The 112,362-nt window shown below is 29.1% G+C and overlaps 21 protein-coding genes across 24 annotated transcripts; 12 read left to right on the top strand and 9 right to left on the bottom strand.

Annotated features, from left to right (window-relative positions):
- Positions 1-2,710: 2,710 nt before the first annotated feature.
- On the top strand, positions 2,711-13,666 carry Bm9322 (putative phospholipid-transporting ATPase IA, putative; the record flags this gene model as incomplete). Its single annotated transcript, XM_043080035.1, has 24 exons — positions 2,711-2,875; positions 3,347-3,491; positions 4,580-4,687; positions 6,131-6,261; positions 6,348-6,425; positions 6,605-6,754; positions 7,053-7,170; positions 7,676-7,758; positions 7,865-7,984; positions 8,087-8,177; positions 8,310-8,449; positions 8,623-8,670; positions 9,005-9,136; positions 9,383-9,487; positions 9,786-9,974; positions 10,156-10,233; positions 10,586-10,696; positions 10,826-11,023; positions 11,236-11,314; positions 11,461-11,522; positions 11,802-11,858; positions 12,199-12,404; positions 12,906-13,069; positions 13,566-13,666. The coding sequence occupies 24 exons, from the start codon at positions 2,711-2,713 to the stop codon at positions 13,664-13,666; spliced, it is 2,859 nt and encodes a 952-aa protein (XP_042935969.1).
- Positions 13,667-15,369: 1,703 nt separating this feature from the next.
- On the top strand, positions 15,370-22,307 carry Bm6557 (Uncharacterized protein; the record flags this gene model as incomplete). The annotated part of the gene is made up of 15 exons (XM_043080034.1): positions 15,370-15,440; positions 15,701-15,977; positions 16,491-16,603; positions 16,768-16,900; positions 17,194-17,322; positions 17,427-17,611; positions 17,856-18,039; positions 18,432-18,564; positions 18,901-19,102; positions 19,344-19,519; positions 20,467-20,627; positions 20,774-21,079; positions 21,452-21,612; positions 21,822-21,919; positions 22,225-22,307. The coding sequence occupies 15 exons, from the start codon at positions 15,370-15,372 to the stop codon at positions 22,305-22,307; spliced, it is 2,412 nt and encodes an 803-aa protein (XP_042935968.1).
- Positions 22,308-23,214: 907 nt separating this feature from the next.
- Positions 23,215-23,950, bottom strand: Bm9323 (replication factor C complex, putative; the record flags this gene model as incomplete). The annotated part of the gene is made up of 3 exons (XM_001896538.2): positions 23,215-23,376; positions 23,587-23,692; positions 23,925-23,950. 3 exons carry the CDS (start codon positions 23,948-23,950, stop codon positions 23,215-23,217), a joined length of 294 nt encoding a protein of 97 aa, XP_001896573.1.
- A 3,172-nt stretch (positions 23,951-27,122) lies between these two features.
- Positions 27,123-32,790, bottom strand: Bm6490 (the record flags this gene model as incomplete). 2 transcript variants are annotated; one of them, XM_001896540.2, is made up of 11 exons in its annotated part: positions 27,123-27,458; positions 27,726-29,008; positions 29,134-29,651; positions 29,737-29,816; positions 30,067-30,189; positions 30,335-30,547; positions 30,749-31,020; positions 31,249-31,367; positions 31,599-31,717; positions 32,189-32,314; positions 32,731-32,790. In XM_001896540.2, 11 exons carry the CDS (start codon positions 32,788-32,790, stop codon positions 27,123-27,125), a joined length of 3,249 nt encoding a protein of 1,082 aa, XP_001896575.2. The 2 variants fall into 2 exon arrangements, with proteins under 2 accessions (XP_001896575.2, XP_042935967.1); XM_043080033.1 differs by lacking the exon at positions 32,731-32,790 and having other exon boundaries at positions 32,189-32,281.
- A 4,133-nt stretch (positions 32,791-36,923) lies between these two features.
- Bm9325 (Histone-lysine N-methyltransferase, H3 lysine-79 specific, putative) lies at positions 36,924-45,590 on the bottom strand (the record flags this gene model as incomplete). Its single annotated transcript, XM_043080032.1, has 17 exons — positions 36,924-37,205; positions 37,442-37,647; positions 37,775-37,889; positions 38,157-38,411; positions 38,621-38,800; positions 38,901-38,992; positions 39,505-39,748; positions 41,653-41,860; positions 42,116-42,411; positions 42,695-42,801; positions 43,153-43,247; positions 43,466-43,621; positions 43,745-43,893; positions 44,320-44,529; positions 44,896-44,959; positions 45,112-45,195; positions 45,343-45,590. The coding sequence occupies 17 exons, from the start codon at positions 45,588-45,590 to the stop codon at positions 36,924-36,926; spliced, it is 2,991 nt and encodes a 996-aa protein (XP_042935966.1).
- A 5,129-nt stretch (positions 45,591-50,719) lies between these two features.
- Bm4059 lies at positions 50,720-55,473 on the top strand (the record flags this gene model as incomplete). Of its 2 annotated transcripts, XM_043080030.1 has the most annotated exons (11): positions 50,720-51,341; positions 51,649-51,763; positions 51,865-51,995; positions 52,122-52,327; positions 52,619-52,877; positions 53,047-53,114; positions 53,439-53,624; positions 53,895-54,068; positions 54,246-54,435; positions 54,814-55,040; positions 55,378-55,473. In XM_043080030.1, 11 exons carry the CDS (start codon positions 50,720-50,722, stop codon positions 55,471-55,473), a joined length of 2,274 nt encoding a protein of 757 aa, XP_042935964.1. The 2 variants fall into 2 exon arrangements, with proteins under 2 accessions (XP_042935964.1, XP_042935965.1); XM_043080031.1 differs by lacking the exon at positions 50,720-51,341 and having other exon boundaries at positions 51,741-51,763.
- A 1,084-nt stretch (positions 55,474-56,557) lies between these two features.
- On the bottom strand, positions 56,558-61,065 carry Bma-swsn-9 (the record flags this gene model as incomplete). 2 transcript variants are annotated; one of them, XM_043080028.1, is made up of 10 exons in its annotated part: positions 56,558-56,848; positions 57,162-57,311; positions 57,474-57,627; positions 57,952-58,070; positions 58,555-58,929; positions 59,440-59,698; positions 59,948-60,111; positions 60,345-60,444; positions 60,603-60,798; positions 60,966-61,065. In XM_043080028.1, the coding sequence occupies 10 exons, from the start codon at positions 61,063-61,065 to the stop codon at positions 56,558-56,560; spliced, it is 1,908 nt and encodes a 635-aa protein (XP_042935962.1). The 2 variants fall into 2 exon arrangements, with proteins under 2 accessions (XP_042935962.1, XP_042935963.1); XM_043080029.1 differs by having other exon boundaries at positions 57,162-57,302.
- Positions 61,066-62,525: 1,460 nt separating this feature from the next.
- Bma-epg-6 (WD repeat domain, X-linked 1, putative) lies at positions 62,526-65,897 on the top strand (the record flags this gene model as incomplete). Its single annotated transcript, XM_001902395.2, has 9 exons — positions 62,526-62,697; positions 63,075-63,179; positions 63,317-63,410; positions 63,583-63,751; positions 64,146-64,274; positions 64,462-64,547; positions 65,049-65,159; positions 65,342-65,513; positions 65,760-65,897. The coding sequence occupies 9 exons, from the start codon at positions 62,526-62,528 to the stop codon at positions 65,895-65,897; spliced, it is 1,176 nt and encodes a 391-aa protein (XP_001902430.2).
- A 1,373-nt stretch (positions 65,898-67,270) lies between these two features.
- On the top strand, positions 67,271-68,453 carry Bm354 (Uncharacterized protein; the record flags this gene model as incomplete). Its single annotated transcript, XM_043080027.1, has 4 exons — positions 67,271-67,291; positions 67,479-67,508; positions 67,836-67,945; positions 68,351-68,453. The coding sequence occupies 4 exons, from the start codon at positions 67,271-67,273 to the stop codon at positions 68,451-68,453; spliced, it is 264 nt and encodes an 87-aa protein (XP_042935961.1).
- A 21-nt stretch (positions 68,454-68,474) lies between these two features.
- Bm6950 (processing of precursor 7, ribonuclease P subunit, putative) lies at positions 68,475-70,141 on the top strand (the record flags this gene model as incomplete). Its single annotated transcript, XM_001902394.2, has 4 exons — positions 68,475-68,492; positions 69,058-69,128; positions 69,420-69,597; positions 70,040-70,141. 4 exons carry the CDS (start codon positions 68,475-68,477, stop codon positions 70,139-70,141), a joined length of 369 nt encoding a protein of 122 aa, XP_001902429.1.
- Positions 70,142-70,741: 600 nt separating this feature from the next.
- On the top strand, positions 70,742-73,812 carry Bm13917 (NADPH:adrenodoxin oxidoreductase, mitochondrial precursor, putative; the record flags this gene model as incomplete). Its single annotated transcript, XM_001902393.2, has 7 exons — positions 70,742-70,883; positions 71,211-71,382; positions 72,012-72,231; positions 72,365-72,529; positions 72,681-72,902; positions 73,176-73,433; positions 73,588-73,812. 7 exons carry the CDS (start codon positions 70,742-70,744, stop codon positions 73,810-73,812), a joined length of 1,404 nt encoding a protein of 467 aa, XP_001902428.2.
- A 782-nt stretch (positions 73,813-74,594) lies between these two features.
- Bma-nprl-3 (alpha globin regulatory element containing gene, putative) lies at positions 74,595-78,612 on the bottom strand (the record flags this gene model as incomplete). The annotated part of the gene is made up of 13 exons (XM_043080026.1): positions 74,595-74,733; positions 74,807-74,965; positions 75,046-75,152; positions 75,756-75,879; positions 76,272-76,424; positions 76,534-76,665; positions 76,808-76,988; positions 77,101-77,210; positions 77,329-77,429; positions 77,640-77,745; positions 77,883-77,936; positions 78,238-78,283; positions 78,495-78,612. 13 exons carry the CDS (start codon positions 78,610-78,612, stop codon positions 74,595-74,597), a joined length of 1,530 nt encoding a protein of 509 aa, XP_042935960.1.
- A 1,023-nt stretch (positions 78,613-79,635) lies between these two features.
- Bma-mau-8 (Phosducin family protein) lies at positions 79,636-81,583 on the bottom strand (the record flags this gene model as incomplete). The annotated part of the gene is made up of 5 exons (XM_001896543.2): positions 79,636-79,714; positions 79,894-80,018; positions 80,151-80,351; positions 80,565-80,681; positions 81,338-81,583. 5 exons carry the CDS (start codon positions 81,581-81,583, stop codon positions 79,636-79,638), a joined length of 768 nt encoding a protein of 255 aa, XP_001896578.1.
- Positions 81,584-82,191: 608 nt separating this feature from the next.
- On the top strand, positions 82,192-83,423 carry Bm9328 (Uncharacterized protein; the record flags this gene model as incomplete). The annotated part of the gene is made up of 4 exons (XM_001896544.1): positions 82,192-82,344; positions 82,674-82,744; positions 83,044-83,116; positions 83,298-83,423. 4 exons carry the CDS (start codon positions 82,192-82,194, stop codon positions 83,421-83,423), a joined length of 423 nt encoding a protein of 140 aa, XP_001896579.1.
- A 927-nt stretch (positions 83,424-84,350) lies between these two features.
- On the top strand, positions 84,351-84,979 carry Bm17635 (Uncharacterized protein; the record flags this gene model as incomplete). Its single annotated transcript, XM_001896545.1, has 2 exons — positions 84,351-84,493; positions 84,883-84,979. The coding sequence occupies 2 exons, from the start codon at positions 84,351-84,353 to the stop codon at positions 84,977-84,979; spliced, it is 240 nt and encodes a 79-aa protein (XP_001896580.1).
- Positions 84,980-85,466: 487 nt separating this feature from the next.
- Bma-emc-3 (putative 29.4 kDa protein in STE6-LOS1 intergenic region, putative) lies at positions 85,467-87,419 on the top strand (the record flags this gene model as incomplete). Its single annotated transcript, XM_001896546.1, has 5 exons — positions 85,467-85,615; positions 85,867-85,981; positions 86,364-86,432; positions 86,833-86,959; positions 87,172-87,419. The coding sequence occupies 5 exons, from the start codon at positions 85,467-85,469 to the stop codon at positions 87,417-87,419; spliced, it is 708 nt and encodes a 235-aa protein (XP_001896581.1).
- Positions 87,420-87,972: 553 nt separating this feature from the next.
- On the bottom strand, positions 87,973-90,859 carry Bm6956 (Uncharacterized protein; the record flags this gene model as incomplete). The annotated part of the gene is made up of 5 exons (XM_001896547.2): positions 87,973-88,042; positions 88,417-88,570; positions 88,976-89,180; positions 89,961-90,143; positions 90,761-90,859. The coding sequence occupies 5 exons, from the start codon at positions 90,857-90,859 to the stop codon at positions 87,973-87,975; spliced, it is 711 nt and encodes a 236-aa protein (XP_001896582.2).
- Positions 90,860-92,088: 1,229 nt separating this feature from the next.
- Positions 92,089-93,050, bottom strand: Bm6643 (high mobility group protein, putative; the record flags this gene model as incomplete). Its single annotated transcript, XM_001896548.2, has 3 exons — positions 92,089-92,112; positions 92,565-92,753; positions 92,958-93,050. 3 exons carry the CDS (start codon positions 93,048-93,050, stop codon positions 92,089-92,091), a joined length of 306 nt encoding a protein of 101 aa, XP_001896583.1.
- A 2,383-nt stretch (positions 93,051-95,433) lies between these two features.
- Bm9329 (Uncharacterized protein) lies at positions 95,434-98,958 on the bottom strand (the record flags this gene model as incomplete). Its single annotated transcript, XM_001896549.2, has 9 exons — positions 95,434-95,457; positions 95,789-95,829; positions 96,120-96,159; positions 96,601-96,651; positions 97,173-97,267; positions 97,608-97,793; positions 98,051-98,204; positions 98,406-98,485; positions 98,889-98,958. The coding sequence occupies 9 exons, from the start codon at positions 98,956-98,958 to the stop codon at positions 95,434-95,436; spliced, it is 741 nt and encodes a 246-aa protein (XP_001896584.2).
- A 2,147-nt stretch (positions 98,959-101,105) lies between these two features.
- Positions 101,106-101,975, top strand: Bm356 (Uncharacterized protein; the record flags this gene model as incomplete). Its single annotated transcript, XM_001898368.2, has 4 exons — positions 101,106-101,172; positions 101,344-101,393; positions 101,621-101,765; positions 101,968-101,975. The coding sequence occupies 4 exons, from the start codon at positions 101,106-101,108 to the stop codon at positions 101,973-101,975; spliced, it is 270 nt and encodes an 89-aa protein (XP_001898403.2).
- A 2,151-nt stretch (positions 101,976-104,126) lies between these two features.
- On the top strand, positions 104,127-107,525 carry Bm357 (Uncharacterized protein; the record flags this gene model as incomplete). The annotated part of the gene is made up of 9 exons (XM_043080025.1): positions 104,127-104,196; positions 104,547-104,632; positions 105,059-105,200; positions 105,330-105,536; positions 105,951-106,045; positions 106,490-106,522; positions 106,775-106,802; positions 107,131-107,181; positions 107,446-107,525. The coding sequence occupies 9 exons, from the start codon at positions 104,127-104,129 to the stop codon at positions 107,523-107,525; spliced, it is 792 nt and encodes a 263-aa protein (XP_042935959.1).
- Between the last annotated feature and the right edge of the window lie 4,837 nt (positions 107,526-112,362).

Below are 112,362 nucleotides of genomic sequence, written 5' to 3'. Positions count from 1 at the left end.
ATTTAATTAAATTTGCCTGACTAAATTAAATCGAATTAAATTTAATTCGATTTAATTTAGATTAAAATTTATTATAATCTTCCATTCTTTTTTTTCTTCTCCTTTTCTCCTTCTCTCTTTCTCTCTCCCTTAAATCTTCCCATGATATATCTGCAAAAAAAGATGAAAAAAAAGCAGTTGCTGATTTGATGAATATTATTAAAATATTTGAAACTTTTTTATTATGCTATGTAATATAAATTAATAAATAAAGACTTAGTATAAATTAATTATTTTTGATTTCGATAAAAATTTTTCTTATTGATAATAATAAAAGTGAGAAAGGTGAGAGAATATTCTGATTTGTTCAATCTGAACTGCGTTGTTTCTTTCATTTCAGGAATGAATTAAAAAAGAACAAAATGGGAAATAGAAAATTTGTGATATTAGAAATGAAATATTTTTATTTGTAAGCGGAATTAACTTCAAATTAAAAAGAAAGAAACAATTCTATAATTATTAATTGATCAAGATGTGTTCTGTTTGAAATCAAAATGATTTCCAGAAATGATTAAATCTGTTTCACTTTATCAATTAATCAATCAGTCAGTCATATTGTTATCATTTTCTCACTTTTAATAATTTTCTACTTAATTGATAAGTCTGCAAAGAAGCGTTTAATTTCAAAGTTAAATTAATCAATTTAAGTAATAAACAAGGCTTGATTCCGTTCTTATTCTATTTGTTGAATAAATGAATGAATAATTCTTCGTGAAATATTTAAGATTAAAATGAATTGCAATAGAAATTTTACAAAATTAAATTGTAAAATAAACAAAAAATTTTGCAATTTGTACATAATATTTTTACATAAATATAATATTCTTTTTTAGCATAAAAGTAACTATTTTGCATTGCAAACATTCAGTGTTACATTCTCATTCATATGAAAAAAGGTTATTAAAATTGATTTCAAATGGATCATTTTCAGAGAGCAAAATTTAACATTTCGAAAATTTCATTAATTAGTTAGAAATAAGATTAATGAACGATTAAATTTTAGGATTAATTAAAAGTTTATCCAAATAATAGCATAATTTCTTTCTTCCTTTTTTTTCTCGTCCTTAATTTTTTCTACATCTATCTGTTTAGATTTAAATTTTAGTCTCAAATTTAATTAAGTTTATCTAAGTTTAGTTTATATAATTACATAAATTTTTAAAGGAGAGGAAAAGTTATTTATGATTATTCGGTTAATTAATTTATATCACAAATTAATTATTTAATTAGCAAAAGATGGAAATTATTTCCAGATGTTTTGGCATCAAAATCGTTATCTCACATCTTCACATATAATTATTGGACGAGCAGATTGGAAAACATCAAATTATGTCTCAACAACAAAGTATAACATTATCACATTCATTCCTGTATTTTTATTTTATCAATTTAAAACATTTGGAAACTGGTTCTTTCTTATGATTTGTATCGTACAGGTTGGTATAATGTTCTTATCTTATTTGTTTAGCATTTTATTGTATTAGCATTATTTTAATTGCTATTATTGCTAGTACTTAATGGAATAAAAATAAAGGGAAATTAAAAAAAAAGATATATGCTTGTAATTATTTTACATATATGTCAATTACTTATGTAATTATTAACTTATTTAATTATATTCTTTCTTCTTTATTTAGTTATATGTCTGATAAGTAATGATAAAATGATTTGCTTCAAATTAATCAAATAAAATATTCAATAAAACTTCTTACTGATATTTCTCGTTGACAAAATAAACAACATGAAAAATATTTTGCCCTTGCGATGATAGAAATATAAAATAAAATTTCTTGGTATATAACAAAAAAACTAAATCATTAATTTTATTTTTTTATTATTAAATATATTTTATTCGACTAATTCCATTCCTTTTTATTGTATGCATAATTTTTTTTATTGTACCAGCATTCATTTATTTAGTCTTTTATGTTTATTTTTTGAAGCTATTGAAATCATATTACTTAATTATTTTCACCTTTTTTCTTGACAAAATAAAAGTTAGAATTTATTTTTAGTTTTTTCCAAATTTAAATCCTTACGGTACGAATACAACTATTGTACCTCTTGTTATTATCATTCTAGCAGCGGCAGCAAAAGAAATTTTCGAAGATTTTGTAAGATTAATTGTATTAATCTTTTTTTGTTCTCGTTTATTTCTATCTTTAATATTACTGTAATGTCGCATTGATTATTAATATCTATTATATAATTTCATTACCAATTTGAAATTGTAAATTCGACGGAGTGAATTGATAATTATTTTATTTCTTTTTTTCTTTTTGCTATTCTTCTTTCAGATCTATTGATCCTTTCCTTCTTTTACAATTTTATTATTATTATTATTTTTTCCTTTGAAATTCAGTTAATTAATATGAATACAATATGAATTTGTGTTATTTTTAAATTTTGACAATTAAAGGGACGTCTGGTAGCAGATCGTCGCGTAAATCGACAATTTGTGTTAATTTGTATACAAGATGAATATGCAAAAAATTGGAAATGGAAAAAGATTCATTGGGCTCAAGTTTAACTTCGCTCTTTAATTTTTGCTCATTTTAAAATTGTAAATTTTCATTAAGAATAAAATTAAAGTAATTAATTAAATATAATATATTGAATCGTAGATTGCTATATAAAATTTCAGTTAAAAGTTGGCCAAGTAGTGAAAATTATGAAAAATGAATTTATCCCAGCAGATATTGTATTACTTTCATCAAGTGAACCAGCTGGTGTAGCATATATTGAAACAAGTAATTTGGATGGTGAAACAAATCTGAAAATTCGTCAAGCATTACCACAAACTGCTCAAATAATTGATGATGATGATAGAATTATGGTTGATTAATTTCATTATAATCATTTCATATCATATTATTATTTCTTTTTTTATCAAATTTTAAGATCAATTTTTTAATTTAATTTATAATAAAGTGCTGAATTTTGATAAATGAGAAATTTGATTTATTTTATTGAATTAGTTAAGTTAAATCGAATAAGATAAAAAAAATTATAAAAGATTTAAAATCAAAAATACTGTTTGCTATTAATAAGTTATTCATGCATGCTATTGTATTTTTATTTTTATTATATCTGTTAGACTATTATTACTGTTATGTTATCTGCTATATTCGAATTTGCGCTTTGATGAAATTAAAACAAAAATTCAATAACTTTAAATAAACTGCCTTTTAAATACTTTCATGTCATTTCTAATTTTTGTTTACTACATCTTTTAAGACATTTTTTGTGCTTCTTCGAATTAATTTTTCACAATAGAAAAGAAAAAAAGATAAACTTTTTATTATAGGCATTTTGTTCATCGTTATCGAAGATAGAATGTGATCCGCCAAATCCAGCACTATATGAATTTCATGGTGTTATTAAAATTAACAATTCATCTGAAGTATTAAAAAAGGGAAATGATGAAAATTCTAAAACGAATTGTTCCCTCGGTTTGTTATTTTATAACTAATTAGTTAGATTAATTAGTTAAATTAAGCAATGGTGAATGATTTATTTATCTGATGAAATAATGTATTGAATAAAAAGAAATGAAACTTAAAAAAAAATGATCAGTTAGCTATAGATTAAATCAAATTTGTAATTGATCGTTTGTTACATTTTTTTATTGTTGTATTTATCAGCACAATGATCTTTGTTTGTTGTTATATTTATTTGTTCAGTGATTTTCTTCAGTGATTTTTGTTTTTTAGTTTTTCTTTTATTTTTGCTTTTGTAGTAGTAGTAGTAGTAGTAGTAATGGTTGCTGTTGCTGGTGACGCTTGTGGTTGTTATTGTTGATACTGGTAATGCTGATGATGCTTTATTGTTCATTTTGTTACATCGGTGTTGTGGTTGATGTTGTTATTTGTTATTGTTTGTTGTTGTTGTTGTTTGTTGCTGATGTTAGTGGTGGCAGTAGTACAGCAATAATTGTTGTTGTTTATGTTATCGCACTATATCTACACTTCGCTGAAATTCTCATTTATCAGGAAGAATGTGTTTTTTAATTCTTTTTAAAGTGTACTTAGCTTCAATTATAATATAATGACTATATAAGTAAAATCCAAGAAAAGAATTAAATATTTTCAAATTGCTCAATTTACAGTTTTTATGCAAAAGTTAAGTGCTATAAATTAAATGTTTGATACAAATTTGTACCACTCTAAAGATACATACGTTTTTTAATGAACGGATAGATAACTGAATGAGTGAAACAGTCGATTTGAATAAATAAATAAATAAATATTAGATAAGATAAACCATTTGGAGGAGGAAATATTCAAATGTTTAATTATGATGGAAGATATCTTTCAATAATTGAAAAATTAACTAGGAAAAAGTTTTTTTTTTTTTTTATTTGCATTTTTTTAAATAATTTTTATATCTAATTTCTTCCGGAATATTTATATATTATTCAACAATTTCGATTCTATGCTATTGTTTTTGGCTACTCTTAGTTCTCTAGTAAGAATTACAGTTAATTTACTCAGTCTTGAATATTTTTTAACAAATTAATTTATGATGAAAAAAATTGCAGGAACAAATCAACTATTGCCTCGTGGATGCAAGCTACAAAATACTGATTGGGTCTGTGGTGTTACGGTATATACCGGTCGTTGCACAAAACTTGTACTGAATACAAGCGGTACTCGTACAAAAGTGTAAACTTACTTTTCATTAGCTTTACAATTTAAAATTGTGGAATATTTTTATAATTTTAAATGGGATGATTCTCAATAAAAATAATATTTAAGCATGGATTTAAAAAACAAAAATCTTATTTAATATAAAATTAAATCTCCGGAAAATATTTGTCTTACAATCATGCGATTATCTAAATTATCCTTTAACCATTTATCATTTTTCAAATGCTTGTCATTGTTGCAATAATTTCACTTAAATTCGAATTAGTTAGTCTAAGTCACTACCATTATTAAATCTTTCAGATTTTTATACAAATTTATAAATATCGAAATTTAAAAATAAACATGCAGTACTGCTTAATATTAGCTAACTGTAATGAATAACAATTAATTAGCAGTCCAAATTTATTTAAAGTAAAACTTGCAAAGTAAATTTTACTTAAAATAAGCACTGTTTACTTAGAAAAAAATCAATTGGGAGATGTGATTAAAATTAATTTACAAATATATTTGATATATTTTTCACATTTCCGATTTTATCTTATGCAACAGTTTTGAATTTTCAATTGAACTGCCTCAGTCATTGTTAAATACTTGCTGTTACTCATTTCATCACTTTATTAACAGATTGAATTTCATCTTCTTTATCATATAATTAAGTTTATTGATTTAATTGGTACTTTTGCTTTTTTTTTTTTTTTTTCAAATTTTGTCTTTTGCTCTTTTCTATTTTTCTATTTATGACCAATTAATCATTTCAAATTTGAACAAAGTTTAATAAAAAACGAAAAAATTTTAGCAATTAGCTAGTTGAATTTGTTTAGACGAAGTAAGCTAAATCTCGAATGGTAATATTTAATTAAATTGTTTATTTCAAATCTTTTATTTACTATTTCAAATATTTATTAGCAAAACATATGCACTTATCACTCTTTTATTTTTTGTTTTTTGGAGTTCATTAGTGGAACGAATAACCAATTGTATGATGATGATTCAATTTGGATTCTTAGTTTTTATGGCATTATTTAACGCATGCATGGGTTGTAGTAGTATTAATAAAATGTATTATTATCTTCCATATTTCCATGGTATTTAATTTTTTTTTTTTTTTGGTTTATTAAATTTATTTTTATCAAAGCTAAAATTAGAATTAAAATTTGAATTTAAAATATTAAAAGAAAGAAAACAAAAAAAAAAAAAAGAACAAGAAATAATAGAAATAAAAATATGATATTTTGCAAATCAATATGTTAGGTTTTACTGATGATGTTATTAAATTATTTAATACTGATTTCATATACATATAAATTTCAATAATATTTACATTTTGATGATTGAATTTAGGTTTTTCATTTGTTAAGAAACAGAAAAAAAAAGGGAGAGAGGAAGAAAGCGGAAATATTTTTGATGGAGAAATGATTTCATATATATTTATTTAAATTTAGGAAATTTTCGTCGTTTACACATCTTGCCAACACTTGTCGGTTTAATAATATTTTATTCTGGTTTAATACCGATCAGTTTGAATATTACACTTGAAATGATTCAATTATTCCAAGCTTATTTTATTCAACAAGTTTGTGCTATCATTAACAATTTATATATTAAAAATGATTCGAAATGAATTTTAAACGGAATAATTATTGCTGTAATATCTTTCAGGATTTAAATCTTTATGATAAGAATTCTGATATAAAAGCTGAAGTGCGAAGTTCAAATTTAAATTCACAACTTGGACAAGTTTGTTTTTGTAAAAGAAAAAGAAAAAAAAATGGATTTGTTTATTTGATCTAATAACTAAATTATGGTATTATTATTTTCACGTTATTAAATTATTTTTAACTTTTCCAATTCTTCTTTATATTTATCGAATTATTCAACTATTCAAATATGTGCATATATTATTTGATATGTTTAAGGTACGTTATATTATCAGTGATAAGACAGGTACATTAACACAAAATAAGATGCGCTTTAAAATGTGTACCATTGGTGGTATTAAATATGGTTCAATGATGACAGAGAAATTTACTGATGAAGCAATTCTTGATGATTTAATCAATAATGCTGTTAGTAATTATCAAATAATTTCTTTTAATAATCACTAAAAATCTTTTCTTTTCTTTTTAATTATTCAATGATTTACAAATCTTTTAATTATAAAGTAAAATATCTCAATTAACTTCCAAAGCTATCTGTTTTGTGTAATTTTTAATATAAACTCATTTTTTATTCTTGTGATTTAAAAAAATTTTCATGTATATCGTATTTAAAGAAGAAAAATGCATTTTCAAATTTTAGAAATTTTTCAAACTGTTATTCCAGAAATTGAAATCATTTCAAAAATTTAAATCCTTTTTTTTAAAGGGTAATGCTAAATCTATACGTGATTTTTTAACGTTATTAGCAATTTGTCATATGGTTGTTCCGGAAAAAGTTATAAATTCGGAATTAGAAAAAATAATTTATCATTCACCATCACCGGGTATTGAATTTTTTGTAACTTAATTTCTGCTATAGATTGATTGTTTCTCTTTCCATATCTTTTTTTTTTTTTTTACTAAGGACAGAAATTTTCCATTTCTACTTGAGAAAACATAATTTTAACTTTATAAAATATATTGCTCTATAAAAAAAAAAAAAAAAAATGAAAGACAAAAAAATATCGCAGAATTAATAATTGATCATTGAAGTTTTACCATTTGATCTTCCTCTAGTGGAAACATAAAAATGAAAAAAATTTAGACAAAAGAATATAATCAAATTTAAGAACTAAAGGATGCAACTTCTCCGATATTAAGTTTAGAAATAAAATGGTGGAATTTAAGTATTAACTTTAGAAAAAAAAAAACTTAAATTTTCTGAACAGTAAAGTTGGGGAAAAAAATGAAATTTTCTGGATAGTAAATTTAAAGTAAAAAATCGAATTTTCCGGGTAGCATTTACTTAAAGAAATGGAATTTCCGGTATAATTCGCAATAAATTTTCAGATGAAAAAGCATTAGTTAAAGGTGCAAAAGATCTCAAATTTATCTTTCATACACGAACACCACAATGTGTTTATATTGAAGCTGTAACTATTCCTTTTTTTCTTTCAATTTGAAAATTTTAATTTATATAAATTTTAAAATTTTTATTAATAAAATTTTGTTAGTTATTGAAATTTTTTTTATTAATAGATGGGTAAGCAAGAGAAGTATGATATATTACATATATTAGAATTTACAAGTAATCGAAAACGAATGGGTGTTATTGTACGATGTCCAGATAGGAAGTTAAAATTATACATTAAAGGAGCTGTAAGTTAAATTATTAAATGTTTAATTTTTAATTATTCATTTCTTTCTTCAATTTATATTATATTTTTATTTGTTCATTTTAGGATAATGATTAAATTTTAGGATAGCGTTATTTTTCCACGATTAGCGCTAAATTCTGATAAGTATTCAGTTAACAAAACAGCAGAACATTTGGTATATTTTGCTAATCTTGGTTTGTCTTTCCTGTCTCTCTCTCTCCCTCTCATAAATTATTATATTTTAGAATTATTTCCATTTGAATAATTTGTAATATTAAATTAAAACTTTAAATTTAATCAAAAAAAAAAAAAAAAGTGAAATTTAGGTTTACGTACGTTATGCATGGCAATGTGTATTCTTAGTGAGGAAGAATATGAGAAATGGGAGCCTGGTTATCATCGCGCAAGTACTGCACTTGAAAAACGTGAAATGCTGATTGAAGAGGAAGCGGAAAAAATTGAAAAAGTTACAATGCAATAAGTCTAAATTCCGAAGAATTTAATTTAGCTAATTAGTTATTTTGAATAACTAATTAGCTAATTTAACCAATTGTGAATTTATATGATAATAAAATTGAAAAAAATTTGCTCAAATGTAACAATTTTCATTTTTGCTTGCAATAACTTTATAAATTGCAGAATCTTGAATTACTTGGTGCATCAGCTATTGAAGATAAGTTACAGAAGGTATAGTGATAAATTCATTTTTAAACAATTCTTTTTTTTTTTGATAACAGTTATAATTAAAATGAAATTTATAAATCATTTTTGTAAATTCTACAAGAGGCGAAGAATGTCAGAAAAAAGACTTATTAATTAATTAATTTTTTTTATGACGTAATTTTGTTGAAATATATAAATTGATTAACAGTTTATTTACATTTGTATATTTTGATGAAAAGAGTTAGCATCAAATGCACTGGTTTTAAAAAAAGAAAAATGATAGTATATTGGATTTTTAATGAACTAATTAGAAATCTAAAATGATTGAATTTAGAAAATATCAGGAAGACAATTGTAGGATGTCAAGAAAACAATCGAACATTTGATTGAAGGTGGTATTATAGTTTGGGTTTTAACAGGTGATAAATTAGAAACAGCACAAAGTATTGGCTATTCATGTGGTTTAATTGATCCATTCACACCCATTCTGGTATATTTCGAGTTATTTAATTTTATTTTAATGTTGAAAATTTTATTCTCAACAAAAATTGTAAATAAATTTAATAAGTTTGAGTGAATTCAAATTGTAAATAAACTATTGATAAATGAACGAATGAAATTTTTTCACTTACAAATTTATCATATGAAATTAATATTATTATTTAAGCAAAAAAAAAAAAAAAAGATTAAATTATTGTTTAAATATTACAAAGAGCAATTCAATTTGATTATTTAGGTACTTGGCGAAAGAAATGCCGAAGAAACGGCTAACAAAATTAACATATATCTTGAGAATTTTGCAAATAAAAAAATTAAAACTTCATTAATTGTTAGCGGCGAGGTTTGTTACAATGTAAAAATTATTCAATTTAAAAAATACAAAAATGAAATTTTTTTCTTCATTTATTCTATTTAATTTTTTATTTGATTTTTTTTTTTTTAAAATTTTTGCTACTTAATTTTTTGACATACATTATGATTTATGGTAGAAAAGTAGGATGAAAATGAGAATAAAAATAAAAAATTTTTAAAATTTCAAAAAAAAAAACGTATAAAATTAAAATCATTTCAGTTTGAAATGAAAGAAAAGATAATTTCAACTATTTAATGAATATATTATCAATGTAATTAATTTACAGAGTCTTAATCATGCTTTAATGAAGCAGTATAAAATGCAATTTTTACACCTGACTTCTTTATCATCAACGGTTATTTGTTGTCGTTGTTCACCGGCGCAAAAGGCCTCTGTTGTAAAAGCATTAAAAAATTGGTCCGATGGTACGGTACTAGCAATTGGCGATGGTGCTAATGATGTAGCAATGATACAGGTGAATAATCAACAATTAGTTTTTTAATATGACATAAGCATGCAGAGAAATTTATGAAAATTTTTCAAAATTTATTCTAATCAATAAAATATTAATAATGAAATTATTTAAAAGTTTATAAAATTTTTTTTATGTTTTTTCTTCTTATTTTACCTTATTTGTAGTAGTATTTTTATTGTAGGAAGCTGATATTGGTGTTGGAATAAGTGGTGAAGAAGGTTTGCAAGCATCACTTGCAGCTGATTACTCTATTGCACAGGTTTCTCGTGTTTGCTTTTTATCATCATTATCTATCTCTACCATAATTATCCATCGTAATCAATTGTTATTAACTATAACAGTTTGATATGATGATATTTCAAAAATATATTATAAAAATTTTCATATGTTTGAAATTTTTTTTTTAAAAAAAAAAAAATAATAATCGCTTATTTTTGAAATTTAGACTAACTGAATTAATAGTCCTATTACTTTTACTAAATAATTTTAGTAAATGATTTTTTTTCTTTACTAAATTTTACTAAACAATTTTTTACTACCTAAAAAAATTTTTTTTAGGTTAAGAAATGAAATAAAACTTTTCAATCCAAACTGTGCTTTTGCATTTTTAGTTTCGATTTCTGGAACGTCTTATATTTGTTCATGGAGCTATTAATTATCATCGTATCACAAAAACTATTTTATACTTTTTTTACAAAAATATTGTTCAAACTCTAACAATGGTGAAGTGTTTATTTCATTAGTAATAAATAAGTAATCAAATTTTTAATGGTAATTAAAAATTCTGCTATTTTTACTAAGTGATAGAGTTGTTTTTGGTAGTAATTGATTAATTTATTAAAGTTTTGCAGTTCTTTTATGAATTTCATACATTATTTGCTGATTCGGCAATAATGGATAGTTGGTCGCTGGTAATGTTTAATATATTTTTTACTAGTTGGCCACCATTGGCAATTGGTATTTGGGATCGATTATTCCCATTTGAAGTGATGATCGATTATCCAGCACTTTATCATTTATCACAGAGTAGTGAAGGATTTTCGCTTAAAGTATAACTTTTTTATTCAAAATTTCAATTTTTCTTTCAATTTCTTTTTTAAATTTTTGAAATTTTATTCTTGATTTTTACTGAGATTTTTAGAATTACTGGAAAATCTAATATCATTCACATACTCAGATAGCTTTGTCAAACTTTTCACTAATTTATATAAGTGCTTAAAAAGTTTATCTGACAATTATATATACTTAATATTCATTTTAGGCTTATTTTATCTGGGCATTCACTGGCCTAGTGCATGCTACAGTAATTTCTTTGATTGCATATCAAACATTTAAAAATGGTAAGAATTGAAAAGTATTTATTAGTGTTTTTCCAATTTTTTTTTTATTTTTTTGATAACTTTTTTTTTGAACCTTCAAAATTTATTTAATTATTAAATTATTGAATTAGTGTAAATTATGACAAATAAATAGAAATTTATTATAGATGTCATATGGTATAATGGTCGCGTGGCCAATTATTACGTCATGGGAACCGTTATTAACATTGTATCTTTAGAAAATTTATGTTTAATCAAATAGAATGAGTATTTATAAATTTAAAATTGCAGTTTCTTTTTTGAATTACATTGATAGAATTCTAATTCATCAGCAAAAAAATTTGGATTTAATTGTTTCAAATTGATTTAAATTTAAGTAACAGTGATTTGTAATTTATTATTTATTAATAAATTGCTTTTTTATTATTATCAAATTGTTGCAAAGATAGCAAAGAATGATCAAAAAGTGATCAAAAAACAAATAGAAAAAAATGAATTAAACTTTTAGGCTGTTGTACTGATCGTCAATTTAAAGGCTATTATTGAAACTGACTCTATCACCATTGTAAATTTTTGATAAGTATTTCATTTTATTTGAATTAATTTTAAAGAAATTTCATTGCTTTGATTGATAATAATCCAAAAATTAATAATTTTTTTGCATAAATTTCTTTCTTTTCTATTTTTTTTAGTTAACTGATTTCCAGATTATAAATGGAAGTAATAAAAAGAAAAAAAAAGAAGAAAATTTACCGTATTTAATTTTAAAACTTTATAATTCTGTAAAGAAATCTTAAAAATTCATAATTTTATATAGGATTTTTAAAGTTTTCTAATTGTTTAAAGAACACTTACCTATCATTAGCAATTTAACTTTGCTCATTTCTAATTATTCTCATTTATAGATGTCATGGATAGCCCTATTTGGTTCAATCATTATGCTATTCATTTTCTTTTTTTCCTACAGTTTAACATCACCTGCTAGTCCAATTATCAAAGTTCAACCAGCCATGGCTGATACTATACTTCATGTACTGACTTCACCTGTCACATATTCATATATTATATTTGTCACATCAGTATCTCTATCATTCGATCTAATTGTTAAATTGTATGTCTTTTTTCTTTTAAATATTACTTATATCTCATATAAATTAAAATATTTTGTTTTCAATTTTCAACTATTGACATAAACTTTTTTCATTCATTCATTCACAGTAAATTACTTTTATTTACTTAATTTCATAGATCAAACTATTCATTAACTTGAAATCTCTCAAGCTTTACATTTGTTCTATGAAAATTTCCAAAAAAAGAAAACGGTAACAAAATCAGATGACACATTTGATGATTAAAAAAAATTTTAATTACAAAAATATATGAACGAAATCAATAAATAATTTGCGGAATGACAAAAAAAAAAAAAATTGAAAATAAGGACGAGTATTATAGCTATATAAATACATGAAGGAAATTTTCCAATTAAACTTTTATTTTTATATAAAATGAATAATTCTTATATATATATAAATACAACAAGATTGATATAATTGAATAATTCAAAAAAAAAGAAAAGAAAAGAAAAACAAAAGCACTATAATATTACTTTCAGATTACAAAGATCATTGTATCGAACAATTAGAGACGAAGTCGTTTCACGAGAATTTGATGTGAAACAATTCAATGATCTTTATTATCCACTTGTTAAAGTAAAACAAATTGTTACTAAAGCGTCTGAATCAGCTTTGAGCCTTGTTAATATACAAACAAAACAACGTTAGTTGTTTCTATTTCTTCTATTTCCATTAAAATTTCAAAAATACTTTTTTGTTTTTGGCTTTTTATTAATATTTAAATTTATAAAATTGTTACTAAAGCATCTGAATACCTTAATATTTTGAATTTAATTCCCTTTTAGTTTATACATTTATCACTTTGAATTAACACAAAATTGCTTCATTTTCACCTTTTTTTTTTCCGTTTTTTAATAAATTTTTGTTGATAAAATTTGGACACAAGTTTTAAAAAATTTTCATATTTCTATTATACTTTATCCATTCATATGTAAGCAGTAGTTTTCCTTTTTCTATGTTAATTGCTGATTTGTTTTTTATTGTATTTGGAAAAATTTGACATTATGTTAGTTAGATAATTTTATGCAAGAGAAATTGGAAAGTATTAGTTAATTTAAAAAACGAATGGTTTAAATCAAAATTTTAATCTGTAAGAAGATTATTTTCAAAAGATTTTTTTTTTTTTTGTTTTCTTTTAGGTGGCTATTCATTTGCTCAAGAAGATGAACCAGCTATATCACAAAGTGATGTTGTGCGATTGTATGATTCTCGAATGCCAAAGATTTCTAAAAACCGATAAAGCATAGCTTATCGAGAAAGATGAATCTAAATTTAAATTTATGAATAACCTTACAATGAGTAATATATTCATTAGATGGTATTTTCTGATGTTCGCTGTATGATAAAACCGGAAATCTTAATATGATCATCTCTAGTAGAATCGTTTTAAATCATGCAAAGTGTTAAAATGGAAGCAAATTACTTAAATCTCAAACTTTTAATAAATTTTCTTTTAAATAAATTTTCAAATGGATTATTACAACCTTACCCTCTGTCAAATATTCAGAAATATTCCCAAAAATAAACAGTCTAAGCAAATGAGTTTAAATTATTTAAATAGAATTTTTAAAAATTTTGAATTCAATACCAATTTTATTTCAATTTATACTTTCCAGTTAAAATTTCAATTCAACTAACAATTGTTGACTTCATTCATTTTCTCTTTTTTTCCACATTTCAAAAATCAAATTGAAAAATCTGAGAATTCATTCACCGTCATTTATTTTCAGTTTTCTAAGCAATTTTTATTTTATCTCAAAATTGCTTATTTGAAAAAAAAAAAAAAAAAGAAAATATTGTTCGAAATATTACATCGATGCATGCATATTGCAGGAATTTAATGTCAGCTAGCCAATATCGATTATTAATTTGTTTTCTTCCCGTCACTCCTTTTTCTTTTTTTGTTATCTTAGATATTATTTTTGTTTCAAATGAAATTCCTATTTTAAGACAAAAAATTTTCCAATGCTTTTGATTTGATAGTCGAGAATAGATAATAAGCAAAGGATTTGCTTGCATTTTTACTACGCACATTTAATTTCAGTTGGAAATGCATACGTCATATTTCCCTCAATGGTTTCATTCACAGTGAATTTACCAATGTATCATTTTATAGAACTTTATTCATTAGCATGACAATTCAACAAATAACTCAATTAATGAGGTAATTAATTAACAATTTCATTTCATCATACCACGTATGTATATCATCAAAAATAATAATCTTGCATAAATATTATCAATTACCCCATGCAATGGAAATGTCGTGAAGTGAAGAGACGTATATCACGTCACAAAAGCAAACTGTGTGCGCAAAACGTCGTATAACCTAACAATTAAGATTACACATACGTTAACTAAACAACGTCTGCGTGACATGCATTTCTTGTGTCTGTAAAATTAAGCTGCAAATGCTAAACAAATACTCACAACGATTACTTGCCCCTGATATATTTAATTTGGCTCAAATTAGCATTTCAGAAATAAGTGCGGTGAATTGTGTTTTTTCTCCCTTTTTTTCTCGTTATGGTCTGGGAATTGTGTTCATTGTTACGCACACACACACACACAGAGAGAGAGAGAGAGAGAGAGAGAAAGAGAGGGGGAGAAAGAGAGGGAGAGAAGAGGGAGAGAAAATGGTTGGCGCGTATGTGCTGCGGTAATGTCCTAAGTTGTGATATAAATTTTAAAGCTTTATTTTATTAGTAAAAATTCATTTAACTACATTAAATTGCCCTTTTTTTTTGTCATTTCATGTTTTTTTTTTTTTATTTCTCTAGTGTTTTTGAACAATTTATGATAAAAAAATGTTAATAATGTTTATCGTTTCAGTATGAAATTTAAATTTTTCGGGATTTATTCTTTTTTTCTTTAAGTGAAAAATATTTTTTTTGCTTATTTTCGATTGCTGAAATTGTCGGAACTTCAAAAATTGATTGTTCGATGACCGGCGAACAGTTGTTGTCATCTCATTTTAACGATGTTTCATCACCATCATCTGTGCTGGAGAAACAGTATGTTCATGTTCTTATATGCTCTGTACTTATGTAGAATACATCATGAAAAGATTTCCGCTTCGATGATTAATCCACTGATTTTTCTAGTGGAACAGATTTTCGGAATCTTTTTGAAATATTTGCTTAACTAAATAAGTAATAGGGATATTAATCAGAATAATTTGACAAAAGGAAGCATTTCTTTCCGGATTAGATATCCTATGGTGAGCAAGTCTTTCATAATAATGCAGTAGTATTAATGAAATTTAAATTTGCAGTGTACTAACTGGGTCTGATGCAGTTGTTCAGTTTTCTGGTGGCACACATATTGTGCTAAACGTGGATGGACAGACAGATAAGCGACCTCGTGATCGTGATTCGTCACGTGTTTATACTCGCGTTCTTAGTGAATATAAATGGGCAAGCGAAGAATGTTACAATGGCCGAATATTGGCAGTTCATAAAAATTTGATTGCTTATCGACTGTTTAATGAAAGTACAGGCGAAGCAGTTCGAGTCCTAGAGCATACCACTTCAAAACGTCACCTTATAAAAGTAAGATTTTTGGTGATTCAGTGGAAAAAATAAAAATATGAAATTCCATTATTCAAAAAAATTTTCCGTTTGATAGGAAAAATAGGGGAAAGTATTGAAAAGGATTTCGGAAGTGAAATAAGGGAAGAAATTTTAATATGAATTCCGTAAAAAATTGCTTTCATAAAACTGTCCTTTATAATTATTAAGATGATTTATATATTATAACTTTCCTTATCTGCAGTATCAAGACATATAATTGGTTTGATTCAACGTGTCTTTTGATTTACGTCTTTTTTTTTGAATGATTAAATGCAAAGCACAATCCATAAAAGAAGTTGCTTTCTTTGCCAAATATGAATTTTTTGATTGCTAAATCAGTAAGTCGTAACAAGCCACTGAATTTATTAATATACTTAATAGGATTTAAGAGCAACAAGAGAACATTTCTGAATGCTGTTCCATCAAGCAATGACCAAGCAGCTGTAGTTGGTATTCTAAGAAAATAGTTATTAGTAGTTAGCTTTTTTTCAGAGTTTCAAGCACCCAACTGCCGATTTACAATGGGCTCATCATGCGCCATTACTTGCTGTTATTGATGTTAATGCTAATCTTTATGCATACCATGTTGACAAGGACTGTATCGTGTAAGTAGAAAATATTTGACAAATGAAAAAATTTGAAAGCCGCATTAAGATTTTATTTTGTTATTTTAACTCATAAAGCTGTTGTTGTTGAAGCCCAAAATGTAGTTCATGTAAAGATTTTTTTTCTGAAATTTGATTTCAGTACAAATAAAAGCGGTTTTTAGAACAAAATATTTGAACATAATCCGAGAAGATAATTCTATTTCAATTAATGCTACTCCGCGAATTTCGTGGTGTCCATATATACCGGAAGCTGATGAACCACATGAGGAAATGCACATGATCGCTGTCTATTACGTAAGTTTGATTCCATCAGTTCTTTTGGCTAGCAATTTAAACTAATTAGTAAATGATAGATTAATGATTTTTCTCTAATCTTGCCAATAGTGCGAAAACCAAGATTAACCAAAACTTTTTAGTATGGTTTGAGTCATATTGGTAACCCGGAAATCATAACAGGAGCAAATGAATCTGAAAAGGGAAAGATGATTCAGAAGTTGATCCGCTATTCATTCCTTTTTTCATAATTTGGATATCTTAATTTTAACTTAATAAATCTGTATCATCCTTCTGCAGAAAATATTTTGCAGCGCAATACGGTGGAATCATTTTCATTAAGTATAATCAAAGCAGAATTACACTGTGAAGAAGTGACTTTGGAACAATGCGAAAAAATCAGTGATGCCGTTATGAAATTGCCGATTGATAATCCTAGCGCTGTAAATCCTTCATTCATTTCTTTTTTTTTACATTAATGAATTTTTCTTTATGGTTAATCACAACAGTTCTGCTCTCCACAACTTCACATAATCGCTCTATTTAGGAAGTGCAAGCAGTGTGTTTGAGTCCAGATGCAACAGCTATTGCAGTAGCACTTAATTGTGGCACTGTAACGTTTTTTATTATCGATGGTGAAGGCACGAAGTTTGCTCATCGCTGGCAGCCGGAACATGGTAGACATATTCAGGATCTTGTCTTCCTGGATAACATTACTGCATCGGACACACCGTACATTTTCATTTTCTTTTGGCTTATATTTCACTTTCCTTAGATACTTTAGACTGGTAAAAGTATTGCTAAGGTTATTAGATTTATTGCATTTTTGATGCTTAACTGTAAACTTTTTTCAACACTTGTTCCACAGTATTCTAGTCAATGCTGTAAGTCAGTTTATGAGTGCATGTAGTAACCACAGCAACATAATCGTAACTCTATAGATTTCTAATTTTATTAAATTTTCATTTGACTTCAGTGAACAGTTCTGGAAATATGCTATAATTTCAACGGAAAATGGTAAACGTATCCAACTTTATGACACAGAAAACTGGCACTGTATTGCTCGTTTATTATTTGAACCATTAGATCAATTAGGTAAACTGGCACTGAGTGTACATCCATCAGCAAAATTTATATTCCTCACTGATTACTATGCTGCAGTTCGTTTTTTTTTTCCCTTTTTTAAAAAGATTTTTAATGGCATTTTAAAAATATCAGTCACCTATTTAGTTAGCCGTGTCCATTATTATTTGATATATACTGACATATAAGATGTCAAATTCCATTAATTCACCGTACCATCGTATATTTTCTGGAAGGTTTGCATTTTATACGTTAAAAGCGGACATGAATTCGGATTGGTTGAATAAATTGCTTAATCGATCCAGGAAAACTTGGAAGCATTTATTGATGGAGAATCCGATTTTATTTTTTATATCGTATCTCTTCTTTGCTTAGTTTAATTTTTTTTTTTTTTTTTTTTCAGTTTGCTTTCGATTACATCTAATCATTAAATGTTAGATTTTTGGTCAAAAAAATTTATCTTTTGCAGAATATCTATTGCATCGAAATTGCTTATATTATGAATGCACCACGCTTTGTTGCATGTACAGAAATTACTTTCTGTCATCCGCTTGTTAATGTTGTTCCAATATCAGTTCTTCAGCAAGAAGATGCTCATCAGGGTTAGCATTTGTAAGAAAATTGACGAAATAAGGAAAGATGAATTCGTAGTAATGGTTAGGAAGGGACGATTCCGCAGAAAGTGGTAGATAAGTAGAAGACTAGTTCTTAATATTATATTGAGGACACGAGAGTAAGTCAGGTACGTGTTTACGATCATTCCACCCAGATTTCAATATGAGAGACTATCTTCCCTATATTTAAAGCTATGCTTTTTACAATACATTGTGGAAAAAAAATGTATTATATATTCCGGAAATTTCTGCCGTGCTAGGAATTCTAAACTTTTGGCGAAATTCCGGTCTTTTTTTTTCTTTAATTTTTGATTTTTATTATAGATTTCTCTCTTAGTGATGACGAAGTTTCTCCTGCTGATGTTCTCGTTTCATTTGTGGCTTTGTCTCAACGATCACTACTTCATTTGGAAGTTGGTCTAGAAAAGTCTCACTTGACGAATGGTGACGCTGGCGGTGGAGGTGGTGATGAAAACAACGACGGGCAAATAATTTCAACTTTAAATGTAGATGTTGAAGATGATGGGTATCTTTTATACCTTGAAGCTTAGTATTCTTTTTTTTTAATTTCGAGTTGTAATGAATTTTTGCAACTTTATTCTTGAGCTAATAGTTCTCTTCTCAATGAATCATAAGCAGATGTATTACAATGGTCTTTTCGTTCGATTAACTATGTTGGCTTCCTTTCAGTCTGATCTTCATGTTTTTGTGCAATTCGTGATTATATAGAATCTCTAGAAAAAGTTCTTCAAGGTTTTGTATTTCAGAAACAGTGTAGCAAATGGTGATAAAAGACAGCAGAAATCGGAAAATCTGGATCGTTTGGATGCTTTATATCGCCACTGGGAAAGTCTAAATCTAAATTTTGAAAAACAAGTGGAAAATTTTGAAAAACGGTTGAAAGAGGAAAGAGATCGAACAGATGCCGAAATGCGGCAGTTACGTAAGTATTACTATTTCAAATCATTGATACTGAAATTTCTATATCTCTCTCTCTCTCTTCTTGTCTTTCCCTCTCTCCTAGAAATCCATAGTCCAAAAATCTCTTTTAAATCATGCATATTTATTAATGCTTCGCTGCGATCAGTTACTCAAAATGATTATTATGATAAATTATTTCTATAAATTGAAGATGAACGGTTGCCAGCTCGCTTTTTTCAATTTTTTTTTTGACATCGAAGCATTAAAATTTGAACCAATTAACTGATGAAATGTATGCTACAGTTCTGTAGCACACTCACTGTAGCATGCTCACTGTATGCTACAGAATAGTGGAATCACTTATTGCTCTTTTGGCGACATAATTGACGATTATGCATTAGATGGGATCATTTTTGAAGAAATTATTTCCGTTAGCTTTCCAAAAATTGGCGATATAAGAAAGTGAAAAGACCTTCGCTGGTCAAAAAGTTGTTAGACTGTAAATGTGTAATACTGGATATAATTTCATCATTTTAATTAAGATTGTTTAACTTATTAATGTTGCTGTTATTAATATTATTGTCATTACTACTAGTATGATAACACAACACTGTTTCCAAAGTACTAGAGATGAGCTTTCTGATTGGAGGAAGAGAAGGAGTATAAATCTTAAGAATTTTATTTTAATTTTGGTGTTCACTTACCTCATTTACTCTGCCATTTATTTTTTGAAGAGGGTTAAACGAATCCCTTTGTATTAGATTCAATTCCTCCTGATTTTTTAAATTCAATTTCGTTTGATTTGTTGACCATACTAGCAACTTTTCCCGTCCAAAGGAAAAGATTAGGTGGTGAAAAATGCGATGAATGTAGGTGATCTGGGTAAAATGTTTTGTTGATTCATGAAAAATATTTTGAATTATTTTGTGGCTAACATCTCACAATTAATATTTGTTTGATTTTGCTTAGGTGAAGATATCGTGTCTTGTGATGAGAGACTGTTTCTGAAGCTAGAATCTTTGATCAATGAAAACAGGACATCAACAGTAGAAGCAATGCAAACCTCTCTCGATCTTAAAATGGATAGTGTTATTCAGAATCTTCGATCAAAAACTGCCGATAATTTTAAGGTTGGATTTTATAGTTCTGTTAAATTTGTAAAACATCTGGGCTTTTGATAAAAAAAAAAAAGGAAAAATTTTTTTCGAATGACATTTAAACTTGTTTTATAAATTTTCAAGCTTTCATAAAAACCAGTGAATAATATTTATCTCAGCAACAGCAAACTATGGATTTACACGTCGTTCGTGATGAGCTTGCTAGCAATATACGAGAAGTACTGATGACTTCGTTGATACCGATTTTACAAGATGTGTGTGTGTCGCTATTTCAACAGCTTAATGAAAACTTCCGTACTGGTTTGGAACAATATATGAAGCAAATACACACACTCTGTACCAATGCTTTAAGAACAAATCAAACAGTCCCTGATTCAATGATGACGAATAATTCGTCTTCTGCCGATCCATCAGCTCTTATGAATCTTATTGAAAATCAGCGTATCACTATAGCATTTGAAAAGGTTATTTTAAATTTCCTCCCTGAACAATGATATTTACTTTCTGATACTAATTTATATATATATATATTATTGGCCTAAAATAGTTACATAGTAGCATGTAGCATGAGCCAAAAGTCTTAATCATTTATCTGTATCCACGTACAATTTATCACAATATGGTTCACTTTGTTAAATTCACAAACCACTCATGATCTTTGAAATGTATTGGATGCTAAAAAATAGATTGATTTTTGGCTTCTGTAAACTTCGTATTTCTTTTAAAAGCCGTCTAATTTCTTTCATCTATTTCCAGAAATTCTTTTAATTGTTTAACTCTTTATATTCTTTATTTCTTCAAATTTTCAGAACAAAAACGAAACTTTTTTTTTTAAGGCATTGGTGTTAAAAGATTTTGGAGCTCTAATGTTTGTTTGCAACAATGTAGATCCAGATATAATTACCAGTGTCGAGCAGCCTATTCCGCAAAATATTTTGTTATGTCTGTTGAATCAACTGGCAACAAAACTGGATGGAGAAACGGATCTCAAATTTAGGTGTGGCATCCTCTCTTATTTTTCGTGCTAGGAAAATAGAACTCAAAGTCGGACATGCAATTAATTTCTAGTACTTTATTTGTTTCTTCAATAAAGTTTGTTCTTTATTTGTGTGTTAAATGATTAAAATCATGAGAAATGTACAGTTATTCACAGCACTGATTTGCCAATTCCATAGTTACTATTTGATTTTTTCCAAACTTTTACAGGTATATCGAAAATGTGTTAATGGTATTACAAGTAAGGGATCCTACCATTGCTGGTAGCTACCGCCATGTTTTAAATCGATTACAAACATCTTTAACAGGTAAAGCAGGAGAACAATGCGTTGTTATTATTTGCTAGATATAAGAAGTTAGCAAATGTGCGTGGTGAATATTGTGCATTATAACATAAGGATCATAACTTTATAAAAAAGAAAAAAAAACTTTATTAAAAAATTCGTCTTACTTTGGTTTGGAGCGCCTTATTCCTTTCAAATGAGACAAGTAAATTAGGTTGAATAAACTAATTTGAATTACCTAATCAGAACACTTGGATGAAATATTACACGATGCTCTGACATTTTGCAAGTTTAGACTGAATTTTTTTATTGGTTTAATTCATTTCCAGCATATATGGGAACAGATACAAGTGCAAATTTGAAGAGACGAGCACGAATAATATCACAGTTAGCAGCGAACTTACTAAAGTGAACTAAGTTTCTGTAGTGGCTCTATTTGCAGCAGAAGATATGCAGACTAAATATAAATTTGTATAAATCTTGTCAGGTTTTGTAATTTCTATGTCATATTTTATTTTGTTCTAAAAATAGTAATGATATGTCAAAGATATCACTGTGACAAAGCAGTCCTGATCTATTGCTTTCGTTCTGGCTTTCCAAGTTAAGCGTTGTATTTCCGTAAATAGGATTCTCTCATTCTCCTACATATATTTTTTGGGATAGTATGCGGGTTTAGATCTAGTCGGCCAAAAAATGTGTTAATTAACAATATGCTTGCCGGTTAAGTTTGAAACAATTTTCGTTACCATCGAAAGAATATTTTGAAAGACATTTTTTACTCGAATGTCTCAAAAAATATATTTTATGTATGATGTTTTTTTACAGTCTGTATAAAAGATAGGCAAAAATTTATGTGTGATTTCACTTTATTATACACTGAGAAAGTTTGGTGCAGCAGAGAAACCAAATATAGAAGAAAGTCAAGAAAGCATCAAATAAAGAATACCCTTTCTAAATTATGATCCCATTTCAGTCTTTGTGGTTTGTACAAACTAAGTTTGGTAACCTAACTCTCAGACTCCATGAGAAGTGTGCTATGGAAGTTATGGCAAGCATATATATCTATATATATATATATATATATATAATACATGTGTAAACCGACATACTGAAATACTCTGCTGGAGAGATGCGACCAAAGCTCATAAAATTTCGAATTGAGGGTATAACTGTCGCTTTATAGGACCTGTTCGAGTATTAATGAGAAATTGTATCTCTTGAGAAGTAATCTTGAGAAATATATCTCCTAATCATAGATAAAGTGAAGAAATTGCTAGGCAAAGACATATACATTTAGATACAAAATCATGACAAATCAATCACACAGGCATTGGTCGGGCACGGAATTGAACTTTTTTACGAATCACAGCAGTAATTTGTGCAATTCCTTGGTTTTCAGCATCTCGTGCAAGTACAATCAGCGGATTTTGAAGTTTCACTTCTTTCCCTTCAATAATGTGATGACCAATATGAAGTAAAGCCTGGAAAATAAAAATATTCACTTTTTTTTCTTTTTTTTTTACTTAAGTTGTAAGTGTTTAAGTCATGAATATAAATGTACCATTATAGCTTTTTTTTTTTTTTTTTTTTTTTTCTAACGATACAAAATCTGGTAGTGATAGTATAAAATTTAATACAACTTTGAATGTAACTTATACTCTTGAACTTATTTATTTGGAAAAAAGGAACACTTTTTTGTTTTCCCATTTTAAGCTACCAATTCGTTGTCCTGCAAGTATACCAGCTGACTCTAAGGTACCCTGTAATTCAATCATTGCCCATTCCGCGATGCCATCTCTGAAAATAAAAGTTCTATTCTTGTTCCATTCGTCTTTTATTAGTCAACATATAAAGCTAGCTATAAGTTGAATAGCATATTTTAAATAAATAAAAATTCAATCATATATGAATTCGCGCTTTCAAAAGAAAAAAAAAAACCTCTATTTCAGCTAACGGTACATAAGATAAATGTTACTATTATATTCTCATATTTTCAAAAGAAAAACTGAAAATAAATAGTTGAACGTACTCCCGCCGAATCAACTTTATCTGCATATTCCGATATTTTTCCTACTGTGGTCACATAGAAATTGATACTGTACTTGCGTAAAATATCACTGGAAAAAAAATGATTTTGTTACTAATAATAACATAAGGCATCAATCAGCATTCATTTCTCTGACAATTATAATCAAAAACATATCATAAGATGAATGTTTATCAGTTCATTACATCATCAATTTCACCGAAACCTATTTTACTAATAGTAGATGAAGAAATAAAATAAAAACTTCCTTAATAAAGGTCATTTTTTGAACACATAAAAATAACTACTTATATTCGTTATAAAGCATAAAAATATGGTCTCCAAAACGAATTATTCGTCTAGAATAAGTCGAATTTCTGGAATTGAAATATAAACCATTAGTCCTTAAATTATTCTATAGAAAAATTCGTAGCCTATTCTCTATCCTTTTTACGATTATTTAACATTACTTCTGCAGAGGTCAAGAGATGAATTAATCGGTAATCGACAATCGGTAATCATCGCCAGAATTAAAATTATTGGAAATTTTAATAGCTTGCAACATTAATATCCGATGTGAAATTTTATAATTCAATCGATTGCATATCAACTAGGATATTTTGGCCACTAGTAGAATTCGGTTACTTCAATCTCCGCTAATTTTTTCAGGAAAATTTTGTACAAATGCACAAGAAGTAAACAAAATCAAGGCAACCAAACTAATAATTATTTTAAGATGAATTAAAACAACAGTCATCATCACGAATGGAATGTATTAGATTTTACATGGACAAATTCAAGTCATGTCGCCCAATCCTCCCTCACACTAATAACTTTGTTATATGATGAAAATACTACAAACTCTTAATGCAACATTCATTTTAATGAAATAACTTCTTTTCTCTTATTTAAACAATTTTCTCAATTTATGATATTTGTTTCAAAGACAGAGAAAAACAAAACCTGCACAATTTTCGAAAAATTCCGAAATTTCATTTAAAATAGCACTGGAACAAAGATTGCAAGATATAGCAGTACTCAATGAAGGAAACAGACAATGAATTAAGATGAATTAATCAGATTAATTTTTACAGCATTTAGCAAATCATAATACATACTAGGAAATAGATATCATATGAAACAACGTCTTTAGAAGGTAAAAGGAAAATGAAAAACACAGAAATTAAAAACATACGATAGATACAACTTACAATTGCTTTCATTAAATTAATTCATTAAATTTCACTAATGAAATCAATAAACAAGCCATAATAAACAAAGTAAGAAATAAAAAATCAATTTCTTAATTTACAACTGATGTAAACCTTCTTTACAGGTCGGTCAAACAACTGGTATATACTCTCAAGCCCGAAATGATAAACTTTCCGCATAATCTATCGCAAATTTGTATAGCTAAATTTAGATATGATCTAAATATAATAAAATAAGAAAACAAAGTACAAGCACCGTATATTGAAGCAAATAAAAATGTTACAATAGAAAAAATGCAGGAAGCTCCAAAATCGCTTTGCGTTCAGATATAATTTAAAATAAAGATAGTATCTCAAAGTTTTAAAGAGTCCATATATCAGAGCTTCCATAATTTAAAACAAAAAAAAAAAAAATGAAAGGTAAAAAGAAAAAAAAAAAATGAACACAGAGGCATCAAAAATAACTACGCTAAGATGCCAAAATCCAACACGTTTTTATGCTAATAAATATGAATATTCCAGAAAAATATTTGCCAGAACACAGGTCAAAGCTAAACCTTAATATTGTGGCATCTTCAACATCAGTAACAATGATAAGCAGCATCACTTACTTTAATTATTATTGCCACAAAAATCAGAATTGAGAATTCGAGTCCTAATGCAACCTCGATTATGATCAAAAGAAAAAAAGAACGGATGTCTGTTTAGGCAGCTACTAGATAGCAGCGACATGATGGTAATATCCGAAATCTTTGTATTTTGTTTTCAAAAAGGGAGATAAAAAAGCTCAAAAATTTTTTATTCTATTTTTCAAAAATATTAAAGGCAAAATTTAAAAAAAAAAAAGGAAAACAAGCAACCGAGGTGTCTCGATGCCTATAGCAGAAATAAGATTGTACTGAGAAAATAAATCTCTACTCTTTCGGGCAAAAGATCTACAAAATAACAATTTTCTTCTTGAGGTAACGGACTCAGATCACTAAATGCTAATAAATAAGATTTCAATGTAATAAAGAGATGTATTAATATTAGCTCCTGAATTTAATACATCTATCATAATAAGTGTAGAATATTCTGCATTACCATTGCTTAAAAGCATCATATCTTAACACTTTCAGAAAATTCCCCATTAAATGTTTCATTGCTATCGTATTAATAAATAAGAAATATCTATTTATTAGAAACAAAACTGTGAAATTTTTAGCGATTTCAAAAATTTCTAAAAACTTATAAATAATCCTGGAATTAGTGAAATTGTGTAAAAGTTCAAAATGACAGATTAGTATAGGAATTCCAAATGCAATCCAAGAAGGCAGAAAAAGAATAAAGTCTCATGATTAAACCGAAGAGACCCGCTACAAGCTTTATAAACTGAGATTACTAACTAAATGTAGTAAGGCATGAAATTATTCATGCACTTTATATTGGAAAAACATAAAGTTAAAGATGTGAAAATAAAGGAAGTTCTCTTGATCATTTTGCAAGTATCACGGGAGAGATTTGTGCTGAGCAACATCCTACAATGCACTTCACTGATTTCGCATACCATTTTTCCAGTAAACATTTCTGGAAAGGAAAAGCAATTGAACAAATTGGTTAAAAAATTACAATTATCATTCAGGCATTCAGTGTAGGCTATCTTCCAGTGACTGGCTATCTTCTATCTGATCACTAGAATTGCTGATGGCGCGATGTAGGTTTTCGAAGTTACATCTATGATTTGTTCCCACTATGTAGAATATGATGTCCAATCGCTCTTACTCTGCATAAATGTCGATTTGGACTTTTATGAGAGAGAACACAATTAATTCTACAGTGACAATAAAAAGTGAAAATAAAGATATTGGAAAATACCTAAAACATGCATGAAATATTTCTGCTTTCATGTTTTCCTAAGGATTTTGAAAAAATCCTAGTTCGGCAAAACTTTTTCCAAAAACTAAACCACATATCAGATAAATAAGAAAGCAGAAGATGACTTACAGGTATGCTATCGCAGAAATGGTGGTCGAGGGGGGCGTATACCCGGCAGAGTAGGTCTAAGTGGAAAGGGCTGCCGTCTTGCAAAGAAAGGTGGCGTGATCCGTGGTCTCAACGGCGGAACTGCCAGAGAGGGAAAAGGTGAACAAGTTGCTAATCCAGACGGTCTGAAAGGTGGTCTTACCCGAACCCCTCCCGATAGTAATCCCGAGAGTGACGATCCTGGTAGTCCTCTGGGTAACCTATTAAGAGGCATTCGATTCTGGACTGGCGGAGGAACTGGGGGACGAGGTCGTACCATTGGTGTCCCTGCACGTAGTGTCAAAGCTGGTGAGTTTGTAGATGCCTAAAAGATAATATGAGCTTTTCCCTTATTAATAATAAATGAGAAATCACCTTATTAATTTGAAATTAAGCCCAAGCACTTAAAATCTACTCGCTCGCCCAATTTCTGAGTCTGGTAGAAAGCAAGATGCACATGAACCAAACACGGATAAATAGCATTTCGAATATAGAGAAAAAACAATACATCTAACCTTCACCAATTTCAATAATTCCTTCGATTTTTTTAATAATGGTATTATGTATGAACAAATACAATAAATATATGAACCTTCATCGGTTGATCAAAAAACATCATCCGCGAAGTATTCGTTGACTGAGAGGATGATGATGGCGGCTGGTGTAGTATTGTTTTTTTCCCCTTTTCGGATACAGATGGACCAGGTTCATGGGACCAGCGAGCATCCATATTTGCCGGTGGCCAACAAAAATCAACCTCCCTATCTCCATCGTTAATTTCAGGTACTGAAGTGGGATTATTGGAAGCAACACCGCCAGTAACAGTAGCAGCGCTATCACTGCTCTGTGGGATAGATAAAGCAGAAAGCAATGTTTTAATAACATTTTGACTGGATGGCACTGAAACTGGCTCATCAGATGATTTCGAGCTGCCAAAATTCCCTGATGTACTATTGACAGCTCCTCCAGGTAGTGATAAATCAGAATTGTAGCCCGACGCTAAAGCTGCGTTAATCGGAACAGATTCTGTTTTCATAGCACCAGCACCAGATGAAAGAAACCGCGATGAGCCTGTCTCACCACCATTGAATGCTGCATTGTTTGTAGGTAGAGATTCCAGGGAAGCTTGCATCTGAAGCGGTGGAAGACATGAATAACTAGTGGAGAAAGATTTTTCGTCCTGCTGATGTTGTGTACCGAAAGTACTAGTACCAGCAGTACTATCTGCTGAGGTCCCTGGATTTTGATGCTTTTGATGATGCTGTTGTAGTGGTGGTGGAGAATAATTTGTAGTCCGATACTGCGAGCGATACGGATTTTGTGATGTTCTTAATTCGGAGAAATTGCAATTGCTGCTTGTAGTTGAATAAGTACCAGTTCCAGTCTGATGTGACCCGCAGCCGAATGATGCATTTGATACTATCAGCGGTTTTGGAGGCTGCTGGTGTAATTGCTGTTGCAAGGACGTTGCTGTTGTCAATGATCCACTGGCTGTGGTGGTTGTGCAGGAAGTAGTAGGCACCGAATATGATGATATCGAAGTATTACAGATATTGTAATTTGTAGCACTGGCATAAGGATGTAGCACTGTTGGTGGTAGCATAACAGCTGGGTGATTATTCGATTTTAATATTGGGCTGTTATTATTACTAACATTCGCTGAACTATAATGACTGTTGTGCGCAAGCGTGACTGATGGATAGTGATTGCTAGCTGCAAAGGTAGCTGTGGTGGGTGGTAATTGCTCAGAAGATGAGCCAGGATACAACGCAAATGCTGGAGTTTGATTTGTATATGGTGCAGCGGCAGAAGCAGTAGGAGTTGCAGTAACATGGGATAGTGTTGTGGAAATATTCTGGAATGCACTCATTATTCCTGAAACTTGAGAAATCATCAATACTGAATCTTAATATGAAAAAGAAATTACGTTATTTAACAAAAATTACGTCAAGAAAAGTAGAAAAGGAGCGGAAAAATGTCTCGTGAGAGAAAAGTAGAACCTGAAGGTTGCGCTGTTGCATGTGATGCAAGATTTAAAGATGGCACTGTTGGTACCGTTAATGACGATGATGCAACAAGATTAGCGGCATATGGTACACCACCGAAAATAACAGATGCAGCAGCAGTAGATGATTTTTGAGGGCCAGCAACCGTAGAAGAGCTAATATTTTGATCAACAGTAAGCTGGTGAGGTGGAGGTGGAGGAAAATATGAATATAAAGATGGAGCATTTCCTGTTGTTGACGTGCTAACAAGAACCTGAGAGGCATTAGCAGGATGCAACATAACCAAGGGTGGAGGTGGTGGAGGTGTTGGCAAAACGGCAGATGCCATCACTACAGGGGCAGTAGAAAGGCCAACGGGTAAAGCTGGAACCATATTCGGTGAGGGTGGTGTTAGAGGTGCAGGTGGTGGAGGTGGCAACAAGACGCCATTCCCACTAACACTTTTATTACTTTCCAAATCCATTTCTACTGGATACATGTGGATGTCTTCTTTGGAAGCTGTCTGATTTTGCCTGTAAATAAAATAATAACAGTTATTGATAAGCTTGACAAATAGGATGCATAAACCTTTAGAAAAGGATATAGGTAAAGATGTACCCGTCTTGTTGATCATCGTTTTTCTTTCCAACCTTTAGCAATGCATCTTTCAGTGTTTCAAGTAAGACTTTGTGATCAACCTAAATGAATAAACTAATTCACACATCCTTTGCAACATTCTGTCAATTCAAGACAATTTTTGACACAGCTTTAAAGCAAAATTATATCGATATTTTCTGCAAACTTCAAAGAATGTTTGCATTAAAGTCAGGTAAGTTTCAAAACTATTAACTAAAACTGTAAATAACCCATGTTCTTGTGGCATATCTATAGTTTTAGTCTTCGAACCTAAAGTAAACAAGCAATTAGGAATTGGCTAAGTTTTCGAACCTGTTTCATCGCTTTCTGTAACTCTTCACCCAAACATTCCGCCAGCTGATTATGCGGAAGTTTCGTAAGTTCTGCCATTTCAGCTATCAAATCAGGCGTTTCCTCTATTTTTGGTTTACTACCCTGAAAACCAAAACTGTTAATTCACATTTCTCAATACTATTGAATAAAATATACAAGATCAAGTTCAATCCAACTCTTACATCAAGAGAACTTCAGCTAATTTCTTGCAACAAAAGTGGTAACTATTAGAGAAAACAAGCTTTACCTCTACTGATAAAACAAGGGTTTCATCGACAGGAGGAGGAGGCGGAGGACTGGAAGGTGAAGCCGAACCAACACCTCGTGAAGAGAGTACTGATGAATTAGCGTCATGCCCTGGTGAACCAGGTGGCGTTTTTGGCCCCCGTCTTTCCTCATTTGCAACACCAACAGGTGGCGGTTCACATATAATTGGAAAATCATCCACTTTACTATTTGACTAGAAAAAATTTTTTAAGACTTCAATGTAATTTCAAGCTTATGATTAAGCGCAAGATTCCATGCTTCAATATAAGAGGATAAATAACTTCAGCTTAATAATTTATATTATGACTGTTCAGTACACAAAATTATATAGGAGAAATGTTGTAAAAACAAATGTATTCTATAAGTACGGCAAAAAGCATGATCGAAAGCTAACATTTTTGCGATTTCTGGATGGCAAATTATCTTTAGGATCAAATGGTAAAAAACCAAGGACAACATGAGAATCCACACGGCCCGTAAGCATTTTATGTCCAAGTAAACGCTCCATTAATCCTTCTCTTTGCATGAATGCATAGCATGACGAGTCATCATTCTGATGACGCTCCAAATCTTCACGCGTAAGCCCGGAAGTACTTCGTTTAGGTGGACTACTAATGATATTAGCCGTCATACCACTTGGACCTGCTTCATCGATATCATCTTGAGCTTAAAGATTCGTCGAAATTATCATAAACTTAAAGAAATATTGAACAGACCAGCCTTATTAAAAAAATTCCAATTCGAAGATCCATAATAGCTAGATTAAAAAAGGAGGTCAGAATTGGTATAAAACTTCAATTTCGTGACAACTACTATGCAAATTTGTAGTCTACAATATAAGTCAATCGAAAGTATTTAGATATTACAAAAATATAAATATATAAACAGCTTTACGTGTATCTTTTTTCCGCTCTTTCGGAGGGTTTACCATAGAGTCTAAGATTCGATCAAAAAGTTCTCCAGGTTTCGATTTTCTTGAGTGTGTGGAGGTTTGCTGGTGGTCCTGTGTAGTCCTGGAATAATAAAGCAAATTTTTCGGAAAAATGTGGCAAGTATGATGCCAAATAATTACTGGAACAAAAAATTTTGTTTAAAATTAATAACTAAACTTTTCATTTCGATTTTAAATCCAAACTAAAAGCACATAATGATTTTATCCATACCAACAGATTCTTTTAATATAAACCGCATATTAGTATCAGTAAACATTTAGTTCATTTCATCAGGATCAGAACGTTACTAACTTCTTTTTGGTGAGCGGCACAATGCGACTAGAAAATGCTGAATCGTTCTTGCGAATCGAAGATGTCGAAGCAAGTGGAGAACGTGAATCTGACTGACCTCCCAAACGAAGTCGTTTTGTCTAAATAAACAGATGATAAATTTAATGGTAGAATTTAGCATTTACTTCAAATTATTTTATTAAAACGAGACATTTTGGAACAGGATGAAACAAAGTAACCCTTGGATTGGATTCTTTAACATTCTGGCTTCCAAACCAAAGGCCAAGGAGACAATGCAAATTAAAACTTGTTGAAGCAAGCTGGAAAACCACAAACCATTCTTTGCCTAAATTTATGATAAAAAAACAACAGTAGAGTTTATCACCCAATCTTTGCCACCGCGTTCAGCTAAATTAACAGTCACTGAAAACATATTTAACCTACCTTGCTGGTTCCTTTTTTAGTCCCTTTCTGACCATATACACCAGCCTTAGACTAAATTTACTTACCTAATGAGTTGCTAAATAACTTATAAACTTGTTTAATTTGCACATTTTCCCAAATTAATGCACCAATGTAAGATTTCGAAATAAGACCACACACTAGCTCACCTTATCCGGTATACCATCCGCTGCGCTATTTTCACCAGTTCTCCGCCTTGGAATTCGAAATGGACGTGTAAGTTCATTAGTGCCTATGTCCATTTTTAACAATACATCATAACCAACTTTAATTCCCTGAAATGTCAAAAACTAATCTTAGACAAAGATAGTTTTGAAGAAAAAAATAAGACAAGAACAAATGGAATCCAGAATTCTGTTTATTTGAGAAGAAATAAGAATGAAGACTATAACTGGAAAAATCGATACTAAATTTCAAGTAGCTAAAGAACAATCAAAACAAATTCCACTAAAAATAAGACAAAACTTAAAGCTGATAAATCGCCCATTAACTAACTAGATTAATGAGTTTGGACTAACTGGATTTGAAATCAAGGAAAACCTGGTCAAAATTAAAAGGAATCGGAATAAGCTTAATCAAAATCAAGCAAATTTTGGAATTAAGTTCAGGTTTAATATAAGCAAAGATGAGTCAGCAAATAGTTTCATAACTGGCAACGTAAGTTATACCAAATCCTAAGACATTTACATACATGATGTTTCCGAAAGCTGGTAAGCTTAACATTTTGTATTTGCCTCTTTCCATTTAGCATCTGACTCCACCAACTTTACTTTAAACATTAATACTTATGCTTCATTTAAGTGTTTTCAATCAAACATCAAAAATTTCGATTAGAACTTAAACTTCATCAAGTTTCATTAAATTAAATTCAAGCAATAAGTTTCATTTGATTTGTTGAAGTAATAAGCCAAAAACAAGTCAGGGGAGACAAAATCCCGCACCGAATAACTTACATCGGAAAAAATAAAGCGGCTATTTTCAATCGCGGCCAGTGTCCAGTCTACATGAGCGTTTATGAAAAATTTTTGGGTCAGGAATACTCTTCACATTTCCAATATTTTATTCTTTTTCTTTCATCTTGGTTGTTTTTGCGATAGTTTGCTCTCAGAGTGAGCGCTATAAGCAAGGAAATGCTTTTAATTCAATTACTTAAGAAAAGGTTCGCGTCATATATGACGCAAATTGCGTATGGCACATTGTATGCATACGTAAAAATTTATCATTCGATTTATTTTTTTTTCACAGATTTGTTATCATTCCTTTTTTTTTCGATTCAGATTCAAATTTCCATGAAATCTAAACAAAATATACTGAAACGTTTATGCTTTTTCCTTCTTTCTTTTTCTTCTAAAAAACAGAAAAGAAAAAAGTTTTTATGAAGTATATTATAATTATTAATCATAGTTAACTTTATTATTATTTTAAACAAACAGTTCTGTATATTTTTAGTTTGTTTCACCAAAATATTTTTATTTTGTAGGAGCTTATTAATTTACTTATTGGTTTAATTTATTGACATCGTTATGGAAGTGCTTATTTAAACTGATTTATATAATTGTCATTAATTGTTCTTTGGTTTATTTCATATATTTAATATGGATTTTCCTCGTTTCTTAACCTTATTTTCATAAACTTAATTGCAAATGTTTAGTTTTTTCTCGGAAAGATCTTATAATAGTGGGAAAAGAATGAAAGAAAAAAGTTCAACTTTCTAACATTTAATATTACCTTGCCAATTTTGCTTGATATTTTTGAGACATTAAAGTGAACATTGTGCGACATTGCCGCGTCTACTATTAATCCAACTCATATCGATTCTTTTTATTCATTGCCCTTTCATTTCTCTCTTGCTATTCATTAAGTTTGGAATATTATCAGTGGAAGGAGAAGCTTTATGATAGGCAGAAATTTGAATTTTAGATCCGAATTTGAATTTGAACTCAAAAGTTCGAATTTATATATTCATTAGGAATGATGAAACATAAATTTCTTTATGTTCTACAGTGAATTTAATCGAGATAATGTTTTGATTCATTCAAAATTCATACAAAAAATTTTGATTCATATAAAAAACAAAATAACAAATAGCGATTGAAATGAATGATAAAAATACGGATTTTCTAGATTCAATTATTTTTTAGAAAATTAAGCTAAATTCCAAGATTTTTCTGTTTTTTTCGGAATTTGTCACGTGATATCTTACATATTGTTATATTATGTACATTAAACAGTTAAGGCAAGTTAATGTCAGAGAGTAAGCGGCAATAATTTAAAAAAAAAAACTTTTTTTTCTAATGAAATGACATAACCGGTAGCGTAATTGGAAACAATTTACATATAGTTATGAATGTGAAGCTAAAACAATAGACGAGTGGATGATAATTGATCGTTATCGATCAATTATCGATCAGTGTTCTTGATCTGATCTGATTTCACGAAAAAAAGAAATGATTATCAACCGAACACTATCAGTGAAGTAAAGTCGAACAGATATAACAGTTCTAAAAAAAGAAAACAAAACTGTTGTATTGATGGGAAGAAATTATAGGCTATAAAATCAATATTGCAAAAAAAAAAAAACTTATCTATTTTTTAATGGCACTTTATTTTGTCGAAAAAAAGTTACATCAAATTCTACAATAGCAAGAAAAATTTTGTATGCTTGAGAAGAAAGGAAAAGTTTTTCGTAATTTGAAATTTTTATTTATGAAAAATTTTGGAATTTGAAAAAAAACAAAAGGAATGAGAGGAATTATGAAGAAAAATCAGGGAAAAACAAGAAAAGGCAAAAAAAAAAAATCGGTAACACATATTTAACTACTTTACTGACAACTCCCTTGCGTTGTAATGAGATCAAGAATTAGAGTTATCACTTATTTTCGTTTTCTTTTCTAAAATTCTAAGGGATTTTTCTTTTTAAAAGCAAAAGTATTGCATAAATGCTTTTTAAAAGTATTGCCATAAATGCTTTAATAAATAGTGTGAAATTAGCATACATCTTTCTCTAAAATTTTTTCTAAAGTTTAAAATCAAAATATTTTAAAACGAATAAAAGCAATAATTTATAAGATGCATCCAAAATTTAAAATTGATATATTTTTAAATTTGCAACAAAACGAAAACAATCAAGGCGGCAGAAGGATGTGTAAAAAACAGATTTTATATTTAAATTCATTTAGTTCTCGAAATTAATTCTTTCAATCCGATCAATTCTAACGCTTTTAAACTTTTTTTTTTTTTCTATGAAACATTCAACAACAGTAACAACAACTTCAGTCTTTACTGCCGTTCCCTTTTTTGATGATATTTGGAGAATAATTCTTCATTTATTCTTTCTCTTTTGTTTCCATTTATTTTTTAAAATACTCGAACTTTCTTTTTCATCTTCAATTTCGAGATTTACACCAACCAATCAACTCTTCTCACTACTGGCAAACAAATACCTTATTAGAAACAAACACTTCACCTAACTTACTTACACCTTTCAACGATTACCTTTATGATCATTTTCGAAATTTATGATTGAAATATGTAAAATCAATTTCATATAAGAAATAAATCGGTCATTATTAATTTATTAAGAAATTAACGAAAAATTAGAAGGACTAAGCTTGTGTTTGTCGTGAATGTATAATCTAAATTTGACCGCTGTATTTTTGAATTCTTTTTGCTGCTATGATCTTTTACATGTATTTTGCCCTAAATATGACGACTTAAATTGTACATACAATCTTCATTTGAGAATTAAGGGATGTATAAAAGTCTAAAAATTTAATAATCTTCAGTTTCAAGTTTAATAATTGAATGCTAAAAAGTAGAAGCAAATTGATAACCATTTCATTTTAATTTTTATTGTTATTTTTAATTATTCGATTTCAGTTTTTAATTGTTCGATTATTTGCAAATGCTTCGAAAAGAAATGTCAATAATCAATTTTTATTTGCCTGAGAAAAACACCGGATTGCTGAAATAACTAAGACGGATGCGGAACTTTTAGTTACATTGATGAAACATAAAATTTAACAAAAATTCCATAAAGACTTAGAAGATTTTTCTTTTTGTCATTTCAAAGTATCATCAAGACTTCTATAGCATAATTATTCTAATTCTATTTAAAACTGAAATGCAAAATTTGGAATTAAGACAAATACTAACTGAAATACCACCAACCAAATAATAGTACCTTTTAACAAAACAAGGTAGCCACAAACAATACTTGAAACATTAAATCCGGATGCACTTTATATACAAAACATTTCTGAAAGGCATCGTTACATGATGACATAACAAAAAAACTTCTGCGCCATAGAAAGCCCTGTATATATCCGTTATTCTTGAAAGTTTAATCGGAATTCAAAATAAAGTATTGGAGGATATCAACTAAAAATTTAAATTTGAGCATTCTTCAATCTGAAAAAAAGTGAAAGAAGAAATATTTTCTTCTAAAAATGAAGTCGAAATTAACTAACGAAGCAGTAAAAAGTGAAAATAACCTAGAACACAGAACTGGCAGTAGTAGAGTTATTGAGAATTGAGCATCAGAAATGGTAAGAAAAAAAAATTGTAGCAAGCTGAGATCCTCCTCCTATTACCTGTTATTTTCATTTTATTCTAACATTTCATCTTATTTGTTTTTTTTTCTGGAAATAATCTGAATTTGCTGAATGAAAAGATACTATTTCTCTTCCATTGTATTGTTCCAATTATGGATAAAAATAAACTGCTCTAATCAAGGTACTTATCCAGCCAATTATTTAGTTTTGCTCGTAAATTTTATTGTAAATTTCATTCCTATTGCAAATTTTTACTCCAATTTTTTTTACTAATTCTTCATTAGCTCAACTCTTTGAAAATCCACAATAACATATCACAGAAATGCGTATTTTACTCATCAACAGAAGACCTGACACTGTCGCTGGATTCAATATTTTTTGTTAACGTGTAAGAAGCAGAACATGAAATTCGACCTTCACTATCACTTGTTATGGATGTAGACGCAGGGGCGCAAGATAGTGTAGCTGGTTTCTCCGATGACGACAAAAGGGTTACGGAAGGCATTGTCACGTCAGCTATCGAACGCACATTCCCGGGTATTATACTTTTTTCTTTACGCTTTTCACCTCGTGCTCGTCGTTCTTTTTCTGCACATTTTGCAGCACTGTCTACCTGAAATGAAATATTCCTGCAATCGGAATTTCTACCTAAAAATTCAGTTTAAAATCAGTAACCATAAACATATTGATAAACTTTAAACTTTGCAACCGCTAATACGTTGAAATTTTTGTTTTCAAACTGTTAACGCACATAGCTACACCAAAGTAAAAAGCGATGTGATGTGGATTAAATTAAAAGATATCGAATTTAAAATATAAAAAACAGTTTGGACGGCAATCAGATCTTACTTCTAAAGCTTTCGCAACAATATCCTGAATTTTCCGCTCCATTTCCTCATCCTCTTTCGGATCACTAGGTTGTTTGTTGGACCCAGAAAGTGGTTTTTTGGCAACGCCGTTCCGGATCTGGCGTTGTCGAGAACGTTTCAGTGGAGTGGCACCAACAGAAAGTGAAGTTAAGGTCGACTGAGTGGAAGACTGATGTCCAAAACCACCTTAAATATGTATTGTTGCGAACACCAATTTCATATGTGCACTTTATTTCGTAAACCGAAAATTCGATTTTGTAGTTAACAGATTTATCTTTTGTTGGATTCTAGAACACACTAAATATTTCACTACCTGGAGCGGATGAAAATGTCAGTACGGCACTATCCGACTGTGGTGACAGAAGTCCATCTTGTGCTGATGTTCCATGATTATTGACATCTGTAGTAGCGTTTCCGATAATATCACTCTAAAAATATTTTGACAAAATAAAATGTGCTATTGGCATATTAGATAGAGGATAGTTCGGTTCCTGTAACATTCATATTCTCAATTAAAGATACGAATTAAAAAAAAAAAAATCCTTCACAGTTCTCAAAATTTAATCCTAACATGAGAGCGGTGAAGTACAACACATAAATTATTCTTTATGCCAATTTTTTTAGATTTTCAGAAGATAAAAAAATGTGTAAATATTTAATACATCTTATATGTCGATGATGAAAATGAATCTGACCTTATCTGCAAGTTGCGCCACTCGATTCAATAAATTTTTGTTGTGTGCAGTCAGAGCTTGGAAGTTTTCAGCAAGTACCAGGGAATTGGCAGCACAAAGCGAATTTAACAACTGGCTGTTGGCATTTGAAAGCGTGGCAGTATTATTTGTATTTTTGGCAGATTCCAATTCTTCCCGCCGACGTACTTTAATTTCTAATTGTTGATTGGACATTTCTAAAGCAGTAATTTCACTTTCCAGGGCTGCACATTCTGCCTTAAAAATTACGCTATATTAGTATAATTTAGCATCAAAAAAAAAAAAATGCAAAGATAAAAATCTTTTTAACACAGATACAGAGCTCAAAATCTGATTATATTTCTTTGCTTTTATTTTCCGTTTTGTCGCACAAGTCTAATAATATCGAATAAGAATATCAATTTTTGCAAAATATCAGAAATGTTTTTTTCAATTCAAAAACCAACCGTTATTTTTTTGTGATGTGCAACAATTTCTTTCGCATTTTCCAGCAACAAACTTGGTGTCGATGCCTCAATACCTAGCTCTTCAATTCGTGCATAAAAACAGCTCATACCCGATGACCGCAAATTTGTTATTTGTTTTGTTATAGCATCAATTCGAGATCGCAACAAATTTCGATATGACTGAAATAATTCTGGAGGTTTAAATGAATCACTGCCTGATTCTAACTGTACAAAGTAGATTTATTTCAGTTTTTAAGCAAAATAAATATATTAAGCAAACCTTTTGCAGCTCAATTTGAGCCTTAATATCATCTGCGAAATTCTCTGCCTTCATTTTTTCCAGTTGTGCTTCGAACATAATGCGCATCGATTCTGAAGTATGAAACTCGTAGAAACCTTTCAGAAATCATAAAAAAATGAATTACGTTTTTCGTTACAAATTCATTAATCCTAGCATCTGGTTCGAAAAAGAAAAAAAGGACAGCTGAATTTATGAATAAAAAGAAAGCATAATTCGAAATGAAAAATTGAACAACAGAAAATGGTATCCTCTGGTTTCGTCATACTTTACATTGTATATTTTCGGTACTGCTACCAACGAACTATAGGAACATCTTCTGAACGTCTGACTGTTTTGTTTTTATTTTTTTAAAACTCAAAAACTATAGTGAAATATTTCCTATAAATTAGAATCAAAAAAGGAATGAACACAACTACCCAGGAAATAATCAGTGTTTAAAAATTAAACTAAAAAAAAAAATAAATAAATAAACATATTGTAACCAGTAAATTCAAGTTAAAAAAAATGAGACTAGTCCATGACAGAAAAAGAAATTTCGATTAACTTAGCTCATTACAAAACCATATATTGAAATAATATTTACCAAGCATTTGATTCAATGCTGGATATTTGCTTTGTTGCAGCAATAATTCTGGTTTATTCTCTATCGTTGCATCATCATTTACTGCCTGATCCAGTACATCTCGATCCATCTCCTCTGGATGTGAAATATCTGATACATATACCAGTGATGGATCAGGTACCGGTGATGCAGTATGAGTGGTTGCTGTACGAGTCATACGATGCATCAAATCGATTGTTTCCCGAGTTTCATCATCAGCAAAAGCCTGAAAAATTTCCCAAAACTGATGCAAAAAAAAGGTTAAAAATTTGCATTTCTTTATAGTATACAACATCAACACCCATACACAACCCATACATACACACATGCACCCAGTCACATATATATATAAACATATTTATCTGCACAGACATACAGTTTTAAATGCAGTTGTATCATGAATGAAAAGATGAGAAGTAGAACAAACAAACAAACACACATACACATAGAGTACAGCACAGAGCTTGTCGTTAACGATTAAGCTTCCAATCCACTTCGCCCTTTCAACAATAACAACAAAAAAAGTTCGCATAATCATATTGTTTAGACGAAGAAAGATATACAGAACCAAAAACCATAACATTTGCATTTTTTTTATCCCTTTCCTAACAATTATACACATTAATTTTTTTCCATTTAGAAAAAAATGAAGTTGCAATCAAAATAGCCAATGGACCGAAAAACTAATGATAGAGCAAAGATAAATGATGCAGGACTGTTTTAGTGAACTGATAAACGGATCACTAAATGATCGATTAATCGGATAACTCGATGATCAATTAATACTGACTAAAATTGCATAACTTATTAATTCGGTGAGTGACTAATAGATTGGAGGGGTGCATTCTGTACTTTTTACACTAGAATACACAGATAAAGCGCCGTCAAATTACCGACAGTTTTCTATTAACATTAATTTCATCATTTTAGTATGAAAAAATTGTCCAAAATTTCCTACCTATTTCAAGAAAGAACACTACTAAGATACATTTCAATTTTTTCAGGTTGCAAAAGTCACATCATTAGAATTTTTCAGCAACATATGTGTGACAAAAATTTGGTATTAATTTAAAAAAAAGAATGAACTGAACATTTGTTACACATCCTAACTCGGACACTGATTAGTACTTAGTTAACGTGTTCTACCATTCTCCTTTTTATGTTCGCCTCTCCTTCCTGCTCTCTTCTTTTCTCCTTCAATTTCACATTCCTTATTAATGGCATTTGTAATATTGACACTTTGGTCTAAAAATCAGTCGAAAATATGGCTAAAACCAAAGAATGTTTGTCTGACTTACGCATTCAATGTCCTTAATGAGTTTTGAGAAAGATTTGTGAGCGCACAATGAAGTCGAGAATAGGAAAAACTTCCAATTCTCGACTCATTTTTCATCTTCATCATGCACTCACCAATCAAAGGAATTGAACAGGAGCATCAAATAAAATGTATATCCAAAAGCTGATTTTCGGTTCAATTTTTGGAGCAAGCACTGTAAAGTTAGGCAAACTAAAATTACCAGAAAAGACTCTATGTGAAAATTGGAAGTATAAGGCATCAAAATACTATAAATACCAATAATTCCATTTCATTAACAACTCACCGGTGGCAAGCTGAAGTCCCCAAACTTTTTAAAGAGACTTCAAAAACAAAAAATTCAATCACGCCCAAACTTTCAATTCCGCACTGAAATTGGAAATGAGAGGAGAAAGAACAGAAATTTCGGAAAGACAAGTAAATGACCATAGGAATTTTCTCAGACAGTATATGAAACTTCTGCAAAACAATAATCAGAGTTAAGAGTTTTACACGAAAATTAAAGTTTAAATGTAAAAATTAGTCACAATTATTTAAAGTCTCACTACAATGTAGGAAATAAGAAAGTTTTTCGACTGTAGAAAAATAAAACAGCAAACTTGTTCTCCTCGAACGAAAAAGTATTCGGATAAAGATAGGATTAACAGCAATCTCTCAATCAATCATCTATTACCAATATTATCATAAATCAACTTTCGCTCGTTAAATTTATCAATTAAACCACATCTCAGTACACATGACTTGTGAAATATTCACACTGCCCAAAATTCCAACTCTTTTTCGCTATCTTCAAAAAATATGAAAATAAGCTTAACCTTGCTAGTAGCAGGTATTTTACGAGGCCGTCCACGCTGTCCAGTTTTGCGAATTTTTCTTGATGGAGTATAATCGTAATCCGGTGTTGGCCATTTCGAACTACGAACTGATAAGGCATTCTCTGTTGAAGCTGTTGAAGTTGTACGCTGTCCTTTCGTTTTTGTTGAACAGTATTCCTGCCATTTCCGACGCGTCGTTGGACCGATCCTAGAAGTATAATACTGAAGACAGTCTTATAATCCAATAGAAAAGTATGTAATCATTATTCACAGATACTGTTTATTCCAAGAGTCAAAGAAAGCTATTGCACTGCAACCTGCGTTATTAGCTAGTCATAGACCAAATTACCTTAGCAATTATTAATTCAAGAATTATTTAATGGCTTTGTTTACAATTACAACAAATACATTTACTGTCTTTAAGTTTCAAACTCATAAATTTAGACAAAATGCTGAAACTTACGCATAATCATCATCATCCGAAAGATCTGAATTCGGACGCTTGTTATTCCTACTAATAGGTGTTGGACTACGTTCATGATAAGTTGGTGTATGACTTCGACCAACTGTTGGTGTAGCACCACGGCGACCAACTAAGGTACTGGATATATTATTCGGTAATGATGCACTAGATTCTCGGCTCCAGCATCGGAAACTATCGCGCGATGTTTTACTTGATGTCGATGAACGTCTACTACCATCCGAACTGTTGTGCTGTTTTAACGCAGGATTTCGTTGCGAGAGAAAATATTTTTCTAACTGAAATATACTTTAATTACTACTTACTCCACTACATTTAATTAAAATCTTTTTCAAAAGAAAAACGAAAAAAAAAAAAAAAAAAAAAACAAATTGATTTAAAAATAAAATGAACTAATGCCTTGTTGCAAACTACGCTTCACTAGACTGACTTTAAGACAACAGAAAAAAGGGAGTGTCGCAAACAAATGCCATTATGTCGGATGAGGAATAGTCAATATTTGGATGTACACATTTTCGCATAACTAAATTCTTCTAACTGCACTTCGCTTCATTGACTTACTTTAGCTCGATTAATGATATGATGGTAGTAAGCAACATAGTTGCTCGTCCAAGAGCAAGCATTTTCACACTGTGCCATTTCGAAAACATCCAAAATTGCTGATATATCTGAATTCGTATGGTAACATTCCATTTATATTAAGCAACACTGATTAATATTTAATGAAGAGATAAATCAGTGATGAAATCTTTTCTCATATCTTAATAGGCTGTGATATACATTTCACAGCGTTAAAAATTGATTTTTGTCAAGAAAGTAGGATGTGCAAAGGAAAGTTACTACTAATAAAATATTTCACTTGTGCAAGTAAATCAAATATATTAAATTCATCTTTCCAGACAATTTTAATTCGGACTAATTTATACAGATATCCAAATTTGTGCATCATATAAACAGAAGGCAAAAATGACTGAATATGTATTATCATTGTGAAAACCGAAATGCAAAGAAATCTGCACCATTCAAGTGTCTATCTGTGATTGTTCGATTCGGTAAGCCATAAGGTTTAGTCGAAATGATTCGTGTCCCATCTTTAAGTTCGCTCAAAAGCTCTCTTAAAAAACGAAATATCATACTTGACTTTTTTGATTTTCATTCCTAGACTAAATACAAAAAATAGCTGCATTGTGCTAGCCGCAAAGATGTTGTACTAATAAACTACAAAACTATTACTTCTCTCCTTACAGTTTTAATTTCAATTCATTACAGTTCTAATTTCAATTCATTAAAAACTTACGCCACTAAAACAAATTAGTACAAAACTCAACAGACCTCTTAATGCGAGTTTCCAATTCTGCTGTAAATGCAAAATTATTAATCAGAATGATTGTTGCTTCTTTGGTGATCAGATCACGAAATTTTTCATCCAGAAAATCTCCTTTATGTAATTCAAACGGTCTAAATTTTTTACCATACCACTTCATCCACCTGGAAAACAGTATGTATTTAAAGAAAAAAATCAAATCCGAAACTTGTAATTTTCATGCATTTTTTGAAAAACCTTTCTTGTTTTACTCTTTTATATAAAGTATCCAACGGATAATAACGTACTTTTTGAATTCAACGGAAAGATTTTGCGCATAACGATTTGGCAATGAGGCGATTTCTATGCCAACTGCTTTTCGTACTTTTGAACCGCCAGCCATGTGAATAACTAACTGACCAACCCCGCTTCCAAGATCAACGAAAACATCCCGATCCTGAAACAACATCATTTGCTCAACATTTACTGATGGCATGAGCTAATAAGATATATATATTCTTTTAAAAGAAAAACCAATCACAAAGAAGACTACGTACGCAAACTAAGGTCATTAATATGTGAAAGAATAAAATGTAATCCAACTATCCAGCAATCTTCAAGTAGAAACGTTAAACTTCGGGAAAAACCGAAAAGAGACATAAGGAAAGTGTAACTTTAATGTTATCACAAGATGAATTAACCTTTTAAAAAGACACATATAAAGGATTTGAATCCTTAAAATCTAAAAATGGAAGAAAAAATAAATAAAAGAAAAAACCTGAAGTAAAATGAGCACTCGGAATGGGAACTACAAATTTTAAGACGTGTATTTAAACTAGCCTATCTTTATCAAATATTTTATTTCCATTCAATATTTACATACCTTTGGCACAATTTCTTGAATGATCATTTGCATCCGATCAAATGATGTTTCACCATAGGTTTGTGATGAGAATGCTTTATAATGATTATTTAAAAGATGCACATTGTCTACAGCACGATTGTATGCTCTAGTACAGATCTGTCTCAACAATACTGGATTTGCACGCTCTGCTGACCAAATTTCACCACCTGGCTTCGTTGCACCTTTCCACTACAAAATATACAATACGGATAAATGGATATTTTCATAAAAAGAAATATTTTCCGGAAACAAAGCAAAAAAGATCTGCAAATTAATAAAATGACACCACAGCACTAAATACGATTTCAATGCTACATAAAGTCCTCTTTTGCAAAGGTTAACTTACAAAGACAATCTATTTAAAAAGTTGTGATTCTGGTAAAACATGCATTGAACTTTATGCAACCAAAGAAGAATAAAAATAATGTAATAACACGTGAGTTTAAAAAATAATCTTATTTAATAATTATGATGAATCCAACAAATAAAAGCTAGATTTTTTTCTCTTCTGGAAATAAAAGTTTTGAAAAGAAAAGCTCAGATTGAAAATCTAACCAGCTGAGTAAATGTGGGGCAAGTTTTGTTGAAAGCATCCAGCAGTGCCGACATTTGTTGAAAGCTGAAATGATAACTTTCAGTATGGTAAAAAAGAAAAAGTTTTGGGAAATCTCGAAATATTCCAATATTTAATTTTAAAAAGCGATTTTTACTGAAACTGAGTGACACTACAATTCAACAACTTTGGATGAAGTAGGACAACATATTACTTACTTCCTTTTATCAATTGTATCAAGATTCATTCCACAATGCTGTCTCAAAATGAAATTAAGCTCGGGGAACGATGAAAGAGCATTCCTGAAAAGCATAAGAAAAAATCATACTGTCTACTTTTTCTTTATATATCACCAGACCCTACATATTTCGGAAATTTTCATCGATTAGGATAATCTTAGGTCAAAGGTCTCTCACACAAGACAAATTTTATTTGGGAAAAAGATTTACCTTACAACATCTAGAATTTCTTGACCTTCACTATAACCAGACACTTCTCGTAGTGGCCACATGAAAGTAAGTGGCTCACCACCAAGTGGACTCGCCAGTTTCAATTGTACCCGTTGTTCTTCGAGGCATACCGGACTTGCCGAAAGCTTCGAACGGCTCGATGACCGCGATGAGGTAGATTCTTCAGAGTATTTGGACGTGGACGGATCCGGATCATGGCCTGTTGAATCTTTTTCCCCCTCGCTCATTATTTCCGGATTCCCTGTATACTTCCTAGCTTTGCTTCAACTGGAATGATAGCAACACAGTGAAAGTGTTGATCGCGAAATGATAAAACCACAAGCAGCACGTAACTCACTTGTTCAGCTAATAAAGTACACATCGTCCACGTGAACTTTCATCTTAAGTAATCTGAAAAATAAAAGGTAACTTATTAAATTTTTAGCAAAATTTTACGGCTAGAAAGTCGCGTAGTTGTTCAAATTTCAGACAAAATCCTACAATAATTTCACAAATTCACGATGTCAATCGTTAAGCTATAAGTTTAATGACGTAGATTCAAACGATGGGTAATGGGTTGCAACTGCAAAATGTGAGACAGAAAAGCATGAAATATTGATGTCGGTTTAATTTCGAGGTGTAAGTATAATCGATTACGCATATATGCAGAAGCTGGAAAAAAAATCTGAAAACGCGCCTATATTAGATAATTTAATTAATTGTGCGATATAAAGTCAGCAGTCTTGTACTATTAAAAAATGTCGAAAATTGCCTTCCTGTTCAATACATTAAACGTTTACTTAAGATTGTAAGATAAAACCAGTCAAGTTCAAGTTAAAAATTCCTCCGATTGATGAATTAATTAATGTTGAAGCTTAGGATTTCTAGCCGTACTCAAATAGCAGTACTTAATACATTATTGAGCATCCTGAAATACATAAATAGCTTCACTTAACAGAATATTAACAGCATAATTTTACCTAAAACCCCAAAAAGTTCATCCATACCATCTATATCATCGATCTATATCACCAAGTTTCGAAAAAATGCAATGCCTTCGAACTTCATTCGGATCAATTTTGACATCGCCGGATAGTATTTTGATTGCCAAAACCTTGATAAGACTACTGATCACTAGTAATAAATTATGGAACCGTGAAATAACAACGATTAGACATATTACAGTAATAATGATAGGTGGTAAAGACAAATATAACACTCTCTTTAATCATGAAATCTCGATGAAATAATGAAAGTGACAAACTAAAGTAAAAGTGACAAAAACCTTTGTTGAAGTCATAATTTCCCTCTGAAACACACTGATATGACAAATTCACTATTTTTTAGCATATCATGTTATTACATTCATCTTCAAACCGGTTAGAAAATATCATATGAAATGAAAAAACAGAACAGCAAGATAACTTATGAGCTTCCGTAAATATCTTCTAGAATACAGTCAATTTCCTGGATCAAAGATTTGAAATTTCCTGAAAAACATTTTAGGATAAAATCGAGAGGAGAGGGAAATAAAGGAGAAAACTGAAAATAATGGTATACAACTTATCATAAATTTACACTATTGTTATTTAATTTATTTTATTTGCACTGCCTTACATTACTTAATAATGGCTGCAAGAAGATAAATAAGGTAAGAATTGAAACTTGAAATCGAAAATCGAAACTTGAAAGTTATTTTAAAACTTATTAAACATTAAGTAATTATTTGAAGCGTTTAGGAAAAAGAAGTGGAAAATCAATAGACTCGGAAAAAGGCTGTGCAAGAATCTAAAGAGTGTAGTAATTTTGCGTTCCATAAAAAGCGGCCCGCAAAACATGCCTTTACCGCTTCTCTTAATTATACTGCTAAATCCACGTGACCTTTCGTAGCACATAGATTAATTGTATAGAAGAACATTTCTGAAAATTTTTATTGAAATACAAAATAAATTTGAAGTTCTCCCTGGAAACAAAAAAAAAAAAAAAGCTTACTTTGCGTAACTTACATGAAAAAAGAAAAGAACGATGAGCAATTTTTGTAAAACATTAAACATTTTCAAAATTATCACAAAAAAAAGTTGAAATTAAAAACTTCAAAGAAAATAAGAAAAACAAAATAAAATAAGATAAACAGATCCATGTTAACATCAATAACCACAATAACAATAACAATAGGAAATAGAGATAAGAGATAAATTCATATACCATAGATATAACAATATGAAATTTGTTAAATAAATATTACGTACGATTAAATAATTAAGTAAATTAGATTATGAACAAATATAGTTATAATTAAAGCACAAAAAATGTCAGAATGCTCAATGATAATGACCGACCCAACAAAAAAAAAAGTTTTACTCTAACCGATCGACTTCCTTCTTCAGCAAAAGGCTGAGTGCGAGATGAAAATCGACGTATGTGTCTGTCAGTCTGTCACGTATGTAGACGGACATACAGACATACACACACATACACGCACGCATCATACAAAGATATGGACCTACACACATACAAAGGCAACACAAGGAAGCACAGCAATCAATGAAATTCAGTTGGTCTTGCTGTGTTGTTTGTGTTGCTCTGTGAGTATTCCTAGAGATATGATATATATAGATGATGGACAGACACAGGCAGACACGTACACACACATATACACGTATATCACACAGACATAAAGAGACACACACACATACATACATACATACAATGAATGTAACAAACACGTACGGAAGGGAATATCAGACAGATACGCATGGGACATACGTATGTTTACGTTTCTGTAATATAACAAACAGGAGACGTTTCAATGGTATCGGGAAATTTTAGTGAAACAATTAGTGAGAATTCTGTTTAGATGTGATTTCTTTTTTTTTTCAGGTAGTTTTCATTTCTTTTTATTTTTAAAGTTTTGATTTCTTTTGTTTAAATTCTTTAAAGGTATTATTATTATTGTTATTCTTATTGGTATTATTGTTGTTGTTAAAAATTTTATTCATTTTATTCAAAATATGAATGCTAAAATATATTTTTGCACTTTTTTCTTTTGATATAAGTAAATTATTGTATGCTTTGTTATATTCGATGAATGAATTAAGTCAGTTTTATTAATGAGCATAAGAATTTGTTAGGTAAATAAAACTGAGACTTACCTTAACTTACTTGGTAGTAATAAAATAGCTAAGATAAAGTTTTAAGATTGATAAGTGTTAAACATATACCACAAAAAAGAATTATTACTACAATAATTTTATCGATTGATTGATTAATTGGTTGCTAATTTATTTTTCTTTTCTTTTGTTATTGTTGCTACTGAAGATTTTTGATGTTTCAGGATTTTTTCAAATAAAATCTCAGAGAGATACTGGAAAATTTTGATTGATTGGAGAAGTTATATTTTATGTGGAAAGGATTAAAAATTTCGTTCGTTTACTTTAAATTTATTTGAAATTTTCAGATCAAAATATTTAATAATAGTAAACAGATAGGATTTTTTTTCCTTTTCGCTCTGTTACGGTTGATTTGTTATACAACTATTTCATCATATGATATGTGTAAAATGTGTAAATTTGTTTAAAAAAGATTTTTCATGTGAAAAATAGTGGTGAATTTCATGTGATTTGCATTCATTTCATCCATCTATCTATCTATCTATCTATATACTATGTGATAAATTAATTTTTAAAAGAGGAAGAAAGAATTGTTAAAGCAATTATTTACATTATTGATATGATAAGAGATTAAGATGAAATTATAATGTACGCATAAATAGTATTAATAATTAATTAATACAATTTATATTAGTAAAAAGATGACAATTTATTGTATATGTAAGTATTAGAATTATAAACTATATTTATATGTTGAAAGCAAATTATGAATACGTAAAGTAACATTACAATACGCATTTAAAATATGAGATTAAGTGTAATATATTTAAGAGTTAAATCGTATATTATGTGTAAAGATGAATGTAATTTTCTTTTTGTTGCAGTTATTTTGTTTTACAATTATAATTACATCAGAGGAAATTGTTTAAGTATGACATACGTGTAAGTATTAGATCATGTACTACGTAAGCAAATGGATCATGTGCTAGCAGTGATAATCAATTGTCGTTATTTGAGCGTTTGAAAAACACCGCTCAATGTGTTTTTCAAAGAAAAAAATTAATAATTGAATTGATTTTTCTGTAAAATGAAACACAAAGAATTTGGTATGTAACTGAGATTACGTATAATATACGTTATTGCGTATAATAAATGTTCCACGTAAGTACTAGGAAGATTGTTTTTAGTTTAGCCATAAGGAATGATTGGATAACTGAACTGAATAGTTGGATTATTTGATGCAATTCATTCATAACGATGGATTTGTTTGTTTTGTTTCATGAACTAATTAATTAAAATTATAAAAAGTAAGACTGATAGGATAATGCTATAGATGAGGAAAAATTGTAATCTCGCAAACAGTCATTTCAATAAACAAATAACCAACCATTGTTGTAAACAAATAATCACAATAATAAACATTCTTTCCTAGGAAAGAAAAGGAGAAAGAAAGAGAAAGAGGGAAAGGGGAAATTATGAGTAATTGTCACAATTGCTAATTGTTTGATGGGTCGACATTATATAATTTATAATCAATTTCTGCTTTTTGAAATGTTATTAATACTGTTTGTTATTATTTGTTAATGTTTTAGTTATAAATATTATTAACATTATAATCATAATTGCTGTTTAATGCAGTTGGTGTTGTTATTAGTAATATTTATTTTTGAAAGAAAAAAAAAGAAAATTGAGAGATAATATAAGAATTAAATCTCAAATATGCAAATGAATTTGAATATCAATAACATCTTGGGCAAATGTTCACATACATTACATTTATTGTAATATTTACGCTTGAAATATTCATATTAGAAATGAATTTTTCATATTGCTTTCATCTCACTTATCTTTCTAATTTTAAGAATTCTTCATTTCTAACATAATTTATTACAGTTCCAGATAAAAATCGGATGCGCTTATAAAACGTGACAGCAGTTTACACGCAGCTTGCATTACATAAGCAGAATGAGTACGTGCATCTACTAAAAAAGTCAATTTTTATGTTTGTTCCTCCTATTCATTAGGTGCTGCTTAATAAAATTAATAATGTAAATAGTAAATAGGTTGAGGTATACGATATTCTGAAATTAATATATCACGAAAGAAATGTTTTCAATAATGGATTTGTTATTAGTCTTTATCATTCATTAAGTAATCATTATCAAAGGTAATATTTAGAAATCAAATGTTACATCATTCGTAGCATTTATAATCGCATGATTGATAGTTAACTTGAATGTATAATAATTTTTTTCAGTTCAAGAATTATGCGTTTCTGGTTAATTTCGCTCCTAATTATTCAGTACTATTGCATAGATATTGCTGTTTCGGTGATCGCTTTTGGTTTTTATCAAAAATCATTCAAATTTAATGATCATATTATCTGGGATTATATAGCACTTAATGTGCCATATCAGTTTATCACTTCTCCCGTTGATTTTCTAGTCTTTACCGTTGTTCGACTTCTCATAATGCTATTTTGTCTTATGCTCAAAGTCAGTCGTGAATATCCATGGCTTGAAAAACTTTTTATACCATTTTTGGGAGTATTTATTCTACATTGGACATTTTCATTGATAAAATTACTCGCATTCTCGGAGAAAATCGAGCAATTTGCTTATTTCGGGTTTTGGCTAAATGTTACTTGGAATGTACTAGCCGCTATATTCATTATGTTACTTTGGAATTTTGTATTACGTCGTAACACGTCCTGGGATTATCAATCATTAACGGGTGAAACACGGGATGTGCCATCAAGATTGCATGATACTAAGGAGGAATCTACTCGTTTTGGTACTGGTCAACATATTTTGCGACTACTCCGATATTGTAAATTTCACTGGATATGGTTCGCAACTGGTTTCTTCTTTCTCATCATCTATTCTTCATGTATGAATTCATATGCTATTAAATTTTACATTTTGGATAGTATTGATCAGGGGGATTATTTAAATATTAAATTATACTTTTTCCAGTTTTTTTAATGCCAATTTGTTGGTGTGTATTTATCAAATCCTAATATTTGAATTCTTTGTGTTATGAATTTGAGTTCATAATTGGAAATGATAATTAAGCATTAAATTAAAATCTAACAAATTTAACTTCATTCTTTATTTAACGACAAGATTTATTATTCAAAGTTCGAGATCAACTAATGGAAATGCTAAAAATAAAATCTGAAATCAATTTTTTTAAGCACGGGTGTTTTTACCATACTGTACCGGTCAAGTACTTTCAAATATAGTGCAAGGTCGAGGCGCTGTTGTTTTAGTCCGTTCTGTGTTGCTTATGGTAGCTTTAACTTTCGTAAGGTTTGCTTTTTATTTTATTTTTTCGCTTACATTTCAACACTTATATTTATTAGATTTTATTGAAACTTGAAGATTTTTATGCTAATTTTTAAAGTATTTAGCACAATTACTGGTGGTCTGCGAGGTGGAAGTTTCGTTTACGCTACAGCACTGGTCAATCGTCAAATGCGCTACGATTTATTTAATTCGTTAGTGGAACAAGATATCAGCTTCTTTGATACGACTAACACAGGTATTTAGCTCTATTTATTGAAGAATTATTAAATTGGATGTTCATTTAGAGAATTAAACTCAGATGTTTAGGGAATTAATTATCGGACCACATTTACTTTCCTTAACCTTTACTTGTGTTAATCAGGTGAGATAACATCAAGACTAACAACTGATTGTGAAACAATGTCTTCAACAGTTTCTACGAACTTAAACGTTTTCCTCCGAAACATTGTCATGCTGCTTGGTTCGTTAGTGTTCATGATCACTCTTTCATGGCGCCTTTCTCTGGTTACTTTCATTATTGTACCAGTTGTTGGCTTCATAACCAAAGTTTACGGTGCATATTATGATGTAAGTTTAAAATTGTTAATGTTCCACTTAAATTAGATCAGTTTTATTTATTTTCAAGCTGATCTTCGATGACTGAGTTTAAACTTCCCTCTTGAATATCTTTTGGTCATTAAACTGTGGAAGAAAGCTTTTTCAAAAGTTTTTTCTCTTTCAAAAAATATCTTATAATATTCAAACCTATCAAACCTTTATTCTTTATCTGAACTTCTTGAATGCATCTTCCTAATCAGTCTACTATTTACTCTTCTATTCTCTCATTCTCCTTAATTACCATTTCTCACTTTTTTATAGCTGCTAACGGAAAAAACGCAAGGAACAATAGCGACTTCGAATCATGTAGCAGAACAAGTGATTAGTACTATGCGAACAGTGCGATCATTCGCTTGTGAAAAACGTGAAGCTAGGAAGTTTCAGCAACATTTGGATGAAACGTTGAATTTAAATAAAAAAAAAGCAATTGTTTATATGGGTTATATGTGGACCACCGAATTTTGTGATAATGCTATCCTGATTGCTGTGCTCTTTTATGGTGGCCATCTTGTTTTATCAGGTGATTTTTTCAATTTCAATATTAAATTTGAAATTTTAGTTTTGATAATGATTGCATAAAAATCTAAAAAATTTAAATAAAAACTTAGCGTTTACTTTCATTTACAACTCACAGTACCTTATTCATTGTCTTCACTTCATCTCGAATGCATAACTATCTTTTGTTACAGGAAAAATGACAGTTGATAATTTGATATCTTTCTTATTATATCAAATGCAACTTGGAGAGAATCTCTATGTAGGTTTCCAGTAATAATTGATTTGATATAATTGATATTTGCAGCTACACAAGATCTAACCAGTCATTCATTTACTACATTACATTTTCTGTTTAGTAGGTTATATTTTAAAAGACCGTTAGATCAACATTCTTAGAGAGTTCATTTTTTTAATCTTCAAATTTTTCTGGTTATACCATTTCGGCACGGTTTAGTTGATGCTTAATCGGAAATAGAAAAATCTTCATTTTCATCTCATTAGTATTGTATATGGTGATGGATCTTTTAATATCTGTTATATATTTGCTGCTGATCACGTTAGATCTGCTGTTGATATTTTCCAGAACATCAGTTATGTATTTACGGGTCTGATGGAAAGTGTTGGTGCATCAAGGAAAGTTTTCGAATATATGATGCGTAAACCAAAAATTCTTCATGTTGGAACGAAAAAGACACCAGTTAACGGAGAAGTTAAATTCGATTCCGTATCTTTTACATACACTTCCCGGCCAAACAATCCTGTTTTGCAGGTTTGTCAAAATTTCTGGCATTTTCTTTTACATTTCAAATATTTTTCATGGAGGTAAGGCATATGATTTCAAAATTGTGGTACAAATGATCATAATGTCACCATTTTTTGTTATGACTTATATTTTCACACTTGATGACAGATTGTGAAGGAATGTATTCCACTCGTATTTTTAGTTGTATTTTATTCCACTCGAAAAATAAATTATGCGTCGCATCATTCCTGAATTTATGTTTAAAATTCAAGATATAGAAAAAAAAAATTATTATAGGACGTTAGTTTCACCGTTCATCCAGGTCAGACTGTTGCTTTGGTTGGACCAAGTGGTGGTGGGAAGTCATCAATCGTGTCTTTGATTGAACATTTTTACGAATGTGATAAAGGCTGCGTACTTATTGATGGAAATCCAGTGGCAGATTATGATCATGAGTATATTCATCAAAAAGTAAATTTGTTATTTCAGTTTTGCTTTAGACAGATTCTCTCGCTGAAAATAAAAATGATTCAAGTGTGGCAACAGTTTTTCATTTTTTGATAGACTTTTTAAATGGTTTTTAAACTGTGTATTTTTAATACAGCAATGAATGAAAGTTGATCAATAAAATTCGAGAAATTGTTTCAGATAGCTCTGGTTGCTCAGGATCCAATATTATATGAAGGCACGGTACGCGATAATATTGTATACGGATGTGATTGGGCTACCGAAGAAGATGTATTAAATGCTGCTAAAATAGCTAATGCGCATAATTTCATCATGGAAACGGAAAAGCAATATGATACAAACTGTGGTGAGAAGGGTATTCAATTGTCAGGTGATTTATTTGAAAATATTATTGTGTCATGATAGGATTTTCTAGAATTTGATGAAGTTATCATAACAGTTATAGTGACGTACTAATTTATGCACTGTTATTCAGTAGTAAAGAAATGTGACGATATTGTTTTTCTGATACATCCAAGATAAAAATTACAGGAGAGGACCATTTCCTTTTTTTTTCCGTCAACATTCCTTTTATTGACAGTCATTCATTACCTCTTCAAGTGCCTTACTTTTTTAGATTTTTTTTTTCAAATTTTAAAGTCTAGCACAAATTTTTAAATTCAAAGAATAATGGAAAATAGTTTTGAGATTAAAAAGAGAGGAAAGGAGGGAATGTTTTTCATATTTTGTGTTGCATTCAAAATTTCAGGCGGTCAAAAGCAACGTATAGCTATAGCACGAGCTTTGGTTCGTCATCCTGCTATCCTTATATTAGATGAGGCAACTTCAGCTTTAGACGCAGAAAGTGAACACGTTATACAAGATGCTATAGCGCAGTGTTCGAAGGATAAAACAGTTATAGTGATAGCACATCGTTTAAGTACAGTTGAAAATGCTGATCAAATTATTGTCATTAATAAAGGACGAGTGGTGCAGGTTCGTTCAATTGAAATTTTCTAATTAGCTATAATAGCTTAATTGCTACTAGCATATAAAATTCTAAAAAGATTTGAAGTTCTAATTCTCAGTTAGAAAACTAGAGTAGTTGAATTAGTTCAGGGTCATATTATAATTCATGCAAATTTTAGATCGGAAAAGATAGAATTTTCTTGTTTTTTTAGTAGCCAATATGCTATAAGTATCATCTTGGCTTATTTAAAATATTTCGGAATATAAATGGCACATCTGGACTTTAATCAATATTGACATGTCACATACATAAATTGCGATTTAGCCATTATCTATAAAAATCCACATTTCATAATTGTTTTAGCAAGGCCGACATGATGATTTGCTGGAACAAGATGGTATTTATCGAGCTTTAGTGCATCGACAACTTCTTGGACATAGCTCAAGTAAAATACACTGAGTTATACTTCACAATTCGAAACGCTTACTTCCACATATTAGAGAAACTTTTGACAACTATTATCTTTGATGTGAATGTTTGTGTAGATCTAGACCTCTCTGATTATTGATGTGATAGAATCGTTAAAAGAATTCTGTGAAAATAATTTATATTTTCATGTGTTTTTGAAAAATTCATCGAAATTTGAAACATCTATTCAAAAAAACTAACATGTGTTATGGGGATGGTGATGAAAGATGAATGTATTGGTGGGAAATGGCTATAGCATTCAAATGCAATTAATCTTTAAACAGATCAAGATCAAGAATTAAGAACCAACTGCCAATTCAAAAGAGAAATTGAGTCAGATGGGAGACAAACATTGTTACGCCCACTTCGTGCGGTTCTTACGCCAATTTAAAGAGCAGCGCAAACGCTACAGATTAAGTCGTAATCTTTGGTTCCTCAGTTACGGCTTTTCTGCCTCGTTTGCAATTACATAGAAAAGTCGTCCTTCCTCAACAATTTCGTAAGACTGAAAGAACACTCTGCAACTCTGCGACTGAACGGTTGTTGATATTTGGACAAACGCATCAAATAAATGAATGTAGACGAACTATAGATTGAATTGAGCATTTGCTATCGCGTATACTGCCATCAGTACGTCCTTTAATTGTGTAACGCGTGCGGTTGCAGTGTAAAAATGAAGTACATAATCCTTTTTTAATTTTTTAATTTATACGATTCAACATTTCATAAAATGTAATATAATAGAGATCATATACAATAGCTCAACTCAAACAAAATCGAATTACGTTTAAACATACTCTCATGAACTTAAGCATATCACAAAAGCAATGACAAGTTCTGAAGTTATCGCTGAACGATATGAATTATTAGATTAATGTAGTATTAAAATATATAAAAAAAAAAATTTTCTTTTGCGTTCCCCAATTTTTCAAAAACATCGGCATTCCCAATATGGTGCAGAAATCCGTGCCAAATTCAAAATAAAACGAAGAGACAAGAAAGAGAGCTTCAGTCTTGCCACTTGCTAATTCTATTCTAACAGGAATCTTTGAAAATAATAGAGATCTAACCATCACTACACCACAGTGGTTGGCGGTGCGGCAGTGAAAAATTCATTCAACAAGTCAATATCCTCTTCATTTAAGCCTACAGCATTATGAATTACAGGTGGGGAGATAACATTTCCAGGTTTGGCGTACTGCGCTATTTGGCTGTGCAATTTTCCTTGCACTTTGTTGGCTAAGTTAAGCTCTTGACTGCTAGGTGGCGGCTGTTCAGTTAGAGTAGTCGGTGGGACCGAATTAAGTCGATTTTTTTGTAGCAACGCTAGATCACTGATCATTACACCAGTTTTATTCAACGTAGCCTGAAAGATGGAAAATCAATAAGTGCAATTCCATTTTCAAAGGAATTCGAGAAATATGGTAAAGAAAGAAGTGTACCAATCAATCAGTCACTTCTTACTGGACGACTGATAATTATACAACAAGTTGAAAAATAATCACAATCATACATAAAAAAAACTAATCACGAGCCATGCAACCAATAAACTTCACTCATGATCATATGTTCAAACAGAGACATATATTTTTCAAAAAAAAAAACAAATTTTTTGGAAGAACAATATGATTACTTTTCAATAAAAATAAATGAATAGACCTCACAAAATGAAAAAATACCTGACGAGTTTCTTGTACCGTTTGCAGTTTGTATAATTTCCTTATATCACTGGTGAATGAAACATCAATCCCAATATTTTCGAGTGACTCAACATCATTCAACAATTTATTCAAATCAATTTTATCCACTGCATTTTTCATCTGAGAAACCTATGATATCGTTTAATATTAAAAATAGAGAAAATTCTCAGCATTTCACACTAATTTTTCTTATCGATTCTACGTTATGAAATGAAAAATAAATTAAGTTTGCAGTAGAATTTCAAAGAGTATTTTTCTTAACTAATTTTGCCGAAAAAAACGTTATCTTACACTGCTTTTGTCCGCATCAGTTTCCAAAGCTTTGATAGTTCTGCGATGTTCACCGTTTGTCAAAGTATCTAGCAAATCATCAACAACTTTGATCATATACTCGCCGCAATTATCAACCATTTCTCGTAAGGATATGGCATTTGTTACATTAGTTCTAAAAGTTTTGCTAAAATTTACCTTGAAATTATTTCATACAACTTGTTTGCTACAATTCACTTTGAAATTACTTATATAACTATCGATAGTACTACTAATTTTTGCATTTATTCAAAAAGGTTATGATCCTAATCTCTCTAAACGTGAAATCAAAAGCAAACATAAATAACATACCATTATTCCAACACTTAAATATTTATGACAAAAACAAAATATAAATTCTTCACATGTAATATTTATTAAATACAAAAAAAAAAAAAAAAAAAAAAACTCTGCAATCATAATTATTCCACCAAATTTTAAAACTTTATTAGAAGCTGACCTATCTCCGTAGGTGCCCAACAGTAAACGCGAATCTCGTTCGCAAAGTGTTGCCCACGTAGAATCAAACTGAGGTGCAAAAGAACTGAATGGTCCATATGAAACATAGGAAATCGGAATCTGGAAACATTTTTCATAGTTGATGCTTAATTAGGAGCTTATGCTACGTGATAAAATGACTGATAAAAAACAAATTTTTAGAATGATAAATGGGAAATTTGAAAGCAAAATAAGGCATAAAAATTGAATAAAATAAAATCATGGTTCTAAAGGTGAATTTACTGCAGCAGCAACAGAATCAATCAGTTGCTCTAACTTCATTTTTTCTCTAGCTTGATTTTTTCCAGTGCTAATCTAATTATCCATTTTCAGCAGTTCATCTCGATGAAAAGTATTCAAATCAAACTCTGAAGTATTGGTACGAGAATCTAATAATATAAATTTTTATGTCTCAGTATTCAGTAGAAACGAAAATGAAATTATGCACTGTACATAGATGCAAGGGATGAACAAACGGGAATGATACAATCATTATCCTTGTCACGACAACAGTCGTAACAAAGATCCTCGATTATGTTAATATTTGAAGTATGAGGCGACTAACCTGATGGTTTGACTTGTGTTCTTGAGGAGCACAAAGTCCTGGTGTGCCTTCCTCTAGCTTACCCACAATATCTCCAAGAGTGATAATTTTTTTCTCCGATGAACTCGGATTGATAACATTCAAACAAATAGCGCCATCTTTGTTATCCAAAAATGCAAGGTGACTTTTTGGTTCTATGCCGTCCTCCTGATCACCAGTAGGAAAAATCCTAAGATCAGGAATACGACTGGATAACTTTTGTTTCAAAGATGGATCTACTGCTTCCAAAACAGTTGACGGTGTTGCATCATCAACAACTGCCGTTTTGTAATCCGCTTTTGGTAGTGGTCGCGCTTTGGTTTTCAATGTCAGACCTAACTTTTCCAGCGGGATCTCCTAGAAATAAAGGTTTGACATTGAAGTACCATTACTGAACAGCATATATATAGTAAAGGTAAAAATTTAAAAACTGAATGAACGCAAAATACAAAAACCATAGGACAATCATAATGAAATATTCTACCCTAAAACCAAAAAATTTCTAATTAATGAGACACGCATTTCCTATGGCTTTTAATATTTCTAATTTTTCCGTATCTACCTCTATCAATATGCATTTTACGTTGCTAATTTTCAAAAACTTATCTAAAATTCCAAACACTTATCTTCGTTTTAAAATACTGTCACTAATGAATAGCTAACAACGGAATTTTTTTCTTTTTTTTCTTTAAATACTGCCACGAACAATACGGAGATAATATAAGAATATAAAGCATCCGAATCAATCGTTACTGATAACTCAAATTCCATAGGAAATATTGTAATAACAAGGTGAGACAGTTTCTGCTCAACTGCCTGAGTATTTAAAGTAATAAAATAATATAACCGAAAAATATAAAAATTTACCTTGCTGAACGGAAGGGTATGAAAAAGATAGCGCAAATATGGTTCTGAGAAATAAAACTGTACAATTAGATCCATCTTTTGAGCTGCTATGTAATACACAGTCCCAGGTGAATTATAATCCATTGCATTATGAACAATTAATTCGGCATCCTTCTTAAAAGTCGTAATATCTGGATAATCATCCCGATCGATTTTCTGTCGAATTGTGGCAAAATCCATCGGTTCCTTGATTATTTCATGATAATCTGGTGCCATCGACCTGAATTTAAGCGCTTGCCTTCTAATACGAAATTATAAATAAATTTATCTCAAATAGGCTAAAATTACTGTATGGAAAAATTGTTTTTCAATTTGTAGCAGTATTTCTAAAATTTTGAAAAAACTGCACAAGCGGCAGTCAAAAAAAGTTTTACTACGGAAACATTTAAGTCCTTATAGAATAAGATCATTTCGACATCTTGAGAGTAATTTTATATTAAAAGAAAATATGATTTAATTCAAAACTTGCTGTGTCACTGGGAATGCAAAATATTCATCGGGATCTTTGGCTTTCATCTTACGTAACAAACTGTCGCAAAAAAGCTGCATGGGTGAATACGTAAGAACAGTTGATGCTTTGGGAAGCGGTGGCGGTGTCAATGAATGTTCCTTCACTTCATCATTAACTTCGTCCTAAAACCATGAATTTTTAAGATAAATTATAAATTTTTGAAAATTTTAATTAGTGGTAAACTATAAGTAAAGGTGGTAATAGATTCGAAGTTTCAAGTCGAAACTATATATTTATCTTATAATTCTGCTTCTAAATATTGTCTAAATATTGTTGTTGTACCCCATCTCCCTTTTTCAGCTTTTTTTATTGCTGTGGAAGTTGAATGAAATATATTATGTCATAAAAAAGTTACCTCCTGCTGCTGTTTGGATTCTTCACGCTCTTTACGTTCGGCTGCTAATTGTGCCCTTCGTTCAGCACGTCTTTTGCTTTTTGCTATTGAATCCGTTAACCTATAATTACAGTAGTGAAGTGTTACTGGTAATAATGATTAATATGATTACAAGTGAAGACAATAGTTAATCTACAAGAACTTGCAACTTATTACTTTTCAAAGCAATATTTAAAAATAAATAAATAAATATACTATCCAAGTGGAAAAAAAATGTACCTAAATCGACGTTTTTTACGGGGCGTCTTCTTGATTTTCTCCTCTTGCTCTTCTTCCTTTTTTATATCATCACCACTTCCATTCTCTTCCTGGTCATCGGCTGTGGATGCTTGTTCCGAATCCGAATCCTCCGTTTCCAGATTACCTTCCGATCGTCGCTTACGACTAATTGTACTAGTAACATTTCTGAAACCACCTGGAAATGAAAAAATAGTAATCTAAGGAATAGGAAATAAATTTGGATCTTTTACAAAAGCCATGGTAATTGATTTGGATCCTACGAAAGCAAAACTAGTGTTGAATCCAGTAATATGCCTAGAGGCTATGTGGTGGATCCTGTTATGACAACAATTACAAAGAAACCTTTGGAAGCGCGCCGCACTGGAAGGCTAGGAGGAGCTCCAGCTGACATTCTAGCCGGTGGAGCACCATAATCCGATTTACGAACAATATTACGTGACATCCTTGAAGAAAATTATAAAAGTTTTAGAAACATAAATCTAATCCGTACGAAACGAACGTGACGTATGCGTTTTTCTTTTTTTTCTTTCTTTTTTTTTTTTTTTTAAATCAGTGTGCTAAATAGGTAAAACATGTGAAACGTATTAACCAACAAACTTTACAAATGTGAAGGAGAGCTTAAAAAAAAAAAAAAGTTTTTCACACTTCACAGAGCACTAAACGTTTAGAAAAAAAAATCAAAAATATTCTTAAATTCAAGATAAAACAGAATACGTCTAATTTAGTCAGACAACACCATAAAATCGCTCAATTTATTATTATAAAACAAATAAATATAAACTCCATTAAATAATAATGCAACAAAACTACCATATTTAATTTCAAAAATTCAGTGATAGAAATTAGCGCAAAAACAATCAATTCAATAAATTACACATTCAGAAGTAATAGTGTACAATGCTAACGTTCTCATTTACCTCAGCCATATTCAAATTAACGTGCTAATTAGCACCGACTGTTATTAATAATTAAAATTCTTTTCATTGGTATACTCATAAGTTACAGACTCAATTTATTCATCGTACTTACAAATATTACATATCACCGAGTAGTATATACAAAAAAAAGAAAAAGAAATGGGAAATCTAGCTAAACTGGGAACAAAGGGACATTACCACGTACGTCAACCATAAGCCAAAAACGATTACCACAATTGCATGGGGCGGTCCTGCATTTCAACGTCAATTGAAACGCGTCCCGTTGATCTATGAAGTAGGTTCATCATGCAAAACAAAATCACTGGGTTATCGATTTTTGTTGGAGGAATTATGATTGTTCCAGTGGTAGAAATTGTTTTCACATTGTTTGTATCATTCATTTTTTTTCATCAAGAATTGTTTAATTCAATTTTTTCAGCTAAAATATTTAGCAAATTAGAAAAAAAATTGTTGTTTTGTTGAAAGTTTGAATATTTCTGTAAATAGTCGACGGAAGTTGTTGTTAAGATTTGATTGCTTCATTAATAAAAATCGTTTCTTTATCATATGTATCATCTATCTTTCTATTCTTCAAAATACTTTAATTCATTTTCTTCAGTTAAAATATTTAATAAATTTATTCTATTTTGTATTGTTAAAAGATTGAATGTTATGTTGTAAAGAAATAATGAAGAGAAATTCTTAGGTTAGATTTGATGTTTTGCATTATCGTTTCTATGCTAAACTAGATAATATGTGAAAGATATCATGTCCGTGAAGATAATAAAATTAAACTAAGTAATAGTCAGTGCGAAAAAAAAAATCACGAAAGAACCAGCCGAAAGAATCATTTAATCTTATTAACTTATCAGTTAGCTGAAAAAAAAAAAAAAAATAGGAATTTGTCAGTTAGATTTAAACTACAATTACTTTTCTGTTAAGACTCTAAGTAATTTAGTAAATAATTACATTAACGATATGGGCAATGGTAAGCACAAATCAAAAGTTAAAATTGTTAATGGTAATAATTTCTTTTTTCAGAATGAAGAAGGTCTATGGAATTTCTGTAAATTCGGAGCAAAATATGTTTGCCGTAGCTACAGAAGATGGATTTCGTATCTTTCAATGCAGTCCATTGCACGAGTTAATCCGGTTAGGTTAGTTTTCCATTATGAAAATGCACAAATATTCAGACTGTACTAATTAAGTAATACTAATTATTAATAATGAATACAAAGAGAGCAGGAATAAGTTGTGGTTCTGATTAATTATCGAAATTATTCGACCATGAAATGAAACGCATTCGATTGAACAAATTAGGCTCTGAAAGGAATTTTTAGAAAAAGTTAATCACCATAGCATTCCATTTAATTTATTCCGTTGATTTAGGTTCTGTTCAGGAAAAAAGGATTTCAGTGGATTTCTGGAACTTCAATCATTTCGATAAGAATAAAACAACCGGAAAAACAGGAACAAAAATAGCTAGCAGGAATGCTTAGCGTAATCTTTTGTTTAATATCCTTATTGTTTACAGATAAACGCATCGTTGGAAGTTTAAGAATTGGCAAAGTTCTTGGTTGCTCAAATTTTTTTGGAATGGTCAGTGGTGGATTCTGCCCGAAATATGCTGAAAATGTCGGTAAGGTGATGAAAGTTGGAACACTCTTTTAATGATATTTTATTGAAATTTGATATATTTGGAAACTTTTTTAATCAAATATTTTATGCATATTTTTTGAACGATTAGTCGTTGTACAAATGATTCTTTTACTACAGTAATGGTTTGGAATGATGAAAGAAGGAAGGATGACTTTTACATGGAGTATACCAGTACCTCACCTATTTTGAACTTCCAGATGTCAAAAACGAGGTCAGCGATATTTTCTCTGCACTGATTATTAGTTTTCGTTTGTATTTTTGAGTATCCAATCCCCTAGTCCATCGTCCGTGCAGTTTCTTATCGTTTTTTTCTTGGACAGCAAAATTGAAAATAGAAGTAATCCTGCTTTAGTTGTTTATATATTTTTATCCAACTGTTGCAGAATGGTTCTAGTAGGAATGAAACAAATTCATGTTTTTAATTTTCCACAAGAACTAGATTTAATAAAGACGATCGAAACGGGGACGAATATTCATGGGTTATGTGAACTTAGCAATGATCCAAATATGGAGCTTCTCATTTATCCAGGAAATCAAATAGGCAGTGTCCAGGTTTATCAGATTTTCTTCCTTGATTGTAATTTCCTGGACGTTTTAAATGTGGAAGGACTAAACAGTATAGTTTTAACACCTAAAGTAAGGGAGTCACTAATAAACAAGGACAATATTTTTTGACTTTTTGACGAATGCTTTCAAACTATCAACATTCTAACCTATTTATTAAATGCAGCGATTCAATGGTTGAAATTGTGGATTTTATTTTGAGGATATATGGCTGTATTTCAAGGTACAAAAAATATCCCAAATTAAATAGTTAAAAGATGTCAGTTATTCTTTTTTGTGATAATAAATGACAGTAGTTCGGATCAAATGAAACTTATGGATCAACTTACCTTTCCATAATTGTAATTTTTATATTGTTTTCAATTTTTTATCTTTTTTGAAGTATATCAATTTACGTGATGTCGCGAGACACGCAACTTTGACACCAACATTAATCAATGCTCATCAGTCTGATGTGGCGCAGCTGGCACTAAATAGTACGGCTACACTTTTGGCTACTGGTTCAAATAAAGTAAGACATATTTACTTCATTAAAATGAATGGATGAAAAGGAGATTTCAATTTAATTCGTGATTTTAAGGCTTTTATTAAAGTTAGATCTTAATCCTGACGGTGACTTTTTGGTTAAAACTTCATCATTTCTACAGTCCAGTTAAAATCTTTTCTACGTCTTACGGAACTTCATCCCTACATTTCAGGGAACGGTGATACGAATTTTCGATACGAAAACTACTGAATTAATGCGTGAATTTAGGCGAGGCGCTGATCCTGTTACTTTACATTGGTTAGTATATCAATTTTATATTTGAAAAAAAAGAAAGAAAAAAGTAAATGTAAGGTATTTATTTGTTAAGAGTTCAGTTCCTAATGATAGATCTTTTATTAAAGCAGTTCGATAGATCTTATTTTATTTGAATTATAACACTTTTTTGCTAAGCAGTTCCTAATGCTAGATCCTTTATTTATTTGAATGGTTTTAGTTGTAAATTATGACATAGAAATATCTTTGCAAATTCCAATTATTTGGTGTTGAAATCTCTTCTTGTTCTACTCGTCAAATGAACACAAAAAATTTTTGCTGTGATTTGATATCCATAAACGTACATCACAGTATAATGAAACTTTGTCAGTTTAACGTGTGTAAGGTACATTGTGTTTCTATCAAATGACATGTGATTGTACAGCTGGAAGCAGGTGAAAATTAAAGATTTGTAGAAGTTATTCAGTGTGAAATGCAAGGAAGGAAATGATCTTCGTCGTACATAATTTTTTAAGGTCTTTTCAGCGTACGTTTTTCACCCTGTTCTGCTTTTTTGGCGGTTGCAAGTGATAAAGATACTGTGCATATTTTCGCTGTAAAAAATAATGATCCGACATGGACGAACAAGAAAACATTGTACGTTTTCTAAATTTTTGGACTTTATATTGTTATATAAAGAAAACAAGCTGTAAGTTGTAGGTTATGATGAAAAAGCTAACTTCGAAGGAGTTTTGAAAGGACTGATGTCGAAAGAGTTTTTAAAAAATTTCATGGACATTTCAGAAAATAGAAGTGAAAATGATAAAATTTTTTTACAGATGGCAGCAAGTTGGTCTTTTATCAGAAGATGCTGATCGAGCGCGGATACAATTCAAATTATCGAAAGCTACTCAAAATGTTACACTTACTGAATTAGCTTTCTTAAAAAATAGTAATGAATCGAATGGTATTGAACTGAATGCCAAAAATCGTTTTGTTTTGCGCAGCCATGTAAGTTATGGAAAGTTTTTTTGTTTTTTGTTCAGTTGAACATCATTAGGATGTTTTAATTTATAAATTGATCCAATTTTTTGCTTAGCAGGTCATTTGTTATCTCTAGCTTCTAGTGATGGACTGTGCTCGAAATATAGCCGTAAATCAGAATCTTAAAGGATTTGGTGCTAACGGTTCTGTTTGGTTATTGATGCCTTAATTTCGATATTTTTTAACTTTGAAATAAATATGCCAACTTTGTAGGCTATAGCTGCAATTTGTGACGATGGAAGCTATAATTTGTTCACGTTTTCATCCGATGGTACATTTGATTTGGTACGTGATGAGTTTTACCTAGATTGGGGTGATGATGAACATTTTTTCGAGCAGTGTTTCGAATGAAATACAACTGCGGGTTTTATACTAACCGGGTGATACGGGTTGTTATGAATAATTTTTGTGTTGTTACCTTAAGATTTATTTCGTTTCATCACAATATTTTAATACTAATGTTTCAAACTTTAATATTAGACTTTGAAATTTAGACCGTTGCAGACATAATTCTTTTAATTGCCTTTCTAATATCAGTGCATTTCATCATTTGGTGTATATTTAGCATATCTTTTTTTCCTTAATAATATCCACTTTGATGTCGTAGTTTTTCGTAATTTTGACAGATTTTAAAAAATGATTTTTTTCTCTATATTCTGTGTATTCTTGAAATTTGTCCTGTTTGTGTAAATCACATAATTAATTTCTTATGGATTTTTTTCTTTTTATCTTTTTTCAACATTTATCCAACACATGTCTGCATTTTGAACAAGATTTATAGTGTTTCTTCCATCCTCACTTTTGTTTACTTTTGAATATCAAGCTTATTATGTTCCTCATGCATAATTAATGTTGATAAAACAATTCCTATCATCAAAATTTGATTAGAATTACTAATATTTCCGGAGAGATGAAGGCTTCCAAGTATACTATAGGGTCAAATAATTAAGTGAAGTTTTACTAGTATTAACATTAAGTGAAGTGAAATTTTTTGGTAGAAATTTTCGTTCCAATATATTTCCAATGTCATTAACAAAAAATTTGGTCCTCTTGGCTTCATTATTATTGATATTTTCTTTCTAAGTATGCGCTAATTAACTCACATATAAAGGACATTTCTGAAATCCAACGCTAACTTCTTTAAACTTCATGAAGAGTATAAGAGTATATTGTTGTATATTCAATAAATATCTTTTACAAAATAAAGTCAGAGGTTTTCCTTCAATGCTTAGCTTTTTTTCAGATTTTCCTTTCATAATTTTTCGTTTTTCACTTAATATCTATTTGTAAACATTGAAGTCTGTACATATTTCTTTTTATGTCTTCCAATTTTTTACATATTTCATTTTATGACATAATATATTATTTTCTCTACGAATTTACCAATTTTTGCATGCATTCAAATAAATATTCATAGTTATGGTTTAACATATAGTTAAAGTACATGTAAAAGTACTACGTAAATACGTGTAAGAGAAGTATCATCTCACTCAACAAATTTTACACGCCAAAAATGTTAGCTTAAAACGATTCGCATCTAAAGATGCATCAAAAACTGCATTGGGAATTCATTTTCATCGCGTGCTTCCCGTTTGGGGTTGCGTGATGTACACGTGGAATGGAGCTTTATTGAGTTGTACGTGGAGGTGCACGTAGTCTTTATCTCTTCACTAACTCAAAATATTTGTGACTATTTTTGCATATCTTAAAATTTTTGAGGTAGAATGTGTAGAATTGAGAAAACAGTAAGTTCTAGTAAAAATAAAAAAAAAAAAAAATAAAGTTAACCTGAAATGTTTGAACGTGACATTGAGTTTGATGGTTGTACGTAGCATCAGACGTATGCCAAATATTTCTATATGACTCATATAAAATTGCATGAATTCATATTAATAGAGTGAAAATCAATATTTTTTTTTCTTTTCATTTCAGGGCAATCATAAAGCAAATCTTCTCAAGCTGGTATGTTTTTTTCATGAAATTATTTTGATCAATATTTATAGGACTGGATTTGGGCAAAGTATTTCTTTTCATCTAATTGTTGTAACCTAGCCAAAGTTGCTTGACTTTATATTGTCATTAATATTCAGAGATGTCTATATCTTATTTCGTCTTAAAATTGTGCTCAATAGTCTAGTTATTTATTTTTCATCTTAGACCTGATGCATAACGTAACTACTATATTCCTCACCTTTTTGTTAAAATGACAAAAATTTCAATTCAATTTTGACAAATTAATTGCCATTTAAATTATTCACATTTATTTTAAATAACTTTGTTGAATTTTAGTCGGCCCTATTCAATTTCCAAAGTCTGATCTGCGTAATTTTGTTGTTAATTTGCACTTGTACTTATGTACGTGCTTTTGTACCGAAGCTGATTGATCGTAATAAAGAAGGGTTAGTTTTGTTCATTTCTCTTTTTTTTTATAGTTGTGTTCGAAATTGGTTTTTCTAAAACAACTCGTGCATGGATTTTTTCCTTATTCAGTTAACTGTCATAGATCCAACCAAAGCAATGATAGATTGGTTAAAAAATTAAAATCAAAATGATTTTAAAATGCTGTATTTCGTTGCTATTAAGTTCAATTCATTTTGAAGGATAGCTTGTAAAATACGTTAGCAAACTGAGGCACGTCACTATATACAAATAATGAACTACAAATAATGAACAGTAGTGGAAATGTTTAATTTTATTTATGCGTTGAATCTTTCAACTGCATCTTTCTTGGAATTTATGGATTATGTTGATACAGATGAATACATTGAAATTAAACTAAGTTGAAATAAATTTTTTTTTTTCAGTTTCCTGGGTGTCTTTTGGAAGTGTGCTCGAATCGGAGAGCGTTTAAGTCCGTGGATTGCCCTCGCTTGCTTCTCGATGGCATTCGTTGTTCTTTTCTTTTAATCATCTTGTCGATGTGCAGCGATGACACATATTGATGAGGTATGATGGATTTGTTACTTTTTAGCTCTTCAATAAACTTTGTTCCTGATTTTCCTGATACTTTGGATTGAATTACGGATATTCAGTTTTTTTTTTGTAATGTAAAATATTTTTTTCATTCAATTATAAGTGTACTAAACTGTCGAAAAAATGAATCAGCTGGAGCGATTCATTGACTTATTCTTTTTTGGTGTACAGGCAATGCTATAACTAGAAATACCTTCTTACATGTTCACCAAACAACTGCCATAACTTAAGTTTATCTATTCGAAATATGTATATACAAGACTTTTTCCATATATTGAAAAAAAAGCTGTTACTGTTCCTTATTATTGGCATCATCTTTCTTACTTTCCGTGTACTAGAATAAAAAGATAAAAAAATGACGTTAAGTAGTTTGGCCTCCTGCATTTGTCATCTGCTTGTGAAATGACTGGTCAAAAAAAAATTATGGCGTAAGAGTGAGGTTTTCTTATATATTCTATATCTCTTTTTTATTACATATTCGTGTATTTTTTTCTTATATTTATTATACATTACTGTATTTTCATACTTTACCTTTCAGGTAGAATACGAACTGCGGAAGAATCTTCCACCACAATTTCCAAAAGAAAAAAATGACATTTATATAACAAGGTCCGTTAACTTCTCTTTTCCTTTCTTTTTTATTTAGTTCTTTTTTCTTTATGTATTTATGGATTCATTGATTATTTGAGATATGCATTTTGATGATGCATCATGACTCTCTTTCATGAATTGTCTGTTGAACTATTATTAGCATAATTTTTTGATTCTAGCTCATAAAGAGTTTGTGTTTTAACAAGGCAAAGCGTTGGTGGATGGTTTCATATTATATTTCCTAAAATATTTTATTTACAAATAGAAATATAATAAACTAACTTAGAGAGGTTCTTCTATTACTTACAGGCATACAAGTATCGCAGCACAAAAAGGTCGGATAATTAAACTTCTGGACGAGAAGATGGATGAAGTTGTACTACACGGCTTAGGGGCAGCAGTTAGCCGGACGATAAATGTTGCATTACAAATCCAGCGAAAGTTAGTCGATACGGTGAAAATAGATGTCAGAACTGGTACTGTTAAGGTAAGATATAGTTCACATGAATAGTATGCTGTGAGAAAGAGTATGTAATGAATATTTCCTGTCACAGTAAGATGCTCCAATCTAAGTTTCGGGATTTTTTAATTTGATGGTTAGAGTTTTGTGAGAAATTTAGTCCAAGCTTATAATTCCAGCTAACTTTCAGAAAATAAATAAAGTGATCACTTTACTAAATATGATTTGAAATCAAAAGTAGAAGTTGTAAGCTTAATAATATGGGGATTGAGGCTTTCTTGTTTTGAAACCAGAAAGGTCGATTAAAGGACTTCAACTTTGTTGAATGTATTTTTGCGCTGTCGTTTGGAAGAGGTCATCAACTGATTTTGTAGGCTATTGATGTGGGATTTCATTAAGCAGTTTACTGACTTATTTTATCGTCGATTATTAAGTTAAACAAGATATTTCAGGTCATTTTTTATTTTAGGTCACAGACAATTTATTCCCACTATACGACGAAGTGGATTTTAAAACACGAAATCGCTTTATTTCAGCCGTACATGTACGAATATCTCGACGAATAATGTAAACAATTCCTTGCTTATTGTTATCCTAAATTTATTATGATGTTTGAATTGACTTTTTATGTTTGTTAAAACTCTCATATTTTCTTAATATTTTTTTACCCTTATTCTAAAGCTTATAGTATGCTTTTTTCTTCTTCATTGATCTTTCAAATGGTTTTGAATAAATTTTACTTTCAATTTTCGTTATCAATAAAACGTAAATTAAATCGTGTGGGTGTTTTGCGCAGCATTTCTTATTATTCGAAAAGACAATTTCGCACTTCTGAATATACGATGATTTGAGAATTCTTGAAGTTCCAGGACTATTAGTAAAAGCGCTGACGTTCGGCATCATGTAGCGTGGATTTGATGGCATCGTTATATGCCATTTTTTTTCTCCTAACACAAATGTTCAATTTGTATGAGTCATAAATTCGATGGAGACATGAAATATGTAGATTTGAGGATTCTTAAACTTTCCGACTACTTGATTTTGTCATCTATTTTCTAGATGTGGAATTTAGTTGGTGTATGAATTTGGTACTTAATGATGTAAATGATGTAAAATTATCATCTTTTTTTTTAGTGTCAGTACTGATGAATTGGTTTTAGTCATCTGATGGATGTTGATATTGCATGGTAAAATGTTTAGAGAAGCTACTATCCTTAAGCTGTGTACCTCAGTAACTGTGTCATGGATTAGACGTAGTCTGGCCACGTTTTCACGGTCTCCACGTATTGCTGTTGTTGGAGCCGGACCGGCTGGTAATTTTACGTTTTCATCAAATTTTTGCTATCCTAACAGTTATTGCTAGTTGACAAACAAAAATTTCATCCTATATGAAGCTGAATATGTAATTATTAAATGAAATGAGTGTGAAAGTCAATATTTGTCTCTTTTATATTTGACAACAAATGGGCAAATAATAGTTATAGGATAATGGAAGAGTAATATAATCTCTTTTATCTCTTTTAATCAGTGTAATTTAAAGCATCTGTATTCAGCAATTATTCAATGTTTTTGATATTTAATTCGGTAGATAGTAAAAAATAAAGGAAAAAAGAAAAAAAAAATAGAATTTGAAATTTTAGGTCTCTACGTTTGCGCCGGAGTACTTCGCCGATTACCGCAATGTTATATTGATGTTTACGAAAGCAATATGGTGCCATATGGTTTAGCTCGATATGGAATAGCGCCAGATCATCCTGAAATGAAAAACTGCTTAGCACATTTTGACAGACTGTTTGTCGAGAATCAAGATAGGTGAGGAAAGCTGCGGATACATGAACTCAAACTTTGACTGTCCTTTTTTCCTATGCAATTAATACCAAATATTTGTCTAGTATGTAGTTGGCTTTACATAGCATTTAAGTTTTATCTAATTTAACCTGAGTCATCCGTATTTTGAAATTGAAATGTTTCTGTTCTTTTCGGTTTACTTCCACTCATTTTGTTAATGAATCTTTCTTTAAATAAACTACCTAATCATATAGATTTTGAATTTCTTTTCAACTATTTAAAATTATGAAGTGTAAAAAGATTCAAAGTTCGATTACTATTCATCTTCATGCTAATATTTGGTTAGCATATTTGATAAATATTTAATTATTCAGGATGCTTACAAGCTTTTATTCCACTTATTTTCCTTGAATTTATGTACTATCAGTTGTTATTTTGAGAGTTTTACAGTTTGTCAATCACAAATCATATGTTTCTATGATATCTATACAATGTTTTATGTTATCTCCTATGATATTTTACGTTCATCCACATCTATAAGAAATTAAGCTGTACATTCTTCATTCAAATATTTCTTCTTCCTAAATCTTTTTTCACTGAATTTGAAAATTTCTTACAAAAGCTGGAAATTTTACCTAAGTGTATTTTTGCAGACTGAAATTATTTTGCAACGTTTACATTGGTCGAGATATCAAATTTGACGAACTTTGTTCGGATTATGATGCTGTGGTACTAGCATACGGTGCACGACGTCAAAGACGATTAAAAATCCCCGGAGTCGATGCGACGAATGTTTTTTCGGGTGGCGACTTTGTATTTTGGTATAATGGGATGTCTGGTACCAAAGCGCCGCTCTTGAACTGCAGAGAAGCGGTGACAGTTTGAGTAACATTTAAACGTTATGAAGAAATTGAATCAAAAATTAGTCAATTTTTTCATTTCTCTCACTTTTCTTGCTTTTAACATGTTTTCATTTCATTGAAGACTCAATATAAAATTATTTCAGGTTATCATTGGCAACGGTAACGTAGCGTTAGATTGTTCACGTGTGATACTTTCAGCCGGAACGGATCGGTTGCTGAAGACCGATATCCCAGCACCAATATTACAAACTCTTTCGCGTTCTGAAATACGTCATGTAACCATTGTTGGTCGAAGAGGTCTACTTGATGTTAGTTTGTTTTTAAGGTCTTGAATTAAGTCTCACTATAATGATGAAATTTATTCAGATTATTTGTTCAAAGAAATTTTAAGTTTTCGCTAAACGTTATTTTCCAAGCACTGGTTTCGGATTTGAAATGGTTTTTTTTTTTTTTTTTCAGGTTTCATTCACTATAAAAGAGTTACGGGAACAAATTACACTATCGAATTGCTCATTTTCTGTAGAAATTGAAAGTTCTGACCTGCTCGCTGTGAAAGAAGCACAAGATACATTGTCAAGACCAAAGAAGCGTATTTCTGAGCTGATTTTAAATAATAGTCATTTGGATAAACCGATGTCCGATCGTCATTGCCAATTGCTGTTTCGTAGAACACCAACAAAGGTTTATTTTGAATCTAAAATTTACAGCTGTGGTATTTTTCCAAAGATTTTCATACTTTTTTTTTTTTTTTTTCAAAATTATCGTATTTGTTCTAGATTTTATTCTCTGCCTTAATGACATAGGTTATCTTTGTTTTAATTTTGCTTAAATTTCGATTTTCTTTGTTGACCACTTGGTTGCAATAATATTCTCCGGGGACTTTTATAATGAATGTTTTTTTTATTCATTTTTCTTATAACTTTTTCCGATGGAGAACAAAGATATCTATCATAGGTTTTGACGGACAGTCGTGGAATGGTCAAAGCACTACAGGTAGCTCACTCATTGACCGGTCATAAAGAAGATCTTCCATGCGGTCTTCTACTCTACTGTATTGGATTCGAAAATGTTGCTCTAGATGGATTACCAGTGAATAAAGATGGTGAAATTAAAATGCTTGATGCTATTCGTGTAGCAACGGAAGAAGAAATCTTAGTCTATGCCTCGGGTTGGTGCGCACATACGCCTCGAGGAATTATTGCGCATACACAAGTTTGATCTGAATGATTTTTGTATGAAATAACATAAGTAATATTGGCTTAGAAATTATGTAACGCAAAAGTTGAATGCATGCGTATATACTATTTGTTGCATTTTTTCGCTTTTATAAATAGAGTGCACTTGATTAATCATTGTTTTTATTTAGATGAATGCCAGAAATGTAGCTGAACGACTTAGTTTCGATTTGCAAAAGTATGGTTTGAAAGAAGCACAAATTACGGGTTCATATCAACGGTTACTATCGCGGAATGTAGAGTTTTTGACGTGGAATGATTGGAAAAAAATTGATGAGGAAGAAAAGAGATTAGGCGTCGCACGTGGAAAGGAACGAGAGAAGTTGCTGAGTTTTAAAGACCTTGTATCTTCTTGAAATTAATAGTGAAATGCTATTTTGATTCTTCAAGTTTTTTAAATAATGCACATAAAATCTATTAGGCATTTAACCGTAGCCAAAGCATTGCAGTTCAGAACAAAGCATGAAAACGAATCCTTGATCGAGTACTTCATTCCATCTTATTCCGAAAAAGGTCACTTCTTTGGAAGAAGTCTTTGCAAGAATTGCAGTAAATGTATGCAAATTTTTCGAAAAAAATTAGAAATAGAAGCAAAATTAATATTTCATAAAATGCGTTTGTTTCTTACCATTAATAATACACTGATTATAATGTACTTGAAGATATTTGAAGCTTAATCCGGATGAACTCTTGTAAACACTAGAGAGTTCTGTTGCATACAAAAATGCAAAAAGAATGAAACAAATTTTCATATTGCTAATCCATATATATGTATTTCTTGAATAGAAAAATTACGATGAGCAGAAGGGCACAACATAAGTCAATTTTAAATCAATCAGAATTTATGGGAGATAATGACAAACAAAATACAAAAAAAAAAAAAAAAAATGGAACAATTTATATATTGTTACGCCACATATATAGTTTCTTGATGTTATGGATTTCTTGAATGGAAAATTAAATGTTTATTCCAAGCAAAAAGTAGAAGCGACTTAAAAATTGATAAATGAACTATGCAGTCGTTACTTCGAAAAAAGAGTATCTAAGCTGTTTTCAATAACCAAATAACTGGTTTGGAAAAAAAAAATTTTTTAACAAGAGTGATAACAATGAATTATGTACTTCATACAAATACTATTTAAACATATTCTGGTCTCATAAACGGTGCAATTACGCAAGCAAATGTATCCAAAACACGCATTATAGATGATCGCTCCAAATTCATTCTATACATTATATCTTCGACATGATGTTCACCACGTAAGTAAGGTACCAGTCTGAAAAGTATCAGTCCTTCTTTTCCAGATGCTCACTTTTTTCTGAGAGATTTTTAAAATAATGAAACCTTACTTTAAAAACAGATCAAGCAAGTCTTCAGCACACTGCTGTGGATGTCGCTTAAGCATTGTTTTATATACTTGAATCACTGAAGCTTTAACTTCGGTTGTCAACATTACACTTGACAATAAACGGTTCAAGTGATCATCTTGATCTATATCCATAGTAGATCTTAAAAAAAAAATTACAAGAAGTCATTTTTCAATAGCATTTTTTGCCTTTTTCTCCGAAAAAAAAAAAAAAAAACGGACTCATTGATAATTTCATGTGAAAAAGGTGGCATCAAATAAAGAAATGTATGAAGTTGCATGATTAGTTCATCTCGCAATAGTCGTGCAACCATTCGTATGCGAAGTTGCTGAAAATAATGCGTCTTTGTCTAGAATGATATGAATGAGAACGATTAATTGTGTACTTATATGTTTGTTTAATTGTATCATAAAATATTCATTTGAAATTTTCCTTAGCCTAATCTAATCATTACTATTACACGAAAATGAGTATACTCATTTTCAACTCAAATTTAATTATTACTATTAAGATTAATGAAATTTTAACAGGTTATTGGAACTACTGTCTTCAACTTCTACATACAATTTCTTTTATGATTATTCCACATAATTAGATGTAAAATTTCATTTGTAACAGGAATTTTTTCACTGATTCGATGTTTCACTCGATGCAAAAACTTATTTTCAAAAAATCCATTTTTTTTTCCAAAAAATTTATTTTCATTTTGAAATTTAACCATGAATATCAAATGGGTAGGAAATAATTGTACAACTGCCATTGTTAGTAAAAAAGGTTAGTGGGGTCAAATGAAGGTCAATATAAAGCTGAGCTCAGTTTCAGCAATAACTTCTTGATAAGAGTGAAATTTTGAGATGAGATATTCATAGGAAGTTATTTAAAAAGGCTTTAAGTATTTCTATACTGATTATCCTATCAATATGAAATATACCTGCTCACTGAAACTATGCATTGAAGCGTTCGTGAATTCCTCTAATGTACATGGTGGAGAGAATTGCGCCAGTATAGTAGGTAAATGAGCATTTTCGAAAATTTCACTGAATTGTTCACTTAGCCTTGGAAAAAAAAGAAAGAATTGTTTACCAGTTTCTGTAGTTCATTCTAAATATAAGAAGTCAACATTTTAAGAACAATTAAATTATTAGGATAAGCAAGAGTTGCGTAATTTTTTTTGCAAAATTTGGAAAATTTTAATTTTTCTGTCTTTTTTTAAACCTTTGTTTTTAAAAATTTTGACTTCTTCCGAAAAAACTACAAATAGTTTCTGATGGGCTTTTGATTTTTCAAAATTCTGACTTCCTCTTGCTAATTTTGATTTTTCAGAAGTTGAATAATCAAAAAAGACAACATCTAAAAATTGCAATTGTTTGTTCTTTGCTAACTGAATAGTAGAGTTCTATTAAAACTTATTTTCCATCACAGAAAATTCCAGAAATTGAAAGTTAACCTTGACAACGGTTTCGGTGAAGTTGCGGAAGTGTAAACATTACTACTGCACAGTGGATATATGACGATAGCGCGTGCCCATAATAGCAAATGTCTAACGACAGTAAGAACTTGGAACAATGAAAGACCCGATGAGTCGCTGATGCTTATTAGACTGAAAAAGAAAAGAATGTTTGAATTCTAACGAAGTAATTAAAATTCTAATTTTGTAGTTTTTTTTTTTTTGTATTTGAACATGATCAAAAAATCCTACATAAGCAAACCTTTGATCCGGATGACAATGTTTCAGGAAAAAATGTAATGCCGGATTTGAATCATGTCCTGGTATAGCATCTTCCAGAAGCAAAATTCCATGATATGGCCGTAGGCGTCGGATAGTTGCCTCTATTTCACTCCTTAAGCATAACAAAAGCAATTTTTTTTCGAATTTTCAAAAGCTATAATTAATTTGTATGAAGATTTTCATATACAAACAATAATAATAATAATGAACAATAATAATGAAATCAATGAAACAGTATGCAAATTCATACTTACCTCGTCTTAGGCGTCAATCCCGCATGCAAAAGCGCACGCGGTTCGACGCAAAAGCCCACCTCAATACAATCATTTAGGAAAACGTGAACTACGCCATGTTCACTAACATCACTGAATATATCTCGAAGATCTTGTGCCAGTGAACAGTGTGCTAGCACCTCATGATACGGAAATGCCTGACCTAGAAAATTCAAATTCAAACCAAAAGCTAAAACAAATATTCTAGTCTTCATAAATTCTAAGGTTTATGATGCATCAAAATTTAAGCAGCATACAAAATTACATCTAATTACCTTCTGGAAGTGATTCGTTTTTTTCATGTTCATTTAATATTATTGTCATCTGTTCTGCCAAATAATCACAACGTGTTTGCTCTTCATCAATTGCAATGGCAATTTTACGACTGAAAAATTTAGAGATGATAATCAGTGTTCTCAACTTATAAAAAACACTTTTTTTGAATTAATCAAAAGTTCCCAGTATTTTCTGTCTAGAATTTTAATTCATAACAAGAAAAGCACCTGAGTTCCTGAAATGAAGTAACGAGATCAGCTGTCACCTTTGCAATTAAAATGAAAACAACATGAAACGTCTGCGGTGAGCGACCGGTTGGATGTGAGACCTTAAGATTGACAGAATATTTGTTATAAAAATATAACTTTTTTGAAATCAGCAAATCTTAATCATTTCAATTGTTGATTTTTAAAATTCGAAACATTCCGTTTGAAATTCTGGTGTAGTATATTCCATAATAATATGAAATATAATTTTAAGAAAGCACGTTATAATTTAAAATAGAAATTAAAGCACTGGAAGAATGAAAAAATCTTACGGTTTTAGGAAAACCAGCAAATCGTATATTATCAATCTTAATTTCGAATGGTTTTTCACAAATACCCCTAGCAGAGAGTAGATGTGAAAGAATTTTTGTTGGTACCCTGAACAGAAAGCATTAATTTTTTGCTAAACGAATATGTAACATTTTTACGCAATTCTGGTCATATGAATTTAAAATATAATGAGAACATTTGCATTTTAAGAAGTTATTAAAAAAAATTTACAAAACAAAATATACCCATATTGTTCTGCATCACTGCTATTACGCTCTTCACTACCTTTCAGTGATTGTCTAGAAAATGCAAAAAATTTGTAAATGAATGTGTGAATTTCATTTAACGTTATCATAAAAAAAAATGTTTAACACAAAAGCTTTATCATACTGCACAGTATAGTTCTTCTGAAAAAAAAAAAAGTAAGAAAATAAGAAGTAAAGATTTTTACTGTTACTAACAAGTACTACAGTTATTAAATTTTATTCTATATAAAACTTATTCAATTTAGATACTACACGAAAAGATTATTCGATATTTTTATATTTTTATATATGACCAGAATTTGATCTCTAAAATTTGGAAAATAATTGAACTTACGCACAAATAGTTGGATACGGTTCAGAGGATGAAAAAGATTGCAACTCTAAAAAAAAAGATATAAATTTGTGCAACTTTCTCTCCCTTAATTTTATTGTTTTAAAATACATTTATTTCTGAAATCTCCAACATCTCAATAGTTATAAAGAAATTTAATGTTTGAATGATAAATTATAAAAAACATAGATAATTCAGGTCAGAAAATTTAGTTGTAAACTAATTGTTATCTGAATTTATGATATAAATGAACAGCACACCGGATGTAACAGTTGAAGCATTTTGAAACGGATAAGCAAACGAGACTTGTTCATGATTTTCACCCATAGTAACAAACATAATACCCAGCGGAGAGTATAAATAACGATCCTCATCCATTTTGCATATTAAGTATTTCACAACCTTTTTACCATTTTTTTTTTACCAATGAAACCGAAAATCTTCGAATTTTTCGAATTCGTTTTGAAAATCGACCTGAAAATCCTGCCTCACTCGTAGCATCTACCGGATTATTGAAATTTCCTTTTCAAACTTCCCAAGACTACATCCCTTTTTTCAAACCTTATCAAAACTTCTGACCTTACTAAGTGTTACCGACAATTAACCGCTAATTTTCCAGTATTCTGATTATCTTCTGGTTATCACTTATTTAAAATTTAGTTGAAATGTGATAACATAATCCACTCATTTTATAATATAACTCGACATAAGCAAAAACATATTGACCATAAAAAAGTAACAATGATTATAACAAAAAAACCTCTACCATTCCTTCAGTTTCCTTTTTTTTCTACCCATTTGTTGTGTACCTTCTTAATCATTATATTACTAAAAAAAAATCAAAAAAATCAAAAAAAAAAAAAAAAAGAAAGAAAGAAAACTCTGCAGTTCCCTTATTAGTTCACGTAACAACTCAAACAATGTTTTCAGTAATTCCAAGTTGAGACATATAATTAACCATATGGATGCTATGCTTTGTCGTAATTAGTATGATAGAAACAGCAATACATTAGACAGCATTATTCATTTAAAATACACAAATACAAATATCAAAAATGAATGACCTAAAATTGAATGAATTATTAACATGTATTCAAATAAATGAATACATGAAAGCATGTATAAAAAAAATGATCAAAGCGTCAACAAAAAATCAAATGGATCAGTCATTTAATATGCTTTTACATCTATCTATAAATTGCAAGCATCATAAAGCTATTGAATATGCTTGGATAAAAATCCACTCTCTCAATATGATTAATTTTATCGAAAATATACAGCCATATACCATAAAATCATACTATAAAACAGCGTTGAAAATGTAGACAAAAAGAAGAATAAGAGAAAAAAGTACATGAAATACAAGATCGAACCACAACTCAAACTATAACAGCATTTCCACTAATCATCAAAACCGGTTATATCGTCATCACCATGATTACTTATTCGATATTCGGATATTCCTAGCTCTATTTCATTCCTTCAAAAATGAATATTAATAAATTAAATGACAATCAGCTGATACGTATGCATTATTTCGATGGTTATTCAACTTTATATTAGTTAAGAAAAGTAGATCAAGTGCATTAAACAGAAATGAAATCTGATATTATATAATTTGACGTCATATATCACTATTACCGAAAGAAAAAAACTAACTCGCTTAGAAAACGAATTAATTGATCCACCGTGAATTTCTCTCCAAGCTGATCCGTTATACGGACAAAGTTGCCCAACAGGGACTCATTCCGATAAACTTGCAATGTTGGAAGGGCATTCATCTTCTTAATTAAAAAGAAAAGAACTAATGAATGTTGATGAATTAAAGATTTCGAATTAAGAATTTAAGTTACAAATGTAGAGTTATGGAATATTTGGGAGAAACAAGAAATTACAATAAATCATGCTAAACATACGAACTGCTGCGACATTCCAATCGTCAATGGTAACACTTTTGCTAGTCTCAAATGAGGATATCGAATAGCGAGCGTATTGAAGACTTTATTCAAGGTTATACAAGCCTCATTATCATCGTCGTAAATGTGAATAAGAACCCATTTATCCCGATTTGATTCGATATAACATAGGAACTGCTCCTTTTCTGTTAATTCATCTATCTGCAAGAAAAAAAAAAGAAAACTATTTTTTTCCATCATTTAATCTTTTTTTCAAATAGAAATGAAGTGACAACTAACGAGTGACTTACATATTCCAATCATGCCATTGTGGAAGCTGTGATGAACAAATTAGCTCTTAACTAACTAGAAGCTATCTATATTTCATGAAATACTTGATTTGAATAAGGAAATTAGGATAGAAGAAAAGTTTACTTTTCTCATGGCATATAAAGAATCTTTCATTTCTAATAATCGTCTTCTTCGAATTTCTTCCAAATTATCATTTTGCAACTCTCCTGATAAAGTACATATTTTGGCTTGAGCAACAATCTAAAAGATGCTATAATAAGAAAATAGTATCGGCATATAACACAAGCTTTCGTTTATGAAAATTTTATGAAATAACTGATAAAATACTTATTTTATTTATTAGACATAACGGAAATTTATATATTCAATTTATTTATAAAAATTATTCTTTCGCTACTCTAATAATATTTCTATCATTTAAATAAATATATTATTGTTAATTTCTTTTTCCGTCGATCAATTTATTTCCAAGATAATTACTACTTGATAGTAATTATATCAATAAGTCAAGTTCAATAAGTTCAATTGAACTTATTATACCAGCGACAAAAAAATATCAATTTATTTCGCTCAATTAGTAGTAAACTTGAAAATAATAGCCCAAAGATAAAATGTAATGGAAAAAATTAGCCTATGATTTATTTTATTTGTCTGAGATTAGTTATTTGTGCTATTTGCTCTATATAATTTCTAATTTGAATAAAATGTAATAGTTAATTATAATAAATGCACTACGTACTATTTAGTATGAAAAAAATACATAACAATGTTGAAAATAAAACACTGCATAGAATATTAAATATTTTAATAAATATTGATTATTCATTCACTAAAAATTGTATCGAATAGCTAAATATTTAATTGATACAGAAATAAAAAAAAGAAAGAATTTTTACCTGTTTATATTTTTTTAATTCTTTCTCTTCAAGTTTTGCTTTACAAATTTTATAATCATCTAATACACCTTTTGGTCCTGTATTGCGATAATTTCTTGACACTATCTGCTTTGTTCCCATTTCAGGTCTTTGCAAGACGTTGTTCCGCTTATCAATTTTTATATCATCATCATTATCACTACCACTACTACTACTACAGTAACCAGCTGTATCACAATCCAATAATTTTGCTTCTAAATCTGCCATACCTGAAAGAATGAAACGAAAAGAAATGAGAATAATTACAATTATTATTAATCGTCTACCTTAAAGAAAAAAATATATGGATAAATAAATCATAAGTTATTTGCGTGTTGAATATGTGTAGGATGAGGCAAGATTCTGCTATGATAAATACCGTTATTTTCATGGAAAAACTAAAGAATACTTCACAGAGTAAAAAAGAAATCAAAAAATAAGCCATGCTTCTTACATAAGAACACGGCGGCAACTCGAATATAAACCTAGAAGGACCGTCAGCTTAAACGTGGTTTGACGGTGACTTTGTGATGGTGGGTTGTGCGACGTCACTATCCTGTATTTAAATTTTTATTTACCTGTTTACTTTGAACAGGTAAATAAAAATTTCTTCGAGTAAACCGTAAAAATATTCAAAGCAAACTAACTTATTCGAAGGTTTTACGAATTCTTTACTAGGAGAAATCTTATATACTAGTATAATGAATCAGTTATAAAAACAAGAGTACGTGAATTAACGTAAGTGTTTTTCTATTAATCATACATATGTTGTAGATTCTTCGAGTAAACCGTAAAAATATAAAACCATCATTAATGAGTGCTATTACAGGATTGAAATGAGTGAAAAAAATGAATTATGTGAAAAGTACCGTAAATTTGCTGTGGAAAGGTTACAATCAGATTATGAAGAAATGATCAAAGCCGTAAATTGCATTGTGGATGAAGTGAAGGAGTATGAGACTTTACTACTTTTCATTAATAAGATTAAGGTAAGTTCAAAAGAAAAAACGAAATTAAAACTACTCAAGATTGTAATAATTTTATTTTTTTTTTCTTCTCAATAGTTAGTAGACTCGTCTTTTTATTTGGATTAACCAGTAGCCAAATTAATGTTTGTACAGATGTGTTGCATTCATGGAGTGAGCCTTATTACTGTCCTCGAAAACATCCATTTCTATCTGCCAATTAAATTTCAGTGGTATGAATAAGTTTTCAGTGATTTTCTTCAAAAGTCAAGTCTTTGAAGGATTTTTAATTTCATATTTTAAATTATTGTGTACTTTTTATTATTTTCCTCTGCATCTTAACAACCTTTTAGGTACTGGATTCTGAAGAACCATTGAAAACACAGACAAATATTGGTAAAGATATCTTTTGTGAGGCTGTGATGTTAGTTTCTGATGATGACTTTTGACATTTCTAAAGACATTCTACTATCTTTTTAATACAAAAAAATACTGTTAATGATAATATTATTAATGAATTGTTTTTCAGTCATTCAAATTAAAGATGTTTTTTGTTTCTAAATCACAGTTTTATAACAGTTTGAATGATTAGAAATTGATGAATAATGGTTGATATCGGGAAATATTATAGGAATGTCTTGCTGTTTTTTTTTTTTTCTCTTTTTTTCCAGTTTATTGAAACGTTCAGTTTAATTACCTTTACAATATTTTTTGTTGTTGCAGTGATAAATGGGATCATGTAATTGTAAAACTATTCGATGATATTTACGCCGAATTAACTTTGGAACGAGCAGAAGTTAGTCATTTTGGTTAAACAATTTCTGGTTAACGATTTTGTGGTATAATTTCATTTATGTTTCCGTTTGTTGTTTTCTCTTTTTAGCCTTCAAATTAGGATATGAAATTTTGCTGTTAAATTTCACTTCCTTTTTTTAAATCATCAATACAGTAACTAATACACAACTATTTTGTTGCAGATTTTTATCACGAAAAAAATTGAGTTATTAAGTGAACGTGCTGCTTTCTACGAACGAGAAACGCATGCAGTACGTGCTAGAATACACCTAATACTTTCTTCTGTAAAGCAGCTTGAAAGTTTATAGTTTCTAAAAAGGTATGCTTTTTCGGCTTACTAAGTTTTCACTAAATTTGTGGTTTGTTATTGTTGTGCCTTTTGTATTGCCATCCAAAAACTTAATTAGAACAGGCAAATCCTTCATTGTTGTTTTTGAATGAAAACCTTTGTAATACATTCCTCAGATCTCAATCAATGTAATCAATTCTTCTTCGAAGCGTCTGTCTTGGATTGGTGTTGGTAAAACATGGTGCAATAATTTCTGTTACCTGGCGATGTTCCTAGGAATTTTAGGATTAAAGATTGATACTGTGATCTCTTGCTTCTCATATTATTTGCTACAAGAACAAGGCTTAACATTAGTGATTATTTTAAAGATGTAGTTCGTGGTTTACGATGTCGTCACTTAAACTTTTATTTCTTAGAGAACGGGTGATCTCAAATTTGATTGTGCATACTAACACTTTAGGAATTCATAATTTGATGATATAGAGTATCTGAAATAATTATTGTTATTGTTTAACGCAGCCAAAATGTAATGTAGATTAAAAGACTTTTAAGTGATCGCCGAACATTAGTTTGATCCGATTCACTGATATCACATCAAACGAGTAAATTATGTAGAATTTTTTGCACTAAATAAGGCTGGATTGAGGCAGTTCTGTACTACTTTGTCATTCTAATTGATGTCGTTTTTTCTGTTGCGTAGTTCACAATTCAAATAAATATGATTGCATGTTCAGTGTTTGTTTTAGCAGTGTAACTTTTGTTGTTTTCAAAAAATCAACTTATTATTTTGGATTTTGAAATGTCTGCAAAAATCCAAAATTTTTGGATTGTGAAATATCTATAGACATAATGAAAATGTTTTAGGAGGATTTTTTCTCTTAATTTTGAATTTGAAAACAAAAAATTCTTGAATTAAAAATTTTTTTTTCTTTGTAGTGCTTATATAATGAAGACTAGGATAATCTCTGAATCAGTAGTTCGACGTTGTCTTCTTTTACGACATCGAAATGCAACCAATTCATTTCCTAACGACACCGTGTACATTTTGTCAAGAATTGCGACAGAAATTGTAAAAGAAATATTATACAGGTGCGCTTTTCCGATCCTCGTAATAATCTTTTTAATATTGGCATAATCGTGTCATGGTATGAGTAGTCGGAATTTATTCAAAAAATACTACAAGTTAAGATTATTAAGCCTTTCCTCATATCTTAATAGACTGGTTATAATTCTCTAGATCCATCATGGTTTTTCATGCACCTATGAGTAGAATTTCAGTCAGGTTTCATTTAATTTATGAATTGAATCAAAGTGTTTTCCTTCCTGTTTAGAATTTTTATTCATTTCGATTAGTGCAACTGTTTCATTATAAAAAAATCGCTGATTTTAGCGTCTCAATATATTTCATATTGTTTAAATGTTAAAGGATTGGATGTAAATTTTGTCTAATTTTGAAATTATTAATTTTTAATTTTCAGAAGTGCTACTAATGCTGAGGAAAATTGTTCGGAGCGCGTAATGCTAGAAAATTTGCATAGGATTCTTCCGCAATCTTTTTTTGATTTTAATTTGTGAATAATTGTCATTTTTCTGTTTCGCTGAATGAAATTTTTATAAAAAGTTTCTGTTTGCTTTTGCTTTTCTTTTTTTAACGAATGGTTTCCGCCTAATTATTTGGAGCTATTTGTCACTTCATTTAAGTGCTAAAAAAGATATGATTTGTTACAGCTCAGTATTTAAAAACATTCACTAATACTTATTAAAAGTCTACTACTAAGCGCCAGGAGTAACTGAGGTAATGTTAGTGACCAAAGAATTAAGCCACATAATATTATATGTATGTAAAACTTATATGTGGAATTATATATATATATATATATATATTTTTTAAGGCTTACGTGAAAGGTATGATATTGTAGATTGTTTGAATTTTATATTTCAGTAGTATTACCAAATTTCGCAAATGGTTGTTGAATTGCTTTCGTCTTTTTTCCTTTTTTAATATTTAGATTGGCAGTTGTTATAGTTGATGTGCAGTTAATTGTGAATTATCTTTGACGGTATGACGGAATTGCTCCTCGATCCGGCCATCCGGACATGGGTTTTTTTGCCGGTTATTCTGATTACATTTCTGGTCGGAGTATTACGGCATTATGTAGCTTTGATATTCACGAACAGGAAGAAGTTGGAGTTGCAGCAAGTGCGAGATAGGTAACTTTTCGAGTATTTAAGTAAATAGCAAGTGGGTAGCATTTTGTTAGTTCCGAATTCTTTCCTTTTTTAAATCAAATAGCGTGAAATGAATGAAATTTTTGTGAAATGAAATTTATGGTATAATTCTACAGCACTACTGTTATGTATTTACATGCTATATTTATCAGTTCCAGATTTATTGGTCATCACTTCTGTTTATTAAATCTTTCTCATTTAGTACTTCCTTACTTCTCATCCACAATTTTTAGCCAGTATTTGATACGTTCCCGATTATTGCGAGAAAATGGGCGGTTCTTGCCAAAAGCATCGTTTAATATGCGAAAGAATTTTTTGCTAAATGAAGAAAATGGTTACATAACAAAGGTTAGGTTTTTTTCTTTTTTCTTTGAATTCGTTTATAATATTACTACTTTTTAATGTTAATATGTGATACTCAGATTACTATTTGGTATTATTGGAAATGCAATTAAGATTCATGATAGTTATTACATTATGTTGTAAAAAAGTGTAGGAACATAGCAAAGAACGTCGACATTAATAAAAAGTATTAATAAAGATTTGGTTGAAAATAAAAGTTGTACTGGAACCAATTATTAGGAAATGCATTAAGCAAAATAAAGTCGAAAAATAAAATTTGTGAAGACTTAGAATGTAAACTATTGGTTAAGTTTTAATTTGCGATACATTTCAAATCAATTTGTATTGACATTAATGCTGTCAGTAGAAATTCACTTTGATTTTTTAGGGCATGCGACGACCATCACAAATGCAAAACCCCATGGCTGACCCAACAATGATGACAGATATGTTGAAGGTTTTTTTTTATATTTATTTTTTACTTTATACCATCATCCAATTGTTAATATTGCCTTTTGCTTAAAGCTGAAAATTTTGAACAACCTTCTGGACGTCAAGATTTAGCTTCAAATCTGACTTTTTTAATTCCTCAAATGTCTCCTTGAGACTAGTGAAATAACTTTCGACTTTGTCGCAACTACATCACCTCATTCGCAAAAATGCTTTTTATTTCTGATTAGCAATTTAAAAAGAGATTTATATTAGTCAAATCACCAGTGGAAATAATGAAATTTAAGATTTAATTGTTAATGTGCAAAGTCGTTAAACTTTCATAAAATCAGTGTCGTAATGTAATGATTTACCATTTTACAAAATATAAATTTTACGGAAAGCCTAACTTCCTTTCTTTCCTAAAGGGTAATTTACTCAACGTTCTGCCGATGATCGTTATTGGTGGTTGGATAAACTGGACATTCAGTGGTTTCGTGACGACTCGAGTTCCATTTCCACTTACTTTAAGGTTTAAGCCAATGCTTCAAAGAGGTTCTTCATTTTCAGAATTTACCCTAAAAAATCGTATGGCTTTTTTAATCCAACTTCAAACAAAATCCAAAAAAAAAAAACCTATATGCTTGTTTTGGTTCTCGAAAGTATGAAATTCAGGAGTGGAATTAAAACTTCAAGTTGCTAAGGAAAATTCTTCACGAAATGTTTTTGAATTAAATTCATCGATATCATCCATACAAATTTCTCAGGAATAGAACTAGCATCATTGGACGCTGCATGGGTGTCATCTGCCTCGTGGTACTTCTTAAATGTTTTTGGTCTACGAGCAATCTATACTTTGGTACTGGGTGAAAATAATGCGGCCGATCAGTCCCGAATGATGGAAGAACAGATGAGCGGTGCAGCAATGGCAATGCCACAAGATCCAAAGCAAGCCTTCAAAGCAGAATGGGAAGCCCTTCAGATGACAACACATCAGTTCATACTGAATAAGTAATTACTGTTGTATTTACAAGAAGAAGTAAAGGATATAGATTTTGCAGGATGGTATAGAAGTGTTTTTGTTAAGTTCTAAAATTTTGTTAATCCCTAAATGCGAGCTGTAGCAAATGTTTAAGCTGCTTGTTTAAGACTAAGAAACTTTATTTTCTAGAAATATAAAATCACTAATAATGTTAGATCAATTGTTATGCAATTTTTTATATGATTTCCAATTCTTCAATGTTAATTTTATACAGTTCCTCTAAGTGAAATTTTCTGTCATTCTGGTCTATATTAATGATATTCATGTTAGCCCATGCACTATGCATTCTGTTTCATTTGTAAACACTTCTAATTACGTTAATCCTGAGCAACAAATAATTCATGATATGAATTTGTGCAAAATTTTAATGTTAAGTTATCAAAGGACAACGGAAGTATTAGTAATAATTAAAGGAAAAATCTAGAAGAATCACTGATACATTGAGTCGGTGTAATAATGTAATCTGAAACTCATCGGCAAGTTCCATTTAGACAACATCGAATATTCCCAGTAATCCATTTGCTTCTTACGGGTAATCAAAGAAATTGATTCGGGTAACTTTCCACATTCCAAGTGGGTTTAGAATTCTCGATAATCTAGAAATAATTTTCGTTTCCTTCAGAAGTACTTCATGCAGATTTTCCATTGATTCCATTTTTTTTTAGATCGCATTATCGGTGGAATATATAAAAGTAATAGTGAAAGATTAAAAAAAAAATGAAAAGTAGACGGAAAACAGATAAAACGTATAAGCAAAATGAAAAGGTCATTCTTCTGGTAATCTTTTATTTCGTCACTGCATATTTCTTTCTTCATCCTAAGTAAGATATCAAGTTTTTTTCTAACTTCCGCTTATTTCATTACAAGATTCGCTTTTCATGCTTTCTTCATTTCTGCTTCCTCTCTTTCCTCAGGCTGTCGTTGAAGGATTTCTTCGGCCGTTGTCCATTATAGCATGTAAAAAACTTACGTGATGTTGCAGATGAGTAAGCTTCCAGGAGGTGATATCCTTAGCAAACGCTCAATACTTTCATTTTCATTCATGTTGCTCTTCTTGATGTAAATGATAGCTTGTGAATAAAAAGCTCGATGTTTTAATGGAAAAAATGACCGTAATCCAGAAGCTGCAATAACCTGACTGTTCCCAATTAATTACACTTGTGTTCAGAAATTAGCAATGTTAGAACTTCAGAAAATGGTTTAGGATCAAAAAGTATTAAGGTGCAGGCTCGATTCAAGTATCCACAGGAAACAACAATTCAAGTTCATCAAAAATTGCAGATTTCATCTATAGCAAAAAGAATTCCAAATTTTTATTTGGAATACCAGAAACTTTTCGTAACTTTGTTATCATCTGATTTCAATTTTGCAACAGCTTTACGGAAGAGTGCATGCGAAAAACAAACTATTAATTCTTCTACTAGTTTGGCCTGAGAAGTTAGAAAATTAAAGAAAGACATCCAAACAGAAATACTAAGTGATGATGCATATTTGCGTTCTAATAATATGCTAAGATAAATTTTACGCACTCTTTGGTTGTATTTTGCCACATGTGTAAGAGGAATCAATGACGGAACAAATAACATCATTAGTAGAGAATTGCAATCGTTCGAAATCTTCCATATTAAATGGATCGAATCGCGTTTGCAATTCAGAAACAGTTTCATCAATCATTATCCTTCTTAAATTACCCCAATCTCCATAACGAATATAACCCGCACATAAAACAGCAGCCTAGAAAACAATCCTATTGACTGATTGATATGATGATAAGGTAATGACATGTTATATTTAAAATAATAATGCTATATTTCAAGTTTTGTAAGATAAGGTTTTTAGTGCTAGTTTTTTTTTACTCGATGCATTTCTAGTGGTAGTTCTAGTCTAGGGTGATCATGAATTATTCATTGGATTTTTTTTTTTTTTTTTTTTAATTGTTACAAGGAAGGTGTTTCGCAACTACAACTATCAATTATGCATCATCGAAAACTAATGTTATGAATTTTTAATAACATTAATTGCGATACAGCCCTAAACAGAAACCTATTGCAAAACCTAAAAGTTCCTCACTTTTAATTAGAAACTAGTTTTAATAAAATTCTAATAGGAATAAAAAGTGAAGATTTTAAAAAGGAAAGCCTGAAAAGATAAAATTAAAGTTATAAATTACAGCTATGAGAAAATGGGACTCGAAAAATTTAAATCAACTTAGATAGATAGGAATTTTATAAAGTGCTAAAACTTTGAAAATAATATATTTGCTGAGAAATCTATTCGTATCTCCACTTATAGTTTCATATCTCTCCTTACTAAAATTAACTGGTATAAGATAGACCTGTTTCTAAAAATAATTATGAAACTCTCATGTTGTATTCAACTTTTTCCAGCTAAAGCTTCCTTTTTAATTGAAAATATAATCTATAATTAAAATGAATTCATAAAAGTTTGAGAAAAAAATTTTTTGCTCAAATCAATTTTTATGTTTTACTTTATTATATTATCAACTGATATTACCTGTATTGCTCCATTAAGAAAACCTTTAACAGTGAATTCTTTTTCGAAAAAATGTCGATAACGAAACTGAGCAAAAACATTTCCCAACCTTCGATTTAAATCAAAAACCGGTACTATAGATTTGTCATCCTCCAGCAAAATAAATGGTTTATTAGCATTTTTTGATATGCTTATCTCTGATATCTGGAAAGTATATTTTTCATTAAATTAAAACAACCAAATCATATACATAATGAATTGACTCATCACTTCATACTAACCAATTAATGATTTCGAATATGCTAATTGAAATGCAGTTACTTTTTTTTTAATATGGTCACCATCTAAATCAGCTAAAGCTGTCATAGATTACATATTTCTTACTCACCTGCTGCATAAGATACGATTTAAATTCCAATTAATGAAAAAAAGAAATCTTTGGATAAGAAAGGAAACAAAATTTTTGCATAAATGAAGGAAACAATTAATCACACGAGGAAACTAAATAAAATCAGGTAAACATAAAACATCCTCCATTACAATGGACTGATAACCCTACGAAAGAAAGACAGTTCCATTTTTATCGACGATGTTTGTAAAGTACTTTGAATCAAAATAAATAAAAACAACTGTTTTAAGTTAATTAAATCGTTTTAATTATTGATCTATCCTTTTAATACGGTCAAGGTGTCACTTTCCATTTAATCTCACGCAGTTTTTAACCTTATCCTTACAACACTAATCCATCATATCGATTGCTTTTACAGGTAAAACGAAATTAATGACAGTATATAAAGTGTAAAAAAATTAAACAATCACACCTGATGATCAGAAACTGAAGGTTGAGCAAAGCTTGAAAATTTCTGGAAAACGGTTTGACATCTTACATTCGTCAAAGGACAAGCAATAATACGAAGCATAGCTTAAAATTATTTCACAAACACCTTCACCATCATATCTCCTGCAAAATAAATAAATTTAATCTCTCAGTCCAAACTTAATTCTTCTATTTTTTTAACTCGTCGATTTAATTGCAATAACAACCGCAAACTCGAATCCATTATTAAAAACTTCAGTCCAACGCAACTAATTAATTAATCACTCCTAGCATATTCCATAATATGTTTCGAAAAAAAATTACTCCCTTACTGGCCTCTCCTTTGAGAACTTGATAATGCAAGGAAGCTTCAAAGATGAAAAATTCAAATCAAACAGTTAGTAAATTATCAGCTTTTACCTCATAATCTTGATACTCTTTGGACGATCTTATCAATGCATAAGTATGTAAAACTAGTAACATATTAGCTTCAAATTCTTTACTTCCTCACATCTCGAAATTAGTAAATGCGCCATAATTATTGTATTTCCAAAAGTATCCAAATCAGCTAATTAAATAATCAAATCTATTCAACAAGTTACTTCAAATTACTAGAAAACAGTAACAGTCTTATTCCGTAAAATTGCTTGAATTTTGCAGTACAGAGCGCTATCACTACGCTGTTTTACCTCACATTTTTAATTTCTTAACTGGTCTTACATTCTTTTTCTTCCGTACCAAGCCTATTTGGTGGTAGCCTGATCGATATTACAACCCGAATATGATTGGAAACACAATTGGAATTTTACCAATGTTCGACACATCTCAAACCAACTTATTTTTACTTCAACATTTAATGAAGCGCACCCAAAAACACTGAGGTATTTCCATTAATTAGCAACCAATACAAAGCAAGATCATTAGAAAGAAAAATCAAACATTTGGAAGGAATACGGTAATATAAAGGTCAGGCAACTAGCACGGTTAAATGCCGATAGAAGTTGATGATAAATCCCTGACAATAATTTTGCAGCCCTTTAAAATTCCTTTCCTATTTTAAACAAACCTCAGATTCTGTTTCTGTTGAAACTTTATAAAGAAAAAATCATATAAAAGGATAAAATATCCGACATGAATTTCGACGACAATAAAATTTTGGAATGCGCAAAAGAAAAGAATAGAATATCCGAAAAAAGTCAAAAAAAAAAAAAAAAGACACACACACATATAAAAAAATTCCACGACAAAAAAAAAAGCGAGATTAAAATTAACAGCTTAAAAAAATGCATGAAAAAAAGAAAAAAAAACCGTTGCCTTTAATCTTCTTCACTGTTACTTCTTGTATTTTTTCTTTTCCTGAAATCAGCTTTCAATTTGATTCCGAAAAAAAAAAAAAAAAAACTATTCGAATATTCTATTAGTCCGCCTAATTCGACCTAATTTCTTTCTCGTTTTGTTAGATGATAAGTGTATTGTTTAGATGCAATATGAATTAAATGAATTAACTAATTAATTGGAATTATAAAAAAGCTATTGAGAACTAATGATACTACAAATAATCCATGACTATAGCCTGGAAAAACTGTATTACAGCGAATATGATATGATAATGATATGTCAAACTGATCAACATGATATATTTATTCACGAAGATCAGTTATTTCCCTAGAATAATGTAATTAAAATGATGTAATCATTATTATGAATTGTGTAGCTAGAACTAGAATGTTTCATTTTTTACAGACCAAATTTCAAACATAAACAAAATATTAGTAATCAAATGTATATCTGAAAAAGAAAATACATACTGCCTCATATCGCTGCTTATCCTGGCTGGCCATTTTCTCGTACTTGCTCTTATCTTTTACCTTGCCCCATTCAACACCTGCTGCTTTGCTCACATCAATGACAGACATGCCAGGTTTCGCTATACGAGATCTATTTTCCAGCAACCAGAACATGTAAGCTGACTTGGCTCGCTTCGGTGCATTCGGATCCTGCAAAAAGATCTCAGAAAATACAATAGGGGATAGTCTGAAAATACAACATATCATATCACCCATGGTTTAGTCTATTAATGACTGATATGTTAGTACTTATGCTGTAATAATTATAGTACTTATGTGCTTATAGTACTTAAAGTACTCATCCACACTAATTGTTTTGCTTTTTTTATGGAAATAAAAAAAAAGCTAACTTACTTTGACCTTCTTCGTCTTCTTTTGCTTTGATGTTGATGCTCCGCTTGACCTTTTACTTGACTTTTTTGATCCCTTTGGCCCTGTCTTAGCCATGATGGTGAATGTTAGTGTATGGTAAGTAGTAAGATGTAAACTTGAAAAACCTGAAAATTCTCCGCCCACAGAAAATGAATTTTTATGAATTTTTCTGTGAAACTTCTATGAGAGAAACACTGCAAGAAGATCATATCTTTTAGAGATTACTACCGTACAGCAGATATCAATTAAAAATTACAATGTATTAGGTCAAATTGGTTAATCCCAACATAATCGTAGGAACAAAATAAGACAGAAAAAGAAAGATGAATTTGAGGTGCTGCTAAAAGATTTGAATGACCGCTCTCTCTTTCTCCTTTTCCCACTCTCTCTTACTAACAGCGATGACTAACTATAAGCAGTAAAATGTTACGATGAGTTTACAGACTGCTTAAGAATGGAAATGTTTCAATATTAAATTGCCCAAAACTAAAACTAAACCCTATAAATCTGAGCTAAATTGAATGACCCCTCTTTCTGACCAATCGTAACCAACTAATAAGAAGAGAGTGACCATCTAAGAATTTGATGATGATGATGATGATGAACGGAAGATGAAATGAAATGTAGCAAAAGTATTCTCGAATTTATATACCCAGCTAATGGTACCAACATTTAACACCCGCCTAAAAAGGGAGCAGAAAAAAAAGAGAGAAAAGCCGCCGAAGGAAGGAGAACAAAAAACAAAAACAAAAACCGCCCAATTAGAGAAGAAGAAAATAGAATAATTTGATAGAACAGAAAGTGAAAGAAATTGTGAACTATGTGCAAAATGCAAAGTGATAACGATGAAAATATTATGGTTTAGGCAGAGATTTGATGAATCATACAGTAAGAGAAATGAAGAAATTTAAGAGCAAAGGAAATGAGAGATAGTAGTTTGTGTGAGAGATTTAAAGAAATCAGATATTTTATATAGGAAGCAATGTGTGATCTCTTCTTGCTCACATATCTAATATTAGATATACTCAAGTGACCAACATAATGACCAGTGACCAGTAACAATGGCATACATACACACACACATGCACACATACATACACCCTTAGACTAAAGCTAGTGAAATTATTATTGGCGGGTTGATACTTCTTTCCTATACAATGTCCTCCTCTTGTGACAATGTGACCAAAGGAAATCAAATATTTGACCATTTTCCAGCAATGAATTGATTTGATGCAATTCTTAGAGTAATTTCATCCATACAATCTGCCATTTTTCATCATATATTTGTGTTAAATGGAAAGATCATAGAGCTGTGACATTAGCGCATTTCTATTATATGTTTTTATGAAAAATGTAGCATAGCTTTGATAAAAATTCTATGTTAATTGATCGAAAATAAAGCATAGTTTTTTGCAAAAAATATAGGATAAATTTATTAAAAATTCCGCGTAAATTGATCAAAAATTGAGCATAATTTTTTGCTAAAATATAATGTGAACATAATACTAAAAATGCAGCGTAAATTTATCAAAAAATGTAGTTTTAAATTTGCCAAGAAGAAAAAAGTTTTATTTTACTTAAAATGATAAAAGATATCATACATAATATCAAGATAATATCAAATATAAAAAATTTTGCAAAAGAAAAAGGAAGCGAATCATCGTGCTGAAAGAAAAAATGGGAGAATATAATGCGAATAATTCATTTCGGAAGCACTTCCCTGGAATGAATTATTCCAATATCTCAAAATCTATGTTATGATTTGTGCAGCAAAATATATATTATTTATAAAAGTGAAAATTCGACTCAGAAAAATGTTATAAATTGTAGCATCTTAACTAATAATTAATTCAAGAACAAAATTCGTAAAGGTCAGAGGTCATTAAGGGGTAAAATGAATGTCGCGCAAACCATTTTAAAATCATCAAACCATACTTTTACGCATTACTGAATAGAAAATAATTTGAAGTAGTGCTGATTTTAATTGTGAACAGAATGATCCATTAGATACTATGAAGTCAGTTGTCGCCAAATGAATCATTGGAAAAAGTTTCAGGTGACCATGCACTGGATGTGCATTATTGTCACATCTTGTCAACAATAAAATCATCTTACTATTGTTGCATGAGTAAGTGAATGTTATGCAGTAACTTATCCATTAGCATAAGTCATGTATGTGACATGAATGTTGACAGATAATTAATTAATTGATTGCTTTGGTAGGGCAAAAAACATAATTGAAGTTTACTTGTAGATAACTTTACTTGTAACTTTATAAGTAATAACTTTCATTGATTGGATAATTGGACAATATTCGTTTTCATTTATTCTCAGTTGTATTATTCAGTTCGAAGAATTTTTTTTTTTTATTTGAAATTATTTACAAATAATATTTATATAATTTAAAATATGTATTTATAAAAACGAAGCAAAAATATTGCGAGCGGAAGAATTACAACTATCTGCCAGACAGCACAATCTTCTGAAATATCATTTGTTGATTTCTTTTCTTAGATATTTTATCAATAAGACACAATTTTAATTCTATTTTATTATTTTAGTTATTCTATCCAATATATACTTTACTCATATTACCCAGAAATCTAACTATTTCCTTGGCTAACTAATAGAAAAAATATTGTCCTTAATTCAAATATTGTTAGTCCCCTTTAATTAATTCCATTATTGTTGAAAGCTGCAAGAGCTCTAATCTGTGAAGATTTCAATATTAATGAAATTATTATGAAATTTTTTGGATTCATTGAAAAGAATTTCGTGTTAATAAAAAAAAAATATATATATATATGTCTTACGGAATAATTGCTTGTCATTGCTTTTGCTGCAATCATTTCTTCTATACAACTGAAATTTCAGCTAACGATATCAAAAAAAAAAAAAAAATCGAAAAAAAACGATATTTATATCTTTAAATATGAACAAAAATAAACAGAATGTATGAAGTAATATTCCTGAATAATTACTTTACTCAAACTATATTAAGCAAAGAAATAGTAATAAAAATTTCCCATTTTGTCAGGTGTTTTTAATTTAAATATATATTTATTTTAAACGAAAGAGTTTTGTATGTTCATAGCCAAAAAAATAAAATTAAAATAATCAATGTTGCTTAGGAAAAAAAATTACTTTCATGCCAATAATCGTGGTAGTCCAAATTTTCATTAATCTAAAACATTAAACATTTTAAAATTTAAATTTATAGAAAACAAAGCGAAAATTTTTCAGGAAAGTTAAGATCGAAAAAATATTTCATTTGCTTTGTTTTTCTTTTCTAAACAAACATTTTAAATAAACGAATCGAATGAAACAGTTTTTGACTTTTTTCTACGAACTTATTTTGCAGTATCATTGCAAATATACTTTATCATTAACTTTTTTATAATTTCCGTACATTCTAAATAACTTAAAAAGTCGAATTAGAACTTTAAACTAGGAATAATTCATATACTATCGAAATAATATTGAATGAAATCAGTTTGTTTATTTTTTTTTCGAAATTTCATTTTGAAAAGTTTACTTTTAATTTTCAATAATAGTGAAAAGTGTAATTTTACTAAGGTTGCATTCCTCTACTATTCCTATATTAAATTTCAATCAAAAATGATACCTCTTTCGACTTAGAGTAGTCATCAGGTTGAGGGACCGGTTGGACATCAAGCTGAAATTGATTTTAATTAAATGTCATCCGGGAATGTTTTCCCTGTAATCTCAATCACATATTTTCTACGTTCGTATTCCCACTACTCATTAGTAAGTAATAAAGTATAAATATTTCAATTATTGGAGTTAAAATTTCTTTCTATTTCAAAACATTTCTTCATACTTAAAAATTAAATCAATAAAGTTTAAATGAAATTGGTTGAAACGATATAATTTGATAATTTCTATTGTTAAACGTCAATTCAATGGCAGTAATCACACATAGCACAAAGTAAATATATTTCATTCATAATTTATTTCTCTTTTTTTTTTCGATGCAAAAGTGTTACGGAATTTTAAACATTACTTTAAAAATTAAAATAAATTTCAGTTTTTTAATCACTTAAATTATTAATAATGTATAAATATGATATACATTTGTGTATTATAAAACTGTTATTATATCTTATGAATACGTAGTATTCGAGATAGTTTAACTGATACTTATCTATTATCAGAATTTTTGAAAACAAAATTAACCTCAGAACGTGGTACTTTATATCGACATACAGCGCGAAATTCGAAAAATCGTAATTTACAATCGATATCAAAGACGAGATATTTTCTGGGGCCAACTGAAAAGAAAGATAATTTTATATATTAAAATAGCAATGTGAAATTGCAATAGTATACAATTGCACTAGCTTATTTCAAAATTCATTTACGATATGCAATAATCTTACAGTTTTGAATTTCTATTAAAAATAAATTCAATCATTTGCTAAGTTGCAAATGCGATTATCTAATATGAAGATTACAATTAATCAAAATTAAATTAAAAAGGTAAAAAATATTATTTAGGATGAACACTTTTCAAATAATTATCAATTGAACGATTATACATTTTATCTAATGAGAAATATATTATAATTTAAATGAAATTAGTTTTACATTTTCAAAATTAACAAAATTTACGTGTTGGTGGACTGTACATGAAAAAACGTCGACATTGGCCTTTTTTCATGTATGTAAAACGTGATTTGAAATCAGCTTCCATGAAATCACTATAATTAAATGCTGATTTATCAGACCATTCAAGACGTTCATCATAATATTTTAAACCAATCAGTAATGGCATTGAAGTCAGTGAGTAATCGGCTGCTAAACAAATCAAACAACTACTAAAATTGGTGGCAAATCAATTATGTGATAGTTGAAAACTAATATTGTAAATATGAATAATTTTTTTTTTTTCAAAATTTAACTAAGAAATTAAAAAGAATTATTTCTTTAGCATTTATGTCTTAGAGAATTGAAGAAGAAAATTGTAGAAGCAAAAAAACAAAAATATTTAATTTAGTTTACTTGAAAAAAAAAAAAAAAAAATTAAAAAGAAATAACTGAAATGAAATGCATACTTCGATATAATACTTTAACATATTCATATTCTTTTTTATTACGAATGCTAACACTGGTTCCATTTGGTGAAGCATGCATTGTATAATCTCGACACAAGCGATTGTCACCTTCGCCATCTGGTTTTTCAAAGAATTCATCAATGTATTGTTTATCCTATAAAATATTTTGTCAAAATTTGTCAAATTTTTCGTTAGTTTTTGAAATATTTTATAGCTATAGACTTTTCAGTTTAGGCGAACCAAAAATATTAACAAATTAAGGGAACTAAAATTTATTTAAGCTTAATACAAATAATTATTATCATTAATTATTCATGAAGTGAATTTGAAGAATTGAAATCCTTGAGGAACTAACATGTCTATTGAATGAAAACACTTTAAAACAATAAACATCCAAGCCAATTCGTTTCATTTCAAAATCATCAGAACATACTACTGAAGTTAGAAATTTAAAATTCTTGATTTTTAATTATCCATCTTAAACACTATTGTTACTGCTATATTTATTTATTTTAAAACCAAATTAATTTATTAAAAAAGGCACAAGCTTACATGCTTACAAGAATTTTATCATTTATAAATTGAAAAAAGCTTTTAAAATTATTAGCATAAAAACTTTTCAAAAAACCTTACAATTTATCTTAAATGAGAAAAATGTTAAAATTAATGATTGTTTGAAATAGCAGCTAAATTTAGTATATGCTGCCAATGAAATGATATGATTTGTTATCAGAAATTATGCTTGTTTTCACGGAAATCCACACACTACGTGTTAACATAGACTTCAAAACAAACAAATAGTGAAACGACCACTTTAATAATACAAATGAATACTAACTCGGTGCGCAATACGTCGAGATAAGTGCAGTCGCGAGACAAACGATAAAAACAACCGTACGTGACATCATCGGATGTTCGTCTGATGAAGAATTTTGCAAAATTCCATTAAAATAATAATTAATCTGAAGAAGCGATATTAATAAATATTATAAATCAGAAAATGCAATATATATAAAAAATTTAAACGATTTTCTCTTTTCTTTTTTTTTCGTTTTTTATTAGATTTTCTATTATAGTTAATTATTTGAATGATTATAATTTTTTCAATGATAAGTAATCACTTTTTTGTTTTAAATCTCATCCAATTAAAGTAATTTCAATTTGAAATGTGATTTTTAATTAATGATAATAAATACTCAAACTTCTACCAATCAAAATTTGTCAGTGATTTATTTGCTAAATAAAAATGATTTTAGTTTGATTTATTCCTATTCCTTTATCACTTTTCTTAAATTATTTTTCAAGATTTAATTAAAAGGATGGAATTAAAAAAAAGTAATTTTCATGTTCAATAAATTAGATGCAACTTAATGAAACTTTTATTGTAAAATAGTTCAAGAAATGCGAAAAAAAAAAAAGTTTTTGGTTTATTAATTTATTTCATTCCTTTCTAATCATTTATAAGTGATCTAATCATTATCATTTTTATAAGCTATTATATAAAGAAGTTAGCTAAAGGATATCATAATTATTTACTTTACTTTTTGTCTTTTCATAACAAAGGATCCCATTCTTCATTCATAGATTATTTTTAATTTTAAATTAAACTGTAGTTTTAATAGATTTTTTTTTTGATGATAATCGAAGTTTTCCTTAGCGCTTATCACCAATCTTGCTACAAACTATCTTCATGATTGAAAAACATCACAACTTGTCATAAAAGTCGGTAAATATGTTCGTACTAAAGACTGTTTTAATTGACAATTCATTGCTTTCTTTATTTGCTTTTTTTTCAATGATTTTAACAGTTTCAGTTGTTGCTCATAATATTTACTATGTTTGAAACAATTTGTAGTATTTTTAAATCACAAAATGCTTATATTGTTTATAGACAACAATTTTTTTCCTTGAAGAATTATTATGCCTTTTTAAGTGAATTATTGGTCTTCTTATCAATTTCTTAAGTCCTTTTGGTTTCTGGAAATTGAAATTATTCATAGTATAATTATATAACACAATGATTTATACAATCATTCAGGGCAAATGATAAACGCCCAGGAAAGGTGCGAAAAAATGTATGAACGTAAGATGATATCAGTGATAAGCGATGATAAAAAGCAATGAAGACATTTAATTTATCAGATGCAACAGATTTGATAATAAAATCAGTAAGAACAGTTGAAGACGAAAAAGAAAATAGTGTGAATCTCAGCTATAAATTTTAAAATTTTATCATCTATTATTATCCTGTTATTTTTACCTGTGAAAAATACTGTCAACATAATTAAGCAGTTTCTTATTAGCATCTATTTCTGCTTACTTCTAATCTTATATCAATTAATTACTGATAATGCTGATAACGGCACACTATTCATACTGATCAGTTATATTATTTCCATACATTTATGCTAAAATATTTGTGTTAAAAATTAAACTGAAATTATTCGAATTAGAATTATATGATTTCGGCGACATATTGAGAAATAGAAGCAGTATTGCTGATAAAAATTTGAAATAGGATATTGATAAGGTTTTGATAGCAAATTCTGATTATTTTACGAAAATGATTTACATGCTACTAAGTTCTTTTGCTTGAATTCTCTGCTAGTTTAGTATTTATAATTTTTCGTTAATTTTTTGTAATTATCTTTGCAGCCATTAATCACTTCAAGATATGAAAATAATTTAATAATTGAATGACAAACTGTGCAAAATGTAAAAAAAAAAAAAAAGATCTTAAAAAAATGATAAGAAATGTAATACATTAAGGTGATAATTTTATATTATATAAAAACACTATAAAAGCTAAAAAAAACAATTAAACTACTTTTTATCAATTCAATAAAGTTATTTTTATGGTTAGCATTTAATAAACGTGTATTTCTCTTTTTTTAAGCAGTTGAAAATAGCGCAGAATTTCAAAAATAGAATTTATTAAGAACATACATCATTATCATTTTTTGAAATAATTTTGAAGTAGTATCGACTGCTTCTTCAGACTGATTATTATTTTAATGGAATTTTGCAAAATTCTTCATCAGACGAACATCCGATGATGTCACGTACGGTTGTTTTTATCGTTTGTCTCGCGACTGCACTTATCTCGACGTATTGCGCACCGAGTTAGTATTCATTTGTATTATTAAAGTGGTCGTTTCACTATTTGTTTGTTCTTTTGAAATCTATGCTTATATATTTTTATGCTAAGCGTGGATTTCTATAGGAACAAGCATAATTTCTGATAACAAATCATATCACTTTATTTGTATAATTGTATTTTGTTACTAATACAGGTAATCAACAACAGCGTCAGAGCGATAATTTACCTTTACCACGAAGAAAAGTATTCATTAATCTTTTTTTTTTGCAAGTTGAAATATTAATGAATCACAATTACAAATAGTTAAAATTTAAAAAACTGTATCAAAGCAAATTATTAAATTATTTTTATTATTTATGCAATGCGATTACTTGGTGAAAATATATATATTTTTATAAAGAAACAAAATAAGCTTAAGAAATTGAAATTAATTTTAAAATTATAAATTATAATATTGCATAAATGTTTAGATTAAAGGTAATTTGGAAGATGTGCGAAGTGACAGTGCAATGTTTCATAACCGAAAAGCGGAAGCTATTAAACTTGTAGAAGAGACAGGAAAAATAGATAAAAAAGGACTTACCGGACTCAAAGAACGCTTCAAGAGAAAAACGAGTTAAATTTTTTTTTTTTTCAATTCATAATGAAATTGAAAAATATTTTCAAATTTTAAATTTCATCCATTTGAGCGATTAACTTGAACCATTTCATTCTATTTACATGAAATAAACAAATGTCGGAAAAGTTGTAAATTTCAGGAAAAATTTCCTTATGTCTTCGTTTTTTAAATGAATTGAAAAATAAGAGAATTTTTTAGTTAACTGATCAAGAAATGTAAGAGCGAATGTGAGAAATGAATTTGTAATTGTGTTTGGATATGGAATACGGAAATGATGAAAATTTATGAATTATTTTATGTTTGAAATTGTTCACTGCTTCAAAATAACTTTTCCGGCACTCATATAGTATTAATTGCATTAATTACTTTTCATACTTATTTCATGCAAATGTGATTATGAATAAATCTTTGAATATTTAAACTTTTGAATAGTTTACTTGGAAAAAGGAAAATTAAAATTTTGCAATGCATACACAAAAAATAATACTTTGTAGTATCAAAAAATTGAAACTATGAATTTCAGTAATTTATTTATTAAAAAGATATAAAAGGATTATTTCATAGGTATGATAAAATTATCTGATAAATTCAGAAGTGCTAATCAAATAATACAACTTATTTCGTTTTTTATTGCTTCCGTTGATTGACAATGATACTGCATTTAATTAAGTAAATTAAACAAATTGTTGAAGTTTCATTTTATAAAGAATTAAATTGGAAAATCTCATGAAAATATTCAAAATAGCTTAAAGAACTTAAAGGAGCTAAGTGTAAGATTAGGCTTAAGTATACATATAAACTAAAATCTAGGCATTCTTTCACTTTTACGAGAATTTTAATTTTGATGATAAATGCTTCACTTTCTCCATTTGACCGTGTCATAAAACTGCTAAGAAGTATGACAATGAGGTAGTTAATACTTTGTAACATTTGCGCTTTCTTTCTTTTAGCAATTTGACATTTCGTTGATAATAATATAATTATGAGCAACATAATCTCTGAAAATTTTCGCTTTACAACAACAACTTACTGATAAATGACGTGATGACGTGATGATAGACATGAATATGACATTTGCGTATGCCATCATCACATGATCAGCTCTGATTCATTTCATTTTTTTTTTTTTTTTTTTTTTAAAACTGTTAATTTTTGAGGAGAAAATTTGTTCTCCAAAATTCAATTTTACCTTTTTTTTGTTTTAATTTTTTAATGTCAAACAATTTAGACTAAATTACGAGTATTGAACAAATTATTTGTTTTTTATTTGTAACTCTTTATTATGGATTATGGATGGAACTATTTTTTAGATATAATGAATTTAAACCGAATAATAGTTTTTGACAACTGTGATAAGTTAGTATTTATAAACTGATAACAAGATTCTGATGATAGCACGACGATATCACAGGAACTGATCTTCATGTGCTTTTGCTTGCTGCTATTGCTTTCCATCTGAACTCGAATAAAAATTTCTTCAAACTGCTTTGTTAAGTCTTTGTTAAGTCAGAAGAAAAAAAAAAAAAAAAACAGCTTAGTTTTACGAATGGAATGATGAATATATTTCACAAAATTAGAAAAACAGTATTAATTTGGTAGATTATAGTGGAATAATCCTTCCTGAAATGATATTTCCAAAGTTTGTTGGTGCATCATTGAAGCGTTACTGTCGCCATTGTCAACATTGAAGCGTTACTGTCACCATTGTCAACATTGAAGCGTTACTGTCGCCATTGTCTCAACATTCTTAAACAAACGGTTCTATTACATCTGAGCTACATTTGGTAATGATAAGAAAAATGTTGCAGTATCTAATGAGTGTAAATGCAAGTGTCATTCTAATTCTTTCCATATGACATGATCACACGAAAAAAATGCCTATTAAAGTGAAAGTTGAAGTTTTAATTTTATCAATCAATGCTAATTTTGTCGTTATATGCATTAAACGTTATCTCAAACTATTGGAAATATTGATTAATAGGGTACTTATTATTACTATTTAAAATTCACATTTTAAATTGCAGCTACTTTCATTGGATGAGATTTTTTTTTAAAAATAAGTAATTAATTAATATTTGAAAAATTATAATTATTCAACTAACTGTAATAGAAAATTGTAATACTAACTGTAGTAAAAAAGCTAGTAAAAAACAGAAAAAAAAAATTTATAAAAAAAAAAGTTATTTAAATTTTTTATATATACTGCATTTTCTGATTTATAATATTTATTAACAAATATGATTGAAATTTAAATTTCAGTGCATTTATCATTTAATTGATAATTTTATCGAATGCTTCTTCAGATTGATTATTATTTTAATGGAATTTTGCAAAATTCTTCATCAGACGAACATCCGATGATGTCACGTACGGTTGTTTTTATTGTTTGTGTCACAACTATATTTATCTCAACACGCTGCGAAGAGAGTTAGCATTCATTTGTATTATTAAAGTGGTCGTTTCACCATGCTAACACGTAATGCGTGACTTCCGTGAAAACAAGCATAATTTTATGATAATAAATCATATCTTTTCATTGACAGCATTACTAAATTTAGCTGCTATTTCAAACAAACATTAATTTTAATATTTTTCTCATTTAAGATAAATTGTAAGGTTTGAAAACTTTTTGTGCTAATAATTTTAAAAGCTTTTTTCAATTTATAAATAACAAAATTCTTGCAAGCATGTAAAATTGTGGTTTTTCTAATAATTTAACTTGCTTTTAAAATGAATTTAAAAAAAAAAAGCAGTGCAATATTCATTAATCATTTTAGGCGATATTTCTTGTGGTTCCGACTTTTACAAGAAACGAATCGGCGATGATTTTTATTGTTACCTAGTTCATAAAATCTCTCGAAGTGTTAGTTCTTCAATTATTACATTTAACATTTAAAATTATCTCCAACTGTCGTCTAATTATCATTACTTCATGCTAGACAATAACAACAACACACCTTATCGTGCAATTTGCAATTTTAAGTAAACAATTTTAATTTATCTCAATATTGCAATTACATATCTAACATTTAACTTATTATCTCATATCATTTTCTCTTCTTTGCCTCTCATATAAAATTCACTTAATTCACATCTTAATGAATAATTAATAATAGCTAGTCATATTAAGCTTACTTAAATAAACATTTTTAAGTTTATCACAATTTACTAATATTTCTTGTTTGTTAAACCAATGAATTATTCTAAGTTTAAAGCTGAAAAATCTGTTGCTATAAAATATTTTAAAATTTAATAATTTACACACCAATTGTACGAATGAATTTGTAAGAATACGTCAATTAATGAACATTGGAGAACGATTGCGACATCAGATCAAGATGTATGCCGACAGTTATCAGATTATCCAATTATGGATAGTGTTTCAATTCGTAATAATGATGAATTTGAACTCGTTAAATTCCTTTATCGAAGTACTCATCTATTGCATTCCTTTTTTGTCATCAAATTTCAAAAAATGATAATAATTTTGGCAAATTTTCAACATCAATTTTTTGAATAATTATTATTTGTCAATTTTTAAAGTTATATGGTCCATTTAGCATTTGAACGACATAAATGGCTTATTCATGCTGACCGGAATGATTTTCCGTTATTAATCGGATTAACATTTATAAATAGAGATTATCATTGGTTTGATAATTCACCTTTTGATTACGACGAATTCTTAAGAGTGGGACAATTGTCAAATTTTTCATCGTTCAGAGAAAAGGATTGTAGACGATTTTTCCTTTATGCTCCGCCAACACGTAAGTTTTGTTAATTTTAAAAACATATTCAAGCCATGCTAAGGTAATCTGCATAATTAATCTTTTTAACCGTCTCGATAGATAGATGCAAAATTGATTGATTGATAATTATTTGGAAAATATTCGTCATAAACAATATTTGAATTAAAATTCGGATTATTTATAATTTTCATATTTTCGTTTTTTTTTTCACATTGATGAAAAATTTCATCCTTCAAATTGAATCAAATTAAGTTGCAAATTATTAAATTCATTTCCTATAAAATTCACAAATGTAAGATTACTGAGGAATTTAGTGAACAAAAATGCTTGCATATCAGATATTGAAATGTTCTTGAAATTTCTTAATTTCCTGCTAATAGCATAAAATTATTTAAACAGATAAAGTTGTTTTATTTTATTTTTATTTTTTAGAGTATATCAGACCGTTCTATAGCTTTGATATGGATTGTTATTCACAATTTCCAGCTTATTATATCATATGTCGTTATAAGTTGGACACTACTAAGGTCATTTTTATTTCACTTTCAAAAATTTTGGTAATAGATAAATATCAATTAAGTCCTCTTTAATAATACATATTTATATGATATAACAACAGTTTTATGGTGCAAAAATGTGCGTTACATTTATTAAAAAATTGAATTTTAATTTCATTTCTAAGGTAATGATCTAAATTTTGTAATACTTTTGCATCGAAAAAAAAATGAAAATATATTTACCTAACGCTACGTGTGATTATATGGCGTTGAATTGATGTTTAACGATAGAAATTGTCAAATTACTTTGTTTCAATCAATTTTTATTTAAATTTTATTAATTTAACAGTTGAGCATAGAGAGAGCATGGAAGAATATTTGAAAAAGAAGGAAAATTTAATTCAAATAGCTAAAATATATAAAGAAAAAAACCAATAATACATATAAAATTACTAATGGATTTAATAATTTCAGACTCCAGAAGGCGGTCCAATTCGTAAAATTAAGGTGACATCTTAAGTTTCAATTAACCAAAAAAAAATGCAAGCTTTTAAAATTGTACTTTTTATTATCGTTGAGAATTAAAGTTGAGAAAAAAAAAACGAATGAATTTCAATTAATATTGTCTTTTATAGTGTATGAATCATTTGTAGTTTAAAGTTCTCACTCAGCTCTTTAAACTATTTTGACTATATCTTCCTGAGACTTTTCAATTTAATTCGTTATAAATCGAAATTTTAAAAAGCTTATTGCTTTCAGGACTTTGATTATGATTATCCGGCTGCCGGTAATATCTTTTTCTTACTAAATTTTTTTTTTTTTATTTCATTTTGTAGCAATAAGCTTGCAAGATCATTCATTATTCATTATAAAATAAACACGAAAATGCAATTTTAAATTAAACACAGAGAAGATTTTTAGTTTTATTATTGTTTTTTCGTTTAATATAATTTGAGTAAAACAATTTTTCAAGAATATTACTTCATCCATTTAGTAACTTAATAAGCTTTTTTCTATTAATCGTTTCTTTATTTATTATAACTCTTCTCCACCTGTTTCGTTCATATTTCAGTGTTAAATAATCTTTTTTTTAATGTAATTAGCTGAGATTTTAGGTCGAAAAGGAAAGCTAACTGAAGTTAAAGCAACAGCAAGCAAATTATTCCGTAAGGCTTTCATAATTCCATTCAATATTGAAATCCGTTTTTACAGATTGGTGCTCTCAAATGTTGCAGTAATAATAAAATTAGTTAAATGGAATTAAACGAGGACAATATTTTTTCTATTAGTTAGCCAAGGAAATAGTTAGATTTCTGGGTAATATGAGTAAAGTATATATTGGATAGAATAACTAAAATAATAAAATAGAATTAAAATTGTGTCTTATTGATAAAATATCTAAGAAAAGAAATCAACAAATGATATTTCAGAAGATTGTGCTGTCTGGCAGACAGTTGTAATTCTTCCGCTCGCAATATTTTTGCTTCGTTTTTATAAATACATATTTTAAATTATATAAATATTATTTGTAAATAATTTCAAATAAAAAAAAAAAATTCTTCGAACTGAATAATACAACTGAGAATAAATGAAAACGAATATTGTCCAATTATCCAATCAATGAAAGTTATTACTTATAAAGTTACAAGTAAAGTTATCTACAAGTAAACTTCAATTATGTTTTTTGCCCTACCAAAGCAATCAATTAATTAATTATCTGTCAACATTCATGTCACATACATGACTTATGCTAATGGATAAGTTACTGCATAACATTCACTTACTCATGCGACAATAGTAAGATGATTTTATTGTTGACAAGATGTGACAATAGTGCACATCCAGTGCATGGTCACCTGAAACTTTTTCCAATGATTCGTTGATGCGACGACTGGGTAGAAATGTTTTCTTGAAACTGCTAGGAAGGAAGGAACAATGTGACATGTGACAAATGAACGAATTGATAGAGCTTATCAGTTGATATATCTTTACTACATCAAAAACTTTTATGTTATCTTCTATTATCATTTCATCATAAACTAAGCAATGCGTTTCTCTATTTCTTCTGCTCCAATCTGCATGCAAAGTTATTGAGAACTAATTAACAAGTTTTTTTCTGCTTATTTCAAGATTACTTTTTTCTTTTTATTTCTTGAAATAAAATTATTTGTAATTTGAAATTTGTTTTATATAATAATAGAATAGAAAAGCGTAAGTGAAAGTTACACTTACATTTATACGTTCATCACGTAAGGTTAACTTAAGTAAACTCGCTTAGATTGTATCTTAAATTGTAATATTGTATTAAAATATATTTGTTACTCATCTACAATTGTCTAATCAATATGAAATGCCAAATTGCACAGAACGTACAAATGCATTTAGTGTATAACACATTTTCTATATAAATTAAGTTATGTGAATAGTTCATAAGAAAGTTAAGTAAATTTAAACGTATTTAGAAAAATTATAATTGAGTAATTCTTTAAGTTTCAGTTAATATAAAATTCCCACCAAAATGATCAATTTTGTTATATATATATTTTTTTCTGTTATATATATTATATTAAGTTATATTATCAATGAAAAATAGCAGTTAACATCGAATTTGATTTCACCAATGTAACTTACAAATGTCATTATTAAATAGATTTTATGGATGACACATACAAAATTGTCATCAAAAAAAGAAATTAAGCTGAATGATTAAATAAAATAAGCCACTTAAATTAATGATACTACATTAATTAAATTAATGTAATATCATTGTCAATCAAGGAAAGCAATAAAAAAAAAGACGAAATAAGTTGTATTATTTGATTAGCAATAAGTTGTATTATTTGATTGTATTATTTGATTAGAATTTATCAGATAATTCTATCATTCCTATGAAATAATCCTTTTATATCTTTTTAATAAATAAATTACTGAAATTCATAGTTTCAATTTTTTGATACTACAAAGTATTATTTTTTGTGTATGCATTGCAAAATTTTAATTTTCCTTTTTCCAAGTAAACTATTCAAAAGTTTAAATATTCAAAGATTTATTCATAATCACATTTGCATGAAATAAGTATGAAAAGTAATTAATGCAATTAATACTATATGAGTGCCGGAAAAGTTATTTTGAAGCAGTGAACAATTTCAAACATAAAATAATTCATAAATTTTCATCATTTCCGTATTCCATATCCAAACACAATTACAAATTCATTTCTCACATTCGCTCTTACATTTCTTGATCAGTTAACTAAAAAATTCTCTTATTTTTCAATTCATTTAAAAAACGAAGACATAAGGAAATTTTTCCTGAAATTTACAACTTTTCCGACATTTGTTTATTTCATGTAAATAGAATGAAATGGTTCAAGTTAATCGCTCAAATGGATGAAATTTAAAATTTGAAAATATTTTTCAGTTTCATTATAAAATGAAAAAAAAAATTTAACCTGTATTTCTCTTGTAGCATTCACTGATTTTGGAAATCTTTCGTTCTTTCAGTTTTCTTATTTCATCTATAATTTTGATAGCTTCTGCTCTTTGCTTACGAAAAAGTGCATTATCACTTCGCAAATCGTCCAAATTACCTTTAATCTAAACATTTATATTATAATTTATGCAATATTATAATTTATAATTTTGCAATATTATAATTGCAATATTGCAATATTGTGCAATATTATATGCAATATTATAATTTATAATTTTAAAATTTTAATTCAAAAATTTAATTTTAAAAAATAAAATTTTAATTTCAATTTCTTAAGCTCATTTTGTTTCTTTATAAAAATATATATATTTTCACCAAGTAATCGTATTGCATAAATAATAAAAATGATTTAATAATTTGCTTTGATACAGTTTTTTAAATTTTAACTATTTGCAATTGTGATTCATTAATTTTTCAACTTGCAAAAAAAAAAAAAGATTAATGAATACTTTTTTTCGTGGTAAAGGTGAATAATTGCTTCGTTCTTTTTGTTGATTTTCTTCATCAGTAACAAAATATAATTGTTTAACAATATTGCATTCATTTTTTGGCATAAAACATATCGGACATTTTTTAAAAACCTAAAAAAATTAGAACAATTGCAATTTTTAAAGATAAATTAGAAAAGCAAATAGTAAATGCATTTTTGAAAGAATCATTTGAGATAAAACTATTTCAAAGAAAGAACCAAATAATATTTAAATGACTCACTCAAATAATAATAGTAATAATAATAAATATTGATATTCATAATAATAATAATAATATCGATAACAAGAATTAAATGAATTACTCAAACTAATAATAATTGTTATTAATAAATTACTCTAATCCAATGTAAAATGCATTGATAGTGAAATGCGTGACCACATGAATGTAACATTGAAATTTGTTCCATTATTATTCGTCCGTTACATATAAAGCAGATAAGATTGTTAAACATCACTGTTGACTTAATGAAGTAAAACCTGGAAGACTAATTACTGATATGCATAATATATAGTTAATTACCTAATATTATGTGATCGGTCGAAATGTGACACTGATGTGACAACAATTTGTGTTAAATAGAAATGTTATATACAAATTAGCAAATACTACAAGTTCGTTTTATAAAAATTCAATAACTTCGAAAACATACCACACAATCATTCATCAATTATCACTTCTATAATACAAATAGTGTGAAATAAAGATCAAATCAATAGATTGATATGATCAAATCCGATATCTGTAGAATTCGATTAACTGATTATTTGACTGATTAACACTATAAAGAAGAACAAAGTAGATAATTTGGACGGTCAAGAAAAAAAAAATGAATGATATTAATAATTCGAATAAATAAGTACACAGATCAATTCTAATTTACTCAAAATAATTTCCACAGAGTTATTTGTCTAAGACAATTAATTAATTTAATTAATTACTATACCATAGGGAACAATGTGAAACGTAAAAATTTGCGCAAAATAGCCCATTAACAGAAAATTGTTCTAATTTAAATTATCTATCATTTGAAATCGAATAAAGTTTCCGTTGCTGTTGAGATTTCTTTCCTTCCGAATAAAAAGTGTTTAAAAATAAGCAAGAAAAAAAGATTTAATTTGATTGATTAATGTAAAAAATGAAAAGATAAGTCAAAAATATTTGAATCAAAATTAATGTAATTAGTACGACAATTGTAACTATGAAAGACTAACTTTGAATTAACGTTTAAAACGTGATTACCTTTAATATAGATTAGGAAAAAAGAGTCATAGAAAGCAACAAACAATTTTTAAAAATTTGATTCAATAAATATATTGAAATTTGCATGTCAGATTAATGAAACATATAATTTATAAATGTAATACTCTGAAAAATTTTTTTGATTTTGAAGGTATATTGTTACATCAGTCATCTTAAAATTTTTTCTTAAATTTTTTTTTCTTAAAATTTTAAGAAAAAAAATTCTTAAAATTTTTCATATGATAAGCTAAAATTTTATCAGTGACGATAAAAGAAAAAAATTTACACTTGCAGAGATGTTTAATAACCAAGAAATAAATTGACTTAGAGATCTTAATTTCTTGTGGTTGAATTTTGAAATTATTTCAAACAATTATATCAAAAATTAAAAAAGTTTTTTTGTTAATCAAAATTTTCCTTTATCAATTAATTAATATTCTCTCCATTTATCTTAGTTATTATTACTCACAATAAAATGTAAATAGAAGATTATAAAAGTTTCAGTTTAATGAATGATAAAGCTGAATTCATTCTTTTTTTTTTGATTAGTTCTTTTGGAAGATACAACATTTTTTATTATTATATTAAAGAAAAGTTTTAAAAAAATGTCAATAAAAGAAAAACTTTTAAATAAATAAAAAAAGAATATCTTAATAAACACATTAAAAACACACTTATGTATGAATTAATTATTTTAACACTGGGAGAATTATGCAAAAATAAAAGTTGGAATCGAAATCAAAAAGATATATAAGATATAGATATGCAAAAGAATAGATAAAAAAGAAAAGATATTGCAAAAGATATAAATAAAAATGCATTTCATATTACTTAACAAGAAATTTTCATATTAATTAACTTTTCGAGAAAAATATTCAATAAGAAATAATTTTTGCGGAACAAAATCTAAACAAAAAAGAAAGTTGAAGTATCTAATTTTTTTTTTTATCTTAATAATTTATTTTCAAATAATTTGATACCTGTACTTGGTTTGACTTAAACTTTTCAAGCAATATTTTTAACAAAAATATATTAGTCAAAATTTTTTTAATAATTAATTTGATTGGATTGACGAATATTTCCAATTAACATTTCATAAATTACCATTTAATAATGATAGCTTG

The sequence above is a fragment of the Brugia malayi genome, assembly GCF_000002995.4.
Source record: "Brugia malayi strain FR3 genome assembly, contig: Bm_v4_Chr3_scaffold_001, whole genome shotgun sequence".
NCBI classification, from domain to species: Eukaryota; Metazoa; Nematoda; class Chromadorea; order Rhabditida; family Onchocercidae; genus Brugia; species Brugia malayi.
The sequence above is the reverse complement of the archived record's forward strand: the minus strand, read 5'-3'. Positions and strand labels throughout refer to the sequence as shown.